Raw genomic sequence first — 144,179 nt, forward strand, 5'->3', positions numbered from 1 at the left:
CAAACCCCCTCATGATCTCCATGATGCGAGGGCCAGAGCGCCGCAGGTCCGTAAGGAACAGGAGGACATCATCCGCGTAGAGTGCAATTTTATCTGTAAGGGTATCGCTCCACACAAATCCTCTCACCTGGGCGTCTAGTCGCACCCGCGACGCGAGGGGCTCCATGGCCAGGGCAAATAGGTACGGGGACAACGGGCAACCCTGGCGGGTACCGCGGCCGATTGGGAAGCGACCCGAGACCGCGCCTGCCACTCGGACCGACGCCGTAACATTGGTATAAAGGAGACGGACATAGGAGAGAAAGACTGGTCCGAGGTTTAGGCGGGCCAACAATGTGAAGAGATACACCCAGCTCACCGAGTCAAAGGCTCGGTCCATGTCCGCCAGGAGAAGTGCGGCTTGTTCATCTCCAGCGCTCATGGCGTCGACCGCTGCCTGCGCCCGCCGGATATTATGTCGGGTGGCTCTGTGCGGCATGAACCCGGCCTGGTCGGGGTGGACCAGGTCGGTTATGTGGGGCAGAAGGCGATTCGCCAGAGCTTTCGCCAAGACCTTGGCCTCGATGTTGAGGAGGGAGATAGGCCTGTAGGAGTCGTGGCGGTCCGGTGCCCTACCAGGCTTCAAAAAGACCACTATCTCGGCGTGGCGCCAATCAGGAGGTAGTTCGCCGCCAGACCGCGCTGCCTCCAGCGCATTGCGGAAGTGGGGTCCCAGCTGAACGTGGAATTTTTTATAAAATTCGGCAGGATAGCCACTTGGGCCGGGAGCTTTCCCGGTGTTCAGCTGGCCAAGGGCTTCCCCTAGCTCCTCAGACGTAAGCGGGACCTCTAAGGCCAGTCTAGTCTCCTCCGGGACTGCCTGAGGGAGTAGGTCATCTAGGTACGAGGCAATCTCGCTCTCTCCCAGTGGGTCTCGGGGAGCGTATTGTGTCTCATAGTAGCGGGCAAAGCTGGCCGCCAGTAGGTCCGGATCGGTCATGACTGAGCCATCCTCCGCCGTGAGGCCGGGCAGCTCCAGGGGCTGGAGCGTCGCCTGGCATAGTCTATGCAGCATGGTGCAGGACTTATCGCCCCACTGGTACACCCTACTGCGCGTGGCGAGCCATGCTAGTCGGGCCTCCTCATGAAGGACAGAGGAGTAAGTCTGCTGTGCCTGCAGGAGCCGACGCACCACACCATCCTCACCCCCAAGTCTGCTACGCTGCTCCAACTCCTCCACATGGGCCGCGGCTGCCACAATGGCCTCCCGGTGCTCCCGCCGGGCCGCCGCGCACCAAGCTATGTCAATGCCCCGAATCGTGGGCTTCAGTGCCTCCCACACTACAACTGCGCCGGCGTCCCCCACCAGATTCTCGCGCCAGAAATGGTCAATTGCCTCCTGAAGGTGCGCCACATAGTCCGGCCGCTGCAGCTGCCAGGCTGACATACGCCAGCGAAAAGGTTGTCGTTTAACGGGGAGGGTCAGAGTGGCCAGGACAGGGGAGTGATCTGAAAGGCCCCTGGGGAGTATCGTGGCGTCCCGAACGCGACTCAGGCAGGCCCCCGGTACGAACAAGTAGTCGAGCCTCGAAAAAGACCCATGCACCGCCGATACATATGTGAAGGCCTGTACCGCAGGATGAAAATGCCGCCACACATCCACCCAGCCCAGACTGCGCACCGTCGCACTCAACCGGGTGGGGGCAGCCGCGGGGGGGGGGGTCAGACACCACATGCACTCGCCGTCGGCGGTCCAGGCCCACATCCATGACTTCATTCCAATCACCTCCCACCACAGTCAGGACCTCAGGGATCTCGTCCCACAATGCAAACAGCCGCTCAGACAGAGCCCATTGCAGGGGGGGAGGGGCGTAAACACTCCCAAAAACCACCGGCTCGGCACCCAGTAGGCCCTTAACAAAGACAAATCTGCCCTGGGGGTCAATCCATTGCTTCTCGTGGACATAGGCCACCCTACGATGAATCAGTATGGCCACCCCCCGTGAGCCCCTCGTAAAGCCAGCATGATAGACCTGGTGGTAGCCGAATCTCTGGAGGCTAAGGGCCTTGGAGCCCAACATGTGTGTTTCCTGAAGCAGAAGGACATCCACCATCTCCCGTTTCCCCCACCGCAACACTGCCCCACGCTTAATCTTATCCAGGACACCTCGCACATTCCATGTCACCACCCGCAGGGTCTTCAAAGGAGGCACGTTCGCAGCATTAGCCATTATCAACATACAGTCCAAAGTCCGGCCCACCCTCCCACCCAGGTGCTACCCGCAGATAGACAGAAAATCCAGCCCCCGACATGTGTGGATCCACCCCCCCAACCCACCAATGCAACAACCCCGTTCCAACCCTGAGTCCCCCCAACAACAAGCGCAACGCCATAACATCCCCCCGCACCCCGCACCCACCACCCCAATACCTCAGAAAACCGTGAAGTACCTGTCGCGGCATGGAGAGACCCGAGCCCAGAACAGAGGACTCAAGGCCCGCCATACCAATGGATCCCCAAACCCCCACCAAAACACACACTCACCACCCCCCAACCAACACTCACATCCGTGAGGGTCTGAGGCCCGTATAAAGTACCCTCCGAGCCACACAGTGTCCCATGTCTATAGCTGGAGTCTCCACACGGGAGCCGGCCGGCACCTCAAGAACAAGATAGAATAGTCTCACCGGCCAAAGCAGAGCACGTCCATTCGCAGCTTACAGAGTATGTGTAGGCCCAACAGTGTTCAGCTGCCCGCTTCGGAGTGTTCAGAGTCCCTAGCGTCGCCCGATTGCGACGCACAGGCGGACGCCGACCTTTTCTTGGAGCGAGACCGCCGATGTCGGCCCTTCCTGGGCTGGCGATGTGTCCGCTCCGGCGACGATCTCGGAGACCTGCCCGGATCCAGTCCTGGCTGCGCGTGGGGCCGGAGTCGCACCGCCTCGTCCGTCCAGCGAAATACCTCCTCGGGCGAGTCGAAGAAATGGGTACGGGATTGATAGATCACCCGCAGACGCGCTGGATACAGGAGCGAGTACTGGAGCTTGAGGCCCCGGAGCTTAGCCTTAGCGTCCATGAAGGATTGCCGCTGCTGTTGCACCATTTTCGTGTAGTCCGGGAAAATCATGATGGTATGATTTTCGAAGGCGAGGGAGCCCTTGTTCCTCGCCTCCCGCAGGATGACATCCCGGTCGTGATAGTTCAGCAGGCGGGCTATAACCGGCCGTGGGCGCTCACCTTCCGGCGGCCGCTGGGCCAGAGCCCTATGGGCCCTCTCGATCACAAAGCATTTAGAAAGCGCCCCTTCAGGGAGCCAGCCCTCCAGCCACTCGGTTAGGAACCTCTCCATGCTGTCCTTCTCGCACCGCTCCGGAAAGCCGATGAAGCGGAGGTTGTTGCGCCTCGCGCGCCCTTCAGCATCCTCCACGCGGGCCGCCAGTGTCCTCTGGACGCTTTCCACCTCCGCTAGGCGCTTCTTTAGGCCACTAACGTCCGCCTCAGTCTCCGTGATGCGGGTCTCGGCCCCGGCGATCCGCTCCACTGCATTGCGAAGGTCCTGGCGCAGGAGTGTGACATCCGCCCCAACCGCTCCTATCTTGGCATCAAGCATGTCCCGAGACTGGGTGATGGCCGCCAGGATAGCTGTATTGTCTGGTCCGGGGCCGCCGCTGCCACCGGTCGCCCCGGCGCCACCACTCGGCCCCGTGAATTTATCGATGGGTCCATGCTTGGGCGGGCCTCCTCCTCTGTCTCTGGTCATAGCGATCGCTGGCCAAGGCCACCCCCGCTCCCGGGCACCGTCCCAGTGGTTGGATCGGAGCGGCCCAGATGGGGTCCCAGGGAGGGACGCCGCAATCGGATGTCGCGGAAATCGAGGCCCCGGCTTCACCCCAGCAGGTCGGGCCGCACCCACACTCGACCGCACCAGCAGCCGTCCAGGGTATCAGGATGAGTCAGCAGATCCGCAGTCCATAGGGCGCCGTAACCCGCGGGCCAGGTCAGGGAAAGTGGAGCGACCGGCCCAGCCGACCACCAGCCCGGCCCCGATCTCCCCCGGGCACAAGAAGTCCGGCCACTCGACCGTCGCCGGGTTCCGCCTCACTGCCACCACTCGCCAGTCGTTGCAGGGGATGAGTCGACGGGTAAGAGTCGCTGGCTGCGCCCCAGACTCCAGGCGATCACAGGCAATGAGATGATCCAAGGGCGGCGCGGCAGATGCCACCCGCACCCGCCAGGTCACAGTGCCACCAGGCGTCGCGAAACTCGAGGACCCCGGTCTCCGGCCAGCCACCAGGCCGCACTCCGCCGCCGTCTCCCCTCGATCACAGGAAGGGAGGAATCGCAGGATCGACACACCAACGCAGACTGGAGACCCCACCGGATCGAATTCAGTCACTGGGCACCAACAGTGGGCTCGGGGGTCAGGATAAATGATCGGATTCAGTCCGGGCCGGCGGGAGCTCTACAAGGCTGCGACCGCCATCTTCGCCCGCCAAGCCACGCCCCGTCCAGCTGTTTAAAAGCGATCTTCTCGCAGACCTTTGCTAAGGCAGGCAGTAATGAAATGGGACGATAATTAGAAGGTACAGCTGGATCAAGCCCAGTCTTTTTTAGAAGCGGCAGCAATTTGGCTTGCTTCCAACAGAGTGGGACAGTAGCGGAGGAGAAAGAAAGATTAACAATCTGGGTAATCTCCTTGCTTACTGTTTCAGCTACCTCCCCGAGGACCCTGGCAGGGCAGGAATGGGAGGGAGACCCTCACTTCAAGGCCGCAAGGACTGTAGTAATGTCGTACACAGTCGGAGGAGAGAAAAAAGCAAATTGCTCAGCTGACTTTGGCATAGCAATGGGGGGAGGTGCAGGGGGAGACTGAAAGCCGTCGCAGACGGCGCGCAGGTCTTCTTGGATTTTAACAATTTTGTCTGTAAAAAAAGAAGAGAGCTCTTCACACCACTGCTCGGATAGGGGCAGTATAGGTTGCGCGGCACATGGTGATAGGAAGCTTTTTACAATAGAAAATATTTCCTTACTATTGTTGTTTGCTTGCCCTCGGCCGGATCACCACTGAGTATGCAGTACAGTCACCAGCTATCAAAGAAGCACAGGGGCATCTACACACAGATGCGCATACACAAACAAACATAAGGTCAGTGCGACACGCTCTGCAGCAGCGACCCCTCATCCCGCCACTATTACGTGCACAGGCCAGTAGTGCCTGCCACATACTGTGAGGTGCCTGGGCGCTTTATGAAGCCATGGGGGAGGCGTGCCGGATACAAACACACGCACAGGCGTCCCGGTAACGTCCTCGACCAGCAATGTCGGACCCTGTTTTACACCATGCAAGGTCTGGACAGGAGCACGTGGGATTTGCCACACATGAGCACTCCCACACTCACAAATCAAAGATGTCAGGTTGGCGGCCACCCTCTCCTTCCTAAAGGCCAGACTCCGGCCAGCAGCACAGTGAGATGTCGCCTGACTCTACTGCACACTTTACGGTGTCTAGAGCCCTCAGTTCAGCGCCAAGAAGGGTGAACACAGGCGCACATTAAAGGTGTCATGTCTATCGCCCACCACAGCACCCGTTCAAGTCTCCGACCTCAGTGCACAACACACACAGTGTCTGCTAATGCACCAGATAATAAACACACAGGCTGTCAGTGTCCTGCCAAGCACCCTTGTGATGTCACTACACCTTATGCACACAGGTCTGCGGCCATGCTGCACAGTGTCTGCAGCCGGCATCGGTGACAATGAAGGCCCTCGGCCGGATGACCACTGAGTATGCAGTACAGTCACCAGCTATCAAAGAAGCACAGGGGCATCTGCACACAGATGCGCAGGCACAAAAACTAAAACAGACACATGCCTCAAGGATGTCATGTGAGACCCTCTTCTCCACCAATGCAAACTAATACTCGCTGTTGTAGTGCAGCCATGTTCTGGACTCGAGCACAGATGCACACACAGGCAGCGCGCGCCGAAGATGCAGTGTCAGCCCCCCTCCTCAGCCCTCAGTGCAGCAGGTGGGGGACTGTTGATGCTGCCTGCGGGGTCTCACGCGATTAGAGGTGCATCATTAAAGCAGGAGGGGGAGGGGTGAGGAAATATAAATTTTATGGTCAAGAAATGTTCCCTAACGTGTACCCCACCGTCTGCATGTAACTTCCCTCCTGTGCCAGCTATGAAGACGCAAATACATTTGCGTCCAACGTTAACATGTCCTCTTTCAGACCCGCCATGAACGGGTTGAATATTCAGTTCCTAAATATGCTATGCCAACGTCTTTTCGTGGTGTACTTTACACGTTTTTCAGCTCTGGCGAAGCAGGCCCCGAATTCTGCCATCGAGCCTTTTTCTGACTTCTGACTCTGAACGCCTCAGCCTGGGCTGCTCTGTACCCATGACCTCTGCCTTACTCCCTGCGCGGCCCACGGCGCTTAGCTCAGCCTGCTGCCTGCCAAGACCAAATTCAACCTTCGCATTATCTATTCCGCTCCTCAAAAATGCATTCCTACCTACTAGTTTAAGTAAACATTCCCCCAGCTGTAGAGCAAAAGGGCCCGGCCTCACTGTCTCCGTGCAAGTAATTCATAGCCTCTGTTACCATGGTAGGCCAATGCCCCCTCGCATCTCATGTAGACACTTAGACGCTTATACACGCACTCACAGTCAGTATAGAATAGCTTCTGCCCCAGAGACCTTTCTCTTCTAGATAATATGGTTCCCAAACATAAGATATCAGATATGATAGTGATACAAGTTGATCTGACATGCCAGACTTCTGTCTCTTTCCGCTAGTGTAAATGTCAAGTCCCCTGCACCCTCCAGTCACACGTCAGTCACACGTCATGCAACTGCGCGCGCATCCAGGCCTCAGATTTCTGCTGACATTGCAAGATTATGTTTTTGTTGCCACCCACTTCTGACACTTACATGTGACGTTTCTAGAAACACACCTCTGTACACGCCTAGTTCACGCCTTCTGATTACGTATTGCTAACACGTGTAAGACCTTATCTTGACTCTCTCAGCTGTTACGCCTTCTGTATTGACTTCTATTGTGTATATTAAGTATAAAAGTAATGTAATGTCAATAAATTATGCTCTATCCCTTCCTGCACCCCTGTGGTGGCAGGAATACGATATCCGATCTGGTACCATGACCATTCCTTTTTAAGGAATAAAACCCCTAAGAACTCTAACACCACGGACTCTGTCTCTTTCTTTCCGATTGAGTTATTTTGTTTAAGTACTTACCTGCATAGAAATTAAGACGGTAAATCAAATATTTACCACAATATTCTGGCGCCCGAATAGGGACCCCTCCCCCACCTCACGCACCGGTTGGTGCATTGCAAGCTTTGCCCCCTGCCATCAGTCAAGACGGAACTACGCGTACCCGCAGGATTTCCTGTATCTCCCTCTGGCCCACGGAGGTGACGGAGACTGCGATCAGCACCCAGACGAGGCGGTGAGGAGTGCGGAGGATCCCGACCAGAGCCTAGCCGAAAGAAGCAAGGTCCGAGGTGTCAAGAGGCCCACCAGTTTTCCGAAGTATCCACGTATCGAGTCGAGTCGAGTCCGGTCCAGTCCAGTCGAGTTTTCCGAGGCCTTCTGTTTCCGTGCTTCCCGGTGAGTACCATTGCTGGGACGTATCTAGACGGGTGCATTATTATGTATCCGGTAAAGACGGGTTTGGGTACACAAACGCGGTCTGCACTGTTTTAGACAGTGTATCTGTACTGTTTTAGCAGTATATCAGTTATTCAAGTTCTTGCACTGTCTTCGACAGTGTATCTGTGCTGTTTAGCAGTACATCTGGTTCCGAGGGTAGAGATATATGTTCAAACTGTTTTTTTATGTGATTAATGTCGTGGTATGAGTGATTGTTTAATGTGCATTATTGTGTTTTATGTAACTAATTGTGTTCAGAGTTCAGTAGCGAGGATTGAGTATCCAGTATAAAGTAGACAAGATGCCGTTTTTCAATAAGTTAAAGCAGATAGGAACTAGGAAAGGGATACTAGAGGAAGAAATTCCTATCCCCCCTAGGGACACGCCTGGAAATTACATGTACCACAAGCATGGCATAGACGCCATCCTGTATCTAGATTTATGGGCCGATTATACTAAGCACCTAGAAGAAAGACACAGATGGCCCGCTATAGGAACATGGGATGCCGAGTGCATCCTGAAAGTAGAAGAAACATTATGGAGAAAGAAAGCCAGACAATCGCAGAAAGATGCCATAGAGTTATGGCGTAAAGAATCACATAAACGAGCCGAAAAAGAACTCCGAAGAGAAGATAGACTTAGAGAAGCGCCGGATAGAGTCCGAGAAAACGAATTAGTTAATGAAGGGATCCGAGTAAAAGCCGAACAAGTAGACCGTGCACGAAACAATCTTGTAAATAGCATGTACTTAGTGGCCGAGGGTTCGCCTGAAGCCAATTCAGAAATACCGAAAAATCTGCCGCCACCATTGATTCCAACTAAAGTAAACCACAGGACTACTAAAGACATATTCCTGGCTTCATATCTAGATGATGTAGCGCCCGCTTACACCAATTCACGCAACCCGCCTACTGACGGGGACGGTGGTGGAGGCGGCAACCCGCCTCCAGACCATATTCCACCATTACCGCAACAGAGTTCCCCCGTTCGACAGCCTGCTCCTCCACCCCCACCACTTCCCCCACCTCAGGTCAAGATACCAAATCCATTGTTGCCTGATCCTACTAGGAGACAAGTTCAAGTACATATACAGACTCCACAGAGGGATAATGCCCAAGCCTCCGCCTCAGGAGGTGCAACCGGGGGTTACCAGACCCCGCCAGCAACACACAGATTACACCTTAGGGACATGCAGAAGCACCCTATGCTCCAATCACCCCGTCTCGACATACTCAAAGAACCGCTCCTAGTTTGCAGATATGACCCAGTACCCGGTAAAGACGACAGAATGTTGATAGCATCACTACGTTTGCGACATGCCACAGATTATCTAGTGTTATTCCCAGATATGCCTGATCACCTAGATAGAATATATCATTTTGTCCGGACTGGGGAAAATCCTGAAAGTATTAAGGAGGCCCTGGCACATCAGAAAGTTGACACTCAAGCATATATACTACGTTTCTTCATAAATTGCTTAATAAGAGACCGAGACAGGCCAGAGACAGACCAGGGTGAAATGGAAGCCCTAAACAAGTGGGGTCAAAATATAGCCGAAGGAAAGCATGATAAACAGAATTGCATAGCTAGCATGTACAAGAAAATAAGAAAAACAGTAATAGAAATACACGAAAAAGAAAAAGAAAATGGCTCCTCCCAGGAGGAGGAAGGACCTGAAGAACCAGAAAAGACTACAGATATGATAGCGTATGTAGGTAAAGGAACTTACCTTAGGAAAGGCATTCGCCCAGAAAGCAAGAGAGTTTTTCTCTCTGGCATATCAAAACCGAACTCTCCTGAATATCTGTTTCAAGACACTGATAAAATGCTTCGAGAACGAATGGGGTACCATGTACTCAATTCTATGGATGAACAAGAACTAGCCCGGTCAGCAGTACTATGGGCTGACAATCCTAATATATACAATGATGACACAGTAGCACATACATTTCTGGACCTTTCCCCAGACGAGCAGAAATTAGCAGGTATATACATGATTCAGCACCTCCTCACGTTATACAGAAATCAACATTCAGACCCAGGTCCTTTACCTGATACATTAGAAGCACTACTTATGGATAGATGGAGAGGCCTAAGTACCAAGTTAATTCAAATAATTCTAGAACAGCGGCACAGATATAACACTTTCTTAGGCCCACAATATGTTCCCGCTCCGCCCCTAGAAAGAAAAATGTATCATATGGAGCGTCTTCATGGCATTGAAAGGCAGAACCCATTACGAGAAGTACACCCAGTCATGGGTGCCGATAATACTTTGAAACGTGTGTATGTATACACACCTCTGACCAAGTTAGAATTGTTGGAGATGAAGAAACTAGTACCCTGTCATGATAAAGACCCCGCAGGTTTTCACAGAGAACTTAAGGATATGTTGCTCATGGGAGATTGCACCTATACTGATATTATGAAATTGTTAAAGGTTCTGTTGCCTACCGGCATCTACGAGAAGCTCAAGGAAAGAGAATGGGAGGTGGGAGAGAAAAAGATTATATGGACTGAAATAGAAGACGAGGAAAGGATTCGTACTCCAGGGCTAGGCCTTGGGGAAAAAGCTAAAGCACTACCAGGTCTGATAGTACAGGTCCTGCCAAGATTATTGACAACTAAAAAGGAAGACTGGGATGCAATCTCAGCCTGTAAACAGAAACATGATGAAGATACTAGTGACTTCTATTCAAGATTCGAGAAATGTTTCATTATAAATAGTGGCCTGAAACCAAGTAGTGAGTCATACCCACACCTTTTTGTAAGTAAATTAGTAGAGAATTCCCTAACGCAAGTTAAGAATAGAGTATATAAAGTCGAAAGCACATGGTAAGCAAATACGCCATCCCAGATGTTACAAATGTTACAATATCATCAGAACAGAATTAGAGAAGAACAGGAACATGTACAAAGACGTATGAAAGACACAAAAATGAAAATACTGGTTGCCCAGACAGCCCCGGCTGACGGTCAGAAAAAGGGTGGGACACAGACAAATAATTCAGCAGCTCCCGTTAAAGGGACATGCAACTATTGCAAACAGCCAGGTCACTACGTACATGAATGTCCAGTCCTGACACACAATATAGCAACAGGTAAAACTAAAGAAAGACCGCATCCGCCTAGACAAGACCAGGGCCAACAACAGACGTCGCAGAATTCACAACCGATGCATGCTTCATCACATACAGGACAGGCCGCAGCGGCATCACAGCCACAGTCCATTGCCGCGACACAGCAAGTTTCACGGCAGATGTGCCAGTATGCCCAATCAGATTACCCCGATTAACAGCGAAACACATGAAACAGCCTAGAGAGGGAGGTTGGCTTGCCTCTTATTGAGATTCCTGTAGATCAAGAGGGTCCTTATGTACATAGTCAAGTATTGGGAAAAGACAGAAAGTTTTTAATTGACACCGGTGCAAGCCGCACAACAATCAGCCATGATGAAGTCCCAGGGGCACCCCTCTCAGGCTCACAGAATGTTTCCCTTGGTTTTTCAGGACAGCCTATTGTAAATGAAGTATCAGAACCTGTCCCCTTAGCGGTAGGTCCATTATCACGTGTTACAGACTTGTTACTCACGAAATCATGCCCAGAAAACTTGTTAGGTATCAAAACACTGAAGGCTCTAGGAGCTGTGATATGCTGCTCTCCGGAAGGAGTTAGACTTTTCCTGCGAGACTTCAAGGGTCACTATGTATTACGAGAGTTTGATGTTAGATTGAGAAATGTACCAGAACACCTGTGGGCCCAAGGCCCAACCGATGTAGGCTGCATGCACATTACACCATATCGTGTTACACTCAAGCCAGGTGATGTTTTACCCCGAATCAGACAATACAAGTTACCACCCGATGCTGTAGTGGCTTTACTGGAAATCATTGAAGAGCTCATTGCCCAAGGAGTGGTCGTAGAGACCGACTCCAATATCTGTAATTCCCCTATCATTCCGATTCTTAAACGTACTGATCCCAATGCACCACCAGTATATCGGCTGGTGATTGATTTACGAGAACTGAATAAATGCATTGTTCCACAGTACCCTGTGGTTCCTGATATCTCATCCTTATTGACTGCAATTGATTCAGAAGCGACGTTCTTTACTGTAATTGATCTCAAGAACGCCTTCTTCAGTGTGCCCATTGATCCAGAGAGCCAATATCTCTTCGGATTCAGTTTAAATGGACGAAGTTTCAAATTTTCACGCGCACCTCGAGGATTCACAGAAAGCCCCAGCATCTATAGCCAAGCACTGAAAAGACAACTTGATTGTATCCAAATGCCAGTTAACACTGCCTTACTACAATACGTCGATGATCTGCTGATCACCGCACGAAGTGAGCCCGAATGTGAGCAAGCATCACTGACGGTTTTACATTTTCTGGCCGACAAGGGACACAAGGTGTCTCCTTCGAAGCTACAATTCTGTGTTCAGCAAGTTGTGTACTTGGGTCACTTGCTGTCCAAAGTGGGGAGACAGCTCACTCCTGATCGCATTCAGTTAATTATAAATATGCCACAACCCCAGACACAAAAGGAAGTGCGGGCCTTTATAGGCCTCACCTCGTACTGCAGACAATGGATTCCTCAGTATGCAGTTCTAGCTAAACCACTCATTCAGTTAACAACACAGGAGGCAGCGACTTCGACTGCCCTCCCTTGGACTCAGGAACATACACAGGCTTTCGAGGAATTAAACAAAGCTTTATGTCAAGCACCAGTTCTAGCGACACCATGTTACAGCAAACCGTTTACACTTTTTGTTACAGAACGTGATGGTACAGCATTATCTGTCCTCACTCAAGATCAAGCAGGTTCACATAAGCCTTGCGCTTATTTTTCAAGTACATTGGATTCAGTAGCCCAGGCACTCCCTGCGTGCTTAAAGTCAGTTGCCGCAACAGCCCTAGCTATCAGACAGAGCGACTCAATTGTATTAGGACATCCACTGACAGTACAAGTTCCACATTCTGTAGAGGTCCTTCTAAACAGAACCCAGACTCAACACTTAACTATAGCGCGACTGACAGGTTATGAATTAACGCTATTCCAGCCACACATAGAAATCAGACGCTGTAGCATTCTAAACCCCGCAACATTGTTACCTTCAATTATGACAGATCCAGCCCCGCATGATTGTATAGAGATCATTAATGCAGTAACAAAGCCCCGACGAGACTTAATAGATGTTCCACTGACAAATCCAGACCTGACACTTTACGTGGACGGTTCATGTATGAGAACAAGTACAGGAGAATTAGTGGCCGCGTATGCAGTAACCACTGAAACTGAAGTTAAAGAAACACATCGTATTGACACACTGTCTGCTCAAGCGGCGGAGCTCATCGCTCTGACCCGAGCCTGCATACTAGCCAAAAACAGAAATGTTAACATATACACAGATTCCCGTTATGCTTTCGGAGTCGTACACGACTTCGGAGTGTTATGGCAAGAACGAGGTTTTCTGACCTCTCACGGTGCCAAGATCCAACATGGTTCCCTCATTCAAGCCCTGTTAGACGCAATACATCTGCCTTCAGGCATATCCATCATGAAGTGTAAAGCACATACTAAAGTTACAGATTCTGTTTCCCAGGGTAATGACCTGGCAGACCAAACAGCAAAACATACAGCATTGACTCACACCCAGACAACTGAAGTGACAAAGACAATAGTACCGACACAGTGTATGTCAGTTAGGGATCCCACACTAGATGTAATAGATATTCAGACACATGCCACTCCAGATGAAATCAAGAAATGGACTGAACTAGGAGGGACTCAGACAGACCAAGGATGGATGACGAAGGGAAAATCTACATGGTTTCTCCCTGACTCTATGGTTCAAATCATAATAAATACAGCACATAGTCCAGCACACCTAGGAGAAAAAGCTATGTTAGATAGTTTACAGAATCTCTGGTACAACAAACACTTACGAGCAGCAGCAAAACAGAAAGTGCGTACTTGCATGATCTGTTGTCAGTTCAATCCAGGTAAAAGCGTCCCTGTAGAGCAAGGTGGATTTCATCCTCCCGATCACCCTTTTGAAGTCCTCCAGATGGATTATATCCAGATGGACCGTTGTCGAGGATTTAAGTACGTCCTCGTAGTAGTTTGTGCACTTTCCCGTTGGACCGAAGCATATCCAGTCCCAGATTACACTGCCCCGACCACTGCCAGGCAGCTGGTCCGAGAATTCTTCCCACGGTACGGCTTGCCTCGTATCGTGTACTCAGATAACGGACAGCCATTCTCATCCGAGCTCATGAAACAGGTTTCCCTTCTGCTAGGATATCAGTGGAGGTTCCATTGTGTCCGACATCCCGAGGCCGCTGGCCTTGTAGAAAGGCATAACCAGACATTGAAAACACGCCTTGCAAAGATCTGTAAAGAGAAAGGGGTCGACTGGATAGTCTCCCTGCCAGTTGCACTGTTCTACATGAGAATGGTCCCCCATTCGAGATCAGGGCTATCCCCGTATGAAGTGGTTTTTGGCAGACCACCGAATATGTGGGGGACGCCCATGCCTAAGAAAATTACCGATGTTGATTGTAATATGCTGACAGATTACCTTGCCTCCTTGATGTCTGCACTCCAATCATGTCGTTCGCAGGTTGCCGCAGCTTTTCCCGACAACACTGATGTAAAGCCACATGATGTCCGTCCTGGCGATGCCGTATTGATTCGCAACTTCGACAGGAAAAGTCCGCTGGAGCCCCGCTGGAAAGAGCCGAAGATCGTCCTTCTTACCACGAGGACAGCGATCAAGGTGGAAGGCCGAAAGGGGTGGATCCACACGAGTCATATTAAAAAATGCAATGAACTGCTGCCAGAAACTGACTCGTCCACCCCCTCAAAGGACTGCCTCGAATCTAGTGACTGTAAAATTCCTAAGCGAGAGAAACTCCCCAAGAGGAGTATCGAACGAAACTTCGATCGAGCAAATCAGACAGTTCAATTGTTTAAGTCCTCCCCTAGGTGAATCGGTTAAATAGTTTCTGACATGTATCCCCTAGATCGAGATAGAGAGAGAGAGAGACAACTCAAGAAACGTACATACTGTAAATCACTCCGCAGTCACTGTATAGTGACATTATTGGTTATGTTTTTTCTAAGTCTTTTGATTATTGTTGCTAGTATACTACTGTCAATATACTTCCCTATCTTTAAGCGTGAAAAATCTGCTTACAATGTAACTGCCGAACATTCTTTTAGTGAATTACCACCTCATGAACTCTCCTACAGGCTTGCGCTGCGCAACAACACATTCATTAGTATGTTACATCACTCCCATCTGACTAACAATGCTACAAACTGTTGGATATGTGGCCGACTCCCTCCCTATCAGAAATATAAGGGAGTTCTGCCTCTTTTCCCGTACCCGTTCACTCACAATGGCTCCTGTGGTGCATGGTTTAGATTAATTAATTCTTTAGACTCTGATATTGCTGTTTTCGAGGGGAATTGGATTTGGGGAAACCTGAACCTAGTTCTGCTCAATGTCTGCTACCCTGACAAGAAGGGACTTCCCATTAGGACAGGAACTGATCTAGAAAATGAAGTATATGGATAAGGTAATTATACAATCAACCTCATGATTCTTACTGTTGAATCCGAAGCGGCACCCGTTCTCCCTGCTATGTCAGTATTACCCGTCACAGGTGTCTTATGTGTCAGAAAGAAGGGTTCAGTACACTTAGGTCATAGTAAATGTACTACCGTGGTCGAATTCAGTGATCATGGCAAGTCTTCCTTTAGAGCTACGCATCATTCCTATTTTGTTTGTGGCCATACCGCATACATACGCTTACCTCCAGATTGGGATGGTACCTGTTATATTGCCTTCCTTCTGCCACCTGTTTTCCTAGCCCCTCCTGATTATCACAGAAATACAAATCTAGTAAAGAGTAGACTCAGAAGAGATCTCCCGATTGTCGACTACACTGAAACGGCATGGGAGCAATACACAGATTTCAGTAAAGGATTCTTTTTCTTCACAGGCCCCGTCCAAAACAGTAAACTAATACGAAGATTAACTAGAACACTCGAAGCAGTAGTGAATGAAACTGCCTCCGCTCTAGGCAACTTAACAGAGGAGCAGTCCGCCATGCGGGTTGTTGTTCTTCAAAACCGTCTCGTTATTGACGTCATCTTGGCAGATAGAGGCGGAGCTTGTAAGGTCATCGGGTCAAGTTGCTGTGTTTTCATTCCAGAAAACACGCCAACGGTATATCAAGCTATTACACGTCTTCATAAAATTGCAAGTTTGATACATCAGAATCCAGGCACCTGGACTTGGTCCGGTTGGTTCTGGACAACATTGACTGCTTGGGGATGGAAGATCCTATCCTTCCTAGGCATTGCCCTTGTCATAGTATTCAGTTGCTGCCTATGCCTACAATGTGGGCCAGCGATTTGTGGACTGTGTGCCACATCATGCATTGCACATTCCAGTTTTCACTCAAAACGCAAAAAGAAGAAAGAAGAGCAAATGATGTTACAAGAACAGACTGATCGATTCATGAGGATCGATATATCATGAAGGGTCCGTAGGGAACAAGGAGGGAATGAGGAAATATAAATTTTATGGTCAAGAAATGTTCCCTAACGTGTACCCCACCGTCTCCATGTACGAGTTTAAAGTGCATGTAACTTCCCTCCTGTGCCAGCTATGAAGACGCAAATACATTTGCGTCCAACGTTAACATGTCCTCTTTCAGACCCGCCATGAACGGGTTGAATATTCAGTTCCTAAATATGCTATGCCAACGTCTTTTCGTGGTGTACTTTACACGTTTTTCAGCTCTGGCGAAGCAGGCCCCGAATTCTGCCAACGAGCCTTTTTCTGTCTTCTGACTCTGAACGCCTCAGCCTGGGCTGCCTCTGTACCCATGACCTCTGCCTTACTCCCTGCGCGGCCCACGGCGCTTAGCTCAGCCTGCTGCCTGCCAAGACCAAATTCAACCTTCGCATTATCTATTCCGCTCCTCGAAAATGCATTCCTACCTACTAGTTTAAGTAAACATTCCCCCAGCTGTAGAGCAAAAGGGCCCGGCCTCACTGTCTCCGTGCAAGTAATTCATAGCCTCAGTTACCATGGTAGGCCAATGCCCCCTCGCATCTCATGTAGACACTTAGACGCTTATACACGCACTCACAGTCAGTATAGAATAGCTTCTGCCCCAGAGACCTTTCTCTTCTAGATAATATGGTTCCCAAACATAAGATATCAGATATGATAGTGATACAAGTTGATCTGACATGCCAGACTTCTGTCTCTTTCCGCTAGTGTAAATGTCAAGTCCCCTGCACCCTCCAGTCACACGTCAGTCACACGTCATGCAACTGCGTGCGCATCCAGGCCTCAGATTTCTGCTGACATTGCAAGATTATGTTTTTGTTGCCACCCACTTCTGACACTTACATGTGACGTTTCTAGAAACACACCTCTGTACACGCCTAGTTCACGCATTCTGATTACGTATTGCTAACACGTGTAAGACCTTATCTTGACTCTCTCAGCTGTTACGCCTTCTGTATTGACTTCTATTGTGTATTTTAAGTATAAAAGTAATGTAATGTCAATAAATTATGCTCTATCCCTTCCTGCACCCCTGTGGTGGCAGGAATACGATATCCGATCTGGTACCATGACCATTCCTTTTTAAGGAATAAAACCCCTAAGAACTCTAACACCACGGACTCTGTCTCTTTCTTTCCGATTGAGTTATTTTGTTTAAGTACTTACCTGCCTAGAAATTAAGACGGTAAATCAAATATTTACCACAGGGGTGTGGGGCTGCAGGGGCTCGCACAGCCTGCAGGAGGCATCACTCATACAGAGCGAGAAGGGGCTTCCTCCAGGCGGGAAGAGCAGCATAAGCCTGTGCAAGCTTCAGCACCACTGGCCTGCTCTCTGCCCACCCATTCTCTCCTGCCCATAGACGCATCATAGCATCACAAGCCTTTATAATTAGAAAAGAAGTCAAATTTTCTTCACAAGGAAGTCTCTTAAATTAAATAAATTTTACCCTAATTATAACATGTCTCTACTACCTATCTACAACCCTCTTCTACATCTCTACTACCCTTCTTCTATCCCTCTACTGTCCCTCTTCTACCCCTCTACTCCTTAACTACCCCTCCTCGACTCCTCTACTATCCCTCTACCCCTCTTCTACCCCATACCCATCTACTACCCACTACCCCTTTACTACCCCACTACCCCTCTAGCCCTGCACTAACCCTCTATCCGTCTACTACCCCTCTACTGTCACTCTACTTTTCTAACTCTCTTATACCCCTCTACTACACCTCTACCCTTCTACCCCTCTACCCTTCTACCACTCGCCTACCCCTCTACTACATGTCTACTACCCTTCTTCTACCCCTCTTCTATCCCTCTACTACCCCTCTATCACTAGGTCACTCTACTACCCCTCCACTATCCCTCTAACCATCTACTACCTCTCTACCCCTTTAATACCCCTCTACTACCCCTCAACCCCTGTACTAACCCTTTTATCCCTTTACCCCTCTACTACCCCTCTAATAACCCTCTATTACCCCTCTACCCTTCTACCACAAACATATAATTACATAACACATAATAACAAAAGAATAAATCCAACATACATCTCACATAATTCCACTCACTGCAACAAAATAACTTCTAAATAAACACTTAAGGTCCAAAAAGCAAGACCTATTGCCTATGCCGATGCTTTTTTACACTGGTGTTCACTACTGCTGCTTTCAGAACCACAGAGAAATTGCATTTACGGTGTAAAATTACCAGACCTTGACTGGGACAGAAAGGGCAAATGCTAGCAGCAGTAGACCTTAAGTTACGCAGTGCGCTATGTCTGACTTTTATAAACAGCATCACAATGACAGGAAACAAGTCGATTAGTAGTTGATTTTTCCTATGCCCTAAAAGTGTCGCAGCAATGACTTCCTAGGGCCAGGCAGAACTTGCGGTGACTCTGCGTGGGGTGTTTGCCCGCTCATTGTAAAGAGCGCCGCGGGGGCTGCTCAAAATGTATTGACAGGCCGTCACTGGTAGCTCTATCTTACACGCTATAAGATTGACGGCCCTGTGACCCCTGGCCTAGACTGTACACCCACTGTGCTACTATGCTAGAATGGCTGCCAACATGTTGCAACAGCAGCAGGTGCACTTACAGTGGGGAGCTGTTGAGAACGACGGAACAAGGGCACATTCCCTCAGTTATTCCGGTTTGTGCTGACTCTGCCCCCTGTGCCTCGGAAGCAAAATCTCCCCTTGGTGTGCCAGCAGCGCCGTAAGGACGCCGTTCATTGAGTCCAGGGGAAGGAAATGATCCGTCCTCCGGGCGTCAACAGCGACGTCTGATTCAGCTTCCACTGACTCAATGCCAGGCCCGAGCCGCAGCGCACCTGAAACATGAAAGCAGCCGCGCTCGATCTTCGGTGAGTTCAAGGCGAGCAGCGTTTCAGTTCCCCCCCGCCCCTACTCCTAGATCATCGCAGTGGCCAGTTAAGCTCCCCACCGGTCCTCGCCGCCCAGCGACCGGCTTCAGCCTGCCGCCATGTTCTGAAACTGTGTATTGCCCCCCCCCCCCCACCTTTCCAGTTTTGTACTGTGAACAATAGGGTACCTGGGATTTCCCGTTAAGGCCGATTTCTCTTCTTTACAACTTTCAGTTAATCCAGACACTCCTTGTAATTGTTATTTTTACCCTCCCTTTCAATTTTTGCACCTTATGTGATTGTGTGAGCCAATGTGTTGATCGTGCCCCAAAATGCTACTAGCGAAAGGATTTTTTAATAAACTTTAAGTAGAGTGGTATTGCTTAAGCATGCACAGAAATTGTCATATTAAGTGAGCCTCCAGTGTATTTCTGCTTTACGTACGATTAAATAAGTAGTTATTTGTATTCTGCCTATATAGTGCAGCCCTAGACTGAAAGTACAGAGCTGGAAACCCAGATCGGGAAGGTATTTTTGAGCCACATCTGGGCTACCCTAGTGAAACTTGTATTTATGTAGTTTGCGGACATTAAGGGTCGGGGGATCTCTGCTGCAAGTGTTTAATCTCATTATATATGTTAAAATGAAATCTGTTTGTGACTAATGAAGAAAGCCAGAACGGGGCATGTGGTGGACAAACTCTGATGAGCTCCCACCACAAACCGTGTATATATCTTTAAATATCTGATTATTAAACCTAGCATCAATCCCGACCTGTCAGCCTCTGACCTCCACATTTAAGCTAAAAAGTACGCACAGCTGCTGTAGGTGAGTGAGGATGAGTTGCTTTTGAGACTTGACTAAAGAAACAACAGAACAATTGTCCTGAAGTCCCATGCTTCAACAAGTTGGCCCCGGACTGCAGCTACAAGACTATCACAGCTAGCTTGGTCCCCCGTTTGAGACGGGTGTGACGACTTCTAACTGTGTTCATTTTTGAAAGAGGGTGGTTTAAATGTAACTTGTCACAATTCACTTCAGTCACGAAGCAAGGTCTACAGGTTGATTTGAAGAGAGGCAGTCCTGGGAAGTTTGTTATGCTGCTGACTAAGGCAGTCTCCTAACTGAATGCTGATCTGGAAGACTATTTCCAAAGGACAGGGGTCACCTATGATCATGGGCCTCTTCGGTAATCAACAAGCTGATACCTCAGATATCCCTTCCAGTCACGTCGACAGAGCTTGAAACTCGAGAGCCATATACTATAACAGCTGGAGACCAGTCCCAAGGTACCTGTCTGAGTTAAAAGTAGCTAATTCCTGCAGCAAAAGTCTGAGTCAGAGGGCCCTCTGCCTCGCAACAAACATGCATGGCAAAATACACTAAATCAATATCAGGTGGAGCAGCAGAACACCTGCCGACACTAGCAGCTGGTGAGGCTAACCATGCTGTGACCACAATAGAGATTCTTACTGGCCATGTGAGTCTCACACATCACTGGTTCACTTGGATATTTCTTTGGCCAGACAAAATCTCAGGAATGTGGTCAACAGGATTACAGAGGTATAAGAACTGGTCTCAATAGTAGAAAATTCCCTTCAGACCCTGATACACACTGGCTCACATTTCAATTACCACAAAATGCCTTGAAGAAACTAATGAAGATGCAAAGCGACAGGCGCATAGAATAAATCTCAGAATTATGAGTATACCAGAGGAACACTAAAGCACTAACCCTGAGCAGTTTATCAAGACATGATTGAAGATCTGGATCTCATTTGAGGAATTTATTGAGGATTTTATGATTGATAAGGCCCACTACGCTTTAATTCTCAAGCCCCCTCTCAGGGCGCCACCCTCTCAATGGGTTGTATGACGGAACCTCGCATGCCATTACCAAGCATGCCTTTACAAGGTGACCATTACAACGCATTAGTCTTTACCACACATTTGCATGCCACAAATTGTTTTTCTAAGCATATGCCTTTATTACGCATGCCTTTCACAACAAAAATGTAAGTACTTTGCAGGTGAGTAAAAACCCAATATATGTGTGTGTGTGTATATACATATACACTGAAAAAACCCAAAGTTTACTGGAATCTTATAGTTGGGCTCAGATCTCACTCAAATGTGAATAGTCACATGTGTCTCTGAGTGCATCTGTAGATGGGTGTATGAGCCTCTAAGTTCTTATGTGAGTACATACATGGGTCTCTGCATTAGTGGCTGAGTGAGTATGTGAGTGGGTGTATGAGTGTCTGAGTGGATATGTGAGTAAGTACATGAGTTTGTGACTGTGGCCAGCGAGGGTGTTTATAAAAAATATAGATACTTTGTGTTTTATATTTCCACCAATATTTGCGGTGTTGCTGCAATACTTGCAACACCCCTGGGATTGTACATGGAGGCCGCACGACGTCTCGAATAACTCACACGATTTAAAATATACATTTTGGACATATAACGTATGTCACTAACACCACCATTTCTCCAACATGGGGTCAGAATACCTCCAACCTGGTCCGTTATGTTACCTTTCACAGAAATTGTCAGCCCGGGAACAGTTTCCGATCAATTAAATGGCAGCTGCAACTTTCTGTGCAGGGTGCGTCGAGCCAATCGAAGCATTCCTGTTTTTTAATAAAAAAATTATATTTTTTTAAACTTTAATTGGTCAATACATGTTTGCACAATCATTACCACATTTTTGGAACATATTTGTTACATCGCTTTTGTCCTGAGGGTTTTACAAAATCGTCACTGGTTACAACAGTGATGTAATTTCAGCACAGCATGCTGTATAAACAAATAGTATATCTCAATAACTGTTGCGAATGTGTGTAGACCACTGTTGAGCAAAACATACAGGCTGTTGCATTATTTTAGGATTCATAAAGCCCGTTACCAGTGATCCAGCGGGTTACCAGCAACAGGTACTCTAATATTATATACTCACATAAGCCAATAAACACACATTCACTCCACCTGGTAATAATCCGCTGGGGTCATATTTTTATTAATTTCTTACCTTACCAAGATTAGTCATTTCTGGTTCCTAACCAATTTTCCACTGATCAAAAAGTTATTTTCCTCTGGTCGATAAACCATTAGTTTAACTAGTTGATGGTGAAATGACATTAAACAACTTACTTGTAAAATGTAAATGATCACAAAGTCTGGAAGTGTTTTAAATCTTTCTCTAAATAAAGTCATGTGAAACACTTACAAAGTACAGAACAGTCTCCGTCTATTCATGGGTCGGAAGATTCATTAAATCAATTATCAAATGCATTCAATTATACTACGCATTGACAATGCATGGAAAGAAGAGGATAGAAAGAAAAGGTCATAGGCACATAACAGACTATATAATTGTAATTACAGAGTATGGTGTGAAAACTAACCCCCTGGCCAAGGGGCTGGGAAGTATCCCCAAGGGAAGATTTGTCGACCGAAGGCTTCAGGACAGGAATCCGTACAGGACAGATGACCTCTCTATCACCGACGCTTGCGTAGCACTCCTCTCTAACCCTCTCTTCCTTCTCGAGATTCTTCTGCGATCTTCTAAATTAATTAGCTTAAGATATATGATTATACAATTTGGTTCTTCTGCATCTCTCGTCACTCTGACAGCATCTCGGTCTCTGCAGCATTCAGCATCGAAGTCTCTTTGGGCAGCATCCCGGTCTCAAGCTAAGCTGACTAGCTAAGAGCTACCTCAATTATACCCTACAATCTGCATGTACCTCCCAATAATGTTTCAATATCATGAAACTCCTAACTCTGATTGGACAGGCAATGGGAGGTGGTCATCACACCATGCTTACATATCACTCTTTTCAGTTAGCCCTTTGTTAATAAACCCATCCCCTTAGTTATTTATTCAAACTTAATTCATGAGTCTTTATTCCCACCCGCATTAACTTCATTATTGTCGCAAATTATACAAGTTCACAGGTTCCCATCCGTGTCAGTGGACTGTTGTTTTGTTTCCCAGAAAAAGTATCCCTTGTTAACCTTGGACGGTATTCAAGATGACATCACTTTTTCCAGCTCAATTGTATTCCGCATGTGCAGCAAGTCAGGAGGGAATAGACTATGGATCACGTAAAAAGGGCCATAATAAGCACAATTGAAAAAGTCAAAAAGACAAATGTTAAAATAAAAAATATATGGTTTCACTGTATGCCACCTATCTCTATTCTAACCCCATTTACTTATTAATGCTTTCCTCGTGTTAGCAGTAGTAAAATAATGTACTTTCATTTTTAGCAAAGCAGATGCCAAGCATGTGCGTTCAAAGCAGCCATTTTGTCAACCACTGCGCAAGCGCAAAAGATTCCCTCCAAGCGAAAGCACGTCCTACTACATAGATGCAGTGGACGCATGCATACTAAAGATTTTCAGTTAACGGCCATTTTAGAATCACACTCTAGTTACTTGTTAGTAAAACACATAGGCAAGCTTCATCTTCTTGTAAATTTATTTGTACATATTAATTTTCAGCAAACAAGGTTAATACAAGGTTAGAAGTTACATGAGAGGATTGCGTCCGTGCAAGTCTCTTTTCTATGAGTCCTTGCTCCATCACCAGCATAGTTGGTGTGTCCATATAGTTGACGAGAACCGAGAAATCAAAGAAAAACATTAAGTCAACCGGTAGCACCCCACCCAGCGCAGATCTTGTTTATAATTTCAATGTCTGCTTTCTATGCATTGCCTTCCTACTGTGACGTGTAGATGTGTATGTGTGTGGATCAGATGTATATCTAGTGTCAAATTGTCACGGACCATTTGGAACTGTGGTGCACACAAGCGATTTCCGTCCGCAGTGTTATTCCACTGGGGGTCCCCTCCCCCCTCATCCGTGTTCTGTTGTAGCTCTGCCAGGATTGCATCCCAATATGCGGCAAAGGGGACCTGCCGTAAGCCCATGGTTTCTTCACGTCTAATAGCAATGCTTTCCGCTTTAGCCCATGCTAATACTGAGTGACGCCATGCCTGTATGTGGGGAGGGCGAGTGGGAGGCAGCGGAGGTGGTCTGATGCCTTCCATCTTTTAGTAATCAGCCTCTTGGCTGTCACTAAGCCTAAGTCCAGAAAATGAGAGGGTACCTTGGTGCTGGCAGTTCTGCAGAATATATGCAGGAGATATGTCAGCCATTCAAAAGGTATCTCATGTTCGGTGCAACTATACAGTATGTCGGCCACTTCCCTCTAATATGTGTGGTGACGGGTGCAGCTCCAAAGCAGGTGTATTAGATCAGCATCTAAGGCAGAGCATCTCGGGCACACGGTGTCCTCACTGTGAAAGTACCGATTTAATTTTGGCAGGCGTGAGGTATGCTCTTTGAGTTATGTAGTACTGAATTTGCCTGAACTGCATATTTCTGGGGATCCATGTTGGGCTTTCTAGCACCTGAGCCCACTAAAAGCTGGAAGTCTAGATCTTGTTCCCCACTGCGACTGAGCGAATCCAAGCCTACAGCTGCATGCGTCCTGAATGAGGCTGCGAACCATCGTGTGAGGTGGCTGCCCTGTCCCATTACATGTAACTTGCGTGGTAAGTTGGGACTGCGGCTCTGTGTGTTTGTCGTCCCACTTCGCCGGGAGCGTGGTTATCAGCGTGTGGTGCAGCCTGAATTGCCCTGGCGGAAGTCCCTCTTCCTCTACCAGTGTCATGTATGATATAAGCGCTCTGTCACGGTATAAATCTCCAAGTGTTTGAACACCCGTCTCTTGCCATTCCCAGAGTTCAGCTGCTGTGAGTACAGTCTGTTCTCTGGGGGACCCCTTTAAGGGCATCGCTGGTGCATAAGGAGTAATACGCTGGATTATGTAGAGGCTCTTGCAAAAACATTTGTATGCCACTCTGAGTAGCAAAGGCTCCGGAGGCCCCGTCTTCGTGCCAGGGTGGAGGAGTCTAATAATCTGTGACAGTGAGTAAGGTGGCTGCTCTTTCGTCACGATATCGATCGGCCAGCCACCCAGCTATCTTATGCAGCTGGGAAGCCAATTAGTAGTGTTCGAAGCACGGGGCTGCTAAACCTCCCTGGCCCATGGGAAAATACAGTTTCTTCAGTGCCACTCTATGCCTGGAGCTGCCCATATAAAATCTCTAACTAGCCTCTCCAACGTGACAAAGAAGGAAGGAGGAATATAAACAGGAAGATTTGTGAAGTAGTATAAAAGCCTCGGAAGAGTGACCACTTTAGTGAGCGCCACCCATTACGATAATTGGAAGTGTGCTCCAAAACTGCATTTGGGATCAAATGGCTGTTGTCGCTCTGCCCAGATTCCCGTTAAATAAATCCTTCAGCTGACGGTATATTCGTATACCTAGGTAACGGAATGTGTCCTCTCTCCACTGTACCCTTCTGTCACTAATGATGAGGTTCGGGTCGTGGTTCCCCTCATCAAATGAGTGTATACAGGACTTGTCGACATTCACCTTTAACCCTGAGAGCACTGCGAACTTGTGCAGAATTTGAGCCAACTGTCCAGGGACCCCCTCTATGTCTCTAAGGTAAATTATGAGTTCATCTGCGTAAAGCGATACCCGATGTGTGCCATCTCCCAAAGGGATACCATCCCCTAGGCGAATGCCTTTCGTCTCCTCTAGCGCCTCTATTGCCAGAGCAATGGGAAGTGTTATGCAACGGCACAACGCCGTTCTGGTCCGTGTGAATCAATCTGTCTGCCAAAACCTTTGCATGTATCTTATATTCAGTATTGAGCAGAGCAGGAGGCCTGTAGGAGCCCACCTCCATGGGGCTTTTGTCGGGTTTCAATAGGGATACTAAGAGCGCCTCTCGACAAGTAGTCTACGCCCCTCTGCGGCAGCTCCATATAGGGCATGGAGGCGCTGCGTGATTGATACCTGATATGCCTTATAATATTCTGCCTGTGCATATAGCTGTGTCGGAACTGGGGTGGCGAAGTGAGTTAAAGAACGATGATGGATTCAACTTAGATCTGTGATTGGGGGTGAGTGTGTGAAACATTTCAGCTCTCCGTCCATCATCTTCTTGTGTTTCCTTTGTTCGCCCTAAGTTGGCAGGGTATGCCCAGACGTGGGTCACTTGCTCACTTTGCCACTGGGTTCAAGCTAGCCTGGCTGATGAAGGGTGTTACCCAGAAACTGGTCCCAGGATGCTTGTTTCCGGTTCAGGGCAAGATCTGGCTTGGCAGTTTGGGCTGGACTGTTCCCATGAGGCACAGGGTCAAGACTGATTTGCATATAGCTGGGTCTGAACTGAGGGGGTGAAGTGAGCTAAAGATTGATGATGGATTCAACCCAGATCTGTGACTGAGTGTGAGTGTCTGAAAAGTTTCAGCGCTCCGTCCATCATCATCTTGTGTTTGCTTTATAATATTCTGCTGGCAGTCCATCCAGTCTCAGTGATTTCTCTGTGGCCAAGGACGCAATGGCATCTCTGATCTCCTCCAGCAAGATTAATACGTTGAGCACTTCCCTATGTGCCGCTGTTGCCACCTGTAATTGTAAAAAGCGTAAGAACCTCTCCAGACCATGTTCACTACAGCGCCCCCGGAACTGATGCAGTTGGGTGTCTGTGCTACATAGTTGTGGCAGCGATGGCGTTCCAGGTGCTCGCCGTGATCTGCGCACAGTACCTCTAGACGACTTGAGTCCCTGCCCACCCCCTCCCCTACCTGCTTATATTTCCATAGCTGTGACTCTATTTTCTTGAGCGAGTTAAATAGTTGCTTATGGATATTCCAGGTGGCTCCCATGCATAGTCCTCTCATCGTTACTTTGAATGCTTCCCATTTTACTAGTGTATTCCTTTTGTGCCCTCTTTTATTGTGCAATATGCCAAGATTGCCGTCCTTAGTGACGAGTGAAATGCTGGGTCCTCCAGTGCAGCGGGCTGGATTTTTCATATGGGGACCGGGGGCCGATCTACCTCCCAGGTGAGCTGTAAAAGAAGGGGGATATGGTCAAAGTGCATCCAGCCTAGATCTTCTATTTGCCAAACAAGGGGGAGTAGTACTTGTGGTCCCACCAAACAGTTGAGTTGCACATGGAGACCATGTACTGCAGGGTAGTGTGAGTAAACCCGCATGTCTGGATTGAGGGTGCGCCATATGTCTAGTAGTGCCCAGTACATGAGCCAATCTGTCAGGGCTTGCGCGTTGGATGTGGCGGTGGTTCTAGTGAGGGGTGGGGATGAGCTATCTAGCTCTACATTTAGCACTGAATTGAAGTCTCCTCCCAGCAGCCATGGTATTCCACCCCATTGGCAAGTGCCCCTGTGAGGCGGACAAGAAAATGTTCTATATTTGTGGCGTAGATGGAGACTATCAATATTATTTGACCATTAAACCGACCTCTCATGAACACATACCTGCCCTCGGCGTTAACCATTTCCCCTTCGCATATGAATGGGACTCCAGCTTTTATCCATACTAATGTGCCGTGCGCGTGATCTGAGTAAGTGGTACCATAAACTTGGCCTCTTCACCTCCTACGCAAGCCTTCTAATTCTACATGTCGTATGTTTCCTGTAATAGAGCAATGCCAGCGGATCGGTGCTTCAGATATAAAAGGATTGACTATCTACGTGTAGGTGTGTGCATACCTTGCACGTTCCATGTGACTACGTTAACTTGTCTCATACCTGGATGTCATATCAATTTGAGGGAAACCCAAGGCAAGTAAGACATGATGGTTCATGTGGTGTATGTGTGCGCTCTGGGAGAAACAAAACATCTGCTTGAACAGTAACATGCATAACTATTGCGGCCGAAGTCAGTAGTCATTATTCTCCAAACTGGAGTGCCCAACTATGGCAATATCAATTTGTTGTGGTTTCATGTAAGGGTATATGTGTGGTGGGGGTGCTTAGGATGTAGTTTTCCCTCTGTGTCAGAGTGTTACTGCCAGCCATCCTAGCTGATACCTGCTCGTGGGTGCATGTGAAATTTGTGTTTTGGTATACCTGGAGCTTTGTGCAGTAGGGGCTCAGATCCTGGTCTCACCGGTACACTGCGGTCCCGATGGCGGTAGCCAATTGTATGGTGTCTTGTCTTTCCATCCTCCTCTGTTCTGGATCAGGTGCTGCGGAGGCAAAAGCCACATTTTTCGAACGTCCACACCTGCCACGTCGACGATTTCTTCTGTCTGGCATCTTAGAGGAATCCACTGCAGAGCTTTGGCTCCGTTCACAGCTCCGACTCCTCGAAACAGTCCCAGACCTCAGCAGACGAATCAAAGAAGCGGATCACACCTTTCGCCACCACTCTCAGTCTAGCTGGGAACAACTGGGAGTAGCTGAGCTCCAGTTCACAAAGCTGACGCTTTACTGCGGTGTAAGTACTCCTGCGTCGCTGCACCTGCGCCATGTAGTCTGGGAACGCCATGGCTGGATTTCCATGGACCCTGAGATCTGTCTTCTTGCGGGTCTCCCACAGCACAACATCTCTGTCCCTATAGTTGAGGAGGCCTGTGGGCCGGCACTTGGTGCGCCCTCTCAACTACGAAGTACGACAACAGTGCTCCGTGTGGCAAGATATTTTGGAGCCAGCGCTCAACATATTCTTCTGGGCTACGCCCTTTCTTCTCCCTCTGGGAGGCCCACCACCCGGACATTGTTGCTGCGTGAACTCCCTTCTGCATCCTCAAGTCTGTACTCTAGTGCTTGCATGCGGTCCAGCAGGTCTGGTAGAGCAGCAGTATGGCTTTGGGTTCTGGGTTTCAGTTCCGTTAGGGATTGGTCTTGCGAGTGGACCCGTTCTGCCAATTTATAATGGTCAGCGTGCAGTAGGGGGAACTCCGAGGTGTTCTATTCGATTTTGGACTCCAGTGAGGATCTTTTCTGGTCTAATGTGGCCCGATCTTCTCCACTGCCGCCAAGCCGAGTTTGGCAGAGAGTGCAGTGTGCGGCGCGCCGCTAGCATCATCTCCATCCATGCGCGCTGATTCGGAACTGTCAGCCCACACGTTAGTTTGCTGAGTGTTAGTGCGTAGCCGGCCCATTGCTAGCTGCTGTGCTGAAGGCATTTACCATGTGCGGTCAGTGACCGTACCAGTAATGTAGTGTGTGTCAGCTTGGGCAACACAGTCCAGTTGAGATGTAGGGTGTATCAAGCAGAGATCTTACCCAGTGTGACTGAACGTAGGGCACACTATGCCATGGGCATGCGGGGTGACAACGATGTCTGCGGGGGAATGGCAACCATGACCAGCGTGATAGCACAGCTGAGGACCAGGTGCTTGTTCTTGGCCTCTTGCGACCAACTGTCTGTCTGTGGCTCTTGCCCACGTACAGCGCAACCAGATCCTCCCCACGGAGGCGCAACTCAAGTGGGCTTCACCAGGTACTAGGCAATGTCCCCTCCTCAGGGAAAGCTCCCTCAGTGCCCCTTCCACTGTCAATAATGCCTGCCCACCATGGTAAGTACTTTCCAGGAGAGATAGTATGCCTCCAGCGTGTGCTGAAAATGCCTTAGAATGTCACATGCGCACCCTGTCACTGTGACCTGGGCCCGATCCGGCCCCCGGGCTCACCGGGCCCTGCTCCTGACAGGAGCACAGGGTGTGGCAGCTACTCCACAATGCCGATGCCATCCAGGTTCACCACCAGATTGTTCTGTGGGGGCCCACCCCATAGGCACTACAACAAGGCCTGTTGTCTGGCCTACAAGAGGCTCCCTTCTTCTACCAGCTCCCCAACTGAGCTCCGGTACCGACCTCGGCGCCTCGCACCTCAATATGTGGGCACAGTTGGTTGTATGTCTCGTTGGGCTTGGTATCATCAACGTGTACAGGCAGGACCTGGCGCGCTAGGCTTCTCTCCGTGGCTTGTCGGTTGCGTCTTCCTGCCTCCTTCACACACAGGCGATGAGTGCATGGCGGAGATCTTCGCATTGAGCCCCCGGCTCTCCTCCACCCAGGGCCTCACCTTGCGTTGCTCGTCACTGTCCAAGAGCAGCTGTTGCCACGGGGCCTCCAGGCACGGAGCTCCAGGCCTCCTCCTGCACGCACTCGAAGAGGGGAGCGCGGTCGTGGCCGTCCGGTGATCTCTCCCAGGAGAAGGTCGGTCCTCAGTGGTAAGGCGGCTCCGCCAGGCCTCCGATATTGTCTGTGTTTACCTTCCAGCTCACGCCTGACCTCAGCTCCACACTGACGCAGTCGCGGGCATCGCTGCTGTCACAGCCATTTCCTCCGGTCTCGTTTTACGCGATCGTATTCGGAGCGTAAATGCCGCAGGCATTAGAATTCTTTTCCACTGGGGTATTGTGCTCATGCGGATTTTTGGGGTCAACATCGGCGATTGTGGTTGGTTTCCAGTCCACCCCTTCGTTGTTCAGGTGAGGATGGCCTGGGATGCAGGAGTTTTTTAGGAGAACCGAGGGATTGAAGACTGAGCTCTAGCTGCTTTTGTCCGCCATGCTGGCTTGTAGCCACGCCCCACCATCACAGCGTTCCCGTTGGTGCACACAGTCGTGATTAACCACAAAATTGTCACTAAATATCCACGGCCAGAGATATCACTATAAATGTTAACTTACGTTTCTCAAAAACGACTGTCATTTCGTTCAGCAGTTATAGCTATATGTTCGATAGCGCGTTCCTATGGGAATTAACATTACAAATGCACCCTTATTTTGTGCCTCTATTTCTTGGTACCCACTGCATGGTTCACACCCAAACTGCCCATGACACACAGACCTACCTTGACACTTTTTTGAGAATATTTCATGAAGATTGGTGAAACTACGCCAAAGTTATAGCCAAGTCAAAAAATGCTTTTCCAATGGAAGCATGGTCCTAACTATAACTACCTACTGGGTAAAATATATATATTCACTGAAAATAACCACAGGTTACAGTAATGTTATAGTTAGGCTGCCATTTAACTCGTACAAAACTTATAACTCCTGCTCCCGCAATGCACTGCTGATGACGTCACATATTACATCACTCATGACATGGTTAGTGACATCACTGATGACATCTCCAATGACATCACTCATGACATCATCCAGTGAGTGTTTCTAAAAAGCTTGAGAATATTATATATACACACACACACCAGGTATATTGAAGAATGGTGACTGACTGTGAGTGATTATACCCGTCAGTGAATGTATGGGTGAATGACTAATCTGTGTGAATGTTTGTATCAGTCTGTCAGTTGGTGTGTAAGTGGCTGCATGGGTTGGTGAGTACCTACATGAGTGTCTACATGGGTTTTTGATTGGTTGTCTGAGTATCTTTATCGATGTCTGTGTGGGAGGGTGAGGGGGTATGTGACTCCCTGCATGGATGTGTGAGTGGGTGAAGGACTGGGTGTATGGGTTCATGAGTGCATTAGCGAGGGGCTGTATGGGTGAGTGAGTGTGTGTATGGCTGTGTCGGTGAGTGAATGGATGTCTCTGGTATCTGGGTAAGTAACTGCATATGTGAGAGGTAGTGTATGTGAGTGTTGGAGTATATAAAGTGACTGTCTGTGAGTGAGTAATGGTGAGCGTGCTTATGTCAGTAACTCTATAAGAGAGTATGTGTTAGTATCTGTATGAATAAGTGAGGTGGTGTGTGTGTAACTGTATAGGTGAGTAAGTGGGAGTGTGATTCACTCTTTGGGTGAGAGACTAGGTGTGTGGTAGCTCTATGGGTGACTGACGGTGTGCAAGTGTCTGTGTGGGTGAATGAATGGTTTAGTGGCTGTATTGGTGAGTGACTGGTTGTATGAGTGGTTGTGTGGGTGAGTTAGTGGATGTGTGTGTAGACCTATAAATCGGTGTGGGTGTGTAAGTACTGGTATTGGTGTTTCAATGGTTTCGAGAATGGCAGTCTCCCATTTGGATTGAGTGTATGGAAGGTTAAATGTTGGAGTGTGAGTAAGTGCATCAGAGATTATGTGGATGATGTCATCATTGATGTCCCTGACCATGTCATGAGTGATGTTATATGTGATATCATCAGCAGTGCATTACGGCAGCCCGAGTTATAAATAGCTCAGCTAACTATAACGGCAGAATTTCTCTGGTTTTGTACGAGTGAAATGTCAGCCTAACTATAACGTCCCTGTAACCTTTGTTTTTTTTGGGTGAATTTCTAAGGTTTTTAAAATTCTATAAGCTCACTATAACGTTATTGTAACCTTTGTTTTTTTAGTGAATTGCTGAGGTTTTATAAATTCTATTTGATAACTATTACTTACATGTAACCTTTGTTTTATAGTGAATTTTTAACTAGCAGTCGCATTTGCAGAGTGATGGAGAAAATGAGCTGAACCTCTAACCAGCCCTCAGGAATTCTGCTGCAGGGAGTTATAGGAGGCACCAGGAAGGGCTCTTGGCCACCAAGGTCCCTCTGGAGTAAAGTGGACATCATCCCCCAACCAGTATTGAGACAGAGTGGTGAGACAGGGGGGGTGGCCTTCGAAGACCTTGTAGCAATCCTACTGTGTGGGACTTACTGGAGGTAACATGAGAGGTAGTTGGCCCCAAGGACGCACTTGTGGGCCATCTACCCCTCCTGTTACCACCAGTAAGTCCCACACAGCAGGATTGCTTAGTTCTCAAACCAGGCCACGCCCCCTTTCTCCACCGGTCTGCAAAAGCACCTCCTGCTGCGCTCTTGGTTGGGGGATGAAGTCCCCTTCGCTGCTGAGGCTCCTCAAAGGCTAAATAGCCTACCTGTAAGCCCCACACAGTGGGATTGGTGAGAGCTGGTCGCAGGCCACTCCCCCTTTCTTCACCACTCTGTGCTCGGGATGAAGTCCCCTTGCCTCTTGAGCATCCCTGGGAACGAACTATCCCTCCTGTTACCTCTAGTAATCCCCACACAGCTGGATTGCTGAGAGGCAGTCAGAGGCTACACCTCTTTTCTCCACCACTCTGCAAACACGCTTCCTGGCGTACTGCTGCTTGGGAGATAAAGTCCACTTTAGTCCTGAGGGCGCAAAGGGACCTCATTGCCTCACCACCAGTGCGCTGAGAGGCACGTTTGCAGAGTGGTGAAAATAGGGGCGTGGCCTCTGACCACCTCTCAACAATCCCACTGTGTGGGGCTTGCTGGAGCTAACAGGTGAGCTAGTTGCCCCCTAAGGACTTGCAGCAGCAAAGGGGACTTCGGCCCCCAACCAAGAGCGTGCCAGAAGGCACTTTTGCAGAGTAGTGCAGAGAGGGGGCGGGCCTCTGGCAAGTTGCTGGCTTCTGATTTTTTTTTTGTTTAGGAAGGAGGGGCTATGTGGCCCCCCCTTCTCTTGATCCATTTTGGGCCCTGTGGACCTCAATCCCAAGGGCCTGACTCAATTAAAAAAAAAAAAACGGGAGGGGGTCGATTTCTGCTCGGGGGACAGGCCCCATTTCACGAGCCTGGGCCATTTTTTATATATATATATATATATATATATATATATATATATATATATATATATATATATATATATATATCTATATATTACGAGCTCAAAACCCCGACAGTTGATTTGACGAGGAGACGACAACAACGTGGTGAAAAACCTTCTTTTTATTCTTTAGTCGCTTTCAATGCGTTTCGCCTGACCCAGCAGGCTTGGTCACGATATATATATATATATATCGGCAGTTTCCAAAGCTCCGTGGGCTCCGTGCAACAAACGACCCAGGAAAACCACACGAATCCAGCGTAGATGAAGACACAAAGTTTATTAAAAGGTTGAGTCCAACAAAATCTGACGCGTTTCGGGCATCCGCCCTTGCTCACAGTCGCCAGTAGGTAGTTATAGTTAGGATTGTTTTCCATAGGAAATCCGCAACATTCTATTGGGAATAACTTTGGCGCCGGTTGAGGAATCTGCCTGTAATTTTCCTTAAATTTGCCTCGCTCCTTCCCTGAAAGGTTGGGGGGAATTCGTCAAGCGGGGGCCGAGATTAAAGGGGGTCCCAAAACGTGTTTTCCCCATGTTAATTTCCATACGGCGGTTGGACTCACTTTTAGCCCGAACGGCTGAATGGATTTTCACAAAACTTGGCAAAATTGTAGGGACTGGTAGCCCGATGTGCCTTTGCTATGTCTCAAGATATGTGCTCCAGTGGATTTTGAGTAATTTAGGTTAAAAAAAAAATATATATATATATCTATAAGCGCTCCCCGGTACGCGCATCGGGGCGCGCTCCAGTGCGCTACGCGAGTTCGCAAGCAGATTGGCTCTCGGGTGTCTGTCAACATTCCAAACAGTCCAGAGCGGCCGCCATCTTCTGTCTCGGTAGGATCGAGACACAAGAGGTGGCAAAAACAAAGGGGGAAATGACCAAAAAGGGGCAGGGTAGACCCCCCCTCCCTGACCCCTTAGGTTTGATGTGGGGGCCATAAAGGGCCCCGCGGGGCAAAAAAAATAAATCTTTTTTTTAGATTTGCGTGGGGGGAGCGTACCATGGGGAAAAAAGAATGACAGAGTTTTTTAAAAATGTAGCATTTTATTATAAAATGGAGGTAGTTCTAAAAAGAACTGTTTTTTAGGTCTCGGTAATAGAGTCCGAGAATTAATGATTCTTAGTGGGACTATTTGTTCCGCCTCTATTTTTGCCTCTTCCCCCATTGGCTCGCTTCCTAAACGGAGGCCAGCCATTGGAGGAGAGAGCTGTCCCTCCGAATAGGCTCCGTCTTTATCGGATTCGGGGGCGTGATTTTTTTGCATTCTTTAGCCCTGTGACGTCATCTGTCACTCAGAGCGCAAAAAACACGCCCCCGAATCTGAAAATGGCGGCGCTTTTCTTCATGCCATTTCGCAACCACGGCCGCCCCAAGAAGTCGCCGAGTCCTCGCCCCTGCTGCTGCATTACTGCAACAGAGCTCATCCCAGGACAGCAAACCCATTCACTTCACTCTAGTATACTTTGGTTTGCTGAGGAGCCAGTGCTTGGCTTCCTGTTCCTTGAATCCATGCCCCTTCCCTCAGTTCTCTGCCGGTTTGCTGTCTCTAGCCCCTTCCATCCGTTTCCAGCGGTTGTTGCCTCCCCTGGTTCTTCGTCCTGGGTGTGCAAGCCAGTGTTACTGCACTCCTTATCCTGAAGCAGTCGTCTTTTTCGATTCCTCACTGCCGTTTAGGAAAGGTCACGGTGTCTGTGTTTCCCGTATTCCGCAATCGCGTCTTATCTTACCTTGCCCCCTTTCATCGGAACAAGCTTCCGCTACACATTCTCACTTGTGCAAACTACTGCAAAACCAGGAAATTGTTTTATTCTAAATTCCTTTATTCCTCATTCTGCTGCAACTTGTTAAACCGGCTACAGCGCCAAAATGCTGATGTCCGAGTTGTGTCTGTCTGTGTCTGTCTGGCTTGTGCATTTAGTGTTTAGTGTATATTAAGGGTATGTGTATAAATGCCTGCATGCATCTATGCCCTGAGTGGGTGTTTCAGGGAGCTGGTCTGTGTCTGAGATATGTGAGCTTATTGTGTTCTGTGCATCAGTTGTGTGAATGTTCAGTGTCTGTGTGTATGCTTCTGGGTGGTGTATGAAGTGTGTATGCACGTATCTGGTTCATTTATATGCATGTATGTGTCGTGCTTGTGCATGCTTTGGCATTTGTATTTTGTTGTCTAGTGTGGGCGCTATGTGGTGTGCTTTGTGGTAGTTATGTGGGTGGCATTGTGCAGGCGCCTGCAGCCTCTTTAGCACACAGTAGCCCCCACACTTTAGGGGTCCTATTTACTCTGAGGCCTAGGAATGCCTGTATGATTAGACTCAGCGGCTCCACTACAATCTGTAGGGGGGTATGATTTAGCATCCACCAATGTGTGTGTGAGAGAGTGCAAGTGAGAGGAGAGAGAGAAATGTATCCCAGGCGGTACATACGAATACGGTGCAAGGGTGACTCAGGCATGTGTCTGACGTGTGTGTAAACTGATGCGCGTGCACAGCGGATGGGTCTGTGAAGGACATAGCTTCTGTACAATGCATAGACGGTAACCATGTATGTTAATTACCTTTGCACTAATTAGAACAGTCTTTGTGCACACTGCAGGCTCTGTACGTTGGTCACAATGTCATATAAAACTGTTGTTTAACAGACGCTCCATCGCCACTTCTTATTGGCACATAAACTGAGTAAATACAATGAAGAACCTTTTACAGCGTCACTTGCTATGGTATTCCATACTGAAAATGTCTCATAGCTAGGAAGTGAATGTTAGAACTGAAACTGGGTTGCTGCTATTCTCCTCACGATATACACAACTGATTTTATTCATTCTTGTGGGATCACATTCCTATTGGTGCATGTGGCACCAATATTTACCAGTGCCTTTGCAATTTTTCACCTCTCGGCACAAGAACGAAACCAACAGTTGCATTGAATGACCAGGGCTTAAGTGAAACCCGATAGTCAGTTGGTGCAAGTGTTACTGTTGTCATTGTTGTTTTAATGATTGTTATTAATCACAGAATACATTTTTAAATTGATTGAATTAATACAAAATGTTGCTGCAAGTCGTACAATCGCTCCTACACTGGTGCACTCTATGTAAATAGACCTCTAAAGGTCTGCATGTTACCCATGCTTGCTTTCCCAGTGCAGTATTTTGATACTATGGTAGTTCTGTGTGCAGACCTCCTTTGAGAAGAGACAGAGGCTGCATGGTCCTCTATTACTGCTCAGTATTTCCAGAATGTGTATTCATGGCACTTAATACACCTGACTCTAATCAATTATCGTACACCAATCAGCCTCGACGAGGACTTTGTGTGATGGCTTTGAATACCGATGTGAAAAGACTGTGATGTTTTCAGTTTAAGTACTTCATTGTCAGCATGCGCAGTGAAAAGACCTGTAACAATCGAGGGAACACTAAAATTAAATAAAAGTATTATTTAGGGAGAAATTCACAGCCCTTAACCATTTACTCCTAACACTATAGAAGATGCTAAGCCGTGTTTCATGATAATGGATTCCTGGAACATTTTAACAGCTGTACTATATGAAGAGAAATACAACTTAACTTCTGTTATTAGTTAAGCATGTTTGCCAGTGAAGGGCTACTTTTGTTTTCTTGTCTTTCGAGAAAACAGGCAGCTATTAAGGCTGTACAGCGCCACATAGTGACGTGTGTGCATACCGCCAATAAAATTACACAATGTTTTGGGCTGTCAGCTGGAGACCTTTTTTCCAGCCTAAAAGTTTAATTTTGCGGTCATCAGGCTAGTCAGCTGATTTCCTAATTGTTTTGTGCATCGCAAAATCCTGGAGGGTCTGCCTACTGTTGTAGAGTCTGCTCCACCCACAATCTAGTGTCAGGCATAAAAGTGGCACACCTGGCTACCTTCCTTATAACACAACTGAACCTGTGGAAAACAGAAGGACTGCACCTGATGAACCAGAGGACTAGAACTCAAAAGAAGGACTGTGTAGGAAAGTGGGATCTGCTTCTTATGGTTACCGCCACTTTTCTCTGGATGTAATGCTGTTTAGGTCGAGGACCGGAGGCTGCGCTTGCGCAGTCTCCGGGAGGAGATTTAATGATTTGGAGTATGGAGGCTTGAACCCGCCTCTCTCCTCCATTGGCTGGCTTCCTAAACGGAGGCCAGCCATTGGAGGAGACAGGCGTCACTCCAATAAAGCCACGCCTCTTTCGGATTCGGGGGCGTGTTTTTTTGCGTTCTTTCGACTGTGACGTCACCCGTCACTCAGAACGCCAAAACACGCCCCGAATACAAAATGTACGTCCGTTTGCAGCCGCCATTTTTTTTTGTTGTGGTCTTCGGGGGCACCGTCGCCCGCACCGACCTGCCTCCTTTCCTGCAAATGCCGGTCTTCAGATTTCTAGACGACCACAGGATGCTCAGAAGCCGCTTCAAGGAAATTAAACACTCATACCGTAAGTTATAATTTCATTTATACAAATACTATACAGCTCTCCCAGCATCCGTAATGCAGTCAGTCTGGAGCCCTTGCAGCTGGGAGGGCAGGTCAGTGCTGGGGCTTCTATCAGCCCTACGAGTTGGGGGTCAGAGAAGGAGGCGATGGGGCACCGCGGTAGCAGCTAGCACCTCTTTTAGGCTGCTCTCTGGCCTTTCTTATGCAAACCCCAGCACTTACTCTGCGTTTATACGAGCTGGGAAGCTGGGTCCATCCCACACGTCCTAAACGCAAAGCGTGCGAGCGGACAGAGCGAGGCTCTGTATTGTGGGTTGTACGAGACTTTGTGGGAAAAGAGTGCCATCTGACCCAGCCACCCCATACCCCAAAACCGATTTTAGGAGTAACATAGCTCTCAACTTTCCCAGTTCTATTGGTGAATAGCTCATAGGTTCCCGTTTTTATTTTCCCTTTGTGTGATGGGGTTTGTAGTCTTGTTTAACCTAAACACTTTAGGTTTGGAAGCATCCAATAAACCAGAGTGATTTCCACATGCCAGGAGTAGGACGAGCTGGGCATCTGGAATGATTTACACACCCATGGCCACCCAGGCTGTCCACCACGGGGGTGGGGGCTCTGTCCGAGCCAGGTGAACCACTCATCAGAGGAACCACTGGCCTTGTCCCACACCAGTTTTGTTATGGTCGGTGGAGGATGTGGTGAGGGGCGCTGTGGTGAGGGGCGCCAGGCTCTGGCTGTAAATACAGAACTGTCAACAGGAAAGCGAAGCTGCCCGTCGGATGATAGGTCTGTCACCATGAGGATGCGTCTCTTGCCTGGAGAATGACGCTGCTTACTGGGGAGGAAGACCTGGGCTGCAGCACATGACTGGCTCCTGGAAACAACATCGGACACGTGAAGCAATCAGCCCGCTGTAGGATAATGGATTAGTCTTTTGCTTAATACAGTCGCCCAATGGTGCTCACCGATGCCCACCGACGAGAGCTTCTGCCAACTGAAGAATAGGGCTCGCCGCTGCAGATCACAGCAGCCAGTTGAACACCATGACTGCTCACCGGAGACTAGATTTCCGCTGCTCAAACCAGGTGTCCACTGGAAAGCACAGCTGTCCAAGAGCCCAGCTACCGGCCAATGAACCCAACTATTCACTTGGCGAAAAGCTTGCCATGCAATGATCAAAGTTTCAGCTACATCAAAGAGTCGAACATGTGAGCTTCTCTTTAAAAATATATTCCCAGGCAGCAGTGGGGCCGACAGAAAGGACTGCCCTTCCCCTCCTACGTACGGCTTTTCGGGAGTGACTGAGGTTTCACAGAGCCTGATGTCTCACAGATGTACGGAAAAGCTGCATTCTCAGCTTACCCTTCCTGGGGAAAAAATAATTTTTACGGAGTTCAGCGGTTTTGTTACGACTCCTTCTCCCTTTCTCAGTTGGACCAAGTAGCTTTCTGGCACTTCAAAAGACACAGCCTGGCATGTACAGGGAAGTGAAACCGTTGGGTGTAAGTGCGCTATAAAAGTACTTTTAACATAACATAACATATCAGGTGGGAGGGGGGCGCAGGAAGAAATGAAATCTGCAGCCCCCCTGGGAGACCAGGGAGCTTATTAAAGGGCTGTAATTATGAGGCAAAGCTTTTGTACTGGGCCTGACGGTTCGCAGGCCCCTTTACCCACTCCACCCGCCTACAGCACTACCACTAGACACTCTGATTAAGAAACTATCGGCAAGCATTTGACTGAGCCCAGCTAGCTTTGCTTGAGTGGTCTAATTACTCCTTCCTCACCTCTTTGCAGAGGCAATACCCCCAAATACCACAAGATGCGTGTCAATCCCCCTCGCTGTGCTTGCTTCCCTGCCTCCTGGCTGTGCTTGCTTCCCTGCCCCCTGGCTGTGCTTGCTTCCCTGCCCCCTGGCTGTGCTTGCTTCCCTGCCCCCTGGCTGTGCTTGCTTCCCTGCCCCCTGGCTGTGCTTGCTTCCCTGCCCCCTGGCAGTGCTTGCTCTCCTGCCCCCTGGCTGTGCTTGCTCTCCTGCCCCCTGGCTGTGCTTGCTCTCCTGCCCCCTGGCTGTGCTTGCTCTCGTGTGGGTGTGTGCAGCTCTGTGTGTGTGTGGCTCTGGGTGTGTGTGTGTGTGGCTCTGGGTGTGTGTGTGTGTGGCTCTGGGTGTGTGTGTGTGTGGCTCTGGGTGTGTGAGTGGCTCTGGGTGTGTGTGTGTGTGTGTGGCTCTGGGTGTGTGTGTGTGGCTCTGTGTGTGGGTCTGGGTGTGTGGGTGTGTGTGTGGCTCTGTGTGTGTGGGGGGGGCTCTGTGTGTGTGTGTGGGGCTCTGGGTGTGTGTGGGGCTCTGGGTGTGTGTGTGGGGCTCTGGGTGTGGGGCTCTGGGTGTGTGTGTGGAGCTCTGGGTGTGTGTGTGGGGCTCTGGGTGTGGGTCTGGGTGTGTGGGTGTGTGTGTGGCTCTGTGTGTGTGGGGGGGCTCTGGGTGTGTGTGTGGGGCTCTGGGTGTGGGGCTCTGGGTGTGTGTGTGGGGCTCTGGGTGTGGGGCTCTGGGTGTGTGTGTGGGGCTCTGGGTGTGTGTGTGGGGCTCTGGGTGTGTGTGTGGGGCTCTGGGTGTGTGTGGTGGTCTCTGGGTGTGTGTGGTGGTCTCTGGGTGTGTGTGTGGGGCTCTGGGTGTGTGTTTGGGGCGTTGGGTGTGTGTGGGGGGCTCTGTGTGTGGGGGGGCTCTGTGTGTGCGGCTCTGTGTGTGTGGGTGGCTTTGTGTGTGTGGCTCTGTGTGGGTGTAAATGCAATAGGTCCTGCATTTGCGAGCGATTAAGCTATTGGGAATGTAAATGACAATGCCATTTATTTATGATTAAAAAAAAAAGTCATGAGCAATGCCAATAGCTCTACCTTTAATAATGCCGAGACCATTGCATTGTAAATGCTTGTTTGATTCTGTTTGTTGTTTTATATTTTTTTTATAGTTTTTGGAACATTTTTTACTTTTTTTGGCTTTTATGAACAATTTTATATTTTTTTGTAATTTTTATGGGGACAAACAAAAAACAGGGAATTGCAAACGGCTCAACTGGAGCAAAAAAAAAAAACTGGAAAAAATTAAGGTTTGTTTTTGCACCAAATACCACAAGATGCGTGTCAATCCCCCTGGCTGTGCTTGCTTCCCTGCCCCCTGGCTGTGCTTGCTTCCCTGCCCCCTGGCTGTGCTTGCTTCCCTGCCCCCTGGCTGTGCTTGCTTCCCTGCCCCCTGGCTGTGCTTGCTCTCCTGTGGGTGTGTGTGGCTCTGTGTGTGTGTGTGTGGCTATGGGTGTGTGTGTGTGTGGCTCTGGGTGTGTGTGTGTGTGGCTCTGGGTGTGTGTGTGTGTGTGTGTGGCTCTGGGTGTGTGTGAGTGTGGCTCTGGGTGTGTGTGGCTCTGGGTGTGGCTCTGGGTGTGGCTCTGGGTGTGGGTCTGGGTGTGGGTCTGGGTGTGTGGGTGTGTGTGTGGGGCTCTGGGTGTGTGCGGGGCTCTGGGTGTGTGTGTGGGGCTCTGGGTGTGTGTGTGGGGCTCTGGGTGTGTGTGTGGGGCTCTGGGTGTGTGTGTGGGGCTCTGGGTGTGTGTGGGGGGCTGTGTGTGTGGGGCTGTGGGTGTGGGGCTCTGGGTGTGTGTGTGGGGCTCTGGGTGTGTGTGTGGGGCTCTGTGTGTGTGTGTGTGGGGCTCTGGGTGTGGGGCTCTGGGTGTGTGTGTGGGGCTCTGGGTGTGTGTGTGGGGCGTTGGGTGTGTGTGGGGGGCTCTGGGTGTGTGTGGGGGGCTCTGTGTGTGTGGGGGGCTCTGTGTATGCGGCTCTGTATGTGTGTGTGGGTGGCTTTGTGTGTGTGGCTCTGTGTGGGTGTAAATGCAATAGGTCCTGCATTTGCGAGCGATCACGCTATTGGCATTGTAAATGACAATGCCATTTATTTAACGATTAAGCTATTGGGAATGTAAATGACAATGCCATTTATTTATGATTTAAAAAAAAAGTCATGAGCAATGCCAATAGCTCTACCTTTAATAATGCCGAGACCATTGCATTATAAATGCTTGTTTGATTCTTTTTGTTGTTTTATATTTTTTTTATTGTTTTTTGGAACATTTTTTACTTTTTTTGGCTTTTATGAACAATTTTATATATTTTTTGTAATTTTTATGGGGACAAACAAAAAACAGGGAATTGTAAACGGCTCAACTGGAGCAAAAAAAACCAGGAAAAAATTAAGGTTTGTTTTTGCACTTGTGGTTGTCTCCAGCACGGTTAATCAGCTTAATACTTTGCTCTCCATAGCAAATTGTAGTCTCGCAAAATTTACAAACTATCTCCAAACTGGGGTTGAATATTTGGGACCATCTCCCTTGTCTCTGGACCCGATGGAGTGGGTTGTTTACTTTGGGAGGTGCTGGGAGAAGATTAGGGAGGGTTTCTGGTCAGTTCTCTGACCTCTGCCGCAGCATAGTTGTTTGGGTGCCGGCGTTGCATGTGGTGAATCATAGTATTGTTACCAAAAGAATACTTTTTGGCAGGGTTCCCCCTGGAAAGTACAGTGCCACAGATCAGACATGTAACTTTTGGAGCATTAACTTTCTTTAAGCCCCTTGGGATTTTAAAAAACTCCCAGACAATGTGCTCCTTTGGCTTATAGGGGGTATTCTCTTCAGGCAGGAACCGCCTCTCCTCCTCCTCCTCCTCCTCCTCCTCCTCCTCCTCCACCACTGTGGTGTTGTGGTGGTCCTTGTGGCGGTGGTGGTGGTTGAGATGCTCCTGCTGCTGCTGCTACTGTAGCCATTTCTCAGTACAAATAGGTCTGCAAACAGGTCTTCCTCAGTCAAAGTACAAAGTGAGAATGAGGACAAAAGGTGGGGGCTTTCATCATTTGGAATAAAAAAACTGTTCTGAACCAATGAAAATTGTTATTTTCAGGTCACATGACCCAACGCGCTTACGCTATGCGCCCCGGGGCGCTTACGTAGCGCGATCGTATGCGCTCGGGTGCTTCCGGGTGCGCTTACGCCGTGCGTATCATGCGCACGCGGCTACGCGATACGTCACGATGATGTTTTCGTTCGCGGCAATAACGCAAACGGGACGCTCACCGGTACGCGCACCGGGGCGCGCCGCAAGACTGCCCTTTCCGGTACGCACACTGGTACGCGCAACAGGAGCGCTCCAGGGCAAAATAAAAATAAAAAATGAAGAATATACATAAAAAAATAGTATTACATAAATATACAATATAGGATTCATTATAAAAAATATTATATTTGATAGCAATAGAAATTTGCTATTACAAAACCTATGAAATTCATAGAAAAAACCATAGGTTTCACACCAGTTATAGTTAGGAATTAGTATTTAAAAACCTATTAAATTCACTGAAAAAACCATAGGTTTGACACCAGTTATAGTTAGCTGGAAATTTTACTGACATAAAACCATTGAAATTTCCACGTTATAGTTAGTTGGACTCACTATAACTTGCGCTGCTGCAATGCACTGCTGATGACGTCACATATTACATCACTTGCTTATTGTTCATTGGGACCTTATACTTTAGAAACTCGACTCAGTTGGCTCCTAGAAAAATAGCATCTGGGACATAAGCCTTTGAGATCATCTCCTGGAAAGTTAATGCCCTCAATGACCAAGCATGGTACAGTATGGCAGTTTTTATATAGCTATAACCTAGGGGGTACTCTTGCAAGAGACACACCACCTTGGGAGATTCGGCTTCAATAGACTGTCATGCAGTTTTATTTAGAGGTTCCTGAGGGATGTCCATTCTTTTACAGAAGAACTTTAACTGTAACTCTGGTCCACACAAACAAGATGAGTATATTTGCTACAGATTCAGTATGCTTAGAAGGGCATACCTGGACTTTGGTTCATCTGTACACAACTCACATTTTCTTATGAGACACCCTAGGAGAAATTAGAAGCATGCTGTTTGGAACACCATTGGGCGCACGCATAATCAGGGGAATTTTAATGCCTCAGGGTACAGACAGTTCTCCATGCTGTTGATCTGGGCTGACTCATATGGGCTATGTGATGTATGTGGGATAAGGCACACCTGGATAGTGTTTTTCTTTTTTTCTGGAGCACAGCGCTCATTTTCCGGAATAGATTTCCTTTTGATTCCTGCGGCTGACTTTCGTCATGTTAAGGGGGAATAGGATAGCAATACGCATAATAACTATATTAGTTAAACAAAGACCAAAATTGCTTCATGTCAGGCTGGGGAACCCGACATTGCTTTTATGAGATGCCAAGAATTAACTGTGCATTATTTATAGACTTCAAGAAAGTCTTTTGCTCGCTACGGTTGAAGTGCCCATGGCAAAACCTGCAAAAACTTTGTTTCGTCCTATCCTTTATGGCTTTCATACATCTCTTTATCACAAGCCTTGGGCACTAGTAAGGGAAAATTGAGCAATATCATTCCCTTCTCTATAGAGCAACGCATGAGACTATGCTACTCTTATTTGCTATGACAATCAAACCCCTGGCTATTCGTATAAGGAAAGATATAGGCATATAGATTCCTCCACATGTTCGGTGAGGAACTAGTGATGCAGGTTGCATCCATATAGTCTGGAAGTGCCTGATGATAAATGGTCATTGGCAGAGAAAGTGCTTGATATTATCGTGCTTTCTCTGCCAAACCTTAGACCTCTTACCAGAATTGTTTCCATTGGAGATGATGAGAGAAGAGGATTACTCGCAACACGCACATATGCTGATAGGAATGGTCTGCCTACAAGCAAAAGAGAGACGTTGCCTAGAACAGGAAATCCAACAAACTCGCCCCCCCCCCCCCCCACCACTACTTCAGGACCTTACGGACACTTGTTTGATTAATAGCAACAATTATAGAATGGATTAGGTGTGTGAACCAATGTGCAATCGCAGACATGGTGGTACCACACCAGTCGAAAGGCTGTCCAAAGAAACAAGATATGGGGACCCTGGTGGAACCATTTCAGCTTGATTTCTGACCAATGAACACTTCATATCCAAATGCACCCTTGGGTATATCCCTGCAATTGTAATAATGTTGCCGGAACCTATTGATGCATAATCTGTGAAACTAATAAAACGTGATTATAAAAACAAAGCCAGAAGAGATTTACTACTGCATTTGTCTTTGATGCCATTTTATTTGGGCAGCGTTTTTAAAAAAAAAAACATCACCTCATGACTGCACATCCTAGTTCCACCCCCTTTCTGCTGCCACTCAATGACCCCCACTTTATAGTATCCCAGTAGAATATTTTTCAATTTTAGCCCTGAACAGGCAAGTCCGTGGCAGACTCCTTGGTCTAATATTTTGGGAGGGTACTCAAACGCATTGACTTTTAATCGGCACACTAAAACGTCAAACATTGAATTTTTCTATGCTTGTTTGTCGGTGCAAGCAGTTATAGCTGTGCTATAATCAGCGTAGTTAAGAGTTTTCTTGATGTTTTATTATGTTTTTCGGTTTACTGAATTGTTATAATGGGCCATTTTGGAGGCAGGTGGCATAGATACCTGCACTAGCACTTCTGCAATATACAACATTATTTACTACGTTTTCTGTAATACCAACTGATGGTTCTTGTTTGACATCGCACTGAAAGCGCGTGCAGTTTTATTTTCCGTTTCTTCTTCCAAAGCACAGCTTCTGTTCAGGCGTTCATTAAAATATTTGCCTTGAGTCCTCCTGTCTTGCGTGAGACATTTGCCCTTTTCTGATGCATTGCAGCCATGTCTGATATAACTATTGGCCTAATTAGCACTGCTTGGTGATTTGAAACTCCTGTCAGGCACCATTATGCTCCCTGGAACGGGAATGCGTGTACGGCTAATGCTGTGATCTCATCCCCATTCAGTCTGAGGCGCGCTGAATGCTGATTTGAAAGGGGCTTCTAAACTTGCTAAGGGAAAGCATGTCGCGGCTCGCTGGCGTTTTCTCCCTGTTCTGAGATCGATGTTGGTCTTACAAGAGTGACATGGTGACTTTCTAAACGATGCTCTGCAGAGCTAACACCCTGTTTGAACTCGTCGTATTCTTGTTTTGTAGCAAGCCCCCTCCCTACATTTGCTGCAGGTTCTCTATTCCGTTTTTTCCCCCTTCATTTTTTGAAGTGTTTATCATATCTAATGCTAAGGCAGGGGATCCGCCGAAGGGAGCTTGCATATAGCACCCTGAAAGTGGGGTTGTGAATGATGAGATTTTAATGGTATTGCTATTTGGTGACAATGCGCAGCTGGACCAATCGTGGCCAGTTCCTTCAGCGATTGGCTCCCGGCTTCCATCTGCAGGGCTGTAATACCTGCTCTCTTCAGAGCTAGAAACGCAACTTCAGCCAGCCAGGCGGTGCTCCTCGCTCGTGCTCAGGCGCGAGCCTGCTTCAAAACGAGCGCAGCTGGCAGACCGCGCGGCACATGCCAGCTGTTTTGTTGCGTGTTTTAGGCAGCTTTAGAGGCAAATGGATTTGGAAGTCGTGAAGAAGTGGCTAAGAAATGAAACGCCGGATCAGACTTGAAGCGGCCGACTGGTTTATTCCATGGAAAAGGTCACCTTGTCTTTGAGGCGAAGCTATGGTTCTTTCTTACTGGGATGTTCTGACCCCTTGGGTTTCGGCTTCATTTTCTTGAATGCTCTAGACCTATTTGGGCTGTTAAGCTGTACTCATGGTAGATGCCAAGGGAAAGAACATGAAATGCCTCACCTTCTTCTTAATGCTTCCAGAGTCCGTGAAGAGGTCGAAGAAAGGACCGAAGGGAAATGCCAGCAGCAGCAGCAAGTTGCCCCCAGTTTGCTATGAGATCATTACCTTAAAGACCCGAAAGAAGAAGATGGCTGCGGAGATCTTTCCGAGCAAGAAACCGGCCAACTCCAATTCAAACACCCTCCAGCTGTACCACCAGCAGAACCTCAACAACAACAACACCATCCCCGCACCGAACTGGCAGGGGCTGTATTCCACCATCCGAGAGCGGTAAGAGAGCGGTGTGCATTTAGGCAGATAATGTGCATGCCAGAGCGAGAATTTTTTTAGGGTTACGTATATAATGCTGGGTGGTTTTAAAAGGACTGTTTTGAATGGACAAATGCGTACAAACGAGCGTGGCTCACTCGAGAATAGTGGAAGTGTGTGTGTGTGTGTGGTGGGGGTTATCTAAGTGAAATGGCATTTCGCCCTTTCCTTTTAACTTGTTTAAGTTAAATAGTTTAGAACTTGCTCGGTTTTGTCATTTTTCTTGTAATCGATTGTATTTATTTAAAATTACTTTAAACTATTTAGCAAGTTACATGTAAGCTTGACGCAGCGTAGTAGTGCATTCTTAAATAACACGTTCCCTTTGTTTCTAGAAATGCAGTGATGTTCAATAATGAATTGATGGCCGATATTCATTTTGTGGTGGGGCCACCAGGCGGGACTGAGCGGCTGCCAGGGCACAAAGTAAGCAGCAGTTCCCCCAACATATCCTCCTTCTTATATGTAATGTGGGTGTCCCCGGTGCATTTAAGACATCCTACGGGATCTGCGCTGCAACCAGTGACCTTTATGAATGTTGCACAGTTTCTTCTTGGCTTGGTTGATGTGTTGGTTGAAGTTGCACGCCAGAAGACTACTAAACATATCTTTGCAGGCACCATTTTCAGTTCTTTGCTGTTTTTTTTTAAATAGTAACAGCATGGCCACCTACTATATACAGTTAATTAAAAAAACGGGAACCTTGTATCTTTTGTTGTTTAAATGCTTGATGTCCGGGTTAAGTGATGCTACTGCTCGCCCTCTTCCTACTGCAGGCAAACTCCGTGGGGGGTTATGTTTGCTTTATAGCTGACCCCTAAGAGACCACGTAGAAGTGAACTTTAATTTTACAATACCCTTAACGGGGAGTCTAGCATTGTGTACAGTGTGCTGTCTTGATTGTTTTTGCTCGATGTAGATTAGCTTTTGCAGTTTGCTTCTCGTTAAAAAACTGACATAATAGCCAATGTGTCTTTACTTCAGGAACTTCTTTCTGCTTGGTGGTCTAAACGGCCTTTTACTTTTTCGTCAGTATGTTTTAGCTGTTGGGAGTTCCGTATTCCATGCAATGTTTTATGGAGAGCTCGCGGAGGACAACGATGACATCCGCATACCCGACGTTGAACATTCTGCATTTCTCGCTATGTTGAAGTAAGCATTGTTATGTTGCCGGTTAATATGTACAGTACATTCTTATCATACATGTTAATAACAAATGCAATCACGCAGTGAATGAGCTGCGTTCTGCGAACGTGGCATTTCTGCTGCATCCAGTTGTTAAAAGGTGCACACAGCGAGAAGCGTCCAGCTCAGCAATGCCTGCCTCAGGATGAGGGACGCAGATTTCCTATTTCCTTACCCCACTTCCTGAAAAAGACGGGCGCTAAGCTGGAAGCAGTCCCTGATCGCTGGCCGCCAGAAAGTGTTGCTTAAGTTTCTTCAGCATGCTGCTGCCCCCGCATCTGTCTATGGCAGATATCTTAAAGTAATGAGATTATCGGTCTGTCCTTAACAACCCTGGTCCAATTATTGAATCAAACGCTGAACTGTGGCAGTAGTTTGTCATCTGCGCATGGAGCTGCCTTTCTGGTTAACGGAGATAAACCTTTTCCTTTGTTGTAGGCAGGTTATCCTTTCGCTGTGGACGTCAGTGTGAGGTTTTCATGGTGTGCTTTAGAAATCAGAGCCGCGTTTAAACTGCTATTCAGAAACGATTTCTGAAAAATATCACATGGAACTCCTCTTTCCTCTAATTACAGCAATGCATTTTGTTGATATTAGGGTAATTCTTCTTGCTTATCAAGATTTTCCAATTATTCGGCATAATAATTACGATAAAAAGGCATTTAAACAATGCAGACTGCAGCAATTGTAGCCCACCCGATTACAGTATTTGGAAATACATTTTAGTAGAAAACTAACATATCCCAAAAAATTGTCAGTGGCGCCAGCCTTGGAACCTTTTTTCACCCTCAAACAGGAAAGTGCTTGCTAATGAATTAAATAAGGCCATCTACCCTGCAAATCGCACCACCCTTCTAAATATTGGTCACCTCCATTGCCTTAAAAGAGAGTACTTATCACATACACTTTCTGAGAGACCCAATAGGTTGAGACGTGTGAAGTTGCTATGTAGCTTTTCACTTACAGAAGCATTAAAGGTTGCATAAGAATGAACAGGTCAGTGTGAATATTAATGGTAATCGCAATTGTTACAAGATTAATACATTTCGAAAGTAACAACCGCTCAGATCTTGAATTCTTTTCCGGTTCCTCTTCTCCATATTTTATTTATATGAACAAACCTTGTTAGAATTTAAATGCCCAGCCAGAACCACAATCTATTGGGCTATTGTTCTTTCAGGCAAACTACTAATTGTGTATTTGTGCTATTACGTAGTTGCTCGAAGCACTGGTTCTGGGGTAAATGTATGACCTTGTTCTGCATTCTGTCCATCAATTGTTCTTTTATCATTTGTTAAACCGAGTGGGTCGGGTACGCCCAGATGTGGATCCCGTGCTCGCCATGTCACTGGAGTCAAGCTATCCTGGCTGATGAGGGGTCAAATTCCAAAACCAGTCCTAGGATGCTTATTTCTAGTTCAGGAAGAACCTGGCCTGGCAGTTCGGGCTGGACTTTTCCCATGAGGCTAAGGGTCAAGACTGATTTGCATATGGCTGGGTTCAAACTGGAATGGCATGGTGAGCAAAAAAGCGATGGATGTAGGCCCAGATCTCTGTACTGGGTTGAATGTATGACATTGTTATGCATTCTGTCCATCAATTGTTCTTTTTGCTCTGCGATATTGGTCCATATATTACAGATACCAGGATGTCCATCTTTAATGAACTAAGATGGGAAAATCAAAAAATGAGGAGAGCTAGAAAGGATTATCTGAAGAAAAAAAGTAAAAAAAAGTAAATCTTACCAACGTTTTTACAGCTTGTCGACCCCCCTCCCCCCCTGCCCCAACACACACCATGAAATATGGTGAAGCAGCGGACCATCCTATATATGCCCCCACAAAAAGGATCCCTCTCCATCCTAGCTTGGGGAAATGCCCTGGGCTTTAAAAAAAAATCAGTTGAATTTCAAAACAAAGTGAACTAATCATAGTTGCATAAAAGTATAAGTGACCTATTAAACATCAAACGCTGCTTACATTGAAAGTACAAAATGCAGAATAATCATTTTAGCAATATTAGATCTCTCTCACTCTCTCTTCCTTCTCCCCCCCCCCTCAAAATGGAAGTATATCAGAGTACCATGTTCATGTCTAGAGGAGACTGCCCTTATAGATGGCCACCATATCGTGCCAGACCTTAAAGTTGTACTTATTTGTTTGCAAACTTTGTGTTAAGACCTGGTTGATGTAGTGGCATAGGAGTTAATTGAGCTTCACAGCACAAATTGTTTGTTGAATGGCACTGTATTCTTTGTCCTGGCTGTGGTTGGAAATTAGATACTTTTAACTTAAATAAACAACCATTATGAACAGGAATTTGAAGTTAGCAGAATAAATGTTTAACCTACAGCAAAGTCTTTGACATATCGCAATTTCTGATGGATATTTCTAACTACATATTTTTCACCTTCCGATTATCCACAGGTGCTAAACTGGATTTGGAACATTTCAGCATAGCACCTGCATGTCAGTAGGTGGTGTTGTGCAGCTCTGTCTTCGCACCGCTACACCCTGCAAGTGACTGCTGGAGCCACTTATAGGCACCACTCAACACTGAGCAAAACCAAAGGGGATGATGGACGGAGTGTTGAACAATGCAAGCACTCACCCCCAGTCAACTGATCTGGGTTTAATCCATCATCATTTTTTAGCTCACTCCGCCACCCCAGTTCAGACATGGCCATGCGCAAATCAGTCTGACCCTGTCCCTCATGGGAAGAGTCCAGCCCGAACTGCCAAGCCATGTCTTCCCTGGACCGGAAACAAGCATCCTGGGACAGGTTTCTGGCTAATCAGCCGTCATCAGCCAGGCTAGCTTATAGGCACCACTCAAGCACTGACATCGGCCCCTTTCTTTCCACACCATTCATTATATGTGGATTCAGAGCAGGCTCCTTACCTTTTTCTCATCCTTACCTTTTTTCTCTCTCAAAATGTCTTTCTAGTCTGATAGGGAACATGGCCCTCCTAAAACTACAAGGTTTGTCATGTACTGACTGCTGCAAACATATTTGCAACATATTCCCACGAGGTTTGTCTCAGATGTTTTCGCCTCAACTCCAAGTAATTAGAGGTGAGTGCCCTAATGAACCAGAAGGCAATCCGGGAATACAAAGCCAAGCTGGTCACCAACCTAGAAAAAGGCATCCAAGTCCCGTCCAAAGGATAGGACACAAACCCGTTCCCACTCTCTGGGCTATTCCTGCGACAGGCCGTCATTATATTCCAAGTCTTCAGGTAATTCCAAGTCAGACTCTCCACTCTCCTTCTAAGAAGCTACACGGGCATCCTGGTGCCTCTCGGTCTTTCTCCCAGATCCTCACTGAGGAGCTGATTCCACAGCTGATCCTAATGCACTCTGAATGTCCACGGCTGACGGCAATGCCACAACAGATTAAGGCGTTTAAGAAGGCCTTGCTTCGATTCTTTGGGTCCCTATTGTTCCCCTCTGACAAGCCTTCAGGCCCCACTGATCCCCGGAGGCCTCCAGTCGGAATATTGTGAGCGGTCAACCCGCAGTGCAGTCTGTGGCTCCTGAAACCACTTCGGGTTCAGCTCAGGCTTTGGTCAACCCGCAGTGCTGTCTGTGTCTGCTGAAACCACTTCGGGTTCAGCTCAATGTTTGGAGCCAACTCTAAACCTGCCACCACGGCCAATGTCGCTTCTGCCTTGTCGATGCCAGAGGAGGACTCCGATCCCATTGTCCTGTCTGCCTAAGAACCAAATCAGTCTTCAACTCTTCCAAAGTTACATCACTGCAAAGTTTCAATGCACTTGGCCCCAGTGTCTAGAAAGAGTTGAAAATAATTGAGGCATTTGGGAAAAGTATGTTTCACAAGCTGGCTTCGACCTAAGGTCAGTCAGCAGCATTTGCTTGTTGGGAAGATACTCCCAGGCATTATGTAACATGGTTGCAGAGATTTTACCAGGAGTCCCTGAAGAATTCTTCACCAACTTGGCACAGACCCTACAAGATGTCAAGGATATGGCCAAGTATGTCATACGGTCATGTAAGGGTACGAACAGCTGTTTAGGTAGAGAGGTCGGAACTCTCTACACATATGGGATCCACTGACTTTTTAGGTGACGGTCAAGCGTTGCTCATGGATATATGCCTTTTGACAGATCTCTACTTTTTGATGAGAGGGCTGTCTCTGCTCTCAAGCGCTTCAAAGAAAGTAGTCACTGCAGACTCCAATGGTCTCTCTACACCGCATGGCCATATCCCCAACAATGTCTCCAATTTCAAGGCATTACTAGGTTTTTTGTGTAAAAGAAGTATCTAGACCCACCACCTCAAAAACAGGCACCCCAGTACTTTTATAGGAAGGGTAGGGAAATCCAACAGACAACATCCCAGCTTGCAGAGAGAGCAAACCTCCCAAGTTACCATCCCCTCCAGCAGCAGACTCTGGGTCACTTAAGTTTGTCTTTAGCGGCACATGACGACAGGTGTTTCCTGCAGATAGTTCAATGAGGCTACACCAATGCTTTTCTGCCTGCCCCATCTTCTGCCCGCATCAGGGTGGCTTTCATGGGACCATTTGTGCTGCAGGAAGTTCAGGCTCTTATAGAATAAGCATTTGCAATGCAATAGGTCTTGCAATCACGCAAATTTGAGCTATTGGCATTGTAAATGACAATGCCTTTTATTTATGTTTTGGGTTTTTAAGACTTGCATAAAAGGCACTGTCATTTACAATACTTATAGCTTAACCTCTTAATAATGCGAGACCTATTGCATTTCAATAAAGGTCCTTCTCGACCGCTTGTTAGATTGTACATATTAGAGGAAGAGACTGGCCTGCGACATCTTCAAAGAACTGATAAATAGTGCAGTGAGGAAAATGTGCAAGTGTTGTAAATTACACAGACACAAAGTGTGAAGTGAGAGTTGCATATGGTCCAAACTATAAACACAAACAAAGCACTCCAACACCTTTTGCTCTGTGATTACACCTTCATGGCTGAGGAGGAAGAGCGTGGGGGCTATTTCCTGCCCTCCTGAATTGAGTGTGCAGTGTGGCATTGCGTAATGTCATTGCTTTCTTTGGCCTAATAAAAACACTCCAGCTGTAGTAGGTCCCAGGCTTCACCTCCTGGTACAGGATGGGCTATGCTTTATGGCAGGCATGGAGGGAGGGATGGTCTCGGTTGCAGCTCCGGCCTCGTGGTATTGGATTGCTGGTTGTGGTATTGGATTGCTGGTGGTGGTACTGATGGTGGTGTTGTTAATAAAACAGGCTTTTGAAAACAATATGTCGGGTATCTTTAGTGCAGATGACATGTAACACAGATGTGCTGTTGTCAGTTTCAGCCCATTAGCACAGGATTATGTGCTACCTGGAATTCACATGAATAATTTGCTAATATTTTCTAAATCCATTTTACTTGGGGGGGGGGCGGCGGGGCGCGGGGGGGGGACAAGGGGGGGGCTTGGAGTTTGAAACCAAAATCAGATAATGCTGGGTTAAAGTGATTGAAAGCAAGCCTGTGCTACGTGGGCGGCTGTGCTGCTTAAAAAAAGACAAACAGTTTCGGCTGAAGCAGTGCATGTCCGGCCTGCAGTAAGACAAACTCAATAAAATAGTGCTGACAGACTAAATAACAGGTCCCGTGTAACAACCGAAGTAAAGTGGCCAGTCGCCATGGGAGGTTACAAATGAAGACTAGGCTGTACTAAGGAGGGACTAACAAGCCTAATAACAAATCTAAAGGCAGCAATTACGAAAGACAATGGCATGAGATAATGAAAAATATGGGTGGAGAGTGGGCTCGGCTTCTCTTCCATACTCTACTACAGCTGTCTCGCAGAGCGAGCAGCGCATGCACGCTGCAGCTAGGCTCGAACTTAAAAGGAGCCATAGAGAAAGTACCTGCCTATGAGATCGTAAGTGTATGTTACTCCCATTTTTTCCTAAGGTCCGCTCGAAAATGGGCAGAAGAATTTGTCCTCTTAGATTTTCAACCTCTCGGTTTATTCCTGCGGAAGGACAAATTCAAGATTATCATGCTGGCCATGGTTCCCTCTGCCCTGGATCCAGGAGACTGAATTGGCTAGCTTTGGACCTGCAGGATGCCTGTTTCCATGTTCCTGTCTTCCGGCCCTCAGGTGTAACCTGCGGTTTGAGGTGGGCCAAGAGCATTTCCAGTTTGCCCTGTTCCCTTTCCGCTTCCTATAGCCCTTCGGCATTCCCAAAAGTGATGGCGGTAGTTGCAGCATACGTTTTGGAGGTCAATGGTACGTGTCTAGGCTGTAACTCGATTTCTGGCTTTTGGAGGCGGACTCGCCGCAGTCTGTCGTAGACCACCTGCAGATGGCTGAACTTCTGTACATCACTGGGGTTCACGACCAGATTGCCAGAGTCACACCTGACTTCTTCCTACAAGCTTCCATTCATCTGAGCCATCCTTGATGCGTTGCATTTTGTGGCCTTCCTTCCTGATACGAGTCCAGGAAACTCCGGTTATAATCCACATGTTTCAGCCTCAGTCAGTCCTTTTCCGGTCCTACGTCTGTGAAGGTGGCTCTGATGGTTCTTGGCCTATTGACTTTCTGCTCGTCGATTGTGATAAATGGTACATGTGTTCTCTGCAGTGTGATCTGAATCCTTAGTGGGCCCAGTGCCAAGAGGACCTGTCCGATTCTGTCCAGGTTTCGGAGGAGGTTGCAAAAGATCTGCTCAACCACAATTGGACTAGTGGCAGGTCCCTCTTGATACTACACCCAGTGCTGACAGTGGTGGCATGGGTGTCTGTGCTGGGTTGAGAGGGTGATCTGTGAGAGGTGGAGAGCAGAGGACTCTGGTCTCCAGTGGTGACCTGTCTCTACATCAGCCTTTTGGAGTTGCAGGCCATTCACTTGGCTTTAAAAGCCTTCCAGCTTTCCATCTAGGGGAGACTGGTTCAGGTCCTTAGTGACACCGCAACCGCCATGTTGTATTGCAACAAGCAGGGGGATTGGGTCCTGGTCCACATGCCAGAAGGTCCTGTACCTTTGGATCCAGCCGAATCTCTGAGGCATTGCAAACACTGGCTTGATCTTTTTTCCACTGATGATAACGTGCAATGTCAGCACTTTTGCACGCTGAAGTTCTAAAGCAGGCTTTCTCTAAGATACATTCTGCCTGAAGTGGAGCATAAGACTTCTCAATGCCTTTTTGCCTCTTCGCCTCCTGCCCCAAATTCTGAAGAGCATCTGGAATGAACAAGCGTATATCATCCTGATGGCTCCAGATTTGACAATGAGAGTATGCAACCCGGAACTCCTGGGCATGAGCACTTGGTCTGTGATTAAGCTGTAGTTTTGGGAGGATCTTATGTTGCAGCAGTAGGGCAGTGTCTTGCAACCGGGCCTGCGCAATCTACCCCTCAATGCGTGTAGATTGAGCGGCTTCATCTGACTATATTTGCTCGCTCTCCCAAAGTGGTGGATGTCATCTCTGCTGCCGTGCGTCCTCCTTCAAAGTCTGTGTGCGCTGGAAACATTTGTAGCCCAGTGTGGCACCTGTTGCAGGCCAGACTGTTGGATTTGTTGCTTTTATCTTTAGCCCAGCAAGGACTTTTAGCAGACATGTTTGAAGGTTATCTTTCAGCATTTTCAGGCATTTTACATTGACCAGACCAACCTTTCTTGTTCGAATCGCCTGTTGTAATGCAATTTCTTAAAGGTTTGAACCACATTTCCGCCTAAATCCTTTGTGATGCCACTGTGGGACCTTACTGTGGTCCTTACTTTCCTTATGTGTACCACTTTTGAGCTGTTGCACAGCTGTCCCCTGGGTCTCCTGACCCTGAGCATGGTCTTTCTGTAGGAAGCTGGCTCTGTATATACTATACCAAAATGAGGTATAGTGTGCACAGAGTCCATTGGAACCCCAAAGGTAGGCAGAGGTAAAAGTAGATGGCACCCTACTCTCTATTTGTGGTATTGTGGTCGAGCAGTAAGGCTTTATCAGAGGATAGTGTTAAGCATTTGTTGTACACACTCAATCAGCAAATTATATCACACACTCAAAGACTGAACCTCAGACCAATTGGGTTTGTATAAAAATATTCTTTTAATTATTTTATTTCCTAGAACTATGGAAGCTTGGTGGCTCAGGTAAGCAACAAATACTTTACAGTAGTAGTGCAGTTTGTAAACAGTTCGAATTGCAATTTTATATGCACTTTGATTTGATTACAGTAGAGCTACTAGTAATGCAATGCTTTTGATATACTGTACATATACTTTAAATGGGTTTTCAATAGAATGGCGAAATAGATTTCTTTACAGATTACTTTTCTTACACAATGTAGTATACCTGGATACTACACTAGGACATTTCATGTAAACAGGTGAGTAAAAGCGTTTTTGTTATTTAGTTACAGTTTTAAAGGATTTCTTAGATTTTCCAACTCCACACTTAGAAACTTTTTATAGAAAAATAGTCAATGTTAGCCTATGGAGAAAAATAGGGTTATCGGTTCACAGGTAAGCATCCGGTTGTGGGAATTGGTATTCTGGGGTTAGACTCAGAGGTCCCCCAGGGTAAAAGATGCACTCTTTTTACACTCTCAGCTGCTCTAGAGCGGCCAGGTGCAGTGTGCTGAGGCCGAGTGTTATCCATGGGGATAGGGGGCCTCCGGTTGGTGGCTGCTGACGAGCAGGCCACTGGGTTGTGGGAGCAAAGCTCCTGGACTTAAGCTCAGGGCAAATAAGGGTGCAATTCAGCACACAAGGTGCACCCTCAGCGGCACTGGGGCGGCTAGGCGCAGAGTGCTGTTTTGCCGTCTGGCGCCCTTTAGCTTTAAACAGGGATTCTCCGGTTTGCAAACTCACTGCAGGCTCGGGACGAAGGTCTTCTGGGTGCGACCACCACTTGGAGAGGTAAGTTGGGATGCTAGGGCTTGGCTAGGCACCGTCGGTTGGGCCACCCAAGGCCGTGGGGAGTCTAGTGCAGGGTGCCGTTTAAGGTCGGATCTTTTTACCAGCTTCTGGTCACGGTTGGGGGAACCTTCCGGTTTGAGGCTGCAGGCTTCGGCTGGAGCTTGAGGTAATAATAATAATAATAATAATAGGAAACTTATAATGCGCTCAGCTTACCCTGGGGCATCCCGGCGCAGACAGACCAAAGAGAGACTCCAGTAAACATTATTGTGGAAACAAGAAGGTCTTGAGAAGTTTCCTGAATAGTAAGATCTTGGGCTCAGAGCGAATCTCGAGGGGCAGAGAGTTCCATAAAGTCGCCACCTGTACAGAGAAGCGTCTGCCACCAGATCGAACTCTCCTTACTCTCGCTGACTGCAGTAGATGTTGCTGGTCCGAGCGTAAAGGACGTGGGGGCTTATACGGACGGGCCATGTTAAAAAGGATAGGGGGACCTTTGCCATGCAAGATTTTGTGGGCCGTGCACAGCGCCTTAAACTTTACCCGCTCCTTCACCGGGAGCCAATGAAGCATCTTAAGGGCCGGGGCAGCGGACTGTCTTCTAGGAACATCCATAAGAAGTCTAGCCGCTGCATTTTGCACCTGCTGGAGAGTTTTAAAGGTTGCTTCGGGAGCGCCAAGGAACAGCGCATTCCCGTAGTCAAGCCTCGAGAGGATTAAACCACGTACCAGAAGCTTCCTTGCTGGCTCAGGAAGTAGTGGTAACACCTTTCGAGCTGACCTCAGAAGACCGAAGCAGACCCCCGCGGTCTTCTTGGCGTGGGTCCTAAAGGACAGATCTTGCTCCAACCATACTCCCAAGGACTTGATCTCCTTCTTGGGAGATGGTGGCTCACCAAGAGACCGGGGCCAACAGCTAGCAATAATGGAGGGACTGGTAGTACCCAGGAGCATCAGCTCAGTCTTTCCTCCATTAAGCTTTAAAGCAGAGTTGGACATCCAGCGATAGACATTGGCCAGGCAGTCGTGTAATACCTCAGGTTGTTCCGCCAGCTGAGTTAGACCCACCACCAGCTGAGTATCATCAGCATAACTGATGATCTTCACCCCCGAGGGGGCGACCAGCCTTTCAAGTGGAGTCATATATATATTAAATAAGGTAGGGCTCAACGATGAGCCCTGCGGGACTCCACTTTGAAGGGGAAATAGGGCAGATTGCTCTGCTCCTTCCCAGACTTGATAGGAACGGTTGGCGAGAAACGATCCCAACCATTTCAGGGCCGTCCCTGAGACACCTACCTCTGACAGACGTTGGAGGAGCACCTGATGGTTCACGGTGTCAAAGGCAGCACTCAAGTCCAGGAGGATCACTGCCACTGACCCTCCTGAATCTAGAGTGCTCCTAGCTTCCTCCACTACTGCCAACAAGGCTGTGTCTGTTCCCTGGCCGGGACGGAAACCAGTCTGGGAGTCTCCCAACAGGTGGTTGGACTCTAGATGGTAAGAGAGCTGGCGGTTGACCAATTTTTCTGCAACTTTAGAGAACCCAGGCAGAAGTGAAATTGGCCTAAAGTTAGTCAAGTTGGATGGATCCAATCCTGGCTTCTTCAATAGGGCTTTTACCACTGCCTTTTTCCATCGCTGGGGCACGGTCCCATGAGCAAAAGACAAATTTAGGAGGTCAGTCAGAGGGGCAGACAAGGCATTTGCCACAAGCTTGAGATATTTTATGGGGACTGGGTCACTTGGAGAACCACTCTGCATCTCAAGCAAAACTTTTGTCACCTCCTCTTCTGAGAAGGGGCCAAAGTGGGCTAGCTCAATAGAGCATGGAATTTGACATGCAGTTGGCTCTGGGATATGAGGGATATCGGGCAGAGAGGATAATATTTTCTCTATTTTAGAATGGAAGAAGCTAGCCAATTCCTCACATTTTTCTTTAGGTTTGTCATGCACAACTGGAGGGACCGGGGCTTTCAGAAGTTCCTTAAAAACCTTGAACGATTCTCCCGAAGAATTACTAGCCCTCTCGATCTTTTCGCTAAAAAAGATCTTTTTAGCAACCTTCAGAGCATTTTTATATATCCTCATCTCTCTTTTGTAGTTGGCCCGACTTTCTTCAGTCGGCTCTCTCCTCCAGGCCCGTTCAAGCCTTTTACAGGAGGTTCTAAGACTCCTAAGTTCAGATGTATACCAAGGAGCCGTGGCGATTCTTCTCTCCCTGACAAGTCTCCTTTTTTTAGGAATTAATAAGTCCAGCGAGTCAGTGAGCCATTCACCCAGATGCTGATCGGCAATATTGGGGTCATCTCCAAGGGGAGGGCGGGTCCTAGCGAGCTCTTCTGCCCAACTGTCCACCGGCAACTTTGACCAGAGTCGTTCTACAATATGTTGTCTAGGTGCGGAGTCTCTCCGGTTCCCCAGCAACCAACTGAACGGGATAAGATGGTGATCCGTCCAGGGGAGAGCCAACATCTGGAGAGCTTGCAGATTCGCCGAATTAGCGAAAACAGCATCAAGCTGATGCCCTCTGTTATGCGTAGCTCCCACATTAACAAGGTGTAGATCTAGAGCACCAAGTGAGTTAAGTAGATCTCTAGCTACTACATCATTAGGATCCTCGAAATGAAAATTGAAATCGCCAAGGATAACAAAATTAGACGAAGCAGCAGCAAGTGGAATAACAGCCTCCATAAAAGAGTCTATGAAATTCCCCAGCGCTGCGGGAGGCCGGTACACAAGAAGGCCGGCTATGGAGACAGTAGGGGATATGCGGAAAGAAAATTGACACGCTTCCGAGTTATTGATTTCACAGTCTACTGCTTTGCAAACAAATATATCTCTGTACACCATGGCCACTCCACCCCCTCTCCCATCTGGCCTATCCAGATGGTAAATAAGATATCCCGGAGGGAGAGCGTTGACAATATCGGGACCAGAGCATGTGGTTAACCACGTTTCAGTCAAAAATAAAACATCTAAAAGATGATCCACCAGGAGGGAATGAATTTCCAAAGCGTGGCAAGGCAATGATCTACAGTTAAGAAGAGCCATGGTGAGTGAGTCCTTGTTCCTACGAGTGTGGTCCGGGCGACATCTAAGACAGTAATTAAACGCCGTATCCTCAGCCCAATAGTCGCGACAGCTTGGATTTTTAGGCGCGCGAAGCGAGAGTAAAGTGTCACGTGAATACCTGTATGACGGGGCCAGAGGTCTTGTAGAGTTGGGCGGAGTAACATGCCCTGAGCCCGTCTGGGCCCGGACGGGCACAGACGGGCTTGACTCTGGCGAAACTCCGGCGACAGTCCGGCGATGACGCTGCGTAATGACGCTGCGCGTCAGCATGGCTGGCTTTATGTTCGCCGAGCGCGAGGAAACTAGAGCGCTACCCACGCCGCCTGAACTGTCCCCCCTCCCAATATGGCCACCAAAACGAGACAGTGGGCAGGGACCCGCTAAAACGCGGTGATTTGACCAATTTAAATGGGAGTAAGGTGTCAGCAATGCGGGTATGCGAGTGGCCCTAATTTAAAAACAAGGAAAAACGAGCAACTAATAACAAATTAATGGGCGAAAACGGGGTCGTTTTAAAAACGCATTAAATTCAGCAGCCAGCAACAGAGTGCGCTTATGGTCTGAGGTAGGACATGGATCGCTAGATCTTGGGTCAGGATTGCCGGGGAGACCTCCTCTCGGTATTGGGCCACTCTAACTTGGGCCGTGAGCGTCGGGTCCAGAGTGGTGCTGATTCGCGGATGCTGCCGGAGCTGGAGTCTGTTTGGTGAACAAATCTGGTCTTCATGGGAAATAGAGGCTTTTCTTTTGAAGGCAGGACAGGTCCTCTGGGTTCTTGAGGCTGCTGGCTGCTGGACATACCGGGGTTTCACTTCAGCAGGTTCGAGGTGGGGACAGGCGGTATGGCTGGGGCCAAGTCAGTAGGCGTCCTCCTCTTGTTAGCTTTGGCACTGCTGTTTGGTCCTTCTTCTTTTCTTTCTTGTCTTGTCTAAGTTCTTGGTTCAGGGCTGCCCCCTAAATACTGTGTTTAGGTGGCGTTTTATGGGTCTCTAGGTCAGTAGCCAATGGGCTACTGACCTCAGGATGACTACACCCTTGGTGTGCTCACTCCACGTGGGGGAGTGAGCACAATCCCTAATGCTGATTCGGGAGTGCCTGCCATCTGCTAGATGGCGGGCCCTGAAGAGTGGGCTTCACCTTGCCTCTCCCACCTAAGGGGTGGGGTTGACAGAGGTGGACACACCTTCTGGGCTGGCTAATTTTTCCCAGCTGTCTTCCTCCCGAAAAAGAAGGGGAGACAGGAAGAGGGCCTGCTCCTGATAGCAAAAGAGGCTGACGGTCGCCTGACTATGGCTGCAAGGCCTTTGAAGCTCCTCTGCCACAGATGGCTCTTCCTGGCCTGGGGGAGGTGTGAACACTTTCGCCCAGGAATCGTTTTGTTTCTGAGCTCAGAGAGTGAAGGCTTCCTCCTTAGGGATCCAGAAACAAGTCTCGAGGTGGCAGGCTGGTGAGTACCAGTCAGGTAACCCACCCGAGGCTGGTCGTTTTTTAAGGGGGCATCTCTAAGATGCCCTCTGAGTGCATTTTTCATTAAATCCCACACTGGCATCAGTGTGTGTATAATGTGCTGAGAAGTTTTACTTAACTGAGATGGTTGGTGTCTTCAGTGCAGCCAATATGGTACTGTGGAATTCGTAATGACAACCTCCCACCATATACTCTTAATGGCAGCACTGCACTTACAATGTTTAAGAATTGACTAAGAGGTAGTAGGGGTACAGGGCTCATGCACCTGTATCCTCCCCACTGGTATAGTGCACCCAGCTAGAGGGGTGGCTGACCTATGCCAGGGCAGGGGATTGTAGGCATGGCACGGTGTGTGCCATGTCCACTCTTCATTTTATTCTGCACCAAAACATGCAGCTTGCAATGCAGTGTGTGTGTGTGTGTGTAAAGGTACAGGGCCTTGAAGCGTGGCACAATAAGAGCTGCAGCCCTTATGGGCCTTCCCTGGCCACAGTGCCCTTGGTACCCATGGTACCTTTTACAAGAGACTGACACATGGCTAGAGAGATCTCAATTGGGGTTACAGTTTTTGGGAAGAATACAAACCTTGGAAACATGATTCGCAGGGACCCAGAGCACATCAAGTCAATGTGCATCAGTAGTCTGGCAAAAAGTGTGTGGGGGGGTGGGGGGGGGGGGGTGCAACAGAAACCCAGAATCCTACACGTTCTCATCGCAATAACCTTAGCTTGTCGTGTGAGTGAGCTTTATCAATACAACTGCCCTAAACCAGATTCTTTCCGGACAAACTGGTGCTGAGGACTAGAGTTGCCATTATACTGAGGTTGTGATTTCCTCTTGTGTCAGAGTCACATTTCTGACATTCTTTGCCCCACCTCACCCTCGAAATAGAAGAAGAAACTTTATTGGGTGGACCCCAAAAGGAGACCTCAGCTTTTACATGGATCGCAACATCAGATGGATGATCAGCTTTTTGTGGGGTTCCTGGGACAAAGAAAGGCAAGGTAGAGCAGAGAAGGACTTGCTATGTGATGGCCATGAAACCGACTCCAGAAAGATTGAGGGCCCATACTACCATGGCCAAGGCTTCTAACACTGTCCAGGCACCTGGGGTGCCTGTCCTGTATATTTATTAGGTTGCATCATGGGCATCAGTGCACACATTGACAAAATACTACTTCCTTGAACACAAAGCCTGACAGGAACAGCATTCTGACCATTCTGTCCTGCAGGAGTTTTTGAACTGAGCCATTCTTCAGACCCGTCACTGTAGGAGCTACTGCCTTGGTATTTAGTCTAAAAGTGACATATATGCGGTTAGAAGTATCCATCAGAAGAACAAATTATTTACCTTAGGTAATTCTCTTCCTGGTGGATACTGATGTACGCTCTCTGACTGACACCCGGGGATATTCTAAAGGTAAGGAATTTGCAATTAGAGGGAGTATCCACCAGAAAGGACGTTACCAAAGGTAAGTAACTTGTTGATCTAGGTCCACTGTTCTATCCATTAAGACAGTGCTATTTCGGTAATGCCACCAGGACAGTTTATTTGGGTCAGTGACTCTCTATAGACAACATGTTCAGTTGTGTTCTAATAATTTAGTTTATGGCTTATAAATCATGGGTTTAAATCTAGGTAGCATAGCCATATTGTGGCTAGGTGAAACAAACAATCAGGGCTACATTTGGTGTTAGACCAGACCAGAGTTTATTAATAATAACAATTACACATTTTATTGTTTTGATTAATTGGAAATAGTCAACAATACAAAAAATGATGACCACTTTACTTTAAAATTATATGGAATGGAGTTGTATAACAAGGGCCAAAAGGCTACAAATGCAAGATCATAAAAGTTTAAAATAAGTCCTAAAGCCTGGAGCTAATTTATCAAAACCTGCGTGGCTTAAAGTACAACCTTTAAAAAAGGAGCTATTTTTCAAATAAGAATGTGTACTATCTGAAATGTAATTGGTTTTTATACTCTTCCCCAATCAAACCTGCTAAATGTGGAAAGAGTCGCTAAAAATAGTGTTGACTATTAGTGGTAAATCTTGGATTAAAAGTCAATTCTTGTACCGTATCACACTCCTCATGCTATCCAACACATCGTAGTCCACTTCATCGAAAGTCTACTTCTTCTGTAGTCTGATTTCATCAATGGGGACAGGGGCTTTTGATGCCTTACCAGTCCCTTGGCCTTCGGGTCTTCTCTATGCTTTTACTCCATTTCCTCATTCCCAAGGTCCTGCAGAAGATTAATTGTGACAAAGCATAGGTCCTTTTGGTGGTGCTGTTGATCATCCCTTTCACCTCTTTTGGCAATTGCAATCCGTTCCAGTTGTCCGTTTTCCATAGTCCCATCTACCCAGGGGTCTCAATCTACTCAGCTCAGCCACCTTCTGTTGTCTCAATTTGGGGGATTGGTCCTTGAAAGGCTAAATATATTGGCCCCATTGTGCTCATCGGAAGTTGCAGAAATAATCTAATTGTCCAGGAAACCCTTCACATTGAAATCTTACAGCCGCCTCTTGCAGAGTTTTCTTTTTCTTTCTTGGCCGTCCCATTATTCGTTGTCCGGCTCCAGCTTGGGACTTTCCCTTGGTACTGTAAGTCTCAGTTAAGCCTCCTTTTGAGCCCCTTCAATCAGTAGATCTGAAATTTCTTTCTGCCAAAGTTCTTTTTCTTGTGGCTATATGTTCTGTTCTCAGAATTGGGGAAATTGGAACACTGTTGACTTCCTCTCCTTTTCTGAGACTGTCACAACAGAGTGACCTTCAGACCTGGGCCCCTTTTCCTTCCTAAAGAACGTCTAAATCTCACTGTGCAGAAGATCTAGTTCTTCCATCTTTTTTTCCCCTTATCCCTTTATTTTCAGAGGAATAACTTTTTCACACTCTTACTCTTCTTAGGGCCATTTCCTTCGATTTGGCTTGGGAAAAAACATTTAGGAAGGGAGATTCCCTTGCTGCGACCTATGGGCTATCGAGTTGGGTCTAAGTCGCACCCCCTCTAGTCTTTCAAGAAGGATTAAGTTCGCAATTGGGAAGGTATTGAGACGGCGTATAAAATATTTATTGCAAATTCTCCTTCCTCTGTTCAATTTAAATCCACATGAGGAATGGCTTCCTCATGGGCAATGTTTAAGGGCACCTCCCTAAAAGGTATTTTTTATGCAGCCAAATGGGTTTCTTCGCACACGTTTATGAACCAATTATAGATTTCAGGTTGGAGAATCCTCTTCCAGGGGTTTGGGCCTCATGTTTTATCAGCTGTACATGATAAATCATCATAAATGTGTACTTTGTTGAATAAATGTTAACAGGTGTTGCATTCAACCGCTTTTTCTTTTGATGGCTCTTTAACCCCTTCGCTGCGGGGGGTGGGGGGGGGAGGAGGCAGCGCGTGGCGCCGCCGTGCTGGTGATGAGCTCAGCTCGTCACGGCTGCACCCGTTTTTGGAACGTTCAGCACAGCGGGGAAATTAGCCCCGTGTGCAAACGTTCCAACGGCCGTGACGAGCAGAGCTCGTCAGCAGCACCCATGAGGTTACGTTTTTATCAACCAACTCACTCTTGGGTATGGGCTCACAATAAGGACTGGGACAGGAAAACAGACAAGGAGGTAATGACCCAGTTACTTACCAGTAATGTTCGTTACTCAGACTCCAGGTCTTCCTGTCACAGTCCCGAGCTCTTCCAAACCCCTTCCATATTTGTATGAAATGATTGATTCTTCATATGTTTGTAAGCTTGGAATATCAGGGTACAGTCCTTCCTAGTTCCTTCTTTTGTTGCGTAAACGAAGACACTGGCTTAGTTCTGTTTGTTTTCACAACCACAGGTGTCTTGGGTGATCTTAGTTCAATGCACCAATGATTGAATGTGAAAGACAGGTTATTGTAGCCCTGAGGACCCCACCTTATACATAGTTGAAGTGGCATCATAAACTATTAGGTTACTAACCATTCCGAAACAGGGATCCATGGATGCATTGGTAATTTGAACAGCCAATTTCATACTTTATAATATCTCACATTTAGAAGAAGACTCTATAACTAAAAATCTTTTATTTCAACAGTCTTAACCTGTTGCTTAGCATATCTAAAATAACCAAGCAGAATTTTATTAAAAAGGCACAATACATGTTAGCAAAAACGAGAATAAAAGTAACCTTTCTGCCATAGTTAAAATGGAATTTAGGAACCTAACACCTACTACTGTGGGCTGCACTAGAAGATCATGGGTTGCATAACTTGCTTTTAGAGTTTTAGTGAGACTCAATGCACTACATACCTGTTTACAGCAAAACACTGCAGTTATCAAAAGACGGGAATCCGGGTTTCCTGCAAAAGGAAATCACATGTCGCATCAGCTCATCTCTTCCCAGACTTGGCTCGGTATCAGCTTTCATTATAAAGCGTAATTCAGCAGCATCTGTGGGAGTTAAGATCTTCTTTGATAGTATCTTGGTCAATAATCTAGGTTGAAGGACCTCTCCTGAAAAGTGGTCAGTTGTTTGGCCTTTTATAATATAACTTATCGAAGATGAGAATATCTGACATAACCTTAGGCATCTCTGACATAACGTATATGCATCAAGATGCTAGTCTTAAATGCATTCCTATTAAAACAAGCATTTACAATGCAATAGGTCTCGCAGCATTAAAGTTTGAGTTATTGGCATTGTGTATGACAATGCCGTTGCATAAAATGTTTAGCAAACTTTGAATTGGTGAGCAGTGAGAGTGTGTGCAAGAGTATGCTGTTCTTGAAAGCAGTGTGGTAGAGAGTGCAGGAATTTGGGTGACCTGAGCAATGTGGATGATGCACCTCACGCACCGGGCTGACACAGTTATTATTTACACCGCTCTGATGATGCATCTCAGGCACGGGCTCACAACTGTTATTATTCACACAGCTCTGATGATGCACCTCAGGCACGGGGCTGACGCTGTTATTATTCACACAGCTCTAATGATGCACCCCAGGCACGGGCTCACAGCTGTTATTAAATCACACAGCTCTGATGATGCACCTCAGGCACGGGCTGACGCAGTTATTATTTACACAGCTCTGATGATGCATCTCAGGCACGGACTCAAAACTGTTATTATTCACACAGCTCTGATGATGCACCTCAGGCACCGGCTCACAGCTGTTATTAATCGCATTCCAGATATGCAGTTGTAATTTTAATTGGTGAAATGTAAATAAATGCCAACACACAGCGATCACAAAACTTGAGATCCGGCAACCTACAGCTGCCCGTCATACTTGTCGGGCAGATGTGTGGTTTGATTTCAAACTGCTTCCTCAGAAGGGATGCGGTGTTTACAAAACGTTGTACATAAGATGTATCGGCACATCTTAGGCACAAACAAGGCTAACGATTTGCTATGTGTGCAACTTGTTTAACACAAGTTGAGGAAAATCGGTTTTAAAAGTTATATATTCAATATTGTGCTTACACATTACTTAACGGCGGGCATTTACACAGAGAGAACAGATGCTGCAGATACCGAGCACCCACGAAGGCATGATTGTAGCAAACATAGTGTTTTTACTTTTTATATGCCCAGATGAGAACATACAAAGCGAGGATCGTGAACATGCACGTTTACTATTGGCTGAGTCGATGGGAACTGCCAAATTGGAGGTAGGATGTGGAGGGCTCGAGGGCTGGGATGTTTACATGTGAACTCCCGCCTCTAAAGATAACGCGTGCAAGAAACCGAGGAAGGTTTCTGCGTTTTAGGCATCCAATGGTCAGATGAGGGAGGCTGTGTGAACTGGGCACGCCAGACAAGCCCACCCGCCTACAGGAATCAAGTAATTAATATTATCAGCCTGTCACCGAAGAATGGAACCGCAGCTCCAAACGAGGCAGGACTATGAGGGACCAGACTGGAAATGAAATTACTAGCACACTGCAGCAGTGCTTGTGCTCAGTTCGTAGTACAGCCATGACACACAGGCGTCGGGCACCTACTGGGGATGATCACACACACCCACCCCCAGCAGTATACGCAAGGTCTACTTTACAGCCAAGGTGTGTACGTTGTAGCGATACCCACAAATTACGAGCACTTCTGTCAAAGTAGAGCATGCGCAAACACAAATTACTAGTACTACAGCCAGAGCCCATGCTGCTAGTCCAGTATCTTCAGTTACACTACAGCCGGGGCCAACACAGCACCCACGGTTATAAAGTAGCAGTAATGCATCCGTGGAACCTCCACGGCAAGCGGGGTGCACACCCACGCTGCTAGCACCGCAGCCAGCTAACGAATACACGCGGCTCCCATAACCAGAGTAAGTGCACACATACACTCTAGTAGTACTGCAGGTATGGTGTGGTGAGGGAGACACAAAAGGGATTCTGGGGTGCGCATAGTACTACAGAAAGCACCGCACACAGTACTATACCCAGATTTTGCACACACGCACTCTTAGTATGCAACCACAGCAAACCCACTCGTTGCAGCCACAGCCGACTCCTCCCCCACTACTGTCAGTGCTACTAGCACAGCAACCTTCCTACTGACAGCCAAAGCGGTCACTAGCACGAAATACAGGGTGAAGGCAACGGAACAAGCAGCTGTAGGCCATTACACACAATACACTATGCAGCGCTCGGCGGTCATTTCTCATGCTCTCGCATTCGCCTGCAGCGCCGCATTGTCCATTCCAAAGCACGGGACCCTGCACGCCCGCTGCTCCCTGGCAATCAGGGGCGCTGGGGAATAAGAAACCCTGCTCGTCCCTGTGGGCTCCGGAATATTACCCCCTGGAATCTGAAAGACAGCTCCTGCAGCTCGCTCTAACACCCTACTCACCTCCCGGGTCTGAAGCGTTGGCGGCGTGACGCGCTAGCAACCCAGACACATATAAATAACAAGACTGCCAGGCAGACAGCAAGTTCTGGTTGTCCTTCGAACCCAATCTGTGGGCGGTATCCTGACGATGGGGCATGATGGTGACAGTGAAAATGATTTTGGTAGAGTCTGGTCACTGCGCATGCGCGCTTCAGCCAGTTCCTTTGGGCGGGACTTCCGTCTTCGGAAGTCTCGTGCACGCGCCCACTGAGTGCCCGAGGGAGAGCCCCGGCTACCGAAGTCCCGAATGGCGGTAAGTGGGGCTTAGTTCTAGGGGGGAGGGGGGTGCGCTTGTGCGTGTGTGTGTATGTGTGTATGTGTGCGATGGCGGCGGGGGGTCTCTGTGTGTGTGTGCGCGTGTGTGTAGGTGCGCTGGTGTGTGCGTGGGGGGTCTCTGTGTGTGCGTGTAGGTGCGCTAGTGTGTGTGTAGGTGCATCGGCGACGGGGGGGGTGTGTGTGTGTGCCTGTGTATGCGTGTGGCTGTGTATGCGTGTGGCTGTGTATGTACGCATGCCTGAATGTGGGTGCGCGTGCACGCAGTTAAATCCAGCCGGAGAGAAGCGCGTGGCACTTTCTTGTCCTTCATTCCCCCGAGTCAGCTAGCTATAGTTGTCCACCTGGACGCATCCTTCGGATGCGTATTTCCAGGCTCGACCTAAAAAGGTCAGAACGTATATATTCAGACTACATTATTTATGTTATTGTTCTTTTCCGCCCTTGAAATACACAACAAGCAACTTGTTCCAGACTGATGTTGCATCTGATGTCTTATTGATGTCATTGTCTGTACATCAGGGTCTTTTGGTGTCATTGTCTGAATTACTTCACACTGTGACAGTTTCTTGGAAAGATGAGGACAGACCACATCTGCGTCAAAAGAAGGCGTCAATGATTCTGCAGAAATAGAGAAAATGCTAATCTCAGCCTACTCAAGAAGATGTTGGGCCTTATGGACATTACGTCCTCACCAGCTTGTACGTCTGAATTTTGCCGTCATATGTGCTGCGATATGTATAAGGATTTATCTAATTTGTAGGGAAATCCATGCTCTCAAAATAATGAACTGCAATTCGATATCTAAAACAATTTCATATTATTGGTCGTATACATATGTAGCATAGATGCATTAAAAGGCATGATTCAATAAAATACTAGGAAATACTTTCTTAAGCCTTGCAGGTTTCAAGTAATATAACATAATTTATCAAAGGTGTTTGTAAAATAAATTATTATTAAGAATATCAGATAGGAGGGATGCATGTTGACGATTAAACAGATAAGTATAATACTGAATATACCAATTAAAAGTAATGTAGCTTAAAAAAAAAGCAAAAAATAAAGTCTGTTGAAATGTCTTGGCATGTATGTCACCTCCCAAATTTGGTGGGTTACCATGCCCAGACTAGGGCCTAGCAAGAGGTTGTAGAATTTCTTAAATGTCGATTGTGAGATAGTACACTGCATGTTCTGCATCTCATGCGGACAGCGAGGTAAGAACACCATTTTTGCAATTGCCACATTACCTGTGACCGACAGGCAATTTATTCCAGAAACCTCCAGCCCCACCACCACCACCACCACTCTGCCCATATTATATTCATACTGCTTCTCTGCTTTGTGTGCCACTTGCGTACCCAACTAGCAAAAACTTTCCGTTTACCAGTGCAAGCCCAGGAAACTGAGTGGACCTGCAGTACCTCTTGTCCATTCCACAATAGGTAAGATAAGTGTATTGTCCATATTCCTCAGGAGGCCTGACAATCCTGCAAAGGTGCACAGTGCATCTAATAGAATCTGCACTGCCTGTGCCAGGCTCCTTAAATGTACCAGTACATCATCTACATAGAGGGACACAATATGCTCAGTGCCCCCCACCTGTATCCCCAGCCCAGCATTACAATTCAAAAAAATGCTGCATAGGTGGCTCTATAGCCAGCGCGAACAGCAGAGGGGCAGGGTACAGTCTTGTCTGGTACCCCGCAATATCTCAAACTTGTCAGCGTCCTGCAACCCTCGAGCGGACCCTGGCTGAGGGCTCAGAATATATGAGGGCTATTCATTTGAGCATCAGAACCCCGTAGCCGAATCAAGGCAGCACCGCCCACAGATATTCTGAATCACTCATGTCAAATGCATTCTGTATATCCAGTGCTCCCACCTCAGTCTCTGGTCCGGAATCCCGTACATAATCCATGATGTGTAAGCCTGCGAATGTTCCGATGGGTGCTCCTCTGGGGATTAACCTGCATTGAGTTTTGTATTTAAGCTGACCAATTACCACTTGCAGCCTATCAGCTAAGATCTTAGAGAGGACCTTCACATTCACATTGATCATTGACAGCAGGCGATAGGATCCTAAATCCTCGATTTCACAAACCGGCTTAGGGAGCATGATGATGAGAGCTTCCTGCATTGTTTGGGGGATGGTGCCCCTCTCGTACGCCTCAAAATTGTCCTCAAGCGGGTTATCTGCCAGTACATCAGAATAAGAAGCATAAAACGTCAGTGGGATGCTGTCTGAGCAAGGGGTTTGCACCTCTGCAGACCCTTAATCACCTCCTCAATCTCATCTCTGGTCAGTGCCAGGTCTAACATTTCTCGTTGTGCTGGTTCCAACACATTCAGTTCTAGCCCCCTCAGGATCTCCTATGCTGCAGATCCATCCCAGACGGTTCACAGACCCTACACCCGGCCAAGATATTGTTGTAGCTCCCTGCTAATCATGGTTTGAGTCCTGTCAAATCAGTTATACTCCAGCTGAAACGATAAAATTGGAGAGATCTGGCGCTCCCTGTCAAGTAACTAAGCCAGAAGGCAACCTGGGCCGTCACAATCCCTGTGCAACAACAGATGATATTCCCTCAATGTAAATTTGTCAAGCCTATCCCAGGTTTCCCCCACCTCCTTCTGGGCCTCCAACAATCTGCCCTACGCCTCTGGGCACGTGCCCGTGCATCCTCCCGGTCCCTCAGCTCCCTTTCAAACTGTCGCTTACTGCTTTATGCTCTAGAAAGACAGTCGCCTCTCAGTAACACCTTCGGGGTTCCAATTCATTAGCTTTAGTTCCTGTGGGCCCTCAGTTGCCCTCTAGGTATCTCACCAAGGCTTCATAGATCTCTGCTTGGAATACATTATCCCAGCAGCACCTTAAGGCACAGCCTCTACAAGGGCATAGGCGGGAATCAACCCTTCCCGTGCATATTTTTTGTTTTTGTTGAATCAAAAGGTGTTTTCAGTCCTCTTCTGAGGACATTTCAAATTCACCAAGTTCACATGCAGCATACCGGGTTCCTAAAGATAACCAGTCAGTGCATGCTTGTTGTCAATAACTCGCACATTAGATGGATCATCAAATCAAGTAAATGCAATTCCAAATCATTCATTGATGGTGGAAGTACTTCAATCGGAGGCTTGGATAACATTAGTGACTCAAGCCAATCCTCGTGCAATTCGTCAAAGAGTGACTGGTGAAATGTATTTATCATAATTAGAATCTTGAAGTAAGAACAGATGTATTGCCCGGAATTTTCTCTGGTGTCATTGCAGCAGTTGCAGGAGCATTTCCACGTCAAGGAAATACACAGGTCTCACTTGTGAAGCATGTATTTTGCAAAGAACCATCATCCAGCTTTTACCATGTTCCGAATGCAAAGCATGTCAGGTTTTCTCAGCATCTCTGTTTGGCAGGATAAGTGTAGTTCGTGTATTGATTTCCTTGTCAGATCAGGCGAGAGATGACAATACTACAGGCGATCAGCAGTAAAAGGTTTGGCAATTCTCCAAAAGACTTGAGAATAAGGAGTGATAAAATCACAGTAGTCAAAGGAACTTCCTTTGGTAACAGCACAACAGCCAATGTGTTAATGTAATCAAAATGCATGCCACATATCCATATTAGGCCAAGGAACATTTCTGATTTTGTGTTGAGATGGTGGGTACAAGATTTATCCACAGCTCTGTATTGTTCTAAGTAAGGTAAGTAAGTAAGTAAATGTTTTATTTGTATATGATTAATTAAAATCTTTACAAAATTGTAAAACGTCCATAATTGTTGTTACTTAAACATAATAGTAGGATGCATAAAATGACAGTGTTATTGACAGTTTAATGGTTTCCCTCGAGGGATTTAAAAAGTTCATCTATCGTGGTTCAGTCTCTTTCTTATTAGGTCAAAGAACTTGACAGTTCAATTTGATGTCGCTTGTAGAGAAACATAGTTTGGCTGCCATCTACAGGTCCGAACGGCACGTAGGCTAAAAAAAGGACGTAAGAGATTGAACCTCAAGTCCTTTACGCTAGGGCAGATGCAAATCACATGAATTACGTCCTCCTTGCCGGTTTTGCACATGCGACACTGTTTTGAAGGGTTATTTCTCTCCCAAGGTGGAAGATGTGGAAGTATGGGAATAACCCCAAGGCGTAATTTTAAGAATTTTTCTTTAACATTTATTTTCATGCCGATACTGAAGTACGCTTGTGGCCGCAGCTTTTCATAGTCACCCACCGTTAGCCATCCGTGTGCTCTATCTGTATTGTTCTAGGAATTGTAATCACAAAAAGTTGCCCAGGTTTCCAACCTTCAACAAGTAACATTGGTTAACATAAAATAAGAGCCATTATTCATTAGATCATGGTGCGTGGGAATGGATGAAGTAGAAGTAACTGATAAAACACAACGTAGCCCAGGCATCAAGCACTACACACTCCATGCAAGGAAATTGTATCCTACAGAAGAGAGTGACCTAGAGGATTTCTGCAGCTGGAAGTACTAATAAATGCAGGGTACTCTTAAAGCACACGTAAGAAAAATTACATTTCCACAAAGGGAACAGAGGTGAAGTGTGCACTGTTTCGTACCAACCTAAATATTTATATTTCTCACAGTCCTGAAACTGAAAGGGTAATAGGTATAGGAATAATACCACATGTCAGCCATGTAATAGGTTGATTGTCACTAACTGAAAATGGTACTTCTTCCATTTGTTAGACACTCAGCAAAGTGTTTTAGTAATCTTCTTTAGCCATTTGTTTGTGTTCAGGTCAAATGATAAGGCTCGAAAATGTTTGTCTCGTTCAGAGCTTAGCGAGGCACAAAAACCTGATTAGAGTGTTTGTAAGGTCCAATTTAGTTGTTTAATTGATTGAGCATAGACATGCTGTAATAAACCCAATTACCCTTAGAGAAGATGTAGGGCTGAAGACGTGACGTGGTTTAGTGAGTATACTCTTAGAAAGCGTGTGCATGCCATTGTCGATAACTTTAAACATTGTTTGCAGGTTTTCTTGATCTATCTGCCCAATTCTCTCTTCTATTTGTTTTTCTGAGTATGTTTTCCTTTTATTATAAACAGCATATATTCCTGCTATGAATATTTTTTTCTAGTGGGGCATGGTCCCAGGAGGAAATTAGACAAGTCCATGTTTTCTTTAATTATGGATAGATGCTCATTCACAGCTGGAAGACCAGAACATGCGATCATTGGCATAGGTTTACCACACTGTGTGTGTGACTTTTAGTGTGTTACTGTATTAGTTATATAGCAAATCAGGGTGAGTAGCCTTAGGACCAGGGGTGTTGGAAAGAAAACAACACATGCAGATATGGGAATCTTAAGGCTAAACCTTCAGAAAGGAATTGTTAGGAATTATAGGTTTCATACTGGATCATATATTTTATTTCAGGATCTGAAATGTTCATTTGTGTTTACCAGTTTCCAAACCAGGTTAAGTTAACTTTTGGTATAGATGTTTTTTTTAAATGCTGTCATGGTTCCACACCATAGACAGTTAGATAGTCTTCTGGATAGTTTTGTTAAAGAAAATCATTCCTTTGGGTTTAATGCATGCTCAAAATAAGGCATTTTTTGCTTGAATTTGCCAACATTTTGTACCACAAATGCTTTACTCCTAAACGTTTTCTTTCCAGTACTCTTATCCTACTTTTCAATAAATACGTTTGAATAGATCATTGTCTTAATCGTGATTACATTTTCTGGAGTTGTTGTGGACTTAGTAAAAATGAAAAGCTGAGGGATGTGGCCTGTCCTTGCTCTGGAAATAAGGACATTTCTTTACTAAAATATGATGACTATTAAGAGGCAGAACCTCGCAATGCTCCCATTGTGTATAAGTGTATACTTCTCTATGGTAACTAGTTCTATGTATGTAATAGTGTGCATAATGATGAAAACAATACATTTCTTTATAATTCAGTGCATTCAAATAATGGTCAAATAAGAGTAAATCGGACCTCTTTCGTTTTCCAGTCTCTATGTCCCAGTCAACTGAAATAGATCCAGGAATATTTGTTTCAAATAAATTGATGAATTAATTAAAGTTTCAACATATATGGTAGTTGGGTCCCAGTAGCTGATAATTAAACTTTTCCTAAGATATTACCCTGAACACAGGATAGACTGTGATGCAGTATAGAGATGTCTTTAAGCTCTGTGATGTGCCATTGTTCTTTCATAACATAATGCCCACTCAGTAGCAGTAGAGTGATGAAAAGAAACATTCCTACAGTGATCCTTATATAAGACCAAGGTGGAATCAAGTATCTGTCAAGGAATGGGGGCGTGGCTTAGCCAGCTGCAAGATGGCCGCACTCTGAGTGGGCTCTGTCGGCCAAGCCGATAATCCGATCAGAGTCCTGCGGACAGTCTTGGTGCTGTCACCCAGCACCGTGCTCTATAGATTTACCTTGCTCCATGGTATCGATTGCTGCCTTCCTGGGCCCCCGTTGGTGCCCACACGCCGAGATCTGCTGTTGGGGCCTGGCGTGGCGTCCGGGCATACTTACTGGTGTGTGACTGGCGCTAGGCCTGGGCTGTGGCGGCGCCACCAATCTGCCGTCTTGCCCGAGTGGACTCTTTCGGGGCGAGTCATCTGTCCGGGCCAGCCTGTGATCCTGCTTCTTTGGACCGGGTGAGTCTCTCTCCGTGGGGGTGACTTGCGACCGGGGTGGATGCGTGCGTGTCGTACCGCTGGGCCCAGGCCTATGCTCCGTACGGGCGCCTTCGTCCAATTCTGGCGCCTGCTGCCTTGGCCTGTTTGCCCTGTGCCCTTCGAGGTGGGCGGCACGACTCCCCGCTGCTCCGAACCCGCGCGGGCTCCCGGCTGCCCCTCCTGGTGTTGGCTGCGGGGGCCAGGTCTTCACCGCTACCTCCTGTTGGTGTGCTGCCGCGCTCCTGCGCCTTGGGCCTCAGTTGCTGCCTGCACGACCTGGCGCGGCCTGGGACCCTCTTCCTTCGCTTCCATGCAGACTTTGCCGCTTGCCGGTTGGGTGGGCCCCCGCCGGGCTTGGCTCCGCGGCGGGCCGTCAGAGTCGGTAATCTGGCTGCCTACTCCGCCCACCTCCCGCACACTCTGGCCTGCAAAACTGCCACCCGGGCTGAATAGCAGCTGCTTTTTTGCCACAATTGGTGCCCCCTCATGCTGGTCGACTGCCACCCTCTCCCCCAGTGCGCCCAGTTCCATCACTGGAATCGGAGCGGGGCCAGCCTCCTGGGACCCAGTGCTCGTTCTCTGGAGCTTCGGTGCTCCCTCTCCTTCTCCCGGGTCCTCCATCTCCTGCCAAGGGGTCCTGTTGACGGCCGCCGCACCTGCACCTGCTCCATCCCACCCCACAACCCGGGCTGCCTGCCCGCTCCTCACTGGGCCCTCCTGATTGCTTGACCCTGTGATCAGACGCTACCCCTCCTGGCGGGCTCGGCGGGCCGATTAGCCTCTCACCTGCTTCGGCCTACTCTTTGCGCCTGACAATCACCATCCCCTTTGGCGCTCATCCGCGGCCATTCCTGCCAGCCCCTGCCTCCTCGCACACCGTTCATCTGTGGTGTTGATCCGTGGGGCACACAGGTGCTCAACTATGGGGCAGATGGACCCCAAGCAACCAAAGCTGGCGTTTGACCAAAGCAAGTTGTTGCATCAGGAGGGAGAAGTCATGGACGCTGCAGAGTCCACCTGAAACTGGCCTAACCCATGGGGATGACCTCAAGACCATCATGCTGGATGTGAAAACCACAGTTACTGGCATCACTGTCCAGCTTGACCAGCTCTCCGCTCGTCTGGACACAGTCGAGGCTCGAGTGGACTCCCATGACACGGGGCTAACCCAAGTTGAGGCGAGGGTGTCCGATGCAGAGGATGCTGCGACCCGGGATCACCATGCACTCCTACAGATGGACAAAGTCTTGGAACTCATTAAAAATAAGAATGAGGATTTGGAAGCGCGCTCCTGCAGAAGCAATCTCCGCATCATGGATGTGCTCCAACATAACCAAAATGGAAGACTTTGTTGAGCATCTGATTCGCGATTTATTTGGAGAGGTCCTCTCACCTGTTTTGATCGTCGAGCGGGCCATTGCTCTTTGGGACCTCGGCCTGCCCCTGGCTTCCCTGCTCGGCCTATCATCGCCAAACTTATGAACTTCAGAGACTGTGATGCGGTCCTCCAAGTTGCCAGGGAAAAGGGGGAAATTCGTCATCAGGGTAATCTGCTATCCATCTATCCTGATTATACCATGGCGTTTCAGGCTGCTCGCCCTGAATTTCTCCCTGCCAAACGTCTGCTGCAAAAACATGACATTTCCTATCCTACTCTCTGGCGTATCCGTCCAAGCTGCGTGTCCGGGATGGCTCACAGGTTCACACCTTCCTGGAACCATAGGCGGCTCTGTCCTACACCAAAAAACTGGACAAAACCCTGCGCTCCATTCGTACAAGCTCCCAAACGGCTGCTGCTGGCGATCTAAGTGACCATGACTGATGGCATCCCTCGCTCATACTCTTTTCATGCGCCGTATGGCACAAACTTTCCCTTCCTGGTCCTAGTTATTGTTGTTAAGCTTTGGCTCATGTACTGACCCGCATTTGTTGTTTTCAAACTCCCCAGCTCATGGGCCAAGCGGATCTTTTAAGCTGCTGTGACATTACTGCACTCCTCTCCGTAGCCCTACACTCCTTTCTCTCTTATATAGTGGAGAAGCGTGGCTCAAGGGTTAGAGCGGCAGACCCTGATGCAGAGGTCTGGCCCGGGACCAGGGTTCAATTCCCGCCTCGGTGGCACTTGGACTCAATCTCCCCGGACCTGATAATTCTCGCCTCGGTGCCTAGTCTAATCATGGATCCCACTCTGTGACTCTGGGCAATAGCTTGCTTGATCTCCACAACTGCCCCAGCAGCGCTTGGATGCCTGGCTTTACCTTGGGGGTGCCCAGGAGTGGACATCTCACAGGAAAGCCAGGAAGGGTTCCACAGCGGTATGAATACAGCGCTACGAGACCTCTGGGTAGAAGGCGCTATATAAATACAAACACATTTACGTTTACATTTATATAGCAACGTTATTTTCTTGCTCTGTACCTGCATCTTGAGTAAATTGTGAACCCCAGGATACAGGGTGCTCCTCTGGGTCTCCCTCTCCTTCTTCCACAGTCTGCCTTCAATCACAGCTTGGCCTCCCTGTCCTTGCGGCAGGGGTGTACGCTGATCTGAGCCAATTCTCTATGGGACATTCTGTTCATATTGGAGAAAAGCGTGAGCGCAAAGTGTTGGATCATACTGAAACTCAACATCCACTGCACTCAAAAGAAGAGGCCCACTGCACTCACATCAAGCGTAGTGCGCAAGCATTACGAATGCTTGCTTTAGTGGTTGCCTCTATTGCCGGTATGGGAGAAACCACAATATACAGCTGTAAGAACTTTTTCAGTGGAAACAAAACATGTTTTGGCTGGAGAATACAAGTGGGACTTGATTGCTATAGAAACAGTCTGCCTTCACTGTAGGTCTTATAAGTATAAACTCACTGGCTTGGTAGGACTCAGTGAGCACTAAGTTGCTCTTACTATCCCTAGTTTGTAAATATTGTGTCTCTAGGGCGTGCAAGATATCAGAGTGTGTTTTCGGTCAATGTGTTGCTTTAAACGTGATGGAAATCAAGGCATACAAGTGTTTCACTCTGTCAGCACAGTGAGGCATGAAAGTTTGTCTAAAGTTAAGGCATTCCAGCGAGGATTGTAACTTCAGAGTATCAGGAGGCTGCAAGATAGCACACTTCTGAAGGGAATCAGAAGTCAAACCTTTGCCATAATTGGATAACTTGTATCCAAGGAATTACAATGTAAAGTAGGCAATCTTTGTTTTTTTAAGTTAATCTTGTTCAGTGATGCGCTCTGAACATAACCCAGGACTGTTCTTATAGCCCATTGGCAAACATCGAAATGAGACTGCACCCTGTCGAAACTAAAGGCAGTTAGATACTGGTTTTTAGGCTCTATGTTCTGACAAATGAAAACTTTGGAGACATCAAAGATTGTTTTTTTTCCCCTAACCAGTTTTGCTTGCTGTGTGGATTTTGTACTCCTTATGTGAGTTCATATGTCTATAATCTATAACTATCCTATAGAATCAATTAGCTTTGAAAACGGAGTGTAGGGGGCTGTGGGGGAAGGGGATGTTCTTTGGTGAAAGACAAGGTCATACGTAAGAGAATAACATGGGGAATAGAGTGTATATCTGACCCTGCTTGGTTTCTGTACAGTCCTAGATCTTCTGAGATGAAAAGCTGCTGCTGTAGCTTTTTTTATAGAGCTTTGCACCAAAGCCATTTATATAAGCTGTGTCACCACATGGAAAACTGTTCATACATACTCCTTCCTACATCAGTATGACCTGGACTCCTGTGCCAGAATAGACTTTCATTTATGTCAGACGGCATTAAACCTGTTTTGGACTGCTTCTTCCTTGGAGACTAAGCATGTAAAACTATAATAGATCCGTTACGTAAAAGTAAACAATTCATTATACAGTTGGATTTCTTGCAGGCTAATATTTGCCCCACTAGACCTCTTTTTAGGTCCAATTGGACTGCAGTTGAAGGAGAATTTAAGGATTGTGCCTACGTCCTGCTACTGCTTAACAAATACTCTTAACGTGGTGAAATCTATGGAAAAGTAATTATAATAATTCAATCAATATTGACTGTTTTTGTGACAAATAATTGTAAAGTGGCACTGATCATTCCTTAATTGAAAAAGTAGATTCTGGATTTGATGACTATCAATGATCAGTCTTTCTCTCTTCATCTCTTATCTAGTCTAGCTCTGTAAGTGTGAGAGCTGCTTGGATTGATCTTTTTCTGCCTAGTGACTAGCTTGGTCACTACTTTGGACTTTGGACCTCAATTGGATGCAGACATGTGGTGGTCTTGGATAATTTTAATAATGTTGAGTAACACAGTCATGATTATCGTTGATCTGCAAGTGGCTTTTGATTCCATTAACAAAGCCATTTTTATCCACTGTCTGGGAGAGCGTGAACTGATAGATACAGGCACTAACAGCATTTGTTCTTAAGTGTTTGTCCAGTCTCTGTTGCCTTACTCCTTTTATCCTCAGATTGTCATCTTTGATTGCCACCAGGGTCCTCAGTGTCCCATCTTTTTTAGCACCTTTACTGAATTTGACCACATGCATTTAAGTTCCATAGTTTCACAAGTGGGATCCTATTCTGACTTAATTTGCAGGAGTACCAACATATCAGAGTACTGTAATTGGTGCAATGCATACTTCATGTCATTGAGAGCCACTGGTTTAACCTGTACATTGCAGAGAATGAGACCTTCACATCCTCCACATTATCTATGGAATGTGGAGGAAGCAAATGTCTTGTCCGCTGCTTTCCCTGACAAAACCATTTTGGTCCTTAAAAATGATTTTCTTTTGATAACATAATTTCCAAATGTGAGAAGCAATTCCCTCATATCTTAAAATATTTTTTTTTCCAAGCACTGACCTGCAACACACTAACTTCGCTGTGACTGAAAGTAAAACCATTCAGTGCTATTAAGTGCCAACTAGTTTCACTTTGATCAATGCTTGGGAGGCATATCTCCACTCTCCCCGAGCAGAGATCAAGATGGAAGAGGTAGTGCTAAAAAGGGGAAAATGTCCTCTTTCCAGCACTACTTCTACTGAGTGGATCCTTTTTGGGGATCACCACATGACTGCAGCCCGAACAGAGATTCACACACTAGACATCCGGGAAATGTTTGTTGAGAGAGGAGTGCTCTGCCTCCACACAACAGTCTTCGGAGGGGGGCGGGGGGGGGGGGGGGAGTGTAATAAGGGGTATTTATCCCCAATCTGCACCTCCCACACAAGGTGCGGGGTAAAATCCCAAGAGACCCCAAGGAGCAAAAACTGTAAAAGAAGGGTAGTGGTAGGAGAGGGTACTAGACCCAGCCAAAAAAGTGGGGGTACTGATTTTATCAGACAAAGTGTAGCAACATTTTTTTTTTTTAATGGAAGATTTTTCTTTATTAATGCAATCACCCCTCTTGCGTACGATGAATATGAAGATGCCAGTCGTCTGCATCCAGCCCATTGCATACCCACCTTGGTCTCCGATTGCACTCCTCCAGGAGACGCATCTGACGAAACAATCTTAACATCATGCCTTTCTAGATAGGCTAGTACTTGTCTAATTTGTTTGGGGGAGTTCAGCCCACGAACATTCCACGTTATGCATGCAATCATTTCAGTATCTAGCACTGTCATGTTAACTTATTGATCAGAATGCGTGTTGTATCTAAGGATTGGGGCAAAATATAGATCGACAGTGGTATCTGTGAATTCCACTTAGCCACATAAAAAAGTTCCATATAACCCCACCTCCCATTACCTCCCCCGCTTATTTCAGCACCTCCAACTTTTCTGAAGCCATCCCAGAAACCCAAAGACCAACCCCAAATGCAAAACATATTAGAAGGTAACTGAGGGGGACACCCATGGGAGAACGCTGGATCGCATTCAACCTCTCAGATGAGAAGAATGGTGGCCAAACCACCTAGATAGATTTCCCATAGCTCCTGAATAGCGAGCTAGAGAGGGAGAGAGACCAGCATTCTTATTAGCAACAACATTTTCCAATACTTGTAAAGCAATAAAATTGACAGTCGGTCTGAAAGGGAAGCAAAAAGGCCGTAGAGCAAATCCCCCATTCACATAACAATAGAAACTATTGTAATACAGAGAGCCTGGAGCACCTTCTGGTACAGACTTTGTGCACAACTGATGCATCCTTACACAGAGTGCTGTGGCGAACAGTCTTCATCGTCTGGTGTGGCAGAGATTTCACGGTCTCTACGTTTGAAGGTTTTTGTATATTCCATAGCTGCCTTGGGATTGGTGAAGATTTTCGATTTACCCTCTGCAACAATAGTCAGCCGTGCCGGGTAGAGCATGGCGAATGGAAAACTTTGTCATCAGCAGTTTCTTAACAGTTTGGTATTCTTTTCTTGCTGCTTAGACTACAGGAGTGAAGTCTGGATAGAAAGCCAAGTTGTTTCCCTGATAGTTTATGATCCCTTTTTCCCTTGACTTGTGCAAATTGAATCACGGTCCTTGTAATTCAACAGGCTAGCAGTAATCGGTCATGGTGGGGCACCTGGGGGAGGGCGAGCTGCCAAAGAGCGGTGAGCTCGATCTACGATTAGCACTTGGGGTAGATGCTCCGCCCCAAAAATTTCACGAAGCAATGCCTTTTCATAGGACTCCAGTCTGCCTGTGATGGTGGACTCCAAATACACATCAGGAGGGGTCAGTCGCCACAGTTCGAGGTCCGTCCCACACAATATTCACACTGTTAGCCTGAACTGTCAGTTGAGCCAATGTCTTCATGCCAGATCAGAGCTCGTGTCGCAGTGAGATACGCACTCTTAGGAGTAGACTCTCACTTTACATACCTGGAGGCAACTGTGCAGCCATGTCACGCTACGAACATGCAGAGTTAGTTTAAAATAATAATATGCCCTCAATCAGCCCGTGAGACTATAGCGGGGTATCAGCGGGCCCAGCTGACACAATGCCTGCAGGTAGGGCCAGCCACAGTTCCAATTGTGCTGGATCGGCAGGAGCAGGCCGCGTACACGGGCGCCTCTAGCCCAGGCCTCTTGCACCGACCAGAATGCTTATCTCAGGTCTCCCCTGGTAAGTGGTTTTATGTGCAGACACCCACCAGAAGCAGCGTCCGGGCCCGGAGCATTTCCGCAGCTCCCAGAAGCGCTTGGTCACCACAGAGGGCCTGCAATCACTACTCGGTTGTCGGCGATAGGGGAGGACGCACAGGCTGTCCAGCGCCACCCGCTCAGCCAGACTGCCGCTCGTGCATTCACCGTAGCTCTCAAAGGGTGCTGGGGTCAGCAACTATGGCTCGGGTGTCATCCGGGCTCCATGCTTGGGGAATGTGGCAGAGTGAATCGCATGGTGAGCTGTGCTGCCCGGTGCCGATGCACGGTGGTTAAGGCAGCACACTACAGCTCAATCGTCCCAATGCCGTCTGCTTTGTTACCACTTCATTTCTCTCTCATTTCAGGTTTTGGATGTTAGAGGGAAACAGGATTATTAGCAGATTGTCAATTCGGCAGGTGGAGCTGCACTACAGCGCAGCCATTTTGCTGTGCGCCCTCTAGCGCCTCCAAAAGTGTAGCAGCATTGGGTGGTAAAATGTTTGAGGTTCCCAACAGATTACAGAACTTTCTGTCACAGAATTATGAAGAAAATGCATGATTGTAGCCGAGGGTTGAGGTTTGCATGGCATTCTGGGTAAGAAATGGAGGCAGGATCCATGAAAGCACCACCATCCTGGACTCCCATGGGTGTCTAGTTTTTATGAAGTTCTGGGTAGTGGCTGAGCTCAAACCCAAATTCAGCAGCAACCCTCATCACCAGAATGGTTACTTTTTTCTGTTGAATACTCTCCACGTCTCGTTTTGGGGGTTTTCCTGTCACGGGCGATAGGTTTCACCACACATTAACCCGTTAAGCGCGCCGAAAATTCCGCCCCAGTGCGGACGTTCGATTGCGCTAACGGGAATGGAACGTTCAGCGAACGTGCGCAGCACTAGCGAGGTAGTGCACGCGACGACCGCTGAACGTTCCCCGCACTTAAGGGGTTAAGGTACCATTTCTATTGGGAGAAGTGTTGGACTACAGAATAGTAAAATATTTGTTATTATCAAGTACATTTCGATCTGTTGTTGACTTCCGAAAGTAAGCAAGTATGCGAGAAAGTGAACATTTAGCAAAATGCCCCCTGAATAGGTAACCTCAAATTCATAGTTGTACGAAAAAACACTGTTCCTATACTCAGTATCTTGGACACATTTAAAAAATGCATACGTTTTCTTCATACCCATTTTTCATTCATTACATTTTACCAAATTAACTGCTGCAAGATGGGCCCATGGTGAAAAATCTTTATGTACTGCAGCTCAGTTGTTGGCTCTGCGTCTTGTGTGTTTCCAAAAATTGCTGTCCTAGAAAAGTTGCATGGACGTAATGGTCAATTACTTTAGTAAATCTGCAATCTGGGTTGAAAATAACACATACACATGTTGCCACTAATTTGTTGATTTACAGTTGCTGCAAAATGCACCTACCTACCTTCTTTTATATGCCCACAAATCCATTTTCTCATTATTTGAAGGAAATTCACTCCTAAACTGGTAACTAGTTCTGAGCTCTCAACGTGCTTTTTATCGTATTCCAACAAAGATTTAGTTCTACACACACACACACACACACACGTCCCAGGTTTTGAGACAAGGAGATATTGCACAACCCAGTCTAATCTTTACATTCTGTTCATCTCAACCCTTTGGGTGTATCTTGCTTTCAACGTCTCTTGGACATTTTTGGCTGCTTATGGTGCTATCTTAATAGGAAATATGACGCTGAAACTCAACTTTTAATCTTTATTTAATTTTCAAAGGAAATGTAGGATTTTGTTTTAAATATTATGCTCTCAATCACCTCTAGTCCAAGAATCCTGGGATAGTGTATAGTTATATCATAGATTAATGTGGCAACAACCAGAGCATTTTGGGACTAGCAATTGAGAGATTATGCTTGACGGGCGACATTAGAGAAATCCTGGAGTGAATACCGGCGCACTGAGTTTTCAAACGTTTTAGTTTAGCGGCATGGACCATGTAGTAGATTACACGAGTATGTATTGCCAGTTAATATATTACAGACTTTAAGCTGGTACAACAATTATTTGTTAACAATTCCTTTTTGTCTAAAAAATCTTTGCTTTGTTTTTGGTGGGCATGGCTCTTGTCTGGTGTAAGCTGTTGTTTCTGTGCTAATATGCGACTGTCCTTACTTTTCCAGGTATATCTACTGCGATGAAATTGACTTATCGGCTGATACGGTATTGGCAACACTTTATGCTGCAAAGAAGTACATTGTTCCTCATCTTGCACGAGCATGTGTTAATTTCCTGGAAACTAGCCTCAGTGCAAAGAACGCTTGCGTCCTGCTCTCACAGAGCTGTCTTTTTGAAGAACCTGATCTGACCCAGCGCTGCTGGGAAGTGATTGATGCACAGGCGGAACTGGCTCTAAAATCTGAAGGCTTCTGTGACATTGATTTTCAGACATTAGAAAGTATTCTCCGAAGAGAGACCTTGAATGCCAAAGAAATTGTTGTTTTTGAGGCAGCACTCAACTGGGCTGAGGTGGAATGCCAGCGGCAAGACATGACTGTTTCTATAGACAATAAACGAAAAGTACTAGGGAAAGCACTTTACTTAATTCGTATACCTACTATGGCACTTGATGATTTTGCAAATGGTGCTGCACAGTCAGGGATCTTGACTCTGACGGAAACCAATGATATATTTTTATGGTACACAGCTGCTAAAAAGCCAGATCTAGAGTTTGTGAGCAAAGCCAGGAAAGGCCTTGTTCCTCAACGATGCCACCGTTTCCAGTCTTGTGCCTACCGCAGTAACCAGTGGCGATACAGAGGCCGATGTGATAGCATTCAGTTCGCTGTTGATAAGAGAGTTTTCATTGCTGGCTTTGGTCTCTATGGTTCCAGTTGTGGATCAGCGGAATATAGCGCAAAAATTGAACTGAAACGGCAGGGTGTTATTCTAGGACAAAACTTGAGTAAATATTTTTCTGATGGATCCAGCAACACTTTCCCTGTGTGGTTTGAATATCCAGTCCAAATAGAGCCAGACACATTTTATACCGCTAGTGTAATCCTGGATAGCAATGAGCTAAGTTATTTTGGGCAAGAAGGAATGACTGAAGTCCAGTGTGGGAAAGTAACTGTCCAGTTTCAGTGTTCTTCAGACAGTACCAATGGTACCGGAGTTCAAGGAGGGCAGATTCCAGAGCTCATATTCTATGCTTGATAAAGATTTGAGAGAGTTTGATATGACATTTAGATGTGCTTCTTCAGTGACTAGCAACCTTCAGTACCTTCAGTATAAAGTAGATTAATTATTACATCTGCATCCCTCTCTGGATGTTGCTAATCGCCAATACAGGTCACCACTCTTTTTGTAGAACACCAGATAATGACGCTATCAGGGAAGTCCTGCAAATCCATTGATCAGGAGGCATGTGATCAAGATGAGCCCTATGACCCAATTTAAAGTGTGTGCAGAATGACAGTCTGTGTACACACAAAAAAATCTAAACATGCAATCGCTCTTTACTGTGAAGCTGTTGTTCGATATTCCCGTAGGGCCTTTGAATGTCTAGACCCAAGATTCTGCTTGCATTTTAGACCTCCTGAATCTGGAAAATTGACCTTGGACACAAAAACATTATTTCCACCCAGACACATGGGCCTCGGTCAGAGACTTAGTCCAAGAATACCTTGGACTTTTGAATCCTAACCTTAGTCCTTCATGCTTTTATTTAGGCTTAAAAATTGTGCATTTCAATTTTCAGTCTACCCATATCGCGCATCCTTTATGGATCAAGAACATGCTTTGTTGTGTACATTATTATTCACTGGTTGCCCTTCAAATTCTTTTATTTATCCCTATTCAGAGATACAGCCGCATTCATATTTTTATATGGCCATAATTGTTCGAAAGTGTTTTTATTGCTTCATACCTAGCCTTTCAACTTCAAGATTATTGAATAATAAAACTAACCAAATTAAGCTATTTCTAGAGCAGGTCGTTTTTTTCCCATCACATAGGTAAATGCCAAAGCACTGTGGTACGTGACCATTTTGCATAGGAATTGGCCTTTGTGTAACTGAACTGTAGGATTGTAAGACCTGTACTAATTTACAAAGCTCCTGGAATAGAAAGAAACGTGCTTTACTAGAAGGCTACTTTATAAGATTTGACATGGGTTACTGTAGTGGTGGCCCAAGGCCACCCACATCCATACCGCACTCTGAGCGATATTTTCAAAGGCTCCTTGTACTGAGAAATGAGAAACGCGCACAAAAGGTGACTTTAATTAATTAAAGTGCTAATAATTTCGTATGCCACTCTGTTCATGTATTTTTGGGGGGTGTTTTTGTTTTTCCCAGGACATTCCTAGTAGTGTCTTCTGACCCTTGACCAATCATTTCAGTTTGCAGCAAAGTAATGGTTTCTAAATTTGAAAAAAGATAGCCAGCAACGCCATACCTTGTCACGAAACACGAACTCTTTAATTTTATTATTAATGCAAAAAAAATGCACCTACCTGCAGATAAGGCATTTTCGGTAGTGCATTAAGCACGTATATAACAAGGGAAATAAGGTTATGTCGCTTGTTCTCGTTTCTGCTTGTCGTTTAGTAGTTTTCTACAAATGTTAGTGTGCTTTCTTACATATGCTCATGCTGCCCTATTTTTTTTTTTACAGAACCATATAGATTTGCTGGTGGAAACGAACCAAAGACCATTTTCTCTTATGTGGCAGTTTACTGATTAGAGTTAGCTTTGGCTGCACTGTCACAAATGTATAAGTGCACAGTTTGCGTAAATATTTTCATTCGGTATTGCAATAGTGATGTGAAAGAAGTCTCAAAATTCCTTTTACTAAACAATAATTTATGCCACCTGTTAGATTGTTGACGATAGCTTCCTCATGGTGTACTTCTTCTAAAAAGTCTTTCATGAACTCAAGTTTTCAATCATTCCTTTTAGTTTCTATTAAATCGTCACTGAACTGTAGAGATGGCGGCAAGGATAATATTTAAAAAAACAATTGAATGGTGTGTGCTACACTTGCTGGTCTCATTTTCTTTGAGTAGACGCATTTCAGATTGGACAACAGCTAAAGAAACTAATAATATACCTTTACCTCGGTTGCATTTGTACGTAATCCGTGGGTCACTTTCTTCACAGATTTTTTTCTTTCGAATGACATTTAAAACAGTTGATGTGCACAGGTGTGTCAGACTAGTCTGACTGTTCAATGAGCTTCTTCTAATCTAACAGTGCGGGTTTGTGCTGTAGCTGTGATACTGAGAGTTAACCTAGCAGTTTCATTTGCTTTTCTCATTACTCATTCTTCATGACTATTTAGGGACAGTAGATGCCCTCACCTTGGAGGATGACCTATTGACACGTGCCTTGGAAATGCATAAATTATGCATATCCTTCCTGATCTGATCTTCCTTGTTTTGTTGCAACTGCAGTATCACACAAAATGTGAGATGTTCTAGTTTCGAAACAGCCAAAATTGAAGTTTTTTTGAAAAGTCATTTGACAGGGTTTTTTTTGATCTTGCAACCTAATGTCTCCTTCAAAGCATCCCACTGTTGCTACATTTGGCCGTCTCTGTGCACCTTGGTCTGTTAAAACAACGGCAGCCTGCAGTTGTATAATACTACGACAAACTCCTGTGGTTATATATTTGAGAATGCACCTTAGACTGCTTCCATATGTATGTTTTTTAATGCTCTTCTTTTCTGTGCATTTTTACCATCCATCTAGTTGGCACAGCTACATCAAACCCAATTGGGTGTTTTAGTGAAGCACACATTTAGAGGAGGACAATCCTTGAATTCTTGGTTGACAAAGTAGTACTTGGCTCTGGCATTGATAAATATAGGTAGTGTTACCATTTGAAAGTACACTGGTTTGATTATTTGTTGCTCTGTGTTGCAAAGTAAGTTACAGATCTTTAATTTAAGGACTTGGCTCTTTTGCATGTCTTCTGGCATGTTAATTATCTATGGGAATTTTGGATATCACCAACAAAATGCCTATGAGCTTTACTAGTTAACTTCAAAAAATGTATGAACACGTATGAAAACTACAATCGCAATTAGATATCGCAGGATAACATGTCTGATTTTAAATACAATAAAGAAGCAAGAGCTGGCGGAGTGCAGAAAGGGTAAATGGCAGTGTTGAATGAGGTTGAACAGAATATCCACATGGGACTCTGTTTCTTGATATGTGTGCCCGATGAAAGGTGATTTAAATTGAACGTTGCAATGCTGCCTTATTTAAGAACCCTTTAGACTATTTCATAGATTTTTGGGGAACCTGCTTTGAAAACAATTCGTGTTTTATGTAGCTAAGAATTTGAAATTTATTTTCTTAGTCTTACCTCAAATGTTTCAGTATTTATCACTTTGACTTTGCATTTAATAAGAAATGCGTGGTGTAGCAATACCACTAAATGATAATAACGTTGCACATTTTTGTGAGTCTCATTTTTCTATCTGTAATCCAGAATAACATTTGAGAAGAGTTAGCAAATTGCTTTTTTGAACCCCGGAATTAAATTCCCCTAAAATCAAGCCCCCTCTGTCCAATGCTGAGGACATTCGAAGATAGTTTGCTTAACGCTATCTTGCTGATATCTATATAAACCGCAATCTTTGGGTTTAACCGCTCGAAATGCAGTATCGGAACGTTTTGTGAAATCGTTTACTTAGAATTGCCTTTCGTGGATCTCAGTGTAGCTACTATCTTAATTGGGAATAAATACTCAGTCATATCAGTATTCCTACAGCTGGCTCAGTGCATGACATTTGCAACCTGCCAGCATCTGTGTCTCATGTGTGCCTCAGTTTGGTTGTTTGCCTTCCAAGGTTGATATAAAATGGAACGGTGTTTGTGGTCTGCTTTTTCTAAGCACGAGAAGTGTGTAGTCACTTTATCGTCCTGCCCAACCACTCACCTTGAAAAGACTTACATGTTGTTTTTTGCTCCTTGGGTCAGAAGACTAAAAAACTACTGTGCTTGTTATTTTCCTCAGTAGACTCAGAGTAGCTGGCTTCTGCATTTGAGAACTGTTATTTTATTTGGCATTCTTTGCCTGAAAAAAACCCTTTGAAACGCAAACGCCTCCCTTAGCTGCCCGTTTTTCCTGAACTAACATTGTACTCCATCTGAAGTGGCGTCCAGCGTAGTAGAGAGAAAATCTGACGGGAGTCTCGGAGTACTTAATGGAGTTCACCAATGGAGGTAAAGTTCAATCTAATACGGGATTGCTGTACTCGGATTAGTAAGAACCGCAATAGATTTGAAAATCATGAATTCCCATTAATAGGCATGGACAGGCCAGAACAGAATGAAGTATCTGTACAGTGTACCAAATCATGTGGTTGCAAAAGACAATCCCTTTGCACCTCATGCAGTTTGTACTCCAGGCTCTGTCATTAGAAGTTGGTACCAGGTACCTAATCAGTATCCCCAGTTTAGAAAAGCTCCCTTCCCACCTTGGGTTCAAACAATTCAAGCTAAATTCCCAAAGAAGGTGGCCAGACTTTGTGGTTTCCGTTTATTCTAGAGGTAGCCAACACTTACAGCTAAGTTTTACATGTTTTCCTTTTCCAGGGTACCATATAGCAAGCATAAAGAAGGGCAAGACAGCAAATATGTGAAGCTTGCAAAGTGAGGTTAGTAATCTTATTGGCGAACTAGCAGTCTGTATGGCAACTCCATTAAGGTCATGGCCAAACATTACTTATACATTTGGGGGAAATTAATAGAACCACAAATGCATACAGAGGCAGTTACTCTTTTTACTAAAGAGTGCAAATATAACTTTCATATCAAGACGTGTTTTCCGCAAAAACTTCTATTCAATTGGCAGCTCTGTGTTCTAGTTTCTGTTACACAGAAACATGCAACACGATTTGGGATGTGCTCAAGCAGTTTCTTTACTTGAATAGAAGGTGTTTTTTCGACTGACAATGTCTTCTCTCATGTAACAGTTGAATTCCAGAGGCAGTTTTTGCTGTTCTGAATCCTTTTGTTCCATGCATACTTCTTAAGCCAGCAGAGTTAGAGTATGTGGTTATTGATGGTAAACAATACATAAATTCTACTTCAAGATTCCCTACTCTCACCTGCACCTGGCTGACTCTTCAGGGATTTTGAGTGCTCCAGTCCTAACTTAAGGGCCACACATACATCTCAGATGAGACTACCTATGGTTTTCTCATTGTTCTACTTGATGTCAAGCTTCTTTAAATTGACTCATGCTAGTTTTTGAGATTGCATGTGCCCATCTTTCCTCCACACAAAGATCTCTAATGGATTGCTTTATGTAGTCATGATGTTCCTTGAGCTTGATACTACCAAGCCCATCCCAGAAGAATTATTTGCTCTATTTTTCAATCTTACAGTTTGAGGAACGTTCTCTAGATCTCTTGTGAATCCTTATTTTACTCTTGAGGATTTCAAGTGTTCAAAGTTGCATTTGTCAGTTTTTTTTTCTAAGCAGTTATGATAGGCTTATCAGTTATATTCAGTATTTCTGCCGGATGCCTCCTAGATTTCCCCTGGTATGAGGCGCCATCCAGTGTTTTGTAGGGTGACTGACTCTTCCCTTTAGTTTAAATGCAACTCTGACTTGACCACCACAGTCTTATGGTAGCTCATCAGGCATGCCATGTATGTTAACTGCTCCTTATCTAGAGATTTAGCTGCTCACTGCATCAACACTTGACATCTTGTCCAGTCATGCAGAAGCAGAGGATGTGGGTGTCCATAACAATTATTTTGTTAAAGTTTGTTCTGAAATGTTCGTGAACGGCAATACTTTTTCAGGACAGATCGTTAGATTAAAAGAAGAACTTTGCATTTGCTACTTAAACTTCTTTCTCAATATCAAGGATCTAGTCTCCTAGTCCCTGCGCTCACAATGTACAGCTTCTTGGTGGGGCCAGAGAATAAGTCTGATAGGCCCATGTGTTCAGGTAGTTTTACAGGCCAGGTCTCTTGGTAGAGTTGCAGCTCAAGTTCAGTTTTCCTTTAACCTAAAGAAATTGCATCACCCTCTGCTTCTTCTTCTTACTTATATGGTGTAATTAGGTGTGCTCTTCCTCTGGATTTTTATTTTAGGTTATAGCACAACCAGGCAACCATCATTACTTAAATCTCTTGGTTTATTTTGGCACGCCCACAAAATCAAAACCTGAGCTAATAACATCCTCTTAGCAGAGTGGGAAATGACTGCACATACATGTCTAGATGTGACCACCATCTTGCAGTCCCTAAAGTTTTGCATACCTTGATGGCAGTTTTCCATGTTTTGTATTGAGAAGTAGAGCAGCACCTTTTTCTGCCTGGTCGGTTAACCAACAAGACAAGTAATTCCTTTTGTTGTCTCAACTCATCTAAGAGGTTGAGGAAAGTAAATAGTGCATGTTAAGCAGATGTTGTTTCGGCCTACGTTATTGGGTGCTGGACTTTCGCTCTCTTGAAAGATGCTCTTATTTTCTCCTTGGTTTAGGCAAACGTGATTGCTCTTTTTCTAGAATTTCTATCAACTGCAGTGTTTATGAGGTACGCTCCATTTCTGTACTTCTGTCCTAGGAAATTGTAAATGTTTTATGTGGGACCATGAGGATTCTTCTGTTTTAGACCCACAAGATTATTTGACCAAAAAAATTGAGATCAGCAGCGCAGCCAAATAGGCTAATTTACTTATGTTCGCAATCATGCATTTTGGATTGTCTTTCAAGAACTGATATTTACTTTGACTAAACTGTTCATTGTAACTTGTCTGTTGAAAGCTTCGTTTGGGCAGTTACTTTTACCAACTTCCAGTCACCTGTTTTTTAAATTGTTTCTGCTGGTAGGGAAATGGAGAGAGAGAGAGGCTTGAGAAAATAATTTGCTTGTTCAGTGTATTCTGTACTCTTAATTCATTGACTCTTTCTGATTTGCCAGTGCCCAGCTCCATCAGGCCTGTGTATAGTCACTGACGTATGTGGTAAACACTATGTTTTCAATTTGGCCAATTTGAAGGAGTTTGCTGTCACAGTGCAATCGGATTTCCAAATTGTTAAGATTTAAGGAGTTTAGCCGAAGTATTGGTCTTATTGTAAACCAACTTTTACTTCCATGTTTCTGGATTGGCGTTACGATGATTACCACAGTAGTTATGGAAAGAATGGTTATTAAAAAGTAAAGCTGATCTGCCCAATGGTACAGTTTAAAGAAATGCATTGGAATAATTGATTCATCCATAATTAACTCCCACTGAGTGTGTGGTCCAGTGGAAAACTACAAATTGCAATGCTCTCTGTTTAGAATCATATCTGCTGCTCGGTCAGAGGCTGTCCATGCAATGTGCTCTCTCTGTTAGCAAAATTTAGTGGATATCGCGCAAGCTTGATATCAAAGCTCTCCATGCTGTCATTAATCCGACAATCCTTTTCTGCACTTTTTTAAAAGACCTGTAAACAGAGTTGGGGGTGGGGGGGGGAGTTCTGAACTGCATCCCTATGTAAATGTGTATATGTGTACAGAAGTATACAAAAGTTTTGCAGTTTACATAGAATTCTAGATATTCCTATTTTATGGAGAGTAGAATTAAGTGGCAATAAAGTCAGCCATACGAGACGATCTACACGTGGTTTTTACTTTTACAGCATTCCATTTTGACATAAACTGTAATTCATATTTAATATTTCCAAATCTTTTAATCATTTCAATAAAATGTTATGGAAGCCTTGCATCTATTTAATGGGTTTTGTACAGTTTTGAGATGTAAGTATTGCTGCAGTGTAATGCTGAATCCCACATTTAAGCTCCATGCACAACTTAATTTACTGCATTTAGGTTCTTGAAACGGATGCACAATTTTAAACTGCTGAGCAAGGCGCAGTCACACAGCTGTTCCCTTTTTAAATTATCGAAATTAATCACGAAATGAACTGTTAAAAAGTAATCACGCCAGTCAATGATTGCATTGATTTTCCTTTGACCCACATGCGTAGTTTGTCATTTAATTTTTGTTAAAGGTCCCCCAGTCATAAGGCACTATATGTTCTAGGCTTTTAAAAGCACAACACATGCAAATGAGCTTCATAATGCTGTTGGAAGATATGCCACAGAGTCTCTGTATAGGTATGTTAATTAGCGGTGCTGTTTATATGTCCAAATGTAATATAGATAAATGATATTCAAATTAGTATTTATGTCGATAGTTTTTATTTCTACATATTATTGCACTGAATTGTTTTTACAGTGTCGTAATAAGATGTCCCCTAATTTCAGGCGACTGCTTCCAGTGTGTGCTTGAAAAGTACTTGGAACTATCCAGCTTACAGTATTAAAGAAGGAAGCATATGAAGTACCTCAAAGTGAATGTTAGTACTGTAACTTTGATGTGACAGTGCAAATGGCGTAAGACACATGAATGTGTATCGAATAAAGCATACGAATAAAATTAATATAATTAATAAAATTAATATTTCACTAAGTTTTTTGCTTGTTGTTTTTACCAAATGAAAGGTTGCTTTTCTGTACTATGTATTCTCTGCATCCGTGTTTTTTTAGGGGTGGTGGCCAGGTATATATGTCCCTGCTACTTGTTTATATGAAGAGCCCCTTCTCTACTTTTATTTGGGGTTGTGCTGGTACACTTCTTTAGTGAATGTAAGATATCTGTTCAGCATTAGCCCATGTGCCTCGTCATGGAGAACAACACATTTTAAGGCAAGGATAACCTAGAGATGTAGAGGTAGGAGGTAAAGATCTCCAGGCCACCGGACCAGCTCCCTGGCCATCTAGATAAATCTGAAGGTTTATATTATAATTAATGGCTTTCGCTCTCCCTCGCCCGACTTGCTTGCTTGCCTGTTCCTCGGATAGAAAAGGCAGGAGGAACAGCATCAACACAGAATTAGAGCCTCTATACATCCAGATTTCGATGAGTACTAAAAGAGCATGCTGTGCAATTAGAATCATGTCTTAGAAAAATTGCCTTTTTTTTGGATCTATATTTAAGACCTTAGTTTAGAAGAATCTACTGGGGCTGGTCCTGGTGGATGTCCGGGGCCTCAAGAAAAGCTGTGGATGGTAAAGTGGTCAGAGAAGTCAAACAGTCAAAGTTCATATTTTTTAGTTAGCTATTTTAAAAAGCAAATCTGTCACAAACAGAACATTAAACAAAGAAAAATAATATGTTCTTTTTCCTTCTATGAAGAATGGCTATAAGCTTAAGTTGATGGCCTGACCACAACCTTTCTACTTTTCTCTTTGCTTGAGCATCTGCACCTCATCTGCTAGACAGGAAAAAGGTCTATAGATTTTTGATCTGCACGTGTCTGGATAGTAAGAGTTCATCAACAGTGAGTGCTCCAGGAGACAGTGGTTGTGCCGGGTATTTTAGTTCTTTTTATAAGGTGAATATTGCAGTGGAACTTGGGACATGAGATATATATATATATATATCCATCCATCCTACTGGCAGTCGCCAGTAGGTAGTTATAGTTAGGACCTTGTTTCTATTAAAATAGCAATTTTTCTGTTCCCAATAACTTTGGCGCCGGTTGACGAATCTTCGTGAATTTTTCAAAACTAGTGGGGCGTTCCGGTTAGCTCCTATCTTGAATGTTTCGGGGTGATTCAGCAAGAGGGGTCTGAGGAAAAAAGGGGGTTCCCAAAACGTGTTTTCTCCATATCTGAAAGAAACAGGTTAGTATTAGATTCCTTACCTTAGAATATCCCCAGGCAACAGTCTGGATCCGGAAATTCTTGCGTAGCAGTACCCCTGCGCGTTGGTAGGAGTCGTCTCCGGCTCCGTGTCCGTCGTTGGCGCCGGGATGACGTCACCGGAGTACTTAGACTCCGCCCTCACGCTCTGACGTCAGTTCTTCATTTTTCCGCGCCAGCAAGCGCAGGTCCGGAGAAAGTGGTACCCTTTAGTCACTTTTTGACTAAGCTTACGGGAGCGGTCCCGTAAGCGCCTCGAGCTCCGGCAGTCTGCCCACGCCGCTCGATGTCCCGGTCCGAAAGGAGGTCGAGGGACCGGTCGCAGGGCCGGAGTCATCACAGTTCGGCGTGTCGACACCACTCGTCGGGCTCCAACTCCTCAGGTAAGAGGCACAAGAAGTCGAAGAGGCGATATCGCTCTTCTGACTCCCCCCTCCCCCCCCCCCCCGACGCTCGTGCGATGCGGCCGGGGGTTCGGGTGACACTGCCCACGCGGAGCCGCAGGTGTCGCGGCTTGCTCCATACCCGCCGGTCCCTGTGCAGAACGCGACGCCGGAGGAGATAGATGCCTTCCTCATGGCCATGAGGTCGCTCACTCCTCCGTCGTGTTCCGCGGCGCCTTTGTGCCTCGTGGCCCCGGCTGGGAGCCCAAGCAGGCCGGCGCCGTCTGGTGCTTCGGCCCCAGCGCCATCGCCGACTTTGGTCCCGGCGCCGCAAGCCCCACCGGATCTGGGTCGCCGCTGGCCGACCTTACGACCCCGCCGGCGTCGACCCCTAGGGTGTCACCCCCGGCGCCGTCCCTGCACGACGCCGTCCCTGGTCCACCCCTCGGTCTGGATCCGACGCCGGAGCGTCGTCGCTCGATGCTGAATTCTTCCAGGATCTGGGTCCATCCTTTACCCCTGAATACCAGGAGATGGACAACGAGGGAGGCTGGGAGGGGTCTGAGGACCCTCTGCCACGTGAGTGTTAGTCATTTCAGGACTGGACATAGGAACTAGGGGAAGCTAGTGGCCTGGATACCTCCCCAGACACTGGTTTTGTCTCCCCTCCTACCATGGCTACGGAGGAAGGGCCTACTTGGTGCTGACGAGGGCGGCCAAGGCCTTGGCTCTTGAGCTCCCCGTCACAGCGATGAGGTCTAACATCCTCACAGAGGTCCTTAAACCGCAGGTAAGTTCCCCAGAGCCTCTACTGCCATTTAATGAGGCTCTCACGGACGTCCTGTTGGGCACTTGATCCAGGCCCACTACAGGTCCCCCTGTAGATAGGAACGTCGCTAGGCGCCACCGCCCTGCTCCGTGCGACCCTAGTTTCCTGTCCACCCACCCCACCCGAGAGCCTGGTTATCCAGGCCTCTACTTCCCAATCCGCATTCCCGACTGCACCTCCGGATCGGGAATCCAAGAGGTATGAGCAATTGGGCAAGAAGATGTTCTCCTCCCTTAGGGCCAGATGCAGGAGCCCTAATGCCGGTCGGTAACGGTGGAATTCGGCCGTTACCGACCGGTATTAGGGTTTTCAGATGTAGGGGGCCTATATTTTACCGATTCTGTAAATTTACCGAATCAGTAAATTTACAGAATCGGTAAAATACCGAATCGGTATATTTACTGATTCGGTAAATCCACATGTAGGTGGCACTCCTCAGAGTGCCACAGGCCCTTAAGAGTCGGTATTTTACCACCCAATCCTATTGGGTGGAAAAATACCGAATTCAGGTGTGCATGCACATCTGTGCATGCACACCTGTGCAGTGTGACACACAGACCTGCCCTTAGGGCATGTCTGTGTGCCACATGGCACACAAGTCCGGAATTGGGGTGCTAGAGGGTGTCAAAGTGACACCCCCTGCACCCTTGCAGGATTCGGTATTTACCGATTCGGTAAATACCGAATCGGTATTGCCCATTGATTCCTATGGGCTTCATGGCCCATAGGAATCAATGGGCAATACCGATTCGGCATTTACCGAATCGGTAAATATCGAATCCTACCGATTCGGTAATTCTTCAATTCGAATTACCTACATCTCCCCCCTTCCTATTTACAGACTCTTAAATACCGAATCGGTAAAATTCGGTATTTAAGAGTCGGTAAATAGGAATTACCTACATCTGGCCCTTAGTTTGGGGTTGTGGTCAGTCAACACTGCGTGCCTCTTGGGCCGTTACACCGACTCCCTGTGATACGGTTGCAGCCGTGCTGCCTGAGTGCCTGGAGGGAGCCCGGGTGAAGCTCGTTCAAGCTCTAGCAGTGGGACGAGACGCAGCACGGTATTCCATATGATATGGGCTCGATACCACAGACTCGCTGAGAAGAGCGATTTCCACGTCTGTGGCGGTTCGCCGCCACGCCTGGTTGAGTTCCGCCAACCTTTCGGCCGATGTCCAGAACACCCTTATGGACATGCCATTCGATGGCAGCCCCCTCTTCAGTGGCAAGGCAGATAGTGCACTGGAACGCTTTAAGGACTCCAGGGCTACGGCCAAGTCCTTTGGCCTGTCAGCCCTGTGCCAGCAATCTTCTGCCCAGCACTCCTTTCATTGATACGGAAGGGGCGCCCCCACACATTCTGCCAGCCATGGGCCGCAGAATAACACTCAGCGCGGCGGCGGGCGTGGTTACCTTTGCGCCGGTAACACGGGACAACGGCGCGGCCGGTCCACATCTACCCCAGCAGCATCTGCCTCAAAGCCCTCCTAGTCCGAGCTTTCAGGCCCATTTGACGCCAGTGGGGGGCAGTGTTCGCCATCACCTCCTCCACTGGCGCTCCATCACATCGGACAGGTGGATGCTGCAAATCGTTCAAAGGGGCTACTCCCTCCCCTTCGAGGCGACCCCTCCAGCCATGCCACCGCAGTACCACTGCGTGTGAGGGGGAAACATCTAAACAACGAAGATCAAAAAACGACTTACCTGAACAACGAAGTCTGAACAACGAAGAATCACATACCACGAAGTCCAGAACCACGACTATGCGGAACAACGACTTAAAACATTTAAAATGTTCAGAATGAAATTACCTTTTAAAGCCAGTAGGTGGCACTGTTGGTTAGCATTTCACTGTGGTAAAGCCTTTCTCATCTCAACGCGAGTAAAAACTCTATGGCTGACACATTTGAAATGGCATCAAGGAAAAGCAAGCATGGAATTCTCTAACATTAAAAGGTAGGTCATTTGTTTGAATAAATGATTTTTAAAATACTTATAATTAATTATAAGAGTATTATTTATAAAAAGAGATGTTTAACATTTGTATTTAATTTGAAGAAAAAACACTTTAACATATAAACATGCTAATAAGGGATTATTGGGTGTGTGGGGGGTTTTCCCCCCCACAAATAATGACTAATTAAAGGAATTTCGTTGTACAGGAAGTCGTTGAAAAAAAAGTTATTGTAAAGAAAAGATCGTTGTTTAAAATTTAGTGGTTTAGGAGGTCGTGGTTCAGGCAGTCGTGGTTCAGGAAGTAGTTATTCAATCATACAACCGTGTGGGGGGATCACTTGCAACTTCTGCGAGAGGAAGTTACGGTCCTCTTGGCCATCGAGCGCGTTCCTGGGCCAGAAGTAGGGTGTGGTTGTTACTCCCACTAATTTCTGGTTCCCAAGAAGGGCAAAGGGGGCCTACGCCCTATCTTGGACCTGAGGAACGTCAACGGCTTCCTCCGGAAGGAGAAGTTCAAGATGCTGACTTTGGCTCAGGTCTAAGCTGACCTAGACCTTGGAGACTGGATGGTAGCGTTGGACTTGCAGTACGCCTATTTCCAAATTCCCGTCGTGCCGACACACGAGCACTTTCAGTTTACCATGTTCCCCTTTGTCCTTACCAGCGCCCCACGGGTGTTCACGAAAGTGATGGCGGTGGTCGCAGCTCATCTGCGCAGTTTAGGGGTTTCAGTCTTCCCCTACCTCGACAACTGGTTGTTGAAGGCAGGCTTGCCCCAGACAGTCTTCAGCCACCTCCAGACTACGGCCGACCTGCACCTGCTGGGGTTCTCCATCAATGTGCTGAAGTCGCATCTGTGTCCCTCTCAGAAGCTCGTCTTCATCTGAGTGGTTCTAGACTTGGCGCGGTTTTGGGTTTATCCTCCCAACAGTGGGTTCTGGATATTCAGGCTCTGATTCCAATCTTTCAGCCGTTATCCCGAGTCTCGGTCAGGTTGACGCTGCGGCTTCTGGCCTCTTGCATCCTTCGGGTGCATCACGCCAGGTGGCGGATGCGGGCTCTGCAGTGGGACCTGAAGTTTCAGTGGGCCCAGCATCAGGGCAACTTGTCCTACCATATCTTGCCCTCCGAGGGCACTGCAAGACAGTTGCAGTGGTGGCTCACGGACCGCGATTGGGTCAGAGGCAGATCCCTCTCCCTACCTCAACCGGAGCACGTAGTTGTGACGGACGTGTCCCACCAGGGCTGGGGAGGCAACATGGGAGAGGCGAAGATCAGAGACATTTGGTCTCAGGCGAAGTCCAGGCTCCACATCAACCTTCTGCAGCTGTGGGCGATCCGGCTTGCACTGAAGGCATTCCTCCCCTCTGTCCGGGGGAGTGTAGTGCAGGTGTTCACGGACAACACCACCGCCATGCGGTACTCCAACAAACAGGGTGGGGTGGGGTCGTGGACCCTATGCCAGTAGGCTCTGCGCCTCGGGCAGTGGCTGGAACATCAGGGTGTGACCCTAGTGGTTCAACACCTGGCAGGTTCCCTGAATGCCAGGTCGGACAAACTCAGCCATCGGTGCATGATGGATCACGAATGGCGTCTGAACTCGGACGTGGCACAGGGTCTCTTTCAGCAGTGGGGAGAACCTCGGTTAAATCTATTCGCCACAGAAGAGAACGCGCAATGTCATCAGTTATGCGCGTTGGAATTTCCAAGGCGGCACTCGCTCGGAGACGCTTTTCGACGCGAGTGGAGTTGCGGTCTGTTGTACGCCTTTCCACCAATACCACTTCTGCCCAGAGTGCTGAAGAAGATCAGGTACGACCGGGCCAAGTCATCCTTGTGGCTCCGGACTGGGCACGAAGATACTGGTATCCCGAGCTACTCAGCATGTCAGTTGATCCCCCGATTCGTCTGCCTCTTCAGGAGGACCTTCTGTCAAAGCAGCAGGGGACGGTCCTCCACCTGAACCTGTCCAGCCTCCACCTCCATGCGTGGAGATTGAGAGGCGACAGTTTACGCCATTTGACTTGCCTCCTGAAGACTGTGATGTTATTCTGGCAGCCAGGCGTCCCTCCACAAAATCGGTATACGCCTGCAGGTGGAACAAATTTGTGGCATGATACACAGCAAAGGCTGTGGATCCACTCTCTGCCCCTCTTTCTGAGGTTCTCCTCTTTCTTCTTTCTCTTGCCCAGCAGGGCTCTGCTCTGGGCACTATCAAGGGCTACTTCTCTGCCATTTCCGCCTTCTTAAGGCTCCCTGATCAGCCCTCTTTGTTCAAGTCCCCAGTTGTAAATAGGTGCTTGAAGGGCATCACTCATATGTTCCCCCCCTGTTCCTTTCGTGATACCTCATTGGAACTTGAACCTTGTTTTGACTTATCTGGTGTGCGCTCCTTTCGAGCCACTTCAGAACTGTCCTCTTCGTCTTCTTACCCTTAAGACTGCATTCCTGGTTACCATCACTTCTGCCAGGAGAGTGAGTGAGCTCCAGGCCCTTTCTTAACAACCCCCTTTCCTTTCTATTCATCCGGACTAAGTTGTGTTGCGGACGTGACCCTCTTTCCTGCCCAAGGTAGTCACAGCCTTCCACATCGGGCAGTCCATCACCTTGCCCACTTTCTTTCCGCCTCCGCATCCCTCGAAAGAGGAAGAGAGGCTCCACCGTCTGGACCCAAAACGTGCGCTCTCATACTATCTGGATCGCACACGCCAGTTCCGGGTGGATGACCATCTCTTTGTTGGTTACGTGGGCGCTAAGAAGGGACGGGCGATGCACAAACGAACCATTTCCCGATGGGTCGTCTTGTGCATCAAGGCTTGTTATTCACTGGCTAAAAAGGAGCCATTCCACACGGGCCACGGCGGCTACTACTGCTGGGTGAGGGAGGCCCCTTGAAGGACATCTGTCAGGCCGCTACATGGGCCTCCCTGCACACGTTTGCTAGACACTACTGCCTGGACAGCCAAGTCCGGAGAGATGGCTTTTTCGGCCATTCCGTTCTCCAGGACTTTCTGGTGTGATCATTGGGGGCATGTAAAAAAAACGTGTGGGGGGGGCTCAATCCCCCGCCCCCCCCCACACTGTCCCGGGGACCGCCACCCCCGGGGCTTGGCACAAATAATTGCGGGTCCCCCTGCTGCCCTGGGGACCGCCACCCCCGGGGCTTTATTTTATTTATGTGTGGGGGCCTCTAAGCCCCGGGGACCGCCACCCCCTGGGGCTTTCATTAATACATTTGTGGGGGCACACAGTGCCCCCAGGGACCGCCACCGCCCGGGCAGCTGAGGAATTAATTCACCTACAAACCTGAGGGTCCCTGGGGGCTAACTAGCCCACCAGGTACCTCCAGTAGGCGCCACAGGGCTGTGTTGCAGAGAGGTGGTCTGAGGCCATGCCCCTTTCTACACCTCTTATTTTTTCAATAATACCTGTGTGGGGGGCTGGAGCCCCCCCCCACTCCCCGGGGACCGCCACCTCCCCGGGTTTCTAATTATTCAAATGTGTGGGTCCGTGACCGACCCAAAGCCCCGGGGACCACCACTTCCCCGGGGCTTTGCCAATGGTTGGAGGGTGGCCGCACGGCCCCCCTTCATGGAGCCAGTGATGACCCTAGGGACTGCCACCCCCCAGGGCCGGCTCCTGAAGTGTCCCGGATCGCCCACTCCCGGGACACTGCTGTTTGCAATGACAGGGCGGGAGCCCCGCGGCTCCCACCCTGTCACTGCAAACTGCTTTGCTTCATTGAAGCGAGAGCAGGGAAACCTGTTTTCGCTTCAATGAAGCAAAGCAGAATTGCTTTTCCACACGGGGAGCTGCATGTCAGCAGCTCCCCATGTGGAAAAGCAATGCCGGCTCCCGCAGGACCCGGGGAGCCAGCGGGACCGTGGGGGCATTGGGGCTCCCCCCACAGATGTGTGTGTATACCTAGGAATCAGTGAGTGTGTATGTAGTAACTGGTATTGGTGTGTCTATGGTTTCGAAAATGGTAGTCTGTGTTTTACTGTGGGTGCATCAGAGGTTATATTAGACTGTGAGGAGGTGGATCAGATTTTCATGTGGATGATGTCATCAGTGATGTCATTTGAGATGTCATCAGTGATGTCACTGACCATGTCATGAATGATGTAATATGTGACGTCATCAACAGTGCATTGCGGGTGCGCGAGTTATAGTTAGCTGAACTAACTATAACGGGGGAATTTCTATGGTTTTGGACGAGGGAAATGTCCAATTAACTATAACGCCCCTGAAACCTATGTTTTTTTCAGTGTCTTTCTAAGGTTTTTGAAATGCTAATTTCTAACTGTAATGTGCCTGAAACCTATAGTTTTTCAGTGAATATATATATATATATATATATATATATATATATATATATATATATATATATATATATATATTCACTGAAAAAACCATAGGTTATAGGCCATATATAGTTAGGAATTTGCATTTACAAAACCTTGAAAATTCACTGAAAAAACCATTGGTTATAGACCATATATAGTTAGGGATTAGCCTTTTCAAAACCTTATTTTACTCACACAAAACCATTGAAATTTCATATATAGTTAGTTCCACTAACTATATATCGCGCACCCGCAATCCACTGCTGATGATGTCACATATTACATCATTCATGACATGGTTAGTGACATCACTGATGACATCACTGATGACATCTCAAATGACATCACTGATGACATCACTGATGACAACATCCAGTGACTGTATGTTTCTGTAAAGTTAAAATATGTCTTACATATTGAAGAATGAGTGGATGTATAAGTGTCTGGATGAAGGATTTAGTAGGTGCATGACTGACTGTATGAGTGAGTGATTAAATGTGTCTCATTGAGTGCATGGGTTAGTGACTAAACTGTTTTAGTTTGTGCATCATTATATCTGTTGTTCTACAAACTGCTGCATATGTTGATCAGTAGCTATATGAGTAACTGTATGGGTTATTCATTGGTTGTCCAAGTATTTGTATGGGAAACTGAGTGTGTGTGTATGGGTGGCTGGGAGGTGTGTGACTCTGTACATAGATGTGTGAGTAGTTGATTCACTATATGTATGGGTTCAAAAGTGCATGTGGAAACAGCTGTATGGGCGGTTGACTGTGCATGAGTGTATTAGTGAGTGAATGGATATCTCAGTGCTACATGTCAAAGTAAGTACATATGTAAAACACAGTACATGTGAGAGTTGACATATATAAATAACTGTGCATAAGAGCCAGTGAATGTGTGAGTGGCTGTATGGATCATTGTGAACATGTATCAGGGATTGTATAAGAGAATAAAGTAAATATGTGTTAGTATATGTTTGAATAAGTAAGGTGTGTATAACTGTATAGTTGAGAAAATGGAGGTGTGATTGATTTTTTGCATAACTGACTAGGTGTGTGAGTAACTCCATGGATGAGTGACAGTCTGTGACTGTTTACACTGATTGTATCTAAGGTTATATTAGAGTCTGAAGAGGTTCATGGTATTATCACATGAATGATATCATCAGTGATGTGATCAGTCATGTCAAATGAGATGTTATCAGTGATTTTATCAGTGATGTCATTTGAGATGTCATCAGTGATGTCATTTGAGATGTCATCAGTGATGTCATCAGTGATGTCACTAACCATGTCATGAATGATGTAATATGTGACATCATCCGCAGTGGATTGCGGGTGCGCGATATATAGTTAGTGGAACTAACTATATATGAAATTTCAATGGTTTTGTGTGAGTAAAATAAGGTTTTGAAAAGGCTAATCCCTAACTATATATGGTCTATAACCAATGGTTTTTTCAGTGAATTTTCAAGGTTTTGTAAATGCAAATTCCTAACTATATATGGCCTATAACCTATGGTTTTTTCAGTGAATTTCATTGGTTTTTTAATAGCAAATATCAAAAGCTGTAAAATGTCAAGTACGTGATAGGTAAAAACTTTTTCGTGTTTATGCACGCTGATGTGCTTTGAACGCTGCCCCCCTCCCCTCTTTTCTCTTAGTAGTACTCTCTCTTTGCAGATAGTGAAGAGTAGTTAACGCAGGCCTTTACCCCCGTTGTAATCCGTCGTGCCTGCTTGTCTCTCCATTTGATTGATTGTTATCCAAGCATTTACTGTTTTACACTTGATTCTCTTTGGTTCATTCTCTATTTACAAACAAGCACAAAGTCGCAATACTCTGTTTAGTCTTTGCAGATAGTGAAAAATCGTGTAAAAAAATAAAATTAATCGAGCAAAATCAGTAGGCCACTAATTGGATCTCTTTTTGACCTCGCTAAAATAGAAATATTAGGAACAACCCTTCATGAGAAATACGAAAATAGTGAGATGAACTGAGCTCCACACCATGAGGGCTGCAAGACAGCTCGGCTCCGTCACCCACCCCGCCCAAAATAACGACAAACCCTATGCAAATATTAAAAATATAGACAACACACCAGCAAAGAAACAGGGTAAAACATTTTATTAAATAACTATTTACATAACTATTTTATACTTTTTATTGCCCGATCCGGCTAGCTCAATCGATCGAGCATGAAACTCATGCACTCTGATAGCAAGCGTTGCTACTGATGCTATGCAGACCAAAACTGGTTTTCAGTTTGTGCATTTTTCTAGATTTTTCCATCCAAGGTTGGTTGAGTTTGTAGAACGATGGCTTCAGATTTTCAACATACGGTGTGGTGGCGCGGACTGGGAGGGGGCGCTTCGCTCCTGCCCCCTCCCCAAGTAAGATTTTCATACGTGAAAGTACGTTAATGGTTTTGGTCCCTGAGTTGCTTCAATGTCACTGCCATTCTCAAATGGCATAAGTTCTGGATGTTGGGTGCCATAGTTCAGAGTTCTGAGCAGCGCTTGTAACACTGTCTGAAGCTTATTTCCACCTACTGCAGCTTCACTATTCTCAAAGTAAGTGAGTGTCGTTTGTGGACCTGACTGCATTTGAAAACAATGTGATATGGTACCTCCCTAAACCGCTTGACGGAGGCCCCCGAGGGGCGGTGTGATGGCACGGACTCGGAGAAGACGCTTGGCTCCGACCCCCTCCCCAAGTCTTATAGCACCGGTTTAGCCTGAGGTCGCCCCCGACATAGGCGGCCGGCTCCCGGGGTCCGGCGGAACTTTTTGCCTTTTGATGACTCTTCTATTCTGGACCTTGTCCCACAATCCGTTTGACCTGAAGACACGCTGTAGTGGGGCGCCCCTTTACCGTTTTAGTTGCCATTCCGCCTGCTTTTGCTACACTGTGCCTCTTCCGCCATTCAGCTGTTTACCGCCCGCTCTTGCGACTACAGCGTCTCGCTCACCAAGTAGTTGAGTTGCTCCCGCTCTTGCGATGCAACGATAGGCGACTGCCACAGGACTCTCAAAATGGCGGCCGGCTCTTCAGATTTGGGCGTGGTCCACTAAAATGGCCCTGGGACACCTTGGAACTCGGACGCTTCCCTGATAGGGCTTGGGTCCCATTCTCGAAAGCGTCCCCTCAGCCGTGAAGATTCTACAAAAGTCTTGGGGGCCCCCGACTCCCGCAGGCTTCTGGTGGGGAGCGGCTGCCATGTCTGCTCGTGGAATGGCCACGACGGAGCTACGAGATGGTAGTGCTCTCATGCTGACGCCAGCTTTAGTCTGAAACATCCAGAAACACTGTAGACTACCAATTCGATCAGTTCCGGTAGCGCCCCAACATGACCCGGTAGAGAAGAACTTGCCCTCCCCTCTTTGACTGATGGTTCTTGTTGCCTGTCCCCTCTGTTGTCATTTTACAGAACTTTTTGGACTGCTGAAAGGGGTTGTGTTCCGAACGCTGGTTGGTGGAGACATTTTGACTATATTCTTGACCTACGTTGTCGCGTAATGCGTTATATGACACGCCGCGTTAGCGCACCCGGAAGTGATCCGGGGCGCGGCGCGCAGAGCGTAACGTAAGCATAACAGGTCATGTGACTTGTTAATAAAACTTTTTATTGCTTCATTTTACTTTTGTTATTTTAATAATGAAAAGCTTGGTCATATGACCTAAAAAATACGCTTTTTATTGATTTCGAACTTTTTTTTTTATAACATATATGTTATAATATTCCAGGCTAATGTACTTTCCCGGAAAATTTACAACTGTCCTGCAAGTAAAATATATTCCTTTTTCGAGAAAAAGGGCGTTTCTTCGTTCCATGACGGAGCCGTTGAGTAAAAGAGACTCGGCCTGCTGTCTTACTCGCCGATACGCCTGATTATCAGATTCTTATCGATCACTTTATGTTGCAGGAGTGGAAAACACAACTGCCCTTGACCATTTATCTTTACTGCGTTCCTACATATTATACCTTTTATCCGTCATGTAATTGGACTGCTTTATTTCACTTGCCTTTTACTGATTCTAAAACAGTGACTAAAAGTAAAAACTTTACCAATGTAAATACTACTACCATGTTTTGTTTTAAAAACCTTTATTGTGAAAATGTCAGTATACAAATACGGGCCTATAACCACGTGGGCCGGCCACGGAGCAAACTGAAATCGTATATGATGAGGGGACATTTACATTATAGAGGAACGTAACGAACGAGCCATTAGGTTGCAAGAACTAAGGTGTCTAACAGTTGCGGAATCGGTGGACGTACATTTTGTAATTAAAATACGACAGGGCCACTTACAAAAAAGTTATCTAGATATACATTTGCGTGCAAGTACCATGGGTGACGTTAATTCGAACTTTCAATAGTACAGTAATCAATAACACATCAGAACTTAATATCAATAGGGATGTCGAAATATTCAATCAATTCTCGTCCCCGCCCGCCATGAGCATCAAAACTGCATTCATATCTCGTGATATCAACGTTGTTCAACCAGTACACAACAAGGAGTTACGAGTCCCATTTATACCGGCGCCATTTTGGGCGAGGCCGGGCAGGTCCAAGATATAGTCAAAATGTCTCCACCAACCATCGGCCAGACCAGAACCCCTTTCGGCCCTTTATGCTACAAGATGGTGTCTTCCATTCAGAAAATATTGTTGGCAGCATTTTGAAAGGAAAGATAAACAGCCGTTCTCCTAGTGAGTCTCACATTGTTACATTTAGGAAGAATGTTGAAGAGTAATATGTGGAAAATCTGAAGCCATTTTTCTACAAACTCTCAATCAGCCTTGGATGGAAAAAAAAATCCTGAAGAATGTACAAACTGAAAACCAATTTTTGTCTGTATAGCATCAACAGCAACGCTTGAGTCAGCTTTGTGTCAAGCCGCCATTTTCATTCAATCAATAGCGTCCCCCTGCACACATTCAGGGACCTGGTCGTGTCTTCAGGTGAAACGGATTGTGGGACAAGAAGCAGAAAGGAAAAGGAAAAAAGTTCCGCCGGACCTCGGGAGCCGGCCGCCTATGTCATGGGCGATCTTTGGCCACACCAGGGCAATAGTGAAGCTGCAGCAGGTGCAAATAAGCTTCAGACAGTCTTCAACTTAGTCTAATTCTTATAATAAGTGCGTCGACAACACACACAAGTGAAATTAGGCCTCTCACTTGATATCATTTGACTTTCGGCGCAGCATTGTAGGATGGCCACACCAGTGCGGCAACTTGCTGGACACAACCTCGGTGCCATCCGGATCTCGGCGCGTTCGAGTCACTGTACCGCAAGAGTGACCGAAACTCAGCTGGACACGCCGTCTTTCGGCGCAGCATTGTAGGATGGCCACACCAGTACGGCAATTTGCTGGACACCACCTCGGTGCCATCCGGATCTCGGCGCGTTGTGCTGCCTTCGGCCTACTGTAGCCGCAAGTGCGGACGCAACTCAGTTGGACGGCGAGTGAAAAGATAAGGGGCGCCGCACTGCAGCCGAGGAGCCTCCATCTTGGGGGAGACGCACAGCCCCCACTGACTGACGCGACCTCACAGGCCAATGGGGCGCCCCACGCCGACTTTCGGCGCAGCATTGTAGGATAGCCACACCAGTGCAGCAACTTGCTGGACACTAACTCGGTGCCATCCGGATCTCGGCGCGTTGTGCTGCCTTCGGCCTATTCGCACACCGGTCCGCTACTGACGCTGCCTCACGTGCCAACGGATTTTCTATGCTTTTTGTAGCCCTATACCGCATAACAGGTCATGTGACTTGTTTATAAAACTTTTCATTGGTTCATTTTACTTTTGGTTTCCTAAAGATGGAAGGCTTGGTCATATGACCTAAAAATAACACTTTTCATTGGTTTAGAAATTTTTTTTTTCCCAAACGATGAAAGCCCCACCTTGTTTCTGGATGATTCAGACTGAAGCTGGCGTCAGCATGAGAGCACCACCATCTCGTGGCTCCGTCGTGGTCATTCCGCGAGCAATCATGGCAGCCGCTCCCCACCGGAAGCCTGCAGGAGTCGAGGGCCCCCAAGACTTTTGTAGAATCTTCACGGCTGAGGGGACGCTTTCGAGAATGGAGCCCAAGCCCTAGCAGGCAAGCGTCTGAGTTCCAAGGTGTCCCAGGGCCATTTTAGTGGACCAGGCTCAAAACCGAAGAGCTGTCCGCCATTTTAAGAGTCCTGTGGCACCCGCCTATCGCTGCACTGCAAGAGTGGGAGCAACTCAACTACATGGTGAGCGAGACGCTGTAGCCGCAAGAGCGGGCGCAACTCAGCTGGATGGCCGCCACCTGGGGAGGCCCGTTCACGCCGCCTCCCCCACGCCCCCCCCCCCGGGCCGCCCCACGCCAATTTTCGGAGCAGCATTGTAGGATACCAAAACCAGTGCGGCAGTTTACTGGACATCACCTGGGTGCCATCCACATCTCAGCGCGTTCTGCTGCCTTGGGACTATTCGCACAATAGACCGCTACTGACGAGGCCTCCCCCCGCACCACCAGGGACGCCCCACGCTGTTTTTCTGAGCTGCATTGTAGGATCCCAAAAACCAGTGCGGCACCCAGGTGACATCACCTGGGTGCCGTCCAGAACTCAGCACGTTGTGCTGCCTTGGGACTATTCGCACAAAAGACAGCTTCTGACCATTGTTGCTTTTTTTTGTCAAAAATGTTTAAATGTTTGTTACAGTTTTTGTTCCGTTCGTTATATTTAAAAGTTAATAAAGTTTTATAATCCTACTTTGTTGGAGTGCTATATATTTTTAAAAAATCGGGTGAATGGGGCCTTGAATCAGGTTATTGATTGTCATGTGTGGGCTTTGCAAGTGTACTGCTACAGGATCGGACATTTCAAACTCAAATGCACGTTCTTTTTCTTACCTTTCCGAAGCATGGAGCGCAATAGCAGGCAGAGAAAGGGTGATGCAAGTGTTGAACACTGCCTGGCCTGGCAAGTTGCTGGCAGTGCCCCCCCCCCCGCCCGCTCCTGAAAGAGGACACACACACACCGCCGCCCCGAGTACTTCACAGATCTTTAAAAGACCATGCGCTTGTTCATGAGGCTTAAATGGTTTATCACCCCTTCTAGAACCCCTGCATCGACCCTCTGACGTTTCCTGGAAGAATTACCACGTAACACAATACCAAGCCTTGTCAGCTGAAACCCCCGAGGAATCGTGTGGCATATTATCAAGGGGGTTTATCTCCGCTTTTTTGGCTTTAAAAGCCAAGAAAGCGGAGATAAAATCTCCCTATTACCAAGCTGTCGCTAACACCAGTTAGTGACAGCTAAAAGGAGATAGCGACCATCTTGGGCCCCGCTTTGCATGTCAGTGATATTTATCACTAATGACATGCAAAGTGGGCGTGCCAAGATGTTAGCGACTGGAAACAGTCCCTAACATCGCTATCTCCTATTACCAACTTTTGGAGATATTCGCGCTAAGCGCGAATATCTCCAAAAGCTAACACCTGACCTGAGCAGTTCTTAGCCATGTTATCCAATGGGAGGTGGATAACATGGCTAAGAGCATTTGCTCGATAATGCATGAATATCGCTGACTTTTCAGCGATATTCATGCATTGCGGCCGTTTTTTATCGCATTTGCGATAAACCTTGCTAATAGCAAGGTTTATCTGCGATAAAAATCGCCGATGTGCGGCGATAATTTTTGTCTCTAAACAAGTTAGAGACAAAAATTATCGCTAGTTGTTGGTAATATGCCCCCGGGTTTTTGCTTGCAGAAATCGGGAGGCGGGAGACTAGCACTGACATCAGTAGTCTCACGCCTGAATCGGGAGGGTTGGCATGTCTGGATTCTCTACAGCTGGGGCCATAAACTACATCCGCAGGGCTAGGTGATAGCCTGGGACCGGCCTGGCATCTAAAATGGCTGCCGTGCACGACAAAATTGTGGCATTGGAAAACAGACAAGATGGCGCAGACAATGTTTATCAATAAGAATTCATTTATAACAAAATATTTTATCGCACTGACAAATTGGCGGTCAACACTTCCTGATTTCCATCGAATCGAACGTTAACAGACGTCACGCAGCAAAAAAAAAAAAAGCTCACGCACAGCCGCTGGAAGACATGTATCAACATATATGAGCCTCCTCAGCCACCCTCAGAAAACATAAGGGATTAGGATACGTCTCCCGCACCCCCTTATACCTAGTAATTTAATTAAAACGAAGCACAAAATGGCGAATTCCCGTTTCGCTACCAGTTTACGGCCCAGTTCGCGGCCCGTGAAGCGCTTCTACCGTGAAAAATATTTTTTATTTTATTTTCCCCACGGGACCCTTTAATAACCCCAACAACATTCCTAGGGGGTCAAGAGGGGTATACCTTGCCCCCTTTCATTAAATTCCCCCTTCGTTTTTCACCTCTTCTTCTCTCTCGATCCTACCGAGAGATAAGATGGCGGCCGCTCCGGACTGTTTAGAATGTTGACAGACACCGGGGAGCCAATCAGCTTCGCATCGCAAAGTTCCGTTTCGCGAAAAGTAAGCGGACCGGAGCGCAGCCCGGAGCGCTGTTACAGATATATATCTTGTTTTGAACGTTAATTTCTCAAAATCCACTGGAGCACATATATTGAGACCTAGCAAAGGCACATCGGGCTAACAGTCCCTACAATTTTGCCAAGTTTCGTGCAAATCCATTCAGCCGTTCGAGCTAAAAGTGAGGCCAAAGGCCCTATGGAAATTAACATGGGAAAAACGCGTTTTGGGACCCCCCTTTTTTCTCGGCCCCCCCTTGACGAAACCCCCCCAAATTTTCAGGGGCTGCTCAGAAACAAAATGTGCCATTTTCCTGAACATTTCAGCCGATTCCGTCCACAAACGCCAAAGTTATTAGACATAGAATTTTCAAAAGTCCCATAGACAAAAAATCCTAACTATATATACCTACTGGCGAGACGCCAGTAGGTAATATATATATATATATATATATATACATATACATATATCATCAGTGATGTCACTGACCATGTCATGAGTGATGTAATATGTAAGGTCACACGCAGTGCATTGCAGAGTCCGTGAGTTATAGTTAGCTCAGCTAACTATAACTTCTGAATTTCTCTGGTTTTGTTAAACTGAAATGTGAGCCTAACTATAACGTCCCTGTAACCTTTGTTTTTTCACATAATTTCTAAGGTTTTGTTAATTCTATTTCCAAACTATAACGCCCCTGTAACCTTTGTATGGGTGAATGACTAGGTTATGAGAATGTCTATATCAGTCTTTCAGATGGTGTCTCTGTGGGCTGTATGGGTTGGTGAGTAGGTATGTGATTGGCTGTATGGGTGACTGATTCAGTGTCTGAGTACCTGTATGGGTGTATGAGTGTGTGTGGCAGGTAAGAGGGTGTGTGTTTGCTGCATGGATGAGTGAGTGTGTGAGGGGCTGTTTGGGATAATGAGTGTGTGAGGGGCTGTATAGTTGACTGTGTTTATGGGCATGTCTGAGTGAATGAATGTATCAGTGGTATTGGGTAAGTAACTGGATATTTGAAAGGCAGTATACGTGAGTGTTGGTGCATATAAGTGACTATGTGTGAGTGAGGGATTGTGATACTGGCTATATGAGTGTGTGCTTGTGTCAGTGACTGTATAGGGGAGTGAGTGATAGAAATGGGCTCTCTACTTGGAAGAGGTAGGTATCTTTGTCCAAGTAGGGACTCTTCTTACTAGTCAGGGTAAGGGAGATACACTCCTAAAGTAACTACTGCTCACCCCCTTGGTGGCTTGGCACGAGCAGTCAGGCTTTTTTCAGAGGCAGTGTTTAAAGCTTTTGCACTTAACCTACAGTAATATTTTTATATATCCAAAACAAGACCAAAACGGTAAGAATCCACCATACAGTACTTAAAAATATATACTTTGCAAGATATCCTTAAAATTGCAGAAACTTCTGAGTCAGTTGCTCTGTCTTGGGCTACCGCAATGCTGAAAACAACAGAGTCTAACAATTCCAGCCGCCCACGTCGGTACGGGGCAGCTAAAGCGTGGACAGACCCGCAAACAGTGCCTTTCTCTTTTCGGCCGGCAATTTTGGTGCGAGTCATTCGGGGCAACTGTCACGGTTGTGTTGCAAAATGGAAGCAGTGCAGGGTGTGGTGCCCTCACGATGTGGTGCAGGCAGAGGCTCAGTGACGATTGTTCAGACTGCTTCGGTGAGACCACGGTGAGGCAGTGCTCGATGCAGTGCTGGTAGTTTAGCCTGCTAGCAACGGACCCGATTAGCGTGTGCTGGTGTCGGTTGGCCCAGACTGCTGTGTGGGACGAGGCGGTGCGTCGTTAAACTAATGAGGGGTCCCCCCGCCACCATCTAGTCACAGGTGTCGAAGTCAGCAGGCAGCGACAGCATCAGTGAGTCCAGGGCAGCGAAGTGAAGCAAGGCGGTGTGGAGTCCGGTGCCCACAGGTCATGGTGCAAGCAGCAGCTTGGTGGTAGCAGCATTGTTTGTCGGTGAGACCAGGGTTGCAGTGCAAGATGTGGCGGTGCCCTCTGTGGTGCCTTCAGGACACGGAGCCAGCGACGGAGTCTGTGATGGAGTCAGCAACTGAAACCGCGGTTCCAGAAGCAGTACCCAGAGGTTGGTGTAGTATTTGCAGTCTCTAAGACCTCAGAACAGGAGGCAAGCTCTACTTCAAGCCCTTGGAGAGACTCTGCACAAGTAAAGAAAGTTCAGTCCAGTCCTTTCACTGCCCAAGACTGGAGCAGCAAGTGCAGGTCAACCCAACAAAGCAACAACACAGCAAAGGGGCAGTACTCTACTAGAACTGCTTCTTGGCAGGTTCCTTGATTCCGGTGAGTTCCCTAAAAACTTTTATCTCCCTACAATCCAGTCTTTTCCCTGCCCAAGACAGAAGCAACAAGCAGCAAGCCAACACAGCAGAGCACGCAGCAAAGTGGCAGTGCCTACTGACCACTTTTCCAGCTCTTCTTCCTGGCAGGTTTCTTAGTTCAGCAATAATCTAAAATACTTGGGTCTGGGACCCATTATTTGTACAGCAAATGCCTTTGTTCTCTTGGTGCAGAGACGCTCTGTGCTCAGCCAAAACCAGTTATTTTCTCTCTGTCCAGCTTCCCGGCAGGAGGTGGTGACAGCATTGTGCAAGGGAGACAGGGGCTATTCAGGTGCATGGGAAATCTCCCACCACTCTAAATGCATACGAGGACTATTTAGGTGCTATTAAAAACTACTCCCACTACTCTGAATGCAGCCAGGGTCTATTCACCCCAGACCTCTCATTCAGTAAAGGGAGGACGCACATCAACCTCCCCCCCACCAATGTGGGCATCTGAGAGCATGCACATCCCTAGCCCCTGTCACTCCAAAGCCAGACAGTCAACCCACAAACCAGCAGAGGCAACAGGATGGCTAAGCAAGAAAATACCCACTTTGGGGGGCGCTAGAGGGCGCACTTGCCGAATGGCTGCACTTGCGTGAGGCTCCGGCAGCCTGGCATGAATATCCTTCAATAATCCTTTTTTCCCTGCATGCACCCGCCCGAAAATCCCCACGGAGCTGCACCAGGGGACACTACACACTCGGTGAAAATTTGGAGGCGATCCCCCCTGTGACACCGGAGTTGTGACCTGCGGAACTCCCCGGCCGGCGTGTGGCTTGCCATGCCGGTACCTGCTGTCGGCTGCTGACCCTGCGCGAGCCCGGGGATTACCACGAGGCGAGTGGGCCTCCAACACTTGAAGAGCGGCGCTGCTGATACTGGCGGTGAGACCAGCGTGGAGATGGGGCCGAGGAGATACGTGCGGCTCACATAGCTGGCGCGGCGGGGGCAGAGGAAGTGCGGAGTCCCCCGCTGGTTTCGCCTGGCTGAAAGCCTCATCGCTGCAATAGTAGGCGCGATATATCGGCGCCATGAAGGACTGACTGGCACACCTCCAATGGACCCGTGACGTCCTGAGGCCTGACCCCCCACCAATACATACGGCCTTCATAACTGCTTGCTGTCGCCGTCACGACGTGCTGCCAGATCCGACATCCTAGCACTATTGAGTAGATCCTCACGGCGCTACGCCTCCTCATTGCTGCAGTACGAGGTGCGACATATAGGCGCCATAGAGAACTGCCTGAGCACTCCTGCAGCAGACCCGGGATGGCGCTATTGGGTAGGTCCTCAAGGCGCTACATCTCTAGCCGGCGCTCCTGCACTTGCTCCCAAGGGGCCGACTCAACCCCCCGATCTGTATCACCGCGCACTCCCCCCGCAAACACTAGCTGTGCTCCCCTCACTGCCTGGCGCCCCATTTACGGTTGTGGTGCCGCTTCACCGCACTGCGTGTTGCGGGGACACCGCCTCCTTCACGTGCTCCTACCTAGCGGTGGCGGATAGCGCATAGGCGCAGAGACTTCCCACATATTGGTGCCGGCATGGGGAAGCCGGACAGCCGCCAACCCAAGCTACAATTTGAACCCGGGCCGCAGAAGAAGACGACGCGACACACGGGAGACGCGGCGCCGCCCCGGAGCCCGAGCACGGAGGCCTCGACATCGGCCCCACTTGCACTGGATATGGCCACCATGCTGCAGGAGAAGCGCCAAGGCTTTGCGACAGTGGTCGATAAAGTGGATAGACTTTCATCTAGGATGGATGGCATTGCCCAAAAGATGGATGTTCATGAGGAGCGCATAACTGAGGTGGAGCGCAGAATATCCGAAAATGACGACGCCACCGCGACACATGATACCCGGCTGGCCAGAATGGATAATGAGTTGAGGGTGATTGCCGTCAAAAACAAGGAGTTGGAAGCTAGAAGCCGTCGGAACAACATTCGCGTCACGGGCATTCCGGAGTCGACCAACACAGGGAAGATGGAGTTGTACATCGAAAAACTGCTTACAGCGACGGTGGGGGCAGACGTCCTCTCGAGTCAATTTATAGTGGAACGCGCCCACCGCTCCCTTGGTCCTCAACCCAAACCGGGAGCCACACCGCGACCCATAATTGCGCGCCTGCTTAACTACCGGGATCGCGATGCAGCGCTCCGCACGGCTAGAGCGAACCAAAATCTGACCTATGATGGCGTGCCCTTCTCAATATACCCTGACTTTACCCCGGTAGTGCAAAAGCAACGGCGAAAATTTCTGGCAGTCAAGAGGAAACTTTGTGACCTGAACATTGACTATGCTCTCCTATACCCGGCCAAACTGCGAGTCACCCATCAGGGTACACAACACTTCTTTGCCAACCCACAACAGGTCGAAGACTACCTTAAGACTCTGTCCAAGCGACACAGAAGGCCTGCGGACGCCGAGGACTTAAACGCTTCTGGTCCCGAATAGTCAACAGCTAACTTTTTTTGGCTCCTATACTTACACTCGGATGGATCGTTCACACTCCCTTCCCTACGCAGGGGGTCCTATCCTTCTCTGCGGTGGCGGCTGCTACCCCGGGGGAGCCATAGACGGGTGCAGGACTGCAGGTGGTATTGTATGCCAGGCCCCCACCCCCTTACTCCCTCTCTGCTCCTTAGGGAGACCCCAAGGGTGGACTTGCACGGAGTGGGAAGACTGGGGGTGGTGGAACGTGCACCTCTGATGACCCTAACTGGGAGTTCCCCAATGACATTGACTTTGACTCTTTTATGTTGGTTGTTTTCTTGCAATGTTTCAGTTTGTGGGTGGGGGGAGGGACTGGGATGCTGGGAAGTTGGGGTGGCTTCAGTGGGTGGGGGGTGGTGGGCTGTTTCCTGGACAATGCGAATGTGCGCTAGGCTAGATATGTCCTCTTTCAACAGGGCTGGGAAATGTCGCCCTCTGTGGTTGCGTACTGTGAACTGTTTTGCTTTCTTCCATTTAGGTCCTTTTGTTGGGACTGTGGAGCGAGGGGTGGGCAGGGGACTATGCTGGGAGTTATGTTGGGGTTTAAGTTTTAACATGTGCATGATGTGTTTTGAACTCACGTATTTGCCCTATGGAGGGGTCCTTAGTCCTGAACCCGGGGTGGGGGGAAGGGACAGATATGCTTTGCATGGTATGTGGCTGAGAGATGATGGTGGGGGCGGCCCCTCAATGTTCTACTCCCTGCTCCCTCGGGAGGCCGCTGGGCCGATCCACTTGGGCGAGGGCCTGTTTACTGCTGTAGAGCACTGGGCCATCTTACTCGCTTTAATCCTGCAATCACTGTTTCATGTCTCGACATGGGTGACACACGCTTGAATGTGATTACATGGAATGTGAGAGGGTTGGGGGACCATAGGAAGAGAAGACAGATATTGAGCTACCTTGATCGCCATAATGTTCACATTGCTTTCCTGCAGGAAACGCATTTTGCACCGCACAGACCACACACCTTTGGCAGTAGGTGGGCTTCCCATACGACTTTCGCTAACTACTACTCCTACGCACGAGGCACAGCTATTATGGTTAAGAGGTCCACGCCTTTTCGATTTGCTGGCTCCAGGGCTGATCCCCAGGGGAGATATTGCCTACTATGGGGTAGATTGGGGCAAATGACAGTGACACTAGCATGTTGTTACGGGCCTAACACGGACGACCCGCAATTCTTTACTTCCTTATGGGCTGCGATAGTGGAGACTGGACCACAACACCTCATATGGGGTGGCGACTTCAACACGACACTGCAACCCCCTCTGGATAGGTCACACCCCGCCCCCCATCATTATACCAATGGGCGAGAAGTCCTTAGAGCAACCATTGACAGTAACAATCTCATAGACGCCTGGCGTTCACACTGCGGGACAAGAGGGGAGGGTACACACTTCACAGCGCAGGCACAATCGTGGGCACGACTCGACTACTTTCTCCTCACCTCCCAATTATATACAGCGCTGGTCCACGCGTCGCACCTCCCCAGGACGTATTCCGACCACTCCCCCGTCCTTATTACATTGACCGGCTCGGAGCTCGGCCCCCCGGTGACGGCGTGGCGCATGCAACCCTCGATGTTATTAGACTCGGTGTTCCAAGAAGAACTCCGGGATGAATGCTTAGATTTCTTTAAACGTAATAAGGATTCTGTCCAAGACGTAGAGACCATATGGGACGCCTTTAAGGCAACGCTCCGGGGCTTATGTATTTCAAAAGGTTCAGGTGTACTCAAAAACATATTGACTAGACTGCGCAGTCTGGAGGCTGACCTATTTGAAGCTGAGGCTCGCCTTAGAACAAACCCAGACAAAGCAACCCTTGCTACCATTCGTGAAAAGCTGTCGGAGTTCTCCGAAGAAGCTGCCCGCGAGGTGAAGTTTAGGAACAAATATTGGGTGGCCAGGCGATATGGAGAGGGTGAAAGACCTGGGAAGGCCCTGGCGGCGACGGTTAAACTAATGCGCTCGCCAACGGTCATACTAGAACTTGAGACTGCTGAGGGATTGGTACTTAGGGACACCACCCAAATCCTGAACGAATTTGTGCGGCACTATGGGGCGCTGTACTCCTCCAGCAGAACTGGCAGCCTCACCCTAGACGATTATCTAGCGGATGTCTCCTTGGGTTGGTTGAGCGATGGACAGAGGGCCTTCTTAAGCGCCCCCTTTGAATTGGATGAGGTCAGGGAGGCTATTATGAGCATGAAGTCGGGTAAGGCTACTGGGCTAGATGGCATCCCTATAGAATTCTACAAAACGTTTATTGACTTTATGGCGCCAGTGCTGCGGGAGGTTTATGAGGACGCGCTAGAGGTAGGCCATCTCCCCGCCTCCATGAGAATTGCCCTTATTACATCACTGCTCAAGCCGGGCAAGCCCGCCTCCAGCTGTGACTCCTACAGACCACTGTCCCTATTAAATTGTGACGTGAAAATCCTAGCGAAACTAATTGCAGCGCGCATCAGCCTCCTTCTGCCGGCTCTGATACTTCCGGACCAGGCCGGATTTGTCCCGGGGAGGGCGACTTCGCACAATCTCCGTACCTTTTTCTCTGTCTACGACTCAGTCCACGAAGACCTCCCAATGGCGGCCGTTTTTCTAGACGCCACTAAGGCGTTTGACTCGCTAGAATGGGACTATGTGTTTAAAGTGTTAGAGCGCATGGGATTCCCGCTTATATTTATCTCTTGGATTCGATTATTGTATACACGTCCTGTGGCCAGAGTCCTCATCAATGGGAGATTGTCTTCGGACTTCCCAATCTCTAGAGGGACGCGGCAGGGTTGCCCCTTGTCCCCCCTCCTCTTCGCCATAGCCACTGAACCCCTGGCTGCTAAATTGCGACAGCATCATATGGACAGGGCGCTACGTTGCTTTCAGAGGCAGATACTAGTCTCTATGTATGCCGATGATATCACCCTTTATATTCGACACCCTAGCGACAACCTACATCCCATACTCCGAGAGTTTATACGGTTTGGTGCCCTTTCGGGAGTTCAATTTAATTGGAGTAAGTCATGTATTTTTCCCCTTACTGCCTCGACGGGCCAATTTCCGCTGGAATTCCCGCTTGCCTGGTGTACAGGAGATTTTAAGTACTTGGGCATACATGTGGAAAAAAACCGAGAGGAGCTCATGCGTGCTAATTATGGCACTGTGATGGACAGGATGAGTGACAATATATCCCGATGGATCACACTTCCCCTTTCTATGGCTGGGCGGGCCTCATTAGTTAAAATGGTCATACTTCCTCAGCTTTTGTACCTCTTTTTGAATATCCCGTATCACCCCGGGTCCCATTTCTTTCGGTTGCTGCGCTCGGAATTGCTCCGACTGGTGTTGGGTGGGAAGGCACCCAGGCTCAAATGGGAAATTCTAGTCCGACCATTCTCGCAAGGGGGCTTCGGTATTCCTGACTTTGAGCTTTACTATCGAACTGCTCAAGCCCACTATGCGTACTTCTGGGTACGGCAGCAGAGATATATGCCTCAACTAGCGGCCGAACATTGGTTGGCCCACCCGACCCCCATCGAAGGAGCACTTTACTCCCAAGTTGAAGGTAGAGACAAGACCCCCTCCACTGTGTCTAGCACAGTAACGGCGTGGAACTCCATTGTATCGAAGCTTGACTTGCACTTCCTATATGCTCCACTGCTACCACTGACCTATCACCTGCAGCTTCCTCTCCTACAAGAGGCTGGCTTCCAAAAATTGTTGAAAAAAAATACATGTCAAAACATGGGGGGACTTGTATCGAGATGGCGCCTTCCGTACAAAGGACCAACTATATGAGGGCATACAACCGACACCTCTGGACCTATTTTATTATATCAGGCTCCGGCACGGACTGCAGGCCCTTACGCCTGATTTTCCCTGTAAGCCCCCAGTGCTTCTCCCCCTACAGGCCATGCTGCTTCATGACACCCCAAACAGACTGGTATCCACACTCTACAAATCTGTTCGAGCCAACATGACCTACACTGCTCTACCAGCTAGGCACAAATGGGAACAAGATCTAGCCTTGACTCTCACAGATACACAATGGGAATTTTGCCTACAGCAGACCGAGCGCATATCCTCCAATAGCAGGTACAGGATAATTCATTATAAATTCCTGCACAGACTGTACCACACCCCGGCGCGCCTACACAGGTTCCAACTCAGGCCCACAGATACGTGTGACAGATGTGGAGCCCCTGGGGCTGACTTCCTACACCTCGCATGGGAATGTGCTGGAGTGAGCCGATACTGGATTCAGGTGTTTCAAGCGTTGTCTAAAATGATACACATGACGGTTGTTCCGTCCCCATTGGTGGCCCTTCTGGGATATGTTGCACCTCTCCAGGCAGCTCACCGCAAATATGTGGCATTGGCCATGCTTCTGGCTAAGCGCAGGGTGGCCTGTAGATGGGGGAGGGGAAGGGCACCCAAGTTTAAGGATTGGATGAGTGACTTGGTGTACTGCCAGGAACAATTACATACTTATTCCGAACTGTTGCCACCTACCTCTAGGCCTACTGATATCTGGGCTCCGTTACACTGTTATTTGATAACCGACCCATTTGAAGATGACCGCACTGGCAATTGAAACGTTAAGGACTGGCGAGGTTTCTTCTTGGGTCTGAACTGAAGCTTCTAGACCAACTAGTTTGGCGGGATGTGCTTGCTGCTCCCCCCGCCCTCTGTTTTTCCCCGGCCTCCCCAGCTCAGGGCTCTATGCTCCGACCTCCTCGACTTCACCTATGTGTCCACCGGCCTACTACCCCAGATGCCTAGGCCTGCCTCTCCTTCGTTGGGCGGCCACATAGCTCTGTCGGCCACATGCCCGCCACGGTCTAATATGCCCGCATGGGCGCCTGATGTATTCGCTTCCCCCTTCCCCCCCCCCACCCCTCCTTTCCTGGGTTCATCTAGACACGGCACATGTTACTGTTACTATAAAAATTCAAAAATGCAAAACTCATTGATCTAGCTGTGAAGCCGCTGCACATGTCACTTGATTGTTCTTGTTTGGCGCGGTTGTAATCGCACCCATGTACTGCTGATTGTTACTTGTGCTACTATATGCATCGATAGCGGCCGGCCTCCGGGTTGTTGGCGAGACGCTGTGTGCTCCTGAGAGTGCTCAATAAATTTTTTGCACCAAAAAAAAAAAAGAAAATACCCACTTTCTAAAAGTGGTATTTTTAAACACATAATATAAAAATCATCTTTATTAAAAGAATCATTTTTATATTCGGAGTTCAGGCATTCTAAACTCTAACTATCTATGTTGTCCCAATGGGAAGTTATAGTTCTAAGATGTTATAAATAATCTCCCATTCTATCCTACGTGGCAGATAGCCTTTCAATAGTGAAAAACGAAATACACTGTATTTCAATATCAGGACATGTTACACACCTCAGTACATGTCCTACCGTTCACATACACTGCACCATTGCCATGGGGATATCTTGGGCTAACCTTAAGGGTGAATTATATGTAAGAAAAGGGAAGATTAGGGCCTGGCAAGTGGGTGCACTTGCCAAGTCGACTTGGCAGTCACAACTGTGTGCAGACACTGCAGTGGCAGGTCTGCGATACCTTTACCGGGCTACTTCTGTAGGTGGCACAATCATGGAGACACCAATCCATAATACAATTTACACGGAGAGCACATGCACTTTAGCACTGAATAGCTACGGTAAGGTGCCCAGAGTTCTAAAACCAGCAAAATCAGGAGGCCAGAAGGTCTGGTGGTAAACCTGCTGAAAAGGCCAAGTGTAACAATGAGAATGTGTTAGTGTCTGTATGAAGTGAGTGAGTGTGTAGAACTAAAGGTGAGTAAATGGCTGTGAGTGACTCCAGATGAGTGTGTAGGTGTGTGAGTGGCTCTATAAGTGACTGACAGTATGTGAGTGACTCTACGCATGTATGAATGGATATATCAGTGGCTGTATTAATGAGCTAGTTGGTGTATGGGTGACTGAGTGGATGTTTGTGTAGACCCTTAGATCAGAGAGTGGGTGTGTAAGCACTGGTATAGGTGTGTCAATGGATTGGCGAATAGTACTGTGGAATTTAAAGTGAGTGTATGAAAGGTTATATGGCGTGTGAGTAGATTCTGTGGATGACGCCATCAGTATTGTCATCAGTGATGTAATTTAAGATGTTATCAGTGATGTCACTCACCATGTCATGAGTGATGTAATGTCGGGTCATAAGCAGTGCATTGCGGAGTGTGCGTGTTATAGTTGGCTCAGCTAACTATAACTGCTGCATTTCTCTGGTTTTGTACGAGTGAAATGTCAGCCTAACCATAGCGTCCCTGTAACCTTTGGGTTTTTTCACTGAATTTCTAAGTTTTTTTAATTCTAATTCCTAACTATAAAACCCCTGTAACATTTGTTTCTTTTAATGACTTTCTAAGGTTTTTTTAAAATGTTAAATCCTAACTATAATGTCCCTGTAACCTTTGGTTTTTCCAGTGAATTTCTAAGCTTTTTCAAAATCTAGGGGCCAGATGTAGGTGGCCATTTGAGGCCATTTACCGAGTGGTAACGGACGATTTTGGCCGTTACCGATCGGTAAATGGGTGACAGGTATGTAGGGGGCATTATTTTACAGAATCAGTAAAATTACAGAATCAGTAATTTTACTGATTCGGTAAAATAAAAATTCGGTAATTTTACCGATTCTGAGGCACCCAGATGTAGGTGGGACTCTTCAGAGTCTCAGAGGCCTTACCCAATCGGTATTTTACCATCAAATCCAATTTGATGGTAAAATACTGATTCTGGTGTGCATGCACATGTGTGCATGCACACCTATGTCATGTGACAGGCAGACCTGCCCTTAGGGCATGTATGCCTGCCACATGGCACCCGAGCCTGTTTTGGGGGTGCCAGAGGGTGTCAAAGTGACACCCCCTGCACCCTTGTGAAAATCGGTATTTACTGATTCGGTAAATACCGAATTCTTCCGAATCGGTATTCCAGCACATCTGGAATACCTACATATCCAGCAAAAGATACAAAGACCTCAGTAGGGACCTATATTGCTTTTGACATTGAGTAAATCTAAAACATTTATAAGAAAGATGCCAGAGAGAAAACTACAAAATATTATCAAAACATATATATTTTATTGGTCTTTTTTTGTTTTCTTAGATAAAGAATTTTAGGAACATTTATACAACTGTGCATATCATTTTGTTATCATTAAGGAGTTCATCACTTTTACATACATTTTTTCTTTTTGTAACAATCAAAAACAGTAAGTGTGCCCTCTAATAAAAGTTAATCCTAGCATTCAGACAAACATACTTACATACCAATCATACTATTTCTATTTTAAAAAGCATACCTATCAACATAAACACAAGATCTAAATCATACAAGACATAAGACTGACATTGATGGCAACTCTAAGATGCGCTATAAAGAATGGTGTGGGGATCTAGATGGTACAGTTCTGCTAGTTAGAATGGAATTAACCAGTTCGTATCCGAAACAATAGATGTTGGACCGACGTACGTTTCGGTGAGAATCACCTTCCTCAGGGCCATAGACAACATATACAAAGATGGGACATAGGTAATACTAGAGAGGTCGAGGGCATAATACAATTTTCTATGGTTTGAATGGTCTCAGCATAGGTTGTATAGTGAAGCGGATGCTGGCCGTTCTTTTAAGGCATAAACTCAGTTCCAAGAGTGAGATCTCTTTGGTTTTTTTAGTTGGGGATCCTTATAGTTGAGAGCCTCTGTATATCTCTGATCATTTATGCTTTTTGGTATCTCAATCTTGAGTGGTATAAATCGGCCAGCCTCTTTTTACCTGATATAAGAAGTCTGGCGCCGCAACCACGGATTCCGGGGACTCAGCCTAATATCGAGCGTTATTGTGACATATGTGAAGAGTTTGGGTAATGCCTTTTTGTGCATGTAGCTGTAGTCGCGACCGGGGGTTCTGGGGAAAAGGTTATTGTGACACAGGGACCGTTTCCCCAGAACCCCCGGTCGCGACTACAGCTACATGCACAAAAAGGCATTACCCAAACTCTTCACATATGTCACAATAACGCTCGATATTAGGCTGAGTCCCCGGAATCCGTGGTTGCGGCGCCAGACTTCTTATATCAGATAAAAAGAGGCTTGCCGATTAATACCACTCAAGATTGAGATACCAAAAAGCATAAATGATCAGAGATATACAGAGGCTCTCAACTATAAGGATCCCCAACTAAAAAACCAAAGAGATCTCACTCTTGGAACTGAGTTTATGCCTTAAAAGAACGGCCAGCATCCGCTTCACTATACAACCTATGCTGAGACCATTCAAACCATAGAAAATTGTAGTATGCCCTCGACCTCTCTAGTATTACCTATGTCCCATCTTTGTATATGTTGTCTATGGCCCTGAGGAAGGTGATTCTCACCGAAACGTACGTCGGTCCAACATCTATTGTTTCGGATACGAACTGGTTAATTCCATTCTAACTAGCAGAACTGTACCATCTAGATCCCCACACCATTCTTTATAGCGCATCTGAGAGTTGCCATCAATGTCAGTCTTATGTCTTGTATGATTTAGATCTTGTGTTCATGTTGATAGGTATGCTTTTTAAAATAGAAATAGTATGATTGGTATGTAAGTATGTTTGTCTGAATGCTAGGATTAACTTTTATTAGAGGGCACACTTACTGTTTTTGATTGTTACAAAAAGAAAAAATGTATGTAAAAGTGATGAACTCCTTAATGATAACAAAATGATATGCACAGTTGTATAAATGTTCCTAAAATTCTTTATCTAAGAAAATAAAAAAAAAGACCAATAAAATATATATGTTTTGATAATATTTTGTAGTTTTCTCTCTGGCATCTTTCTTATAAATGTTTTAGATTTACTCAATGTCAAAAGCAATATAGGTCCCTACTGAGGTCTTTGTATCTTTTGCTTGATTTGTCTCTCCCCCCTCTGGACCTTAAATTAACTGGGAGAACTCTTTCTTTCTAACATACCTACATATCCACCCCTTAGATTTACCGATGTTTAATTACCGAATCGGTAAAATTCGGTAATTAAAAATCGGTAAATCTATTTAACCTACATCTGGCCCCTATTTCCCAACTATAATGTCCATGTAACCTATGATATTTTTATTTAAATTTCGAAGGTTCTTAAATTGTATTTTCTATCTAAAATGGCTCTATAAGGTCTATTTTTATAAGCTTGTATTTTCTTCAGTGGATTAATGAGCATTGTTTTTTTTCCTTGACATTTTTTTGTATTCGCAATGGCGTCTCAAGCCCCGATGTGACATCGCAAAAACTGAAACAAAAGCAGACATTCAATGACCACCAACACAACCAAAAATATGTGGAAAAAATCCATTCTGAACATCGCACTATACATTTTACTATATACATACTGTCATATGGTTACTACGTTTCTATATATTGTGTTAAGTTAGCATGTGCTTATTAAATGTTTAAACACCATATTTTCTTTCTGCTTCGGTTTGCACACAACACCTAATTGTTATTGTAGCTTTCAACCTAGACGAAAGATGTGATTTATTTGAGAATAATATGTTATTGCCCTGGTATCAGTCGTGCTTGGTACACTTGGTACAACTGTCTGCACACTGAGAACTGCACACTCTAAGAATAACCTAACACAAGGTTGCTGAAGGCCTGATCCTCGCACCACGTTAGTCATAACACAAATAATGTTGCTGCCAACATTGGGCTCTACGTGGGTTTAAGATACAGTTACAGGGAATGAATCAACACACTTGATGCTGAGCATGCAGAGAGCTGGTAGCTGTTGATGTGATCTCCTCCTACTGAGAATTAGAGGTATGGGTCCGCCCTGCTAAGAACCCAGATGAGACCTTCTTAGATATAATATAATATGCTAATTAGGGTGCGCGAAATATAGGTGATACAGAATTCTATAGATTTTTGCATCATAAAATGCTATCACCTTTTTGCTTACTATGGATTAGTGACTATGCTGCTGACTCTTATAATATGTATGTTGATATTATACAAGATACTGCGTTTGAGAATGCTGCATTGAAAAATAAACATTTCAAACTTGCACGTGTATTCTTTGCCTCCCAGTTTCGGTTTGGAATGATAATATAATGAAAGAGTGTTCATGTGTTCCACGATACCTGAGGTACTCTAAGTTCATGTTCTGTATTGTCTAAGTCATTGGTAAGTTATTACTACCGATGAGACACTGTAGCTAGCTTGGTAAGGGGATTTCTGAAACAAAGGGGAGTTGTGGGTCACCCTAACTCACCCAGGTTCTAGATCTCTGTGCACAGTTCTGTGGGAGAACGGAAACCCTGCTACATGGCGCCCATACATTGATTGGCCTTATATCATGACACTCGAGTAGTATATCATTCAAACCTTAACGCCTTCATTCCCGTTTCCGGAAAACGGCAGTGTCGGAAAAACCTACCTATTTTTGAAATAGGTCTTTTCAAGCTTTAATCTATCTAAAACGGTTTCTTTGAATTACTACCCAGTTGTGCTACAAAGTAATCTTTGTGTTTTCACTTTCCTGTGCTGACATGGCACAAGCCGTGGACATCCCGCAGCATAGTCGCATTGCGGTGCGTGACCATTTGCGGATGTATGATGTTCCTATGGAAGGCTTGGCTGTGGTTCTGGTGGTGAGTGCGGAACATGCTTACCCGTACGAACTGTTTTATTCGTGGGTGACATTTCCGGCAGTGGACGCTAATACTGGTGTGTTCCACTCATACACTGCTTCGGATGTACCGGTTGCGTACGCTCCGTACAGGGCACTGGAAGTTCCTATTGATGCTTGGCAGCATGGAGTTTGGTTTGGTGGCGCCCTAACGCACGCTTTAACCGCTTCGAGGTTAGGTCCTTTGTCCATACCGGGCACTCCTTGGCCCGCTTTGGCTGGATTTACTCCTCACCCTCGACGTGCCACTTGTAACGTGGCTGATCTGCGGAGGCTTCATGAAGTCGCGGTGGAAGTGATTAGAGCGCTTGTTCATTATACTAGCCGTAATGTTCAGGACGCGGCCCCTAGGGGCGCACAGCTTCGTGCAGAACATGCTGGTCTGAAAATCAATCCGGTGATGGTTAATTCCGTGATGGGTAAAAAGCCCCAGGACAAGGATGATTTTCCGTTCTGGCTTGCTGAGAAATTCGGCCAGCTGGAAGCTGTGTTTCCCAACACGAGTCCGGGTGATAAACACCGGATTCTTACACTAAGTTTGCCGAAGGATTTGGCTCCTGAACTTGTTGACTGTGAGACCTGGGGCAAGACTTTTGCAGCAGTCTATTCGAGGTGCTATGGCTCCCCGTCTGTGACCAATCTGGGTGGGGTCCTTAAACGTGTTCAAGATGACCACGGACCGGAATCGGCGGTTGAGTTGGGTATGCGCCTGTGTGGCTCCTTTGATGTGGTTTGCGATCTGATCCTTGCGAATGTCAAGGGGGATGCAGTGAACTTTCAAGTTGCTAACGCATTAGCGTTGGTTCCCGAGGCCGAACGACCCCGACTGTTAGCAAGGATAATTGTAGCTGCTTACAAAATGGTCGGCCGCAATGCAATGGGGGTTAAAGCTTTTCCTGATAAGGAGAAGAAGCAGCTCCAGGGTCAGACATCGGAAACTAGTGGTCAACAAAAGTCCAAGAAACAAAATTGGCCTAAAAAGCAGAATCAGGGTAAGCAACAACAACAACAAACACAGGTTTCTACTTCTGCATCTCCGTTGCCTGCGCAGTCGGATCGTGTTTATGATTTGCGCGACCGCGCGATGATTAAATCGCCTGAGAGGTTTCAGGCTTCTGACCAACGCTCTCCTCGTTCCTTTCAGGACTCATCGGCTCCGTCAACCGGTGGTGGAGGGGGCAGCAGGGGCCGGGGTGGCCAGCAAGGACGTGGTCAGCCCCGCCCGCGTGCCGGTGGAGATCAGCAGGACGGCTCTACGCCCAAGAGACCACAGTTTGCCACGAAGAAAGTCGCTGCCCTGACCGCGCATCGTTATGCCCCAGATAGTGAGAACGCGGCTTCGGAATCTGACGTGGGCTCTGACCTTGCTGGACAGCGCAGCAGAGATTACCATAGTGATAGAGGCCCTCCGTCCACTGTTGAAGGTGACAGCGACTGATTCTTATGTTGTGATTGAAACTGCTGATACGCATGTTGCTCCCCCTGAACGTCTTTTTGAAATTGTCCTGCTAATTGAAGGTGACATGCAGCGAACTGTAAAAGGGGTATTTTGGGAAAATCTCTCGTCTACGTATGACATTTTGCTTTCGGAGGCTGACTGGCCCCCACCTTTTGTTCTCGCAGCTCCGCGAGGGGAGGAGGTAATCCTACCCAGCTTCGCGCACACTGTGCCGAGAGTGGAGGCGCTGCATTTTGCAGAAGAGGGGGCTCTGGCGCTTGCGCCGGCTGTGTACCACAATCAGTGTGGCTGGGATAAATTGTCACCAAGCCACAAAACTCCTTTACGGTCTCAGCCACAGCCTCAACCTCAATATCCCATACGGCGTGAGGCAAAAGCTTCAGTCGCGGCTATCCTTGAACAATTGGAATATCAAGGTGTAATTGAAACGTGTGTGTCACCGATGAATAATCCCCTTTTTACTGTAAACAAGCTGGACGGCTCATATCGTTTGGTTTTGGATTATAGGCATTTGAACTCGCATTGCCGTAACTGCGCAGTACAGAATACTCATGGCTCTGCGTTAGTGAATAGTCTTGAGCGTAAACGGTTCAAAACCACGCTTGACATTTCCAATGGTTTTTATGCCCATAGATTAGACGGTCTAGGTTCCCAATGGACCAGTTTTACATGCGGCGGTGTGCAAAAAATGTTTAGGCGACTCCCAATGGGCTACAAGAACAGTCCTGGAGTATTTTCCGCACGCATTGTCTCTCTTCTGGAGAGCTTCGACCCAGTTGCTTGTTCGTATGTGGATGACATTTATCTCACAGACGACGATCTTTGGGAGCATCTGTGTCGGGTAATCAATCAATCAATCAATCAATCATTGACACTTATAAAGCGCGCTACATACCCGTAGGGTCTCAAGGCGCTGGGGGGGGGGGGTGCCGCTACTGCTCGAACAGCCAGGTCTTCAGCTTCTTCCTGAAGGAGAGGTGGTCTTGGGTCAGGCGCAGGTCGGTCGGGAGGGAGTTCCAGGTCTTGGCGGCCAGGTAGGAGAAGGACCTTCCTCCTGTAGTCGCTCTTCGGATGCGGGGGACGGCGGCGAGGGCGTGGTTGGCTGATCGGAGGTGGCGTTTGGGAGCGTAGAAGTTGACTCGGCTGTTGAGGTAGCTCGGGCCTTGGTCGTGTAGGGCTTTGTGTGCGTGGGTGAGGAGGCGGAAGGTGATTCTTTTGTTGACGGGGAGCCAGTGAAGGTCTCTCAGATGTTCGGAGATGTGACTGGTTCGTGGGATATCGAGGATGAGTCTGGCTGAGGCGTTCTGGATCCGCTGGAGTCTCTTCTGGAGCTTGGCGGTGGTACCGGCGTAGAGGGCGTTGCCGTAGTCCAGTCTGCTGGTGACGAGGGCCTGGGTGACGGTCTTTCTGGTCTCGGTGGGGATCCACCGGAAGATCTTCCTTAGCATGCGTAGGATGTTGAAGCACGCCGAGGAGACGTTGTTGACCTGCCTGGTCATGGAGAGGGAGGAGTCCAGGATGACGCCCAGGTTTCGTGCATGGTCTGTCGGTTTGGGTGCGGTGCCCAGGGCGGGAGGCCACCAGGAGTCGTCCCAGGCGGAGGGTGAGGAGCCCAGGATGAGGACCTCCGTCTTGTCCGAGTTCAGTTTCAGGCGGCTGGTCGTCATCCACTCGGCTACCTCTTTCATCCCTTCGTGCAGGTTGGCTCTGGCGGCGGCGGGGTCGTTGGTCAGGGAGAGGATCAGCTGGGTGTCGTCGGCGTAGGAGATTATGCTGAGGTTGTGTTTGCGTACGATGGCCGCGAGGGGGCTCATGTAGACGTTGAAGAGGGTGGGGCTCAGAGATGATCCTTGGGGGACGCCGCAGATGACTTCGGAGGCCTCTGACTTGTACGGTGGTAGGCGGACTCTCTGTGTTCTTCCGTTGAGGAAGGAGACGATCCATTCCAGCGCCTTGTCCTGGATGCCGATGTTGCTGAGGCGCCGTACTAGGGTGCGGTGGCAGACCGTGTCGAATGCCGCGGAGAGGTCTAGGAGGATGAGGGCCGCTGTTTCTCCATTGTCCATCAGGGCTCGGATGTCATCGGTGGCGGCGATGAGGGCGGTCTCGGTGCTGTGGTTGGCTCGGAAGCCGGACTGTGAGGGGTCGAGGGATCCGTTCGTCTCGAGGAAGGCGGCCATCTGCTTGTTGACGGTCTTCTCGATGATTTTGGCTGGAAACGGGAGGAGCGAGATGGGGCGGTAATTCTTGAGTTCGGTGGGGTCCGCTGTGGGTTTTTTGAGAAGAGCGCTGAGTTCGGCGTGCTTCCAGCTCTCGGGGAAGGTGGCGGTGTCGAAGGATGTGTTGATGATGTCTCGCAGGTGGGGTGCGATGACAGCGTCGGCCTTGTTGAAGACGTGGTGAGGGCAGGGGTCGGTCGGTGATCCGGAGTGGATGGAGTTCATCGTGCGGATGGTGTCTTCGGTGCTGATCGGGGTCCAGGCGTGGAGGGTGGTGGTGGGGGATGGTTGTTCGGTCATGGTGTGCGTTGGTTGGTTGTTGAAGCTGTTGTGTATGTCCGCGATCTTGTTGTGGAAGTATGAAGCGAGGGAGTTGCAGAGGTCTTGCGATGGGGTGATGTCGTTGTTTCCTGCGCTGGGGTTGGAAAGCTCTTTCACGATGTTGAAGAGTTCCTTGCAGTTGTGTGCGTTGTTGTCCAACCGGTCCTTGAAAGCTGTTTTCTTGGCGGCGCGGATCAGCTGGTGGTGTTTCCGGGTGGCAAGTTTGAAGGAGGTCCTGTTTTCCGGTGTCGGTTCCCTTTTCCAGACTTTCTCGAGGGCTCGGCAGTTCTTCTTGGAGCTCTTGAGTTCGTCGGTGACCCATGGGGCCTTCTTGCTGCCGGGTCTGCTAGGCGGGGTCCTCAGTGGGGCGAGTTCGTCCGCGCAGTTGTTGATCCACTTCGTGAGGTTGTCTGCGGCCTGGCTGGGGTTCGCTGAGCTGGCAGGAGGGTGCTGGCTCAGGGAGGTGGCGAGCTGGTCTGCTGTGATCTTGTTCCAGCTTCTGCGGGCGGCCTGTTTCTGGTGGTGGTGGGTCGTCGTTCTCTTGAAGGTGAAGTGGACGCAGCTGTGGTCCGTCCATTGAAGCTCTGTGGCGTGGCTGAAGTCGATGTCTGTGCTGGAAGAGAAGACTGCGTCGAGTGTGTGTCCGGCGAGGTGGGTGGGGGTGGACACCAGTTGCTTGAGTCCCAGGTTGGCGAGGTTGTCGAGCAGGGTGCTGGTGTTGCGGTCGTTGTTGTTCTCCAGGTGAAAGTTGAGGTCTCCCAGGAGGATGTAGTCAGCAGAGGGGAGGGCGTGCGGGCTGACGAAGTCGGCGATGTCCTCGCTGAATTGCGTGCGTGGTCCAGGGGGTCGGTAGATCAGGGTGCCTCTGAGGGTGGTGTTCGGGTTGGTGTGGATCTGGAAGTGCAGGTGTTCGGCGCTGGTCAGGGTGTTGTCGGTGCTGGTCGTGAGACGGATGGTGCTCCTGTGGACGATGGTGATGCCTCCTCCCATCTGGTTGGCGTTTCGGTCCCTCCGAACGATCTTGTAGCCCTCTGGGATAGCGATGGCGATGTCGAGAGCTGAAGAGGCGTTCATCCAGGTCTCCGTGAGGAAGGCAACGTCAGGGGCTGTGGCGTCTAGGAGGTTCCAGAGTTCGATGGCGTGTCTGTGGACGGAGCGGGTGTTGAGCAGGATGCACTTGAGGTGGGTGCTGCTGGTGTTCGACTTGGCGGGTGCTGGTGCGAGGCTGGTCCGGGTGCAGGAGAACTTGCAGGTGTGGCAGCTGAAAGGTCCGTGGGTACCTCGTGGAGCGGCTTGATGGCATTCTGGGAGTCGGCCGGTGTTGAGTGCGTTGAGGGTGGCGGCGGAGTACGTCAGGCGGGTTGGTCGGGGTCTTCGTGGGCCAGGGGTCCTGGCGCTGGTCGCGATCCGGTCGCGGACGGGCGCAGACGGGCTTACCTTTGGCGCGCCTTCGGCGCACAATCGGCGTGCATAATTTGTAACTTTCCTGACATTGGTTACAAGTTTAACTTTGCAAAGTCGCACATTGCAGAGTACACAGTGTTGTTTCTAGGTTACGAGCTTAACAACGAAGGGAAGGGTTTAGCACCCCACTTCCTGGAGAAATGCGCACAGTTGCGCTCTCCGACAACACTGAAAAAATTACAATCTCTACTGGGCTTTCTGAATTTTGGAAGGACATACATTCCGGAATATGCCCAGCGTATCAAGCCGTTGTATGCTTTGATACAACCATCTTTTTCCAAATCATGCTGGCTGCCTGAGCATTCGGCCATTCTGCAGTCTTTGCAGGCTGATTTGCTCGCTTCTGAATACTTACAGACTCGTGATAACCAAACCAACCTGGTGATAAGAATTATCCCTGGGGCGGTGGGTTTCACGTACCTGACTTTTAATGAAGGAGACACAGTACCTATTGCTTACAAGTCACACTTGTACACTTCGGCTGAATTGCGTTTTTCCACTGTGGAGAAAGTTTTAACGGCTGTGCGGATGGCAATTCTTAAGGAACGTGCCCTGTCACAAGGAAAGCGCATGTTGGTTGTTACCCCGTGTCCAGCCTTAGAGGCGGTTACGAAAGCCAGTGTACCTAATTCCAAAGCTTTGCACCCTCGGTGGATTCAATGGGCTGCATCCTTGACGTCCCAGGATGTCACGTTTATTTTTGACGCCACTTTACGGTCGCAGGAGTATTTACAGTATTAATTTGTTCATCCTGCTCCATTAGCAATGCGGCCGTTGGAGGATTTCCATTGCATCATTTACACTGATGGTTTGGCGCAGGTTGCGCATGGCTCTAAACATGCCTACGTTTCCGCTTGCGCCATTGTGGTCGGGGCCATGGTGAACGATGAGTTCAAGTCCAGTGTCGTGCATACGCAGACGCTTGGGGACTGCACCGCACAATTAGCAGAGCTTCGTGCACTGATGCTTGCATTGGAGTACGCTGATCCTAGTGTGACGACTTTGATCGTAAGTGATTCTTACTACTGTGTCCAGTCTTACAATGAGAACTTGTTCTTTTGGATTTAAAATGAATTTCGTGACTCCAAAGGTAGCACAATAAAACATAAAATGATCTGGGTCCGAGTGGCGGAACTGAAAGAGAAGCTGCCACTCGTGTTTGTGATTCATACTCTCGGTCATCAGCGCGTGGGGGTCCACGCTGTTGGCAACTCGCTTGCTGATGAAGCAGCGAAGTCAGCGGTATCAAAATACTTAGTTGCAGCGGTCACGAGGTCCAAAAGCAAAATAGATGATGACATCTTGGCAGCAGTTGCTGCAACGGAGAAGGGAAGTAAATATCCTGCGGGGTTCCCTTCTAAATACACATACCACTTAAGTCCCGATAAGGTTCCTTATGTGAAAATCCCTGAAGTTGGCGAACGTCTAGTTCCCAACTCGGATCGCAGAGCTGCTTTGATTACAGCGGCACATGAAGGTGTGGCGTCTGCCCATGCGGGCGTCTCAGCCACTGTAACTCAGCTACAACAGAGGTTCTGGTGGCGGGAACTGTATAAACAGACGCGCGATTATGTCCTTCAATGTGACATTTGCCAGCAGATTAAGCCTTCAACTGCTGGGCGTCCGCCTCAGACACAGTTGTACATCTCGAATAAACCACTTGGATGCGTTTATTTGGATCACTGCGGTCCATTTTCTTCTGATACTGCGTATAAGTAAATCTTAGTAGCAGTTGATTCATGCACACGCTTTGTGTGGGTATGGCCACATCGGAGCGCTGATTCACGTACTGTCATTAAGGATTTGCGAGTCTTTGTGGGAATTTTTGCCTGTGGTACCTTCCATTCGGATCAGGGTCCGGCTTTTGCCTCTAAGGCGTAGAAGGATGCTATGGTTTCGATGGGGGTCCAAGTCAAATTTCCGAGTCCCTACAGACCTGAGGGTAATAGTGTAGTTGAACGAATGAACCGCGACTTAAAGCAATCTTTGACAGCTCGAGTTATAGGCACTGGCAGAAACTGGTTATCCCACCTCATAGGCGTGCAGCGTGCGCTTAATAATCTCCCTAGAAGGTCTCTGGGTGGGCGGACCCCATACCAAATGCTCTTTGGTATCAAGATGTATGTACCTGACCTCGATGGGCTAGACAGCAAGGCCCAGGCCACGGCCTTTGACGTAGATGAACATTGCAATGTTTTACAGAATCTACAAAAGACCAGAGACAGTCTTGCAAAGGAACATTTGCCCTCCACATCGGATGATGCGCTGCGGATCCCGGTAGTTGGCTGGCTACCCCAAGTTGGAGAACTGGTTCGAGAGAAGATCGATAACAAGAAAGAGTTTGGTCCCTCATATCGAGCACCGGTTCGAGTTCTTGGAGTGAAGGGCACAAGAACAGTCATTTTACCACCACTTCCAGGTCGTAAGGAAAACAGATTTATTTCTATTGACAATGTCAAGACACACAGGGTGGCCGATTCTTCATAGCATGACACCGGCTGTATCCTGTCCTTCCATGGTGAGGCACTCTGTGCTGGCTATTACATCTGGTGCAGAACAGGAGGTCCCTCGAGATGCCTGCCATATCCAGTCCTTTATTAAATACTATTCCTGATACTAACATTGATGCGCTAAACTACACTTATCCTGCTGATTTATCGGTGCCTGATTTGCATACCCGTTTGGCCGACCAGTCCAGATTCTCTTTTGACTCTGTTTCGGAACCTTCAAAGAAACCCACAAACATTGCACGATATGCCACGTTGTTTAAAAAACATTTTTTAATTCCCCCTTGGACATACATTTGGTTGATCCTATTTTCATTCTATCTTTTTATGTCAATTGGTTTTGTGTTTTATTTTTTCCGCCTGATTGATGGTCACTACGTTAAAGAAAGAACAGGAATTCGGTACCTTAATGGAACATTGGCCCCTCTTTCCTCTTCACATTCTGCGCACAGACTGAAACGAAACTTAAATACAGTTAACATTACTGCTTGGCCTGTCCTTGGTGGGATTGTGTGGGATGCGGTTAGGTTTCAGATACATGGGCCCACTGAAGTGATTAATGTTCCAAATGTGCTTAGAGTAAACATGGGAGATGTAATTAAACAGAATATACGTTCTGATGATTGGGATATTCAGGCCGTAGAAGCATTATTCTCTGATTTAAAGTATTATGCTGCCTTCGATGCTGAGGATCTGTACACAGATTCTATTAATTATGGTGATTTGTTTTGTTTTCAACACTATGGAAATCATTTTTTACATAAGACAAATTCCAGGAGGGTTTCTGTAAATTATACACAATGGGAACATTGCCCTGCTCCATTCGGTGGCAGTTCCAATACGTTTCTGAAAAAATACACATATTTTACAGACTTTAATCAATCTAATCCCGAGTCATTTTATTTTAAAATGACACAAAAGTCCATGTCCAAAGTTAGACTTACCGATACAAAATTTCTGTATTCGAAGTCCTTTCTAGACAGGTTGGCTGTAGATGGCTACGAGTTTTGGAAAGGAACAATTGACCTTAAATCGGTTTGGGGTACCAAAGATTGGCAGGTCTAAGGCACTGAGGCTTTGCACCGTGCATGTCTCGTCCCGAATCACATGTTGTTTTTAAATTCATCCATTTTCCAAACAACATGCTTTGGATTGGCTACTTCTAAAAAATTAAATACACCAACCATCCCAGATTTAGAGGAATATACAGGTTGGGGTAATTTTACTGATTTGTCCATTCATGAGTTGCAAACTCTTTTACACAATTCGTCCTTTAACATTTCCAGTTTGGATTCCAAGGGTTGGCTAGTGTGGCATAGGAGTGCTGATTCTTGCCAACGCCGTTTTCTGGGTTTGGCTGAGGGTTTTACACAAGTCAGACTCGATCCCCGTTTTAAAGAAGACTATACTATACACGCTGCTCCTGAGGCGGAAAGCCGGGAGAGCGCTCGCATTTTTAAAATTGTGTATTATGTAAATTCTGTGCTTTTAAATACTTGCACTCTTACCTCAAGCCTATGCTACACAGAAGCGGACCCTCCGCTGTTGTAAAATCGGCGCGCAAAGCGATTGCCAGCGCCACGGCCGACTGACAGGCCACGCCCCCTTCGGAGGCCACGCCCACCGCCCACAGAACAAAAGCAACGCTGATCACGAGCGTCCCTTACTGTTGACACGCTGCTCCTGAGGCGGAAAGCCGGGAGAGCGCTCGCATTTTTAAAATTGTGTATTATGTAAATTCTGTGCTTTTAAATACTTGCACTCTTACCTCAAGCCTATGCTACACAGAAGCGGACCCTCCGCTGTTGTAAAATCGGCGCGCAAAGCGATTGCCAGCGCCACGGCCGACTGACAGGCCACGCCCCCTTCGGAGGCCACGCCCACCGCCCACAGAACAAAAGCGACGCTGATCACGAGCGTCCCTTACTGTTGACACGCTGCTCCTGAGGCGGAAAGCCGGGAGAGCGCTCGCATTTTTAAAATTGTGTATTATGTAAATTCTGTGCTTTTAAATACTTGCACTCTTACCTCAAGCCTATGCTACACAGAAGCGGACCCTCCGCTGTTGTAAAATCGGCGCGCAAAGCGATTGCCAGCGCCACGGCCGACTGACAGGCCACGCCCCCTTCGGAGGCCACGCCCACCGCCCACAGAACAAAAGCGACGCTGATCACGAGCGTCCCTTACTGTTGACACGCTGCTCCTGAGGCGGAAAGCCGGGAGAGCGCTCGCATTTTTAAAATTGTGTATTATGTAAATTCTGTGCTTTTAAATACTTGCACTCTTACCTCAAGCCTATGCTACACAGAAGCGGACCCTCCGCTGTTGTAAAATCGGCGCGCAAAGCGATTGCCAGCGCCACGGCCGACTGACAGGCCACGCCCCCTTCGGAGGCCACGCCCACCGCCCACAGAACAAAAGCGACGCTGATCACGAGCGTCCCTTACTGTTGACATGCTGCTCCTGAGGCGGAAAGCCGGGAGAGCGCTCGCATTTTTAAAATTGTGTATTATGTAAATTCTGTGCTTTTAAATACTTGCACTCTTACCTCAAGCCTATGCTACACAGAAGCGGACCCTCCGCTGTTGTAAAATCGGCGCGCAAAGCGATTGCCAGCGCCACGGCCGACTGACAGGCCACGCCCCCTTCGGAGGCCACGCCCACCGCCCATCTACTTACTACCCTATAAGTATGTGCCTCTACAGGAAGCGCAGCGGACGAGCGCAGCGGGCGCGCCGTTTGCGCGCCGAAGGCGCGCCTAAGGAAAGCCCGTCTGCGCCCGTCCGCGACCGACCGAGACCCGAGGCCACATACCCTGCTCCTCGCATTCAATACTCCCATTCGCAACTCATTGCTCAGCAAGGTAGGTGGACTCTACCTGCCGCTGCCTTAGCTCGTATTTCTGACCTGGGACTACTAACTGTTCACGAGTCAGTCCACTCTAACATCCCGTCCACGCCCCTAAAGACCACCTCCTCGAACCCGCCTCAGGACGTCCTCCCCCCTCCAGCAATAACGGCTATGTACCTAAACACACGATCAGCAGTAAAACACCAGCTTGATCTTTTCACTCTACTGGAATCCCATCAACCAGATTTATTATTTCTCACTGAGACCTGGTTCTCAGACAGTTCTCTTCCCTCCCTGCTGGCGATACTCCCCCCCACCTATTATGCCATTCGAGCCGACCGCCCCTCGGCCAGGCCTGGCGGAGGGGTAGCCCTTATCGCACGTAAGGAGCTCACTTTCCACCCCCTGGCCTCCCCCTCCATGGGTACCTCAGACTGTTTAGTGGTTCGATCCCTTTCCTTTTCTCCCCCCCTGACTTGTGTCCTTGTGTACCGACCCCCGTCTTCCCCTCAAACGTTCCTCCCCTGTTTTCAAGATCTAATGGCGACTTTGGTTGTTAACCATTCTTCCATCATCGTACTGGGAGATTTTAATTTCTGGCCCTCCGACCCTGCGGAATGCGCCACGTCTAAGGAATTCTCAGACTCTCTTCAGTCTCTCAACTTTACATCAGTCGTCAATACTCCCACGCACAGGTTGGGTCATATCCTAGACCAAATCTGGCAACGCGACTGCCCGATCAGTTCTCTTTCAATCTCCCCATGTCCATGGTCGGATCACTCACTAATCACCCTATCCCTAGCCTCCGTCCCACCAACCAAGCCCACTCCTGCGAGGAATGTCTGGGCGCGCTCATGGAATCGTGTCGACATTGAAGCACTATCGACCCTCCTCTCCTCTTCCAGCCCCGACCTGACTGCACTACCCTCTTCAGGCCAGGTAGACGCCATCACCGACTGGCTACGAGCCGGGTGCGACACTGTCGCCCCTCTAAAACGCATCGCAACCAAGCGCTCTAAAGACGCAAACCGCTGGTTCTCAGACGATCTAAAGAACCTAAAACTCGTTCTCCGCCAAGCCGAACGACAATGGAGACGAAACTACTGCCCCATTGCTAAAACCAGGTACACTGAACTCCTCACTCAGTACAAGATAGCCATATTAGACACAAAGAAAAACTATTTCTCCTCTAAAATCCAACTAGCGGAGAACAGGCCGAGAGAAATCTTTTCTATCATCCAAGACCTCGCCTTTTCTGACAGAACTTCACTCAAACCATCACCCTCTCAATCACTATGTGACTCCCTTAATCACTTCTTCTTAGATAAAATCAGGAAAATTAAAATTAAAATTCCCCCCCCATCCCCGATCTTCACTGACCACCGACGTCCTCCAGCCACCGCTAATCTGGACTTAATCCCCCCCCTATCGACCGACTCATTTCTCTCAATTCTTCCGTTGGTCAAGTCCGGCTCCCCGCTGGACCCTTGCCCTGCTTACATCTTAAAGCAGATCTACACCTTCTGCCCCTCACCACCTTTAGCGCTCCTCAATAGCTCACTGGCTCAGGGCGTCTTTACCCCAGCACTTAAATCGGCGGTGATCGTACCGATCCTCAAAAAACCTGGAGCAGACCCTTCCGACCCTGCTAACTTTCGTCCAATCTCCCTCTTGCCTTTCCTGGCAAAGGTATTGGAACGACACGTGGTCAAAACACTGAGTGACTTCGCGGAAAGTCATGGGGCCTTGGCCCCAAGACAGGCTGGCTTCCGCCCAGCCCACTCAACTGAGTCCGTCATAACATCAGTCCTGGATAACCTCCGACAAGGAATGGACACCGATCAACATCAGGCCCTGATCCTCTTAGACCTTTCCGCCGCTTTCGACACCGTGGACCATACCATCTTACTTTCACGGGTCGAGGCGGCGGGAATCCGAGGAACAGCCCTACTATGGCTGTCCTCCTTCTTGAGCGGTCGGACTCAGGCGGTTCGTCTGGGAGAGTTCTCTGCGGAATCGTTACCCATCCAGTGTGGTGTACCCCAGGGTTCCTCACTATCCCCCCTTTTATTTAATCTCTACATCGCCCCCCTTATTTTTGCTTTACAGCAGCTGGAGGTCTCTGTGTACAACTATGCAGATGATCTCCAGCTCATCTTTCACCTTTCCTCTGCCCCAGAGTCCATGTCCAAGGTTCAGTCCATCATGACCTTTATCCAGGACTGGATGAATTTCAACCACCTGAAACTCAACCCCGATAAGACGGAGTTGGTGTTGACAGGTGGTTGCTCCAGTCCCTGGTCCCCCTCCTTCTGGCCCCCATCACTAGGTCCCCCACCCACTCCTGTATCCTCTGTCAAAACCCTTGGTTTCAAAATCAATAACCAACTTTCCTTACACTCCCAAGTCTCTGTCGTGGTGTCATCAGCCTTTCTCTCACTTAGAACTATCCGCAGAGTCTCACGATTTTTTGCCCCAGACGCGCTCAAACTAATTCTACTGGCCATGGTGACATCTCGCCTAGATTATGGCAATGTCCTCTACCATGGCATGCCTGACTACCTCATGAGGCGCCTCCAGCTGGTTCAAAACCAGGCAGCTCGGCTGGTCTTTAACCTTTCCAAATCACACCATGTTACTCCTCTTCTTATTTCTCTCCATTGGCTCCCTGTCCGGCAGCGCGTCTTATTCAAGCTCGGCTGCACTATCTTTAAAGCCAGGACAGGATCCGCCCCCTCTTTCATCAACTCAGCTATTCAACCCTATACTCCATCACGAGACCTCCGATCCTCCTCCCACCACCTTCTCGTGGTTCCCCGTTTCAAACGGAAGAAATGGGGTGGTTCCAAATTCGCTACCACGGGCCCAGCTTTTTGGAACTCTCTCCCACTGACCCTCAGATCCTGCACTCAATACCACCTTTTCCGCAGAGATCTCAAGACTTTTCTCTTTACCCAAGCCTTCCCATCCTGATCCTTTTACCGTCCCCCCCTCTTCCGACCGACTGAGTAGCTGTTACCAGTGAGCGCCAAGAAACCGCCAGGTGTACGAGCGCTATACAAAACCCTTCAAATTTTATACTGTCACGACTTATTCTGTGGGGAAGCTGTGTCAGAATTGGTTACAACATTCCACATTAGCTGCAGTTAAACTACATCTGTCTCTATTAAATGATGATGTGGATTTGAACGATTTTATAAAAGGCCCAGCTAAAGGTAGATCTAAACGATGGCTGTATGCGATTTACAATGAAATTTGGAAAGTTACCCAGGTTGAGGCTGCTAAACGCCTGAGAGCTATTGATCAAGCAAATTTAGAAAAGGTGCTTGCAGTTGTTGATAACAGTATTAACACGCTTTCTTCCCGAATTTACACGTTAAACAATATTGTGTCTTCTGTTGTTGACATTGTACATGATGAAGTGTCCGTGTTATATCATGGTCAGAATCAATTACGTTCTGTGATGCAGTTTGCTTGGACACTACAGACTCTTAAGTCTGGTCGAGAGCCTTGGAATTTTATGAATGTCTCATCACTATTTGCCCCATTTAATCTGACTGAGAAACAGCGCATGCTATCAATGAGAGATGCAACATTTTCTATGTTACATATTGAAAAATTAGAATCCCTGCCCTTTTCTGTGGCTGAGGTAACTGCTGCTACATGGCTTATCCATGGTGTTATAACCTTACCTTTTGCTTTGTATAAATTTACAAATTGTATGAAATATATAGCCATTGGGCGATATGAACCATTAGGCAGCGCTTTCCTCCATGAGACAAAGTCTTTACCATACACTTACAGATGCCTAAAGGAGGGAAATGAAGTGAATCTGAATGGTGAAGAATGTACACAGTCGCCTGACCGCTCACTAATATGCAGACACATCCAGTTGCATGGTTCTTGTAATCAGGACAAACCTAATTTGGCCTGTGTTTTGAAAGGGACACCAGTTCCTGCAATAGTTCCCACGTTCACTTTGTTGTCCAACGGAAGTTATTTACTTTTGAATAACGAGTTTTGTTGTGGGTTAGAGGCTGGTATCGCTTATGTGGTTACCGTGTCAGAAAGGGTGGTTTGCTGCAAGAATGTGTTGTATCCACCCACGCATGGGAATTCAGATGTTTTAATTTGGCCAAGAATACCAACCTTGAGAGCTGAGTTCAATGGTTTAGGCCGTATAAGAGCCCTATTGTCTCAAAAGCAGGTGGCCCTGAGCTCTGCCCGCGAAACTTATGTCCTTCACATAGCAAACACACGCACAGAAGTACAGACACTTTTAAGTACTGATTTGCCGTTTCATTTCTGCGAGCTGGTTCATCAAATCTTCAATGCCTCCTCCACAACGAGCCTGGCTCATTTTTTTAAAATGGTTAGCAGTGGTCTCGTGACTACATTTGAAAAAGTATTTGGTATTATCCCTGCGTTCTTTCATTCTATATTCGCTAGCCTGTTTGGCGGATTTCCTGTTTTGCTGGCTTTGGCTGCAGGCGTTCTGGTGATATTTTATTTTATAAAACATGGATGCCCATCCTACGCAAGGAAACGCTCAGCCCCTACTAATGCAGTTTCGCAACCGGATGCTTGATTATTATGGCTCCTTGCCGCTTGCGACCTTAAGCACGGCTTTTGGATTATCCTTCAGATTTTCCTATTTCACATGTGTCCAGCCCGTGTTTCATTGCCTGAGCTGTGATTTCGACTGGGCCATTGATTTGTGTCTCTGTTTACCGACTTCTCCTGACGTCAACTTTGATCAGCTGATGAACCCCGTAGTGTCTCACGAGTTGGTCTGTTCTGGCGAAAGGGTTATGGCTGTGGCAGCGATGCATGGACTAATGGGTCAGTGGGACATATTCGCAGCGGCACATGACTTTCTGGCACAGAGCGTTCTCGAGAACCCACTGAGTTGTCCTCTAATGTTGCTAGAGGAATCGGTGTTGGAGGAGCATGTATGTTCTTTCCCATTGCTTAATTGGATGGCTGAACTGTTTTCGGATGATGGCAGTGATTTCATGTTGGAAGCTGTAGCTACCTATTTTTCATATTCATTCAACGATGAGTGACTCTGAAGACTTCCATCATTATGGCACGTGACTTTTTAGTAATTCTGAATGGGGCCTTTTTCAATACGAACATTCGATTTTTTCATATGTTCTAGGCCTATTAACTGAGAGTAGGCCTCAAGTTCGACTTTTTATATTTTGTCTGGCCACTATAGGCATTCATACATACATTTTTGTGTTTTTAAATTTTACATACATTTGCATACATTTAGCTTGGCTCAATATCATTGAACTCTGCTTTCATGTCTTGCCTTTCATAGAGTATTGGCTTATATTTTTTCTTTTTTAACCGTCCTCGGATCATTGGGGGGTGTCATATGGTTACTACGTTTCTATATATTGTGTTAAGTTAGCATGTGCTTATTAAATGTTTAAACGCCATATTTTCTTTCTGCTTCGGTTTGCACACAACACCTAATTGTTATTGTAGCTTTCAACCTAGACGAAAGATGTGATTTATTTGAGAATAATATGTTATTGCCCTGGTATCAGTCGTGCTTGGTACACTTGGTACAACTGTCTGCACACTGAGAACTGCACACTCTAAGAATAACCTAACACAAGGTTGCTGAAGGCCTGATCCTCGCACCACGTTAGTCATAACACAAATAATGTTGCTGCCAACATTGGGCTCTACGTGGGTTTAAGATACAGTTACAGGGAATGAATCAACACACTTGATGCTGAGCATGCAGAGAGCTGGTTAGCTGTTGATGTGATCTCCTCCTACTGAGAACTAGAGGTATGGGTCTGCCCTGCTAAGAACCCAGATGAGACCTTCTTAGATATAATATAATATGCTAACTAGGGTGCGCGAAATATAGGTGATACAGAATTCTATAGATTTTTGCATCATAAAATGCTATCACCTTTTGCTTACTATGGATTAGTGACTATGCTGCTGACTCTGATTTTTATAATATGTATGTTGATATTATACAAGATACTGCGTTTGAGAATGCTGCATTGAAAAATAAACATTTCAAACTTGCACGTGTATTCTTTGCCTCCCAGTTTCGGTTTGGAATGATAATATAACGAAAGAGTGTTCATGTGTTCCACGATACCTGAGGTACTCTAAGTTCATGTTCTGGATTGTCTAAGTCATTGGTAAGTTATTACTACCGATGAGACACTGTAGCTAGCTTGGTAAGGGGATTTCTGAAACAAAGGTGAGTTGTGGGTCACCCTAACTCACCCAGGTTCTAGATCTCTGTGCACAGTTCTGTGGGAGAACGGAAACCCTGCTACAATACCTCTTTCAAAGCATGTTTAAACAAATACTTTTGTACTAAGTTTCTTTAAAACCACCTTTCAGACCTATTTTCTGTTTTCAGGGTTATTAGGGACGTGTGAAGACTCCGTTAACTGCAATGTTCGCGTCTTTTTCAGGAAGTTTGAAACGTATTATGTATTTTACACACTAGGGGTTAATTACAGTATTCCCTAAAGTCATGTTTTTCTAGAGTGTTTATATAAAAA

The 144,179-nt window shown here is 47.2% G+C and overlaps 1 protein-coding gene across 2 annotated transcripts; it reads left to right on the plus strand.

Moving 5' to 3' along the window:
- Positions 1-18,990: 18,990 nt before the first annotated feature.
- Positions 18,991-93,955, plus strand: BTBD3 (BTB domain containing 3). Of its 2 annotated transcripts, XM_086927720.1 has the most exons (5): positions 18,991-19,123; positions 46,701-46,950; positions 47,325-47,415; positions 48,023-48,141; positions 84,652-93,955. In XM_086927720.1, the coding sequence occupies exons 2-5, from the start codon at positions 46,808-46,810 to the stop codon at positions 85,682-85,684; spliced, it is 1,386 nt and encodes a 461-aa protein (XP_086783846.1). In that variant the 5' UTR covers positions 18,991-19,123; positions 46,701-46,807; the 3' UTR covers positions 85,685-93,955. The 2 variants fall into 2 exon arrangements, with proteins under 2 accessions (XP_086783846.1, XP_086783845.1); XM_086927719.1 differs by lacking the exon at positions 18,991-19,123 and having other exon boundaries at positions 46,513-46,950; positions 84,652-86,441.
- Positions 93,956-144,179: the final 50,224 nt, after the last annotated feature.

This window comes from Lissotriton vulgaris, chromosome 6 (genome assembly GCF_964263255.1).
Source record: "Lissotriton vulgaris chromosome 6, aLisVul1.2, whole genome shotgun sequence".
Lineage (NCBI taxonomy): Eukaryota > Metazoa > Chordata > Amphibia > Caudata > Salamandridae > Lissotriton > Lissotriton vulgaris.

Coding starts and splice junctions, on each gene's coding strand:
- BTBD3 (XM_086927719.1), top strand. CDS start 46,643: ATGGTAGATGCCAAGGGAAAGAACATGAAATGCCTCACCTTCTTCTTA. Junction 46,951..47,324: donor TATTCCACCATCCGAGAGCG/GTAAGAGAGCGG, acceptor CTTTGTTTCTAG/AAATGCAGTGATGTTCAATA. Junction 48,142..84,651: donor GCATTTCTCGCTATGTTGAA/GTAAGCATTGTT, acceptor TTACTTTTCCAG/GTATATCTACTGCGATGAAA.